The 144,179-nt window shown below is 44.0% G+C and overlaps 1 long non-coding RNA gene across 1 annotated transcript; it reads right to left on the bottom strand.

The window, feature by feature from the left end:
* Positions 1 to 30,324: 30,324 nt before the first annotated feature.
* LOC141070510 (uncharacterized) lies at positions 30,325 to 93,761 on the bottom strand. The gene is made up of 2 exons (XR_012226662.1): positions 93,329 to 93,761; positions 30,325 to 30,735 (listed from the first exon to the last, which is right to left on the bottom strand). It is a non-coding gene; the product is annotated as an uncharacterized lncRNA (long non-coding RNA).
* Between the last annotated feature and the right edge of the window lie 50,418 nt (positions 93,762 to 144,179).

Here is a 144,179-nt window from a genome sequence, read left to right as displayed (position 1 = left end):
TCCTAATGTTACGCTGAATTAGTCTAATTCAGTGTGCACCTTTTCTACTGTCTGTCTATCAGTAACAGATGGTGTTAGTTGTCTTAGGATAGGACGAGACGATGTTTGTTCAGTAGAGCTTTCAGCAACATTAGCACCTAACCCACGTACACATTGAACACCAAGCCTATTCCCATTCCACCACTACCTCACTTTTCCCCACTCATGTTGTATGTACCCTTCCCCTCTTTTTTACAAGCTATTTCACAACCTTAGGCCCAGATCTGACAGTCACCTGTCACTAAATGAACAATCAGTATTTATTTTCTGAGATAGGACTAGTAATGTTGTGCAGGCACACTAACGATTTTAAGTAGAAAAGGTGGACTCTGGCCTGCACAACACTATTAGCCCTAACGATTTGAATTAGCAAGTGTGGCCTCCTGGCTGAACCTCAACATTAGGCCTAATGATTTTAATTAGCAAAATGGGCTTCATGAGTTCTGACTGCAACACAATATTATCCCAAAAGATTTTGAGTAGGAAATGTGGACTCTGACCTGCAGCACAACACTATTAGCCTTAACGATTTGGATTAGCAAATGGGGGCTCCTGAGTCCTGACTGCAACACAGTATTAACCCAAAGTATTTTTATTAAATGTGGACTACAGACTGCACAACATTATTAGCACATTGAGTTAGATGCGAGAAGATCGATTTCACACAGTGATAGGATCCTATCTATGTGACAAGCTAACTTGCAACAATAGTAGCCTTTCTGCATTGCTACAGTGAGAAAATGGCACCAGAAAAATAACATGTCCGCTTTTTATATCGAGAGGGACATTTGACTTCAGCAGCTAATGACAGAAACCCTTGTGTCATGACATTGTGGATGTTTCTGTGGCCTGATTGGCTGCCAGAATGTAAACACATTAAGTTATTAAAAAAAAAAATAAATTACACTCTGCCACTCCTCTGACCTATACACTCCCCCTCCCCTCATAAAGCACTTCCTCCCCAGCTCATCATATAGAACCACTATCCAAGCCAAAGCATAACAAAAGCATTAGTAGAAATGTGATCATTTGCCTATCTGTGACTGAATTTTGACAACTTTGAGGAAAAATGCTTGGGAAACCGAACACGAATCCGAATGTGCTACGTTCACGCCGACTTTGAAATTGGCGAACATTTTCCCTAACAAGTTCTCTCATCTCTACTCCTGAATGCTTTATCATGTGATGTGATACCTGCAAGACATTATGAAGAAGGCTGCCTGATCATGTCTAAAGGTACTGTCACACTTAGCGATGTACCAGCGATCCTGACCAGCGATATGACGCGGTCAGGATCGCTGGTACATCACTAAGTGGTCGCTAGTGAGCTGCCACACAGGCAGATTTCACCAGCGACATTGCTGGGGACGGGGGTCGCTACTTACCTGTCACACTAGGCGATCCTGACGTCCTCCCACCCGGCTCCACGCTCGTCGCTCGTCTCTCCACAGGAAGCGCCGCAGGAAGCTGACGACGAGAAACAGTCCAGGACGTTCTCGCGCGATCAGCAATAACCAGCGGGGGAGCAGGTCGTAGGTAAGCATCAGAGACAGCCATATCGCTAGCAATATCGCTATAACGTCACAAGTTATAGCGATATTGCTAGCGATATCGCTTAGTGTGACAGGCCCTTAAGGCCAAGTGAGTCTTCTCCGGCTGATCCAACTTCTGCAATGTGCAATTTGCATGAATCAAATCGCAAATTGTTCAAACTGGCAAAAGTCATCAATTTCGCAAACACTTTGACACAAATTTGATTTGCATTGAATTGATTTGCTCATCTCTGCTTCAAGGTCTTTTGTCACCTCATTTTATCTGTTATAGTCATAAGGACTGCTGTACTGTTCCTATTTTCTGCTACTTTTTATTTCTTCCTTGCTTAGCTCCGATTGTTAAGCTTCTAATCAGGTTATCGTAATTGACCGAGACAGGAAGGTTTGTGCCATTTCAGACTTGGCTCAATTTCTTGACACATATAAGAGGGAAATAAATGGCAAGAGGAAAAAAACCCCACAATAATACATCACATTTTAAGTACATAAAGTAACTGCATTGTAACATCCTATTTACATTAACCATGGCAGCCACTGTGCACATTGTGACAAATTTGCTCTGTAATTTATTATCTCTATATCTACTGGAGCAATAAACCTTGATACATGAGTGTTTACACACACTTATTAGTTGTGCTGCTAAAGTTTCACTGCAGAAATTCTTCTTCCAGAGTGGTTAGGGCTGATGGAGTGATGCATAACATCCAGCAAATAGCAGCTTGCTAACAGATCTGCCAAATACTGTACTTTACTACTCACAATGGAAAATGCTACATTGATTTTGCTGTTGTTCTTATTGTTTAAATAGACAACTACATTGTTTAAACTGGAAAGTTAGTAATTGGTGTGGAAGCATTTCTCTGTAACATAAAAAAAAAATCTGTAAATTAAGTTAGTGACAATTTTCCTTTTTTAGTAGGGCTGCCACTAAAGCTTCTGGAATGGTTGTCACCAAAAGACAGAAGAAAAATGGTAACACTTTCCTTGTTAAGGCTCATGCTGATGTCCATGGATCTTAGTTCAATCACTGTATACAATGCAAAGACTGCCCGCGGGTTTCCCGATCCAAGTATGACCAAGCTTTATATATTTCTATGAGGCTATTACGCTCGGATTGGAAGATCTGTGGCAAGTCCATGCAATATGGTCCACCTTTGGATAGAGATCCACATACATCTTAATCAGCCCTAACTGTGTAAAAGAACACTTTAAGCTTAATGAGGTATGAGGTTTTTTTTGTGTTTTGACATCTTAACTGTATTATGCTCTGGGGTGTAGAGAAATCCCAGAGGGTAATAGGTAACATTTAATCCATGGAGCATAAGTTCACTGCAGGGCCGTATTTAAAGTTTATGCTGCCCTAGGCACTTTTAGTGCTGCCTCCCCCCATTGGTGAGTATGACTAATGCAGACACTGTTGGCAGTGACTTAGGCTACTTTCACATCAGCGATTTTTGCTATTCGCAGCCCATCCGGTAGTTTTTCCGCATCTGCCACGTAACGGATCACTTACGTCAAAACTGAGTTCAGCCTCATTCATTCCCTATGGAACTTGCAGACATGTGCGGCACTTGCGGTTTTGCTGCGAGCCTTGTATTGGTCTTATATGAGCTTGATCCTGTCTGTTCTCTGTGTTCTTGTCCTTGTAATTGTCCCATGCTTAGCTGATCCTGTTTGTTCCATGTGAACAGTGCCCTGTCTCACCTGTCCGCATCTGCGGTTCCCTGCCCATCCACATCTGCGGTTTCCTATTTAACCATGTCTGCAGTTTCATGCTAGACCGCATCTGCAGTTTCCTGCTTCACCACATCTATGGTTCCTTGTCTGTCCAGTTTGAACTGGGTCTTACTTGTTCCTATATTCCTGTTGTACCTGCTAGTGACCCTGTCCTTCCTTAAACTCTTTCTGTCCGTCCAGTCTGAGCTAGGTCCTACCCATTTCTATATTCCAGTAGTGCCTTCTTGTTACCCAACCCTTCCTGAAACTATCCTTGTCTGTCCAGTCTGAACTGGGTCCTACCCATTTCTGTATTACAGTCGTATCTGTCATTGACCCAGTCCATCCCGAAACTGCTCCTGTTCCTCAAGTCTGAACTGGCTCCTACTACTGCCTGTATATCAGCCGTGCCCATCTGCACTTGCCTGTATATCAGCCTTTATCAGATATAGAATAAATTGTATATAAAATTGTTTTGTCAAGCACTATATCAAATAAGATCCTATAAAAAAAATTGTGCATTAAAGACAATAGAAGAAATAGTATTCAAATATTTTTATTTTTATTAATAATGACATGTATAAAAAATATACATATTAATAAAAAGTAGCTGAATAAGGCGAAGTACGTTAATTAAAAATAATATTACATCCAATAAATTAACTTAAATATCCAGGTATATAGCCCAAATATACCTGGATATTTTTCCGACCATAAGACACACTTTTTTTCCCCAAAATTTTTGGGGAAAGTGGTGGGGTGCGTCTTATGGCCGCAATATGCTAACCTCCGGGGCTCTGCGGTGCGGTGGTGGCAGTGGGTGGGGCTCTGCAGTGTGGTGGTGGCAGCGGGTGGGACTCTGCGGTGCGGTGGTGGCGGCGGGCTGTGCTCCGGTGCAAGGGCGGCGGCTCCGCCGGCATTTCCTCGCAGCCCGGAGGCTCCCGCACATCCCTTGCTGGCCGCCGCCATGTTGTGGTGGCCTCCGGGAACATGGATGCTGGGAAGATGGCCGCCGGTCCGGGGACGGCGCATGCGCAGGTTCAGATCTCGTCCCGAGATCTCGGGGGACGAGATCTTGTTGCTGAGATTTGAGATCTCGGGGGCCAGCAAGGGATGTGCGGGGGCCTCCGGGCTGCGAGGAAATTCCGGTGGAGCCGCCGCCCCTGCACTGGAGCACAGCCCGCCGCTACCCTCACCCCGCAGAGCCCACCTGCCCCAGCACAGCTGCCCCAGCCTAGCTGCCCCAGCACAGCTGCCCCTGCCCCAGCACAGCTGCCCCAGCCCCAGCACAGCTGCCCCAGCACATCCCACCTGCCCCAGCCCCAGTGCAGCTGCCCCAGCACAACCAACCTGCCCCAGCACAGAGCCGCCACCGCACGAGCCTGGACCACTGAATGACCCCTGTGAGTACTTCTCCACCTGTGCCGGATCCCTTCCCAGGTAAGCTGAATTCGGACTGTAAGATGGACCCCCATTTGACACATTATTATCTTTTTCCCTATTTTCCTTCTGAAAATTGGGGTGCGTCTTATAGTCCAAAAATACGGGAAATAAATAATTATAGCACTGTAATACAAAAATTAGCACCAAAATAAATAAATAATTAATTAACCACACTAAAAAAAATTTTTTTGTGTGTATAAAACCAAAATTTTCCTGCACAATTAAATGTGAACATAAATGTGAACAATAGTGAAGTAAAAAAACACACACCACAATTCAGGGGTTAATTTTATGTAAACATAATATAACATTATTTCATTATGTTTCCTATTGGTCAAGTGCCCATATTCACATTCACCGCTACTTCTTTTATATTTATATAAGCGAATACACTTTATTTACTTCTCTCTTTTTGTCATATTTTTTGATCTATATTCTAATTTTATGGTAAATAACATCTTTTGTTTAATTATATGTGCCAATTTCTTATATATCCTTGCGCTGTTGAGAGCGCATGCGTGGATTTCCGTCCCATCATGCTTCCCCTGTGGCGTCTTTCACTATGGAGCCGAGCTCTCGCTCTGGTCCGCTCACGTGACATACGTGGGCGGTTATTTGGGTGTTTGCACGTTGCCGTGGTGACGCCTCGGGTGATGTGAGGGTGGAGGTGTCTTCTGCGTGTGCGCCGCCGACACAGCAATGCACATGATATCCTGCCTGTCATTGGGCTCTTGCCCCTATAAATAGTTAACCATCCCTGTCTCTGATTATCTACGCCCCCGGAAGAAGGCTAAAGCGCCGAAACGCGCATCGGGACCAGGCAGCACAGTTTTATATCCAGGTAAACATGCCCATATATCAGTGATTTTATTGCCTCACTCTATTTATTTGTATTGAGCACTACTGTGCCTTTGAACATTGCAGTAAGAACCACTGTGCTTTTGAATATTGCACCACAGCACTTTCTTTTCACGTCCGCACTTTCCATATTAACATATTTCCCTGTGCTCTGACCATTGCACTGCAGCACTTTCAACAGTGCTGTGAATTTTATTAGTTATTTTTTGTGCTCCATAATTGATTGCCCTGCTGCACTTTTTTAGTTTTTAGCATTATATTTTTCTAATATATAGTATATTTATTTTGTTTCACTTTATATATAAAAAATTTTTTGTATATATCTTATTGTATTTTTGCACACATATATATTTTCTTTGGGTTGAATAATTACACTTTTAGCACTTTATATTATGTTTACATAAAATTAACCCCTGAATTGTGGTGTGTGTTTTTTGACTTCACTATTGTTCACATTTATGTACTATTAATTGTGCAGGAAAATGTTGGTTTTATGTACACAAAAAAATTTTTTTTTTAGTGAGGGTAATTAATTATTTATTTATTTTGGTGCTAATTTTTGTAGTGTAGTGCAATAATTATTTATTTGTATTGTTTTAGGTTATATACTTGGATATTTTAATTAATTTATTTGATGTAATATTATTATTAATTAACGTGCTTTGCCTTAACCAGCTACTTTTTATTAATATATATATTTTTTATACATGTCATCATTAATAAAAATAAAAATATTTGTATACTATTTCTTCTATTGTCTTTAATGCACAATTTTTTATAGGATCTTATTTGTATATCAGTCTTGCCCACCTTACTGCCAATATATTGTCACGGGGGCTTAGTTCAACTAAGGCTGAAATACCCGGGGCCCCTGTGGTGTCCCTTTACTAGGGGAAACCCTGTCTGAACCTCAACCCAGGGTTTTTGCTGAAGGTGCAAATGCCTGAGCCTCCGACCTTTCCTTATCTCCTGCTCAGCCCTGCACTTAACCCTCCACCCTCCACCCAGTGAGAAGTCACCACCAAAGCTCCCACACAAATAATGACAGACAGGGAGAACTTAAACTGCACTGCGCCGCACACACACAGGAATAAACAGTAATGTGAACAGGGCACAACTAAACACAAATATGGGAAGGAGAAAGGATAACGACGGATCATACGACACCAGATATGAATCTCTCTCTCTAGAACACCTCCACTCCAGACCGGAACCACTTGGTATGAAACACAAGCTATAATCGGCGACGCCCATAGGCCAGCATGACTATTTAAAGACCGTGGGCGTGACTAACCATCCAACCTGGTCTCCAGCAGGATTAACCCCCGAGAGCCTGAAGATCAGGCCGGCGCCACTGAGGCTATAGTGGCTGGAGGTGGAACTACCTCTGCCTGCCGGATGCTGTGGTGTGAACAGCGTCCGACATGACAGTACCCCGTCTTCTACGAGGGACCCCAGGGCCCTCAAGACTCATAGGACCCGGCTTGTCCGGATGACGACGGTGAAAAGAACTGACCAGCCGATCCGCATGTATGTCTGAGGCTGGAACCCAAGACCTCTCCTCTGGACCATACCCCCGCCAGTGCACCAAATACTGAAGAGTACGGCGTACTACTCGAGAGTCCACTACCTTGGCGACCTCGAACTCTAACTCGCCATCCACCATGACTGGAGGTGGCATCGGCGTCGTGTCCACCAAGCCTACCACCTTTTTCAATAAAGCCCTGTGAAACACGTTGTGTATCTTGTACACCGCGGGAAGTTCCAACCGATAAGCTACTGGGTTAATGATGGCAGAAATCCTAAAAGGCCCAATAAACCTTGGACCCAGTTTTAAAGAAGGGATTTTGAGTTTTATGTTCTTCGTAGCTAACCACACCCATTCACCCACACACAGGTCCGGACCTGGCACGCGTCTACTGTCAGCCACCCGTTTGTACCTGGCACTCATGCTCAACAAACGCTGTTTCACCCGCCTCCAGACTGATGACAATTGGGCTCCTAGCTGATCCTCCTCCGGGACACCCCCGGAGTCACCCTGACGTAAGGTACAAAACTGAGGATGTTGACCATACACACAAAAGAATGGAGACTCTCCTGATGACTCTTGGCGGTGATTATTTAATGCGAATTCGGCCAGAGGAAGGAAAGTAGACCACTCCTCCTGGTTGTCGGACACAAAGCATCGTAAATACTGTTCTAGATTTTGGTTCATGCGCTCAGTTTGTCCATTAGACTGTGGATGAAACGCCGATGAATGTGACAACTTGATCCCCAACCTTGAGCAAAAAGCTTTCCAAAACCTCGCCACAAATTGTGTACCCCTATCAGATACTATGTCAGACGGTACTCCGTGGAGTCTGACCACCTCCTTCACAAATACCTGAGCCAACGTCTTAGCATTGGGCAAAGAGGACAACGCCACAAAATGCGCCATCTTTGAAAAACGGTCAACCACCACCAGGATGACCGTGTTCCCTGCCGAGGCTGGCAAGTCAGTGATAAAATCCATGGAGATTTCTGTCCATGGCCTATTGGGTACCCCCAGAGGCTGTAGCGTGCCAGCAGGACGGGTTCGGGGTGACTTAGCCCTAGCGCACGTGATGCAAGCTGCCACGTACGAGACCACGTCCTGCCGGATTTTGGGCCACCAGAAACGACGCGATACCAGCTCTAAGGTGCCCTTCACCCCTGGGTGACCAGCCAATACCGAATCGTGGTGTTCCTTCAACACCTTAGGCCGAAGATGCAGGGGTACAAATGATTTGTTGGCGGGAAGTCCTGGTGGTACCTCCTCTTGGGCCTCGGCAATCTCCGCCTCTACCTCAGTCGTGAGAGCCGAGACCACTACCCCTTTCTGGAGGATGGGTACCGGCTCTTCCCGAGGTTCTCCCCCCGGAAAACACCTAGACAAAGCATCCACCTTGGTGTTTTTAGCCCCGGGACGGTACGTCACAAGAAAATTGAAACGAGTAAAAAACAATGCCCAGCGAGCCTGCCTAGGAGACAGACGCTTGGCCGACTCCAGGTAGAGCAGATTCTTATGGTCGGTGATAACTGTGACCTGGTGAGCCGCCCCCTCCAAGAAGTGTCGCCATTCCTCAAAAGCCAGTTTGATGGCCAACAACTCCCTGTTGCCGATATCATAATTCCGTTCGGCCGGCGACAACTTCTTGGAGAAGTAGGCGCATGGATGCATCTCGCTCAAGGACGAGCCTTGAGACAGTACTGCCCCCACTCCCACCTCCGACGCATCAACCTCTACCACAAAAGGTTTAGACACGTCTGGTTGCACCAGAATGGGGGCTGAAGCAAAACTATTCTTCAGACGCTCAAATGCACGTATAGCCACCTCAGGCCAGTTCGCCAGATCGGCACCCTTTTTTGTCATGTCCGTGAGCGGTTTGGCGACAGTCGAAAAGTGTTTTATAAATTTACTATAATAATTCGCAAACCCAAGGAACCGCTGGAGTGCTTTCAGACTCTCCGGCCTCTCCCATTGCAACACCGCTTGCACCTTAGCGGTGTCCATTTTAAAACCAGCTGCGGACACAATATATCCCAAAAAGGGCAACTCCTGGACAAAAAATAAACATTTTTCCAGCTTAGCATAGAGCTGGTTCTCCCGGAGCAACTGTAACACCTGCCTAACATGCTGCAAATGAGTGTCCCGATCGCTAGAATAAATGAGGATATCATCCAGGTATACAATCACAAATCTCCCCAAGACATGAGCAAAGACATCATTAATAAAATGTTGGAAAACGGCAGGCGCGGTGGTCAACCCAAACGGCATAACCAGACTCTCACAATGACCCTCAGGAGTGTTAAACGCCGTCTTCCACTCATCCCCCTGACGGACCCTTATGAGGTTATACGCCCCCCTGAGGTCCAGCTTGGAAAACCATTTTGCCCCCGCTACCTGGTTGAACAAATCCGGGATCAACGGCATTGGGTAGGGATCACGGATAGTAATCTGGTTTAACTCTCGGAAATCCAGACACGGGCGTAACCCCCCATCTTTCTTCTTAATGAAGAAAAACCCCGCGGCTACAGGCGAGGACGAAGGCCGGATGTGACCTTTGCTCAGACTCTCCGCGATGTAGTCTTTCAGAGCTTGTCTCTCCGGACCAGAAATATTAAACATCCTGGCCTTAGGTAATTTGGCCCCGGGTTTTAACCTAATAGCACAGTCATAGGCTCTATGTGGAGGCGGTTCTGAGCAACCCTTCTCAGAGAAAACATCCGCGAAATCCTGCAAAGCCTCCGGCAGGCTGGGCGTCACGGCGGACACAAATGTGGCCAAGCAATTGTCTTGGCAGAAACCACTCCATTGTACTATGTCCTGAGTTTTCCAATCAATTACCGGGTTGTGCCTGGACAGCCATGGAAAACCCAGGACCATTTGAGCTGGGAGATTACGGAGGACCCTACATGTAACCGACTCAGAATGTAGGACCCCAATGTGGAGTTTCACCTCTGCCACAAACTCAGTAATCTCCCCTTGAGGGAGGGGAACAGCATTAATGGTCACTACCTGTATGGGGTGAGGAAGTTTTTCAATCTTAAACCCGGCGGTGTGTGCAAACTCCTCATCTATGAGATTGGTGGCGGAACCGCTATCCACAAACACTGATATAGGTAGCTCTCTGCCGGCGACAATAACCTTGGCAGGGAGCATACATTGAGATACCATCATGGAGGATATGCATACGCTCAGTTGGGTCTCCTCCATACCCTCTGAGCTTAACAGTTTTCCGCCGGTGTGACCCTCTTAGGTAGTACCGGGCAAACGTTAACATAATGACCTCCTTTACCACAGTAGAAACATGCTTCGGACTTCCGGACTCCCGGAGCGCGAGGCTGAACCTGTGCCACGCCAGCAATCTGCATAGGTTCAGGGGACTCATCTACTTCAACCACACCTGCACCTCTGTTTTCCCCCAGAGGTAGCGTCTCCTGTGCCCCCTGACGAAAACGGCGATCAATACGTATCACCAAACTCATGGCAGACTCCAATGATGCCGGAGTCTCATACATCAGGAGGGCTTGTTTCACCCTCCCTGATACCCCATGAATAAACTGGCTCCGCAGTGCTGGGTCATTCCACTGTGTGTCTACAGCCCAGCGGCGAAATTCCGAACAATAGTCTTCTGCCAAGCGCTCCCCCTGGCGGAGGGCGCGGATTTTAGATTCCGCTAGAGCCAGTCGGTCAGGGTCATCGTAAATGAGCCCGAGGGCAGAAAAAACATTATCGACCGAATGAAATGTAGCAGAGTCAGGTGGTAAGGAAAATGCCCATGCTTGGGGGTCACCACTCAGTAATGACAACACCAGCCCTACTCGCTGGGCCTCATTACCTGAGGATATTGGCCGCATGCGGAAGTATAATTTGCAGGCCTCCCGAAATACGACAAATTTGCTGCGATCGCCTGAAAATCGTTCTGGCAGCGGAAACTTCGGCTCTGCACCGATACCTGCAGATGCCGTTTGCACCTTTGCTACTACCAGGCCCTGCTGCTGAACTGCCCCATTCAACTCGGAGACCTGTATGGACAGCGCCGCCAACTGGCGGGTTATGGAATCTAATGGATCCATGGACTCCTGAAAAAATGTGGGCCGATTATAATGTCACGGGGGCTTAGTTCAACTAAGGCTGAAATACCCGGGGCCCCTGTGGTGTCCCTTTACTAGGGGAAACCCTGTCTGAACCTCAACCCAGGGTTTTTGCTGAAGGTGCAAATGCCTGAGCCTCCGACCTTTCCTTATCTCCTGCTCAGCCCTGCACTTAACCCTCCACCCTCCACCCAGTGAGAAGTCACCACCAAAGCTCCCACACAAATAATGACAGACAGGGAGAACTTAAACTGCACTGCGCCGCACACACACAGGAATAAACAGTAATGTGAACAGGGCACAACTAAACACAAATATGGGAAGGAGAAAGGATAACGACGGATCATACGACACCAGATATGAATCTCTCTCTCTAGAACACCTCCACTCCAGACCGGAACCACTTGGTATGAAACACAAGCTATAATCGGCGACGCCCATAGGCCAGCATGACTATTTAAAGACCGTGGGCGTGACTAACCATCCAACCTGGTCTCCAGCAGGATTAACCCCCGAGAGCCTGAAGATCAGGCCGGCGCCACTGAGGCTATAGTGGCTGGAGGTGGAACTACCTCTGCCTGCCGGATGCTGTGGTGTGAACAGCGTCCGACATGACATATATCAGCTGTGCCTGTCTGCCTCCAAGTATATCAGCCATGCCCGCCTGCCTGCTAGGGTATCAGTCCTGAACAGCTGGCCAACAAGTACCGCCTGCACATCACCTGTAGTATCCGCCAGCGCCTGTCTACATACCAGCCGTGGCTGCTAGTACCTTCCTATCTATGAAGCAGCTGAGCCAGACAGTATACCTATAGTACCTGCCTGCACCTGTTGTTACAGTGTCCTGTCACCTTGGGGATAAGCTGCTACTGCCGGACGCTTCCCTGGAGTTTCCTGCTGCACAAGTCTGACCTCACCAAGAGAGGCTCCATCGAACACTAACATAGTTGCTTAGTCAGGTCCCTCGTGGGTAAGTCTGGCCCTTGGCACAGTGGGGCCACGATCGATGCTCGGGCTAAACAGTCTGGGTGTGAGCATAACACAGCGTCACAAAAGTTACTATCAAAATTGTGGGCACAAAGTTTAGTGGTTCTCCAACAATTAGAGTCTATTAACTACAGGAATAGCAGGAGAAGTCTCTGGAAGATACACAACTTCTCTAAAAAGTACATTAGTACAGTTCTTTGCAAGTAATCATTTCAACTAGAGGTAATTTAATTTACTTGGAATTTTAACTTTTTAGCCAAGTACATTGACTTTGAGATTGAGACTTTATAGGTTGCACATGGTAAATACCTTTTTTATTTCTGGAGGAGAGCTAGTTCCTTACTCACAGTTGATGAAAATTATTTTGGATTTGAAGTTCTAGCTCCTGTGGTACAGTAGGTAGACTCACTTAGAGGTAGACACAGAAACCATTTCTATTTCAAGTCCAACTGATTTACTGCAGTCCTCATAAACCACATCACCATAAAGCATAAATACAGCCTTTGTCCACCACAAAGTAAAACAAAAATTAACAAGTCCGTATAGGCCATATAATAGTGCTGGTTAGGACACCTGGCTTAGAGTACAGCTTCGAAGTCCTTAAAGCCAAGGTATTCAGTCCAGGTGATCTCCAACCTCCATACACAGTATGATGTGAGAGAAAACAGCTCTCAATTTGCAAATTTAACCACACCCAGGGGTGGAGATATGTTGTGTAGCAGTCTTTCCCAACTCACCAGCTGCTCACAATCAATCTGTCATGGCCGATTAACCCCTCTCAGCAATCAGTGTGCTGGAGCACTTTCATATATGTAATAAAACATTGCTTCAGGATTAATTCCCAACAGATAGGTGTCCAACAGCCACCTTACACTGCATAAATAACTAAATATTAAAAGTTATAAAACCTCCCAAATATCTTGGATATTATTTTCGCTTTTCTTCAGACATCCACAGTAACATTCATAACAATGCACATCTGACGTAAATACTAGAGATGAGCGACATTGCCTTTTTTAGGGTCGAGTCGGGTTTCATGAAACCCGACTTTCTCAAGAGTCGAGTCGAACGAAATCGGCCGACTATCAGGAAAAGTCGGGGTCCGACTGAAACACGAAACCCAATGCAAGTCAATGGGAAAGCAAAGTCGGCAGGGAGTGGAGGACAGGAAACACACCTACAGTGCCCATTTCAATGCCAAAAACATCAATTCTTATTACTGAAGCTTGTCAACCATAATTTACTTTATAATAATAGTTACGTATTGAAAACTGAGGGTTATTTGGCTAAAGTTGTGGGGGGGGTAGGGCTGGCTCCAGGTTTTTGTGTGCCCGGGCAGAAGAGTGTCAGTGGGCCCCTTTAACAAATACCACAATTCATGATGCTCCGATACGGCAGAGAAATAGCGGTATAGTGCTATGACAAATACTTCACTTCTTACATTACATGACTGATATCTATTTTAAATTCTACAATAGCTCAAAAACCAGACAGTATATTCCTCCATACAGTATTATGGCTACCACATAGTGTACCATACAGAATAATGAGCCCCATATATTGCTCCATACAGAATAATTGGTCCCATATAATGTTCCATACAGTATATGATGAGCTCCACATAATGCTACAGTATATGATGGTCCCCATATAATGTGCCATACAGTATAGGATGGTCTCCATAGAGTAGAATGAGCCCCACATACTGCTCCATACAGTATAATGAGTCACATATAAAGCTCCACACAGTATATGATGGGTCCCATATATTGCTCCATACAGAATGGGCTCCATATAATTCTCCATACAGAATAGGCCCCATATGTGCTCCATTTAATGCTCCTTACCATACATGATGCCGCATAAATAATGAACCCCATATGATGCTCCAGTATATGATGGGCTCCATGGATGATGCTCCAGTATATGATGGGCCCCATGGATGATGCTCCATTGTATGATGGGCCTATATAATGCTACATATATAATGGGTGCCATATGATGCATTAGTATATGATGGGCCCCATATGATGCTACAGTATATGATGGACCCCATGGATGATGCTCCATTGTATGATGGGCCTATATAATGATCCATATATAATGTACCCCATATGATGCTGTAGTATATGATGGGCCCCATGGATGATGCTCCAGTGTATGATGGGCCTATACACTGTGTGCAGAATTATAAGGCAAATGAGTATTTTGATCACATCATCCTTTTTATACATGTTGTCCTACTCCAAGCTGTATAGGCTTGAAAGCCAACTGCCAATTATGTAAATCAGGTGATTTGCATCTCTGTAATGAGGAGGGGTGTTGTCTAATGACATCAACACCCTATATAAGGTGTGCTTAACTGTTAGCTAACTTCCTTTTCTTTGGCAAAATGGGTCAGAAGAGAGATTTGACGGACTCTGAAAAGTCAAAAATTTTGAGCTGTCTAGCAGAGGGATGCAGCAGTCTTGAAATTGCCAAACTTTTGAAGCGTGATCACTGAACAATCAAGCGTTTCATGGCAAATAGCCAACAGGGTCATAAGAAGCATGTTGATAAAAAAAGGCTCAAAATAACTGCCCATGAATTGAGGAAAATCAAGCGTGAAGCTGCCAAGATGCCATTTGCCACCTGTTTGCCATATTTCAGAGCTGCAACATTACTGGAGTATCAAAAAGCACAAGGTGTGCCATACTCAGGGACATGATAAAACTGAGGAGAGAAAGAGCGCAATAGGGTCTTATCTGGGTAACAGATGAAATAAATTCAGGGAATCTACTCACCTTTTCCAAGATAGTTTAAAGCATGTAGATCAATGTCAGCCTGCTGCACGCCCGAGGTTCACGTCCGTGACCACAGATAAAGATCCTTTTGGATAAATTATTAGGCTTATTGTGCGCTGCTGAGACCAAGATAAAGTCACCACATGAGAAACTTTTTAACTCTTTATTTCCAACGCGTTTCAAAGTGGAATATCACTTCTTCTTCAGGGGATGACATAGAGTGAATAGATACAGCCTTCTCTGGTTAAATACATTCAAAATTTGAATTTGGGCGCCAAAAAGTCCCATGTGATGAGGGAACAGATGTCAGAGTTCAAGGGTTAATGAAATGCAAAGGCAATTTACAAAGGTTCTCATTATTTAACAATTGTACTATCTTAATTTATATATTACAGATCACATAAAGATATGCGGACAAAAAACGAAAATAATTGCAAATCCTGAAAAAAAGAAAGAAAGAAAATAATGCGAACCTATTGAAAAATGTATATATGTATCAAAGTCCAGAGCCTATACCACTTGAATGGAGAAGAATTTGTTTGAGAAAGAAGTATGACGTTAGATGCAAGAAAAAAGCTAAAATTTATTACTGAAAAAATGTTTAAAAGTATATGAATACTATTAATAAAAGGTAAAGGAGGATAGTAAAATATCTTTAATAAAAATGGGGGAAAAAAATGTATATATCTAAAAACTTATAATAAAAAATTGTTGATAAAAATTTATTATTAAAAATATGAATTTGTTAAAAATTTAATAGAGAAACTGTATATGTATATATTAATAAAATTGAGTTGGATTAATAATTGTTTGGAGAAGGTTTTTTTCTTTATAGGACTAAATAATATGATTCAAGTCAGGGAGTCAAATTGATTGATGGGTACATGACAAAAGAAGTGGACCTACAGAAATGAAGATCCAGAGGTAGGTTCGCTACCCGGGGGGGAAGCATACCTGAATGGATAAAAATTCTTGAAAGAAAAAAAGGAAATAATTAAAATTAGATTAATAAATCAGTAAGAACGCTCTAATAGAAGGAAAAATAAATATACAATAAATCCACTTTAAGAACATTCCAAAAAATTGTTAAAAGAAAAAGATATTTTTAAAAAATGTGATTATAAGAAAACTTCTGTGATTTCGTTGAGACCATTGGGCTTAAGCGTATTAAGTCTATAAATCCAAAATATTTCATTGCGGTTCAATTGTCCCAATCTGTCCGGGTGATCACTGGGTATATGTTCGATGGGACTTATTTTTAACCCATTGGAGTTTTTCCCATGCTTGAGAGCAAAATGCCTTGAAAGACCATGTTGCATAAAACCTATTTTGATATTAAGTCGATGGGAATTAACCCTTCGATGGAGGGGCTGGGTTGTTCTTCCAACATATTGTTTTCTGCAGTTGCATTCTATTACATATATCACAAATCCTACAGTACAATTTAGGAAACTTTTAATGGGAAAACATTCTTTGGTAAAAGTGGACTTAAAGATTTTTTCTTTATGGGAAATGATACCGCAACATAAGCAATTTCTTTTACCACATTTATATATCCCTATTATTGGATTCAAGGGGGAGGAAGATGGTTTTGTTCTGAGGCGGCTGGGAGCAATTAGATTTTTAATAGTAGGTGCTCTACGAAACGTGATACCAGGATTCTTCGGGATAATTTTACATAAAATGGGATCATTTAAAAGAACATGCCAGTTACGTGTCAGAATTTCTCTGATTTTAATATTCTCAGCACAAAATTGCGTGATAAAATTGCCAGCAAATCTCTCACTATCAGTTGTAGTCCTCTTGGTTCCATAAATTAAAGAATTCTGAGAGAGACTCTTACTAGTGTTATACGTATCTTTAACCAGTCCTTCGGGGTATTTCTTAGCTATAAACCTGTTTCTCAATATTTCAGCTTGATTTTCAAAATCACTTGTGTCAGTACAATTTTTTCTAATTCTTTTATATTGGTTGGCAGGTATATTTTTTAGCCATTTACTAAAATGACCGCTACTAAAAGGAATATAACTATTTTTATCAACGTGTTTAAAAAAAGTTTTCGTTAAAATTTTATTACTCTGAATGAATATGGTGATATCTAAAAAATTAATGGTAAAAGAATTATATAATGAGGAAAAAGACAGACCCCAGGAGTTACTATTTATGTCTGTGATGAATTCATCAATATCATTATTGGAGTTATCCCACACAAAAAACAAATCATCTATAAATCTCTTATAAGTAATAATATTATTATGAAATTTGGATTTAAAAATATAAAATTCCTCAAACACCCCCATGAAGATATTTGCATATGTAGGTGCGACCTGGGACCCCATTGCAGTCCCAAGTCGCTGATGATACAAGCTTTCATCGAAAGTAAAATAATTATTTTTCAAAATGAATTCCATCCCTTTCAATAAAAACTTTTTTTGCAGGGATGACAGTCTTATATCTTTCACTAAAACCTTATTGAAACAAGCCAGTCCTAGATCATGGGGAATATTGGAATATAAGGAGGACACATCCATGGTTAAAAACACATATTGCGGTTTTCAACGGATAGTTTGAAGTATTTGAATAAGGTGTGTGGAATCTCTGATATAGCTCTTTAGTAAGGGTATATGAGTCACCATGATTCTATCTATATATTGTGACAAGTTACTGGTAATGGAACCAATACTGGATATAATAGGACGACCAGGAGGGTTATCCATATTTTTGTGGATTTTAGGAAGGTGATAAAAAAATGGTATACGAGGGTTAGATATAGTTAAAAACTTGCATTCATTTTTATCAAATATATGGTGATCCCTTCCTTCCGAAATAAGTTTATCATAGTTAGTCTGGATTTTTGTTAGTGCTTCAAATGTAGTTTTCATGTAATATTTTTTATCGGATAAAATTCTCAAAGCTTCACCACAGTAATCCTTATAGTCCTGGATGACTATACCTCCTCCCTTGTCTGCTGAACGAATGACGATGTCAGTACGGGATTTTAACATTTTAAGGCTGGTTTCACATTTGCGTTTTTTAGCGCTGGAAAAAAACGCACACCTGCGCATGCGTTTTTTCCCCTATATTTAACATGGGTGCGCATACCTGTGCGCTGGTAAGCGCATGTATGCGATTTTCATGCGCTGCGTTTTTTTGGGGTGTGCGTTGGGATTTTCCAGACGCAGCATGTTGCATTTTTTGGCCCTGCAAAAAAGCGCATGCGCACATATGCGCACGTTTTGCGCTAAAAATGGCCATTATAGCCTATGGATGCGCATATGTGCGCACTGGCATGCTCATGTATGTGTTTTTTTGCATATGCGTTTTTTTTTAAACCATGGAATTTAGGGGTTTGGGTTAGAGTTAGGGTTAGTTAAGGGGGTTTAGGGTTAGGGTTATGGTCAGGGTCAGGGTTAGGGTTGGGGTTTGGGTCAGGGTTAGGGTTAAGTATGGTTTTGTTAAGGATTAGGGTCATGGTTAGGGTCAGGATTAGGGTTAAGTATGGTTTTGTTAAGGGTTAGGGTCAGGGTTAGGGTTAGGGTCAGGGTTAGGGTTAGGGTCAGGATTAGGGTTAAGTATGGTTTTGTTAAGGATTAGGGTCAGGGTTAGGGTCAGGATTAGGGTTAAGTATGGTTTTGTTAAGGGTTAGGGTCAGGGTTAGGGTTAGGGTTAGGGTCAGGGTTAGGGTTAGGGTCAGGGTTAGGGTTAGGGTCAGGGTTAGGGTTAGTAAAGTCATGGTTTGGGTAGTGTGAGGGGCCACCTAAAAATGTTGGAAAAAAACGCAAACGCGGTAAAAACGCGCTAAAAACGCATACAAACGCATAAAAACGCTGCGTTTTTTCATGCATGCTCATAAAAATGCTTGAAAAAAACGCAGCAGTTGTATGCTTATGTATGCGTTTTTTCAATGCGTTTTTTTGCGGGAAAAACGCGCTGCAAAAAAAAGCAAGTGTGAAACTAGCCTAAGTGCTATTTTCTCATTTTTTGTCATATTATTTTTATAGTTGTTTTTCTTGTTACGGAACAAATCCTTAAATTCCTCCTGTACCATATCGTTAAATACGTTCAGATGGTGTCCTTTGCTCTCAATAGGATAGAAACTTACAAAGGATCCAATTGATACAGATACCCTGGGATTTCATTTGGAAGTACCAAAGAAGCCCAAATTCTATCAAATATATGGTGATCCCTTCCTTCCGAAATAAGTTTATCATAGTTAGTCTGGTCATCTTCCTCCCCCTTGAATCCAATAATAGGGATATATAAATGTTGTAAAAGAAATTGCTTATGTTGCGGTATCATTTCCCATAAAGAAAAAATCTTTAAGTCCACTTTTACCAAAGAATGTTTTCCCATTAAAAGTTTCCTAAATTGTACTGTAGGATTTGTGATATATGTAATAGAATGCAACTGCAGAAAACAATATGTTGGAAGAACAACCCAGCCCCTCCATCGAAGGGTTAATTCCCATCAACATAATATCAAAATAGGTTTTATGCAACATGGTCTTTCAAGGCATTTTGCTCTCAAGCATGGGAAAAACTCCAATGGGTTAAAAATAAGTCCCATCGAACATATACCCAGTGATCACCCGGACAGATTGGGACAATTGAACCGCAAGGAAATATTTTGGATTTATAGACTTAATACGCTTAAGCCCAATGGTCTCAACGAAATCACAGAAGTTTTCTTATAATCACATTTTTTAAAAATATCTTTTTCTTTTAACAATCTTTCGGAATGTTCTTAAAGTGGATTTATTGTATATTTATTTTTCCTTCTATTAGAGCGTTCTTACTGATTTATTAATCTAATTTTAATTATTTCCTTTCTTTCTTTCAAGAATTTTTATCCATTCAGGTATGCTTCCCCCCCGGGTAGCGAACCTACCTCTGGATCTTCATTTCTGTAGGTCCACTTCTTTTGTCATGTACCCATCAATCAATTTGACTCCCTGACTTGAATCATATTATTTAGTCCTATAAAGAAAAAAACCTTCTCCAAACAATTATTAATCCAACTCAATTTTATTAATATATACATATAGTTTCTCTATTAAATTTTTAACAAATTCATATTTTTAATAATAAATTTTTATCAACAATTTTTTATTATAAGTTTTTAGATATATACATTTTTTTCCCCCATTTTTATTAAAGATATTTTACTATCCTCCTTTACCTTTTATTAATAGTATTCATATACTTTTAAACATTTTTTCAGTAATAAATTTTAGCTTTTTTCTTGCATCTAACGTCATACTTCTTTCTCAAACGAATTCTTCTCCATTCAAGTGGTATAGGCTCTGGACTTTGATACATATATAAATTTTTCAATAGGTTCGCATTATTTTCTTTCTTTCTTTTTTTCAGGATTTGCAATTATTTTCGTTTTTTGTCCGCATATCTTTATGTGATCTGTAAAATATAAATTAAGATAGTACAATTGTTAAATAATGAGAACCTTTGTAAATTGCCTTTGCATTTCATTAACCCTTGAACTCTGACATCTGTTCCCTCATCACATGGGACTTTTTGGCGCCCAAATTCAAATTTTGAATGTATTTAACCAGAGAAGGCTGTATCTATTCACTCTATGTCATCCCCTGAAGAAGAAGTGATATTCCACTTTGAAACGCGTTGGGAATAAAGAGTTAAAAAGTTTCTCATGTGGTGACTTTATCTTGGTCTCAGCAGCGCACAATAAGCCTAATAATTTATCCAAAAGGATCTTTATCTGTGGTCACGGACGTGAACCTCGGGCGTGCAGCAGGCTGACATTGATCTACATGCTTTAAACTATCTTGGAAAAGGTGAGTAGATTCCCTGAATTTATTTCATCTGTTACCCAGATAAGACCCTATTGCGCTCTTTCTCTCCTCAGTTTTATCTTGTCTCCTCCTCGGCTGTGCCTGGATAGTACAGCCGTTGTACAAAGGAAAACCTGAGCAGCAGAGGGTCCGGCACGTTGTGTCAGTATGGAATACTTCCAAAACAGAATATCTTCAAGAGAACGTCTTATTTTACAAACCATTGGAATCACCAAGGTTGAAATATCCAGTAATGACATCTCAGATAATTTCAGCGAAGAAGAAACCAAGACTTTCTGGAGGATTTTTACGAATTTTAAAGAAGCACTTAAAGAGGAATTGCACTACAGTTTGGACACCCGGTTTTTATCTATTTATCTGGAGGAGAACATCTGTCCTCGGGGACTAAGGTTGGTCTTTGACTCACCTTTTGATAAAGACTCAGACTTTACTAAGGAATGGGACAAGAACCTTAATAATTGCATGCATAAGATGATTTTACTTTTATATAATAAGAGATCCAAATTAGCTGAGGCAGCAGTCTCTAAAATCTTGGAACTGTCTAAAGAACTGATCCCTTTCCATAAACATCCAGAATACAAAAAAATTAATTCTAATATAATCACACATGTGATGCAAATTGAACATGAGACTGTTCTCAAAAAATCAAAAAAACTACAAAGGGATAGGGAGGATTATAGGAGAATGAATATGGACAATAAAATAGATCAAATTAATAAATGTGGACCGAAAATGACTGATAAAATACCGATAGAAAAAACTACAAAAGCACAACCATCTCAAGAAATAGTAAAAGATGGCAGTAAAAATAAAGATATTTTTCAAAAAATTGACCAAACTAATAAACCCTTGCCAAAAACAGCTGATATAATACCAATTGAAAAAATAGAAAAAATCAAATCAGTACCGCTACCTCAGGTAAAAGAAAATATTTTTTCCAAACCCCCCATAATCAGAACCACTAAAATGACTGCACCACTAATCGAAGCCATGAAACATCTAGAGAATATTAAAGAACAAATGACACGTCTCAATAACGATAAAATTATTAATTTTGATAAAGAAAAAAATCTTATGGACATGATTAACCCTACCCTTGACACTGATCAAATAATCACACCTATTCACATCGAAATTTCATCTCCAGCACTTATGGAATTTCCAGAAGGAACACAAGAATCACTGTTAGATCTTCCAATATCTGATACATCCAAAATTAACACAATTCTAATTGATAATTCTAAAACAGATAACACTACTGTCCCTTTTTTACCACGAGCACTAAAACCCTCACACATAAACAGGTTTTTCTCACCAAAAAATGGAAAAAGAAAAGGATCTTTAGAGGAACCAGAGGGGGGAGGAGAAAAAAAGAAAGGGAAAATCATATAAAAAGTAACTCTGGCATGGAAGATGATAATAATATTTTCAACCTATCCTCATATAGCCTCACACCTGATGAAATTCAAGTCCTGTCCAAAGGACTAACTTTTTGCCCCACATTTAAAACCAATGATTTTAATTTATTTTTAGATTTACAAATTTTTATAAGGAAATTGACTCTTAAACGACATTTTGCACTACAGGAAACTGGTCAAATAAAAACTAACGATAAACCTACAAAGGATCCAATTGATACAGATACCCTGGGATTTCATTTGGAAGTACCAAAGAAGTCCAAATTCTATCCTATTGAGAGCAAAGGACACCATCTGAACGTATTTAACGATATGGTACAGGAGGAATTTAAGGATTTGTTCCGTAACAAGAAAAACAACTATAAAAATAATATGACAAAAAATGAGAAAATAGCACTTAAAATGTTAAAATCCCGTACTGACATCGTCATTCGTTCAGCAGACAAGGGAGGAGGTATAGTCATCCAGGACTATAAGGATTACTGTGGTGAAGCTTTGAGAATTTTATCCGATAAAAAATATTACATGAAAACTACATTTGAAGCACTAACAAAAATCCAGACTAACTATGATAAACTTATTTCGGAAGGAAGGGATCACCATATATTTGATAAAAATGAATGCAAGTTTTTAACTATATCTAACCCTCGTATACCATTTTTTATCACCTTCCTAAAATCCACAAAAATATGGATAACCCTCTTGGTCGTCCTATTATATCCAGTATTGGTTCCATTACCAGTAACTTGTCACAATATATAGATAGAATCATGGTGACTCATATACCCTTACTAAAGAACTATATCAGAGATTCCACACACCTTATTCAAATACTTCAAACTATCCGTTGGAAACCGCAATATGTGTTTTTAACCATGGATGTGTCCTCCTTATATTCCAATATTCCCCATGATCTAGGACTGGCTTGTTTCAATAAGGTTTTAGTGAAAGATATAAGACAGTCATCCCTGCAAAAAAAAGTTTTTATTGAAAGGGATGGAATTCATTTTGAAAAATAATTATTTTACTTTCGATGAAAGCTTGTATCATCAGCGACTTGGGACTGCAATGGGGTCCCAGGTCGCACCTACATATGCAAATATCTTCATGGGGGTGTTTGAGGAATTTTATATTTTTAAATCCAAATTTCATAATAATATTATTACTTATAAGAGATTTATAGATGATTTGTTTTTTGTGTGGGATAACTCCAATAATGATATTGATGAATTCATCACAGACATAAATAGTAACTCCTGGGGTCTGTCTTTTTCCTCATTATATAATTCTTTTACCATTAATTTTTTAGATATCACCATATTCATTCAGAGTAATAAAATTTTAACGAAAACTTTTTTTAAACACGTTGATAAAGATAGTTATATTCCTTTTAGTAGCGGTCATTTTAGTAAATGGCTAAAAAATATACCTGCCAACCAATATAAAAGAATTAGAAAAAATTGTACTGACACAAGTGATTTTGAAAATCAAGCTGAAATATTGAGAAACAGGTTTATAGCTAAGAAATACCCCGAAGGACTGGTTAAAGATGCGTATAACACTAGTAAGAGTCTCTCTCAGAATTCTTTAATTTATGGAACCAAGAGGACTACAACTGATAGTGGGAGATTTGCTGGCAATTTTATCACGCAATTTTGTGCTGAGAATATTAAAATCAGAGAAATTCTGACACGTAACTGGCATGTTCTTTTAAATGATCCCATTTTATGTAAAATTATCCCGAAGAATCCTGGTATCACGTTTCGTAGAGCACCTACTATTAAAAATCTAATTGCTCCCAGCCGCCTCAGAACAAAACCATCTTCCTCCCCCTTGAATCCAATAATAGGGATATATAAATGTGGTAAAAGAAATTGCTTATGTTGCGGTATCATTTCCCATAAAGAAAAAATCTTTAAGTCCACTTTTACCAAAGAATGTTTTCCCATTAAAAGTTTCCTAAATTGTACTGTAGGATTTGTGATATATGTAATAGAATGCGACTGCAGAAAACAATATGTTGGAAGAACCCAGCCCCTGCATCGAAGGGTTAATTCCCATCGACATAATATCAAAATAGGTTTTATGCAACATGGTCTTTCAAGGCATTTTGCTCTCAAGCATGGGAAAAACTCCAATGGGTTAAAAATAAGTCCCATCGAACATATACCCAGTGATCACCCGGACAGATTGGGACAATTGAACCGCAAGGAAATATTTTGGATTTATAGACTTAATACGCTTAAGCCCAATTGTCTCAACGAAATCACAGAAGTTTTCTTATAATCACATTTTTTAAAAATATCTTTTTCTTTTAACAATTTTTTGGAATGTTCTTAAAGTGGATTTATTGTATATTTATTTTTCCTTCTATTAGAGCGTTCTTACTGATTTATTAATCTAATTTTAATTATTTCCTTTTTTTCTTTCAAGAATTTTTATCCATTCAGGTATGCTTCCCCCCCGGGTAGCAAACCTACCTCTGGATCTTCATTTCTGTAGGTCCACTTCTTTTGTCATGTACCCATCAATCAATTTGACTCCCTGACTTGAATCATATTATTTAGTCCTATAAAGAAAAAAACCTTCTCCAAACAATTATTAATCCAACTCAATTTTATTAATATATACATATACAGTTTCTCTATTAAATTTTTAACAAATTCATATTTTTAATAATACATTTTTATCAACAATTTTTTATTATAAGTTTTTAGATATATACATTTTTTTCCCCCATTTTTATTAAAGATATTTTACTATCCTCCTTTACCTTTTATTAATAGTATTCATATACTTTTAAACATTTTTTCAGTAATAAATTTTAGCTTTTTTCTTGCATCTAACGTCATACTTCTTTCTCAAACGAATTCTTCTCCATTCAAGTGGTATAGGCTCTGGACTTTGATACATATATACATTTTTCAATAGGTTCGCATTATTTTCTTTCTTTCTTTTTTTCAGGATTTGCAATTATTTTTGTTTTTTGTCCGCATATCTTTATGTGATCTGTAAAATATAAATTAAGATAGTACAATTGTTAAATAATGAGAACCTTTGTAAATTGCCTTTGCATTTCATTAACCCTTGAACTCTGACATCTGTTCCCTCATCACATGGGACCTTTTGGCGCCCAAATTCAAATTTTGAATGTATTTAACCAGAGAAGGCTGTATCTATTCACTCTATGTCATCCCCTGAAGAAGTGATATTCCACTTTGAAACGCGTTGGGAATAAAGAGTTAAAAAGTTTCTCATGTGGTGACTTTATCTTGGTCTCAGCAGCGCACAATAAGCCTAATAATTTATCCAAAAGGATCTTTATCTGTGGTCACGGACGTGAACCTCGGGCGTGCAGCAGGCTGACATTGATCTACATGCTTTAAACTATCTTGGAAAAGGTGAGTAGATTCCCTGAATTTATTTCATCTGTTACCCAGATAAGACCCTATTGCGCTCTTTCTCTCCTCAGTTTTATCTTGTCTCCTCCTCGGCTGTGCCTGGATAGTACAGCCGTTGTACAAAGGAAAACCTGAGCAGCAGAGGGTCCGGCACGTTGTGTCAGTATGGAATACTTCCAAAACAGAATATCTTCAAGAGAACGTCTTATTTTACAAACCATTGGAATCACCAAGGTTGAAATATCCAGTAATGACATCTCAGATAATTTCAGCGAAGAAGAAACCAAGACTTTCTGGAGGATTTTTACGAATTTTAAAGAAGCACTTAAAGAGGAATTGCACTACAGTTTGGACACCCGGTTTTTATCTATTTATCTGGAGGAGAACATCTGTCCTCGGGGACTAAGGTTGGTCTTTGACTCACCTTTTGATAAAGACTCAGACTTTACTAAGGAATGGGACAAGAACCTTAATAATTGCATGCATAAGATGATTTTACTTTTATATAATAAGAGATCCAAATTAGCTGAGGCAGCAGTCTCTAAAATCTTGGAACTGTCTAAAGAACTGATCCCTTTCCATAAACATCCAGAATACAAAAAAATTAATTCTAATATAATCACACATGTGATGCAAATTGAACATGAGACTGTTCTCAAAAAATCAAAAAAACTACAAAGGGATAGGGAGGATTATAGGAGAATGAATATGGACAATAAAATAGATCAAATTAATAAATGTGGACCGAAAATGACTGATAAAATACCGATAGAAAAAACTACAAAAGCACAACCATCTCAAGAAATAGTAAAAGATGGCAGTAAAAATAAAGATATTTTTCAAAAAATTGACCAAACTAATAAACCCTTGCCGAAAACAGCTGATATAATACCAATTGAAAAAATAGAAAAAATCAAATCAGTACCGCTACCTCAGGTAAAAGAAAATATTTTTTCCAAACCCCCCATAATCAGAACCACTAAAATGACTGCACCACTAATCGAAGCCATGAAACATCTAGAGAATATTAAAGAACAAATGACACGTCTCAATAACGATAAAATTATTAATTTTGATAAAGAAAAAAATCTTATGGACACGATTAACCCTACCCTTGACACTGATCAAATAATCACACCTATTCACATCGAAATTTCATCTCCAGCACTTATGGAATTTCCAGAAGGAACACAAGAATCACTGTTAGATCTTCCAATATCTGATACATCCAAAATTAACACAATTCTAATTGATAATTCTAAAACAGATAACACTACTGTCCCTTTTTTACCACGAGCACTAAAACCCTCACACATAAACAGGTTTTTCTCACCAAAAAATGGAAAAAGAAAAGGATCTTTAGAGGAACCAGAGGGGGGAGGAGAAAAAAAGAAAGGGAAAATCATATAAAAAGTAACTCTGGCATGGAAGATGATAATAATATTTTCAACCTATCCTCATATAGCCTCACACCTGATGAAATTCAAGTCCTGTCCAAAGGACTAACTTTTTGCCCCACATTTAAAACCAATGATTTTAATTTATTTTTAGATTTACAAATTTTTATAAGGAAATTGACTCTTAAACGACATTTTGCACTACAGGAAACTGGTCAAATAAAAACTAACGATAAACCTACAAAGGATCCAATTGATACAGATACCCTGGGATTTCATTTGGAAGTACCAAAGAAGTCCAAATTCTATCCTATTGAGAGCAAAGGACACCATTTGAACGTATTTAACGATATGGTACAGGAGGAATTTAAGGATTTGTTCCGTAACAAGAAAAACAACTATAAAAATAATATGACAAAAAATGAGAAAATAGCACTTAAAATGTTAAAATCCCGTACTGACATCGTCATTCGTTCAGCAGACAAGGGAGGAGGTATAGTCATCCAGGACTATAAGGATTACTGTGGTGAAGCTTTGAGAATTTTATCCGATAAAAAATATTACATGAAAACTACATTTGAAGCACTAACAAAAATCCAGACTAACTATGATAAACTTATTTCGGAAGGAAGGGATCACCATATATTTGATAAAAATTAATGCAAGTTTTTAACTATATCTAATCCTCGTATACCATTTTTTATCACCTTCCTAAAATCCACAAAAATATGGATAACCCTCTTAGTCGTCCTATTATATCCAGTATTGGTTCCATTACCAGTAACTTGTCACAATATATAGATAGAATCATGGTGACTCATATACCCTTACTAAAGAACTATATCAGAGATTCCACACACCTTATTCAAATACTTCAAACTATCCGTTGGAAACCGCAATATGTGTTTTTAACCATGGATGTGTCCTCCTTATATTCCAATATTCCCCATGATCTAGGACTGGCTTGTTTCAATAAGGTTTTATTGAAAGATATAAGACAGTCATCCCTGCAAAAAAAAGTTTTTATTGAAAGGGATGGAATTCATTTTGAAAAATAATTATTTTACTTTCGATGAAAGCTTGTATCATCAGCGACTTGGGACTGCAATGGGGTCCCAGGTCGCACCTACATATGCAAATATCTTCATGGGGGTGTTTGAGGAATTTTATATTTTTAAATCCAAATTTCATAATAATATTATTACTTATAAGAGATTTATAGATGATTTGTTTTTTGTGTGGGATAACTCCAATAATGATATTGATGAATTCATCACAGACATAAATAGTAACTCCTGGGGTCTGTCTTTTTCCTCATTATATAATTCTTTTACCATTAATTTTTTAGATATCACCATATTCATTCAGAGTAATAAAATTTTAACGAAAACTTTTTTTAAACACGTTGATAAAAATAGTTATATTCCTTTTAGTAGCGGTCATTTTAGTAAATGGCTAAAAAATATACCTGCCAACCAATATAAAAGAATTAGAAAAAATTGTACTGACACAAGTGATTTTGAAAATCAAGCTGAAATATTGAGAAACAGGTTTATAGCTAAGAAATACCCCGAAGGACTGGTTAAAGATGCGTATAACACTAGTAAGAGTCTCTCTCAGAATTCTTTAATTTATGGAACCAAGAGGACTACAACTGATAGTGAGAGATTTGCTGGCAATTTTATCACGCAATTTTGTGCTGAGAATATTAAAATCAGAGAAATTCTGACACGTAACTGGCATGTTCTTTTAAATGATCCCATTTTATGTAAAATTATCCCGAAGAATCCTGGTATCACGTTTCGTAGAGCACCTACTATTAAAAATCTAATTGCTCCCAGCCGCCTCAGAACAAAACCATCTTCCTCCCCCTTGAATCCAATAATAGGGATATATAAATGTGGTAAAAGAAATTGCTTATGTTGCGGTATCATTTCCCATAAAGAAAAAATCTTTAAGTCCACTTTTACCAAAGAATGTTTTCCCATTAAAAGTTTCCTAAATTGTACTGTAGGATTTGTGATATATGTAATAGAATGCGACTGCAGAAAACAATATGTTGGAAGAACAACCCAGCCCCTCCATCGAAGGGTTAATTCCCATCGACATATCAAAATAGGTTTTATGCAACATGGTCTTTCAAGGCATTTTGCTCTCAAGCATGGGAAAAACTCCAATGGGTTAAAAATAAGTCCCATCGAACATATACCCAGTGATCACCCGGACAGATTGGGACAATTGAACCGCAAGGAAATATTTTCATAGACTCATAGAATCGTAGAGTTGGAAGGGACCTCCTGGGCCATCTGGTCCAACCCCCTGCTCAAAGCAGGATTCGCTAAATCATCCCAGTCAGATGTCTGTCCAGCCTCTGTTTGAAGACTTCCATTGAAGGAGAACTCACCACTTCTCGTGGCAGCCTGTTCCACTCATTGATCACTCTAACTGTCAAAAAGTTTTTTCTAATATCTAATCTGTGTCTCCTCCCATTCAGTTTCATCCCATTGCTTCTAGTCTTTCCTTGTGCAAATGAGAATAAAGTTGATCCTTCTACAATGTGACAGCCCTTTAGATATTTGTAGACAGCTATTAAGTCTCCTCTCAGTCTTCTCTTTTGCAAACTAAACATTCCCAAATCCTGCAACCTTTCCTCATAAGACAGGGTTTGCAGACCGGTCACCATTCTGGTTGCTCTTTTCTGAACTTGCTCCAGTTTGTTGATGTCTTTTTTAAAATGTGGTGCCCAAAACTGGACACAATATTCCAGATGAGGTCTGACCAAAGAGGAGTAGAGGGAAATAATGACTTCACGTGATCTAGACTGTATGCTTCTGTTAATACATCCTAGAATTGCATTTGCCTTTTTTGCTGCTGCATCACACTGTTGACTCATATTCAGTCTGTATTTTGGATTTATAGACTTAATACGCTTAAGCCCAATGGTCTCAACGAAATCACAGAAGTTTTCTTATAATCACATTTTTTAAAAATATCTTTTTCTTTTAACAATTTTTTGGAATGTTCTTAAAGTGGATTTATTGTATATTTATTTTTCCTTCTATTAGAGCGTTCTTACTGATTTATTAATCTAATTTTAATTATTTCCTTTTTTTCTTTCAAGAATTTTTATCCATTCAGGTATGCTTCCCCCCCGGGTAGCGAACCTACCTCTGGATCTTCATTTCTGTAGGTCCACTTCTTTTGTCATGTACCCATCAATCAATTTGACTCCCTGACTTGAATCATATTATTTAGTCCTATAAAGAAAAAAACCTTCTCCAAACAATTATTAATCCAACTCAATTTTATTAATATATACATATACAGTTTCTCTATTAAATTTTTAACAAATTCATATTTTTAATAATACATTTTTATCAACAATTTTTTATTATAAGTTTTTAGATATATACATTTTTTTCCCCCATTTTTATTAAAGATATTTTACTATCCTCCTTTACCTTTTATTAATAGTATTCATATACTTTTAAACATTTTTTCAGTAATAAATTTTAGCTTTTTTCTTGCATCTAACGTCATACTTCTTTCTCAAACGAATTCTTCTCCATTCAAGTGGTATAGGCTCTGGACTTTGATACATATATACATTTTTCAATAGGTTCGCATTATTTTCTTTCTTTCTTTTTTTCAGGATTTGCAATTATTTTCGTTTTTTGTCCGCATATCTTTATGTGATCTGTAAAATATAAATTAAGATAGTACAATTGTTAAATAATGAGAACCTTTGTAAATTGCCTTTGCATTTCATTAACCCTTGAACTCTGACATCTGTTCCCTCATCACATGGGACTTTTTGGCGCCCAAATTCAAATTTTGAATGTATTTAACCAGAGAAGGCTGTATCTATTCACTCTATGTCATCCCCTGAAGAAGAAGTGATATTCCACTTTGAAACGCGTTGGGAATAAAGAGTTAAAAAGTTTCTCATGTGGTGACTTTATCTTGGTCTCAGCAGCGCACAATAAGCCTAATAATTTATCCAAAAGGATCTATACTCAGGGACATGGCCAAGGTAAGGAAGGCTGGAAAACGACCACCTTTGAACAAGAAACATAAGGTAAAACGTCAAGACTGGGCCAAGAAATATGTTAAGACAGATTTTTGTAAGGTTTTATGGACTGATGAAATGAGAGTGACTCTTGATGGGCCAGATGGATGGGCCTGAGGCTGGATCAGTAAAGGCCAGAGAGCTCCACTCTGACTCAGGTGCCAGCAAGGTGGAGGTGGGGTACTGGTATGGGCTAGTATCAAAGATGAACTTGTGGGACCTTTTCGGGTTGAGGATGGAGTGAAGTTCAACTCCCAGACCTAGTGCCAGTTTCTGGAAGACACCTTCTTCAAGCAGTGGTACAGGAAGAAGTCGGTATCGTTCAAGAAAAACATGATTTTCATGCAGGACAATGCTCCATCACATGCATCCAAATACTCCACAACGTGGCTGCCCAGTAAAGGTCTAAAAGAAGAAAAAATAATGACATGGCCCCCTTGTTCACCTGATCTGAACCCCATAGAGAACCTGTGGTCCCTCATAAAATGTGAGATCTACAGGGAGTGAAAACAGTACACCTCTCGGAACAGTGTCAGGGAGGCTGTGGTGGCTGCTGCACGCAATGTTGATCGTAAGCAGATCAAGCAACTGACAGAATGTATGGATGGAAGGCTTTTGAATGTCATCGTAAAGAAAGGTGGCTATGTTGGTCCCTTTTTTGGGGGGTTTTGAATGTCAGAAATGTTTATTTCTACATTTTGTGTTGTTATATTGGTTTACCTGGTGTAAATAAACAAATGAGAAGGGTATATATTTGGTTTTTATTAAGTTGCCTAATAATTTTGCACAGTAATAGTTATCTGCACAAACAGATATCCTCCTAAGATAGCCAAATCGAAAAAAAACCACTTCAACTTCCAAAATTAGTAAGCGTTGATATTTATGAGTCTTTTCGGTTGATTGAAAACATATTTGTTATTCAATAATAATAAGAATCCTCTCAAATACAACTTGCCTAATAATAATTATGCAAACATTGTGTAATGCTCCATATGTAATGGGCCCCATTTATAATGCTCCAGTGTATAATGGGCCCCGTATATGATGCTCCAGTGTTTAATGGGCCCCATTTGTATGCTCCAGTGTATGATGGGCCCCATTTATAATGCGCAGGTGTATGATGGGCCCATATAATGCTCCATATATAATGGGCCCCATATGATGCTCCAGTGTATAATGGGCCCTATCTATGATGCTCAAGTGTATGATGGGCCCCATATATAATTCTCCAGTGTATAATGCTCCCCATATATTGCTCCAAACATTAAAAAAATGAAATACCTCTCCTCGCTGGGCACTGCTCCACTCTAGACTCCTCAGCGTTGCCATATTCAAGCTCTCTGCACTTGGACTGTTCAGGCAGAGGGTGTACAGATGTGAAGTCATCGCGCTCTCTTACCTGAATTTCACTGTCAGGAAATGCAGAAGAGGTCACAGCGGTGGAGCAGGGAGAGGTAAGTATTGCAAGTGCTGGTGCCCTGAGCAAGCAGGGGGACCCACTCGTGGGCGACAGCAGTGGCACAGGGCCGCTCATAGTACAATGGTGTCTGTGACGGTGAGTGGGCCCCCCCACCGTCAGAGACACAGGCGTACTGTGAGGGGCCCTGTGAAAGTGCCGTCGCCCACGAGTGGGCCCCCCACCTGCTCAGGGCCCCAGCACTTGCCTGGGTGTGCCAGGTGCTGACGCCAGCCCAGGGGGTACAGCCCAGTTAGGGAGGTGGAAAAACTGACATATGTTGAGGTGTAGGCTGGACGTTCAGCAGCTATAAATAGAGGAATTGCATTTTGCTGGCAACCTATGTGTCATCAGGGGAAGGTGGTACAAAATCCTTTGAAACCCAGGCATGGTTCATTTTAATGAAGGTGAGATCACCAACATTTTGGGTCGACAGCCGGGTCCTTCTTTCTGTGAGGATTGATCCAGCAGCACTGAAGATTCTTTCTGATAGCACACTACCAGCAGGGCAAGCGAGCTCCTGTAAGGCATATTGTGCCAATTCAGGCCAGTTGTCCAGTTTAGAGGCCCAGTAGTCAAAGGGGAATGAACTGTGAGGGAGAACATCGATAGGGGAGGAGAGGTAATTTTGAACCATAGTTGACAACTGCTGTCTCCTGTCTGTTGCAAACGATTCAGTATTAACAGTCGTGTGAGCGGTCCTCAAGAATCACTCAACAACATGGCCATGAAACCCGTCTCCAACGCCAGTTCGGCTGTGTGCACAACGAACACCTCTTCCATTTAGCCCAGTATGGCTTGTGGTAGAACCTGCACTGCTGCTGTGTGCTGGGAATACCTATAACAAATGGTTTACCAGAGTTGCTTGTTTGTTCGCCAATATTAGCTCTAGGTTCTCCCGTGCCATGGTGTTCTGTAATTTGTCTTTATAGCGTGGATTGAGGATGCTGGCCAACCAGTAGTCGTCATCCTTCATAATTTTGACAATGCGGGGATCCCTTTTTAGGATTCGCAAGAGATAATCACACATGTGGGCCAATGCTCCAGATGTCAATGATGCACTGCCAGTGGTGGGTGGAGGAGCACTTTCTGCCAAATCCACATCCCTCCAGTCATGCACAAACCCTGTACCTGACCTTGGCAAGTCAACATTTTGTCTTGCCCCCCCGAGAAGCATCCTCCTCCACAAAATAATCATCCCCCTCCTCTTCCTCTTCTTTCTCCACCTCGTCTAGTACAGTTCCCTGGACAGACAATGGCTGACTGTCATCAAGGCTTCCCTCCTCTTCCTCCTTCTCTGCTGCAGATGCCTGATCCTTAACGTGCGTCAATGTTTGTATGAGCAGACACATAAGTGGTATGCTCATGCTTATGATGGTGTGATCTGCGCTTAACAGCCGTGTGCATTCCTCAAAACACTGAAGGACTTTACAGAGGTCTTTCAGCTTTGACCACTGCACACCCAACAACTCCATGTCTGCCCTCAAACTGCCTGCCCGTGTATCCTCCCACAAATGCATTACAGCTTGCCTCTGTTCGCACAGCCTCTCAACCATGTGAATGGTGGAGTTCCACCTTGTTGCAATGTCTATGATTAGGCGGTGCTTGGGGAGGCGGAGCGATCGCTGCAGCCTCAGCATACGACTGGAGTCTACGGGTGAGTGACGGATATGTGAGCACAGTCTTCGCACCTTATGGAGTAGGAATGTTAACTCAGGATAATTATTTAGGAAGCACTGCACCACCAGGTTCAAGGTGTGAGCCAGGCAAGGTATGTGTCTGAGTTTTGCAAGGGCTATGGCCGCCACAAAATTCCCGCCGTTATCACTGACTACCCTGCCTGGCTCAAGATGTAGACTGCCCAGCCATGACTCAGTTTCTCGCTGCAAGTAGTCGGCGGGTACCTCCGCAGAGTGTCTGTTGTCACCCAAAGACATCATCTTTAAAACAGATTCCTATATGAAAAACAAATACCAAAATAGCTTAAAAATAAATTACCAAAAACTCTGAATATCCAATCAAACTATTTACCAAGAAAGAGATATTCAACTACTCTTGAGATATCACAAAAAAGGATAAAAATATAGAATATATTCCATATAATAATAACACAATTATTGTGTAAATAAGAATTTTTATTTCAGTTTTCAGCAAATTTTCCACAAAATGCAATAAAATTTAGCATTTAAAACAAACGTAACTGACACAAATGTATGCAGGGGTACACAAGGAAACCAAACAATCGGCAAGAGAGCGCTATTGGAAATTATTTGGTGAAAAAAAATATAAAATATATAAATTAGAAAATAGTGCACCAAAAATTCAGACAAAAATGTGAATAAAATTCATGAATATAAAAATTAGTGCATTATAACAAAACAATAGGTGTCATATAATCAATAAGAATATCACCATATAAATTAGTGCAATACATATAATAAAAAAAGTGCTTTGTGCAAAAATAAATCTCCTAGAGCCCTATAATTTATACATGGGCACCCATAACAAATTAATTATTCATTGTAAGTCTATGCATATGCTAAAGTGCTAAGTGCAAAATAGAGTTTATAATCCATATAATTTATGCATAGACAATTCAAATAGTCATTGTGAGACTATGCAAATAAACACATAAAGTGCTGAGTGCTATGAAAGTCTTATAGTGCCTCACCGCTATGTTATTTAGTGACCCTTATAGATAAGTGGTAATAGCAGTAAATATAGAGATCATACCAACCCCGGTTTCCTATGGTTCCCCTGCACACATCACTCCAACGTACATTTCGCTATTGCTTCATCAGGGAGTTGATGAATAAGGTGTAGGGGAAAATTTAAATCTCCGTATATATTTCCTTAGTTACACACAGACGCTCTCCCAGTATGGATTTAACCGTTATACAAACAGCAGATATACTGTACTGTATCAGAAACGTACATCTGTATACGGTGTAGGGGAGAACTTAAATCTCCGTATATATTTCCTTAGTCACACACAGACGCTCTCCCACTATGGATTTGACCGTAATCCAAAGAGCAGATATATGGTACTGTATCAGAAACGAACAGCTGTATACGGTGCAGGGGAAAATTTAAATCTCCATATTTATTTCCGGAGTCACACACAGATAGTCAGCATGTATTTGTCCGTGATACCAGCCGGTACACGATAGTGTGTGAGGAGCATACAGCTCTATACGGTATGGGGAAAAATGAATGGTCGGTAACTGTGCATAAAAAAAGTATAAAAGTATTAGTGCTGTGTAAAAAGCAGTCTGCACAGCAGTGTACACACAGCAATGCAGCTATCAGGCAGCCTAATATCCAGCGCTGCTGTACACAAGAAAATCCTCCCCTGTCACTGCACACGAACTGTACAGCACAATTTCTATCAGCACAAGCACAGAATCACTTTTCTTTCCGGCCTAACTCTCACTACTGAGAAACAGTGGCAGCAACCTCTCCCTACGCTAAGATCAGCAGAAGTAAAATGGTGGTCGGCGGTCAGGGCTTTTATAGCCACTGTGACGCCACATAAAGCAAGCCAATCACTGCAATGCCCTTCTCTAAGATGGTGGTGGCTGCTGCCCATGTCATCTCGTTGCCCACAGTGTGCGTCCTCCATCATTGGCTAAGAAAAGGAGCCTGCAAGCATTATGGGAAACGCGACTTTGGCGCTCGGGTCGACGACTGCATGCCCGAAAGTCGCCGATTTTTTAATCTGACCGACCTGTTTCGCTCAATTCTTGTAAATACAATCAAAGTCATTTTATTCTTCAAACTCTAGAGATGAGCTTAGGATTCAGTTTGAGTTGTATTTACTGAAATTCGAGGTGTCGTGCAAATTTAAACACTTTGAGATTTGATTTGCACTTCTCAAAGAAAAAAAAAACCTTGGCAGGGATCAATTTCCACATTGCTGAATCATGAGAGCAGGATAATGCTATTTTGTGCCATTGCGCAAGCCTACCCACAATGCCTTTCAGCTATGACCTCTCACTAATTATCATACAGTGGGGAAAAAAAGTATTTAGTCAGTCAGCAATAGTGCAAGTTCCACCACTTAAAAAGATGAGAGGCGTCTGTAATTTACATCATAGGTAGACCTCAACTATGGGAGACAAACTGAGAAAAAAAAATCCAGAAAATCACATTGTCTGTTTTTTTTTTCATTTTATTTGCATATTATGGTGGAAAATAAGTATTTGGTCAGAAACAAAATTTCATCTCAATACTTTGTGATATATCCTTTGTTGGCAATGACAGAGGTCAAATGTTTTCTGTAAGTCTTCACAAGGTTGCTACACACTGTTGTTGGTATGTTGGCCCATTCCTCCATGCAGATCTCCTCTAGAGCAGTGATGTTTTTGGCTTTTCGCTTGGCAACACGGACTTTCAACTCCCTCCAAAGGTTTTCTATAGGGTTGAGATCTGGAGACTGGCTAGGCCACTCCAGGACCTTGAAATGCTTCTTACGAAGCCACTCCTTCGTTGCCCTGGCGGTGTGCTTTGGATCATTGTCATGTTGAAAGACCCAGCCACGTTTCATCTTCAATGCCCTTGCTGATGGAAGGTTTGCACTCAAAATCTCACGATACATGGCCCCATTCATTCTTTCATGTACCCGGATCAGTCGTCCTGGCCCCTTTGCAGAGAAACAGCCCCAAAGCATGATGTTTCCACCACCATGCTTTACAGTAGGTATGGTGTTTGATGGATGCAACTCAGTATTCTTTTTCCTCCAAACACGACAAGTTGTGTTTCTACCAAACAGTTCCAGTTTGGTTTCATCAGACCATAGGACATTCTCCCAAAACTCCTCTGGATCATCCAAATGCTCTCTAGCAAACTTCAGACGGGCCCGGACATGTACAGGCTTAAGCAGTGGGACACGTCTGGCACTGCAGGATCTGAGTCCATGGTGGCGTAGTGTGTTACTTATGGTAGGCCTTGTTACATTGGTCCCAGCTCTCTGCAGTTCATTCACTAGGTCCCCCCGCATGGTTCTGGGATTTTTGCTCACCGTTCTTGTGATCATTCTGACCCCACGGGGTGGGATTTTGCGTGGAGCACCAGATCGAGGGAGATTATCAGTGGTCTTGTATGTCTTCCATTTTCTAATTATTGCTCCCACAGTTGATTTCTTCACTCCAAGCTGGTTGGCTATTGCAGATTCAGTCTTCCCAGCCTGGTGCAGGGCTACAATTTTGTTTCTGGTGTCCTTTGACAGCTCTTTGGTCTTCACCATAGTGGAGTTTGGAGTCAGACTGTTTGAGGGTGTGCACAGGTGTCTTTTTATACTGATAACAAGTTTAAACAGGTGCCATTACTACAGGTAATGAGTGGAGGAAAGAGGAGACTCTTAAAGAAGAAGTTACAGGTCTGTGAGAGCCAGAAATCTTGATTGCTTGTTTCTGACCAAATACTTATTTTCCACCATAATATGCAAATAAAATGAAAAAAAAACAGACAATGTGATTTTCTGGATTTTTTTTTCTCAGTTTGTCTCCCATAGTTGAGGTCTACCTATGATGTAAATTACAGACGCCTCTCATCTTTTTAAGTGGTGGAACTTGCACTATTGCTGACTGACTAAATACTTTTTTTCCTCACTGTATCTTGTACACTGCTAGTCAGTACCTGGGTCTTCACAGATCAGCGGATCCCAGTGGAGCACAAATTGTACTGCACAATCAATTTCCATTCTCCAGAGTCACTGGTTAAGTCTCTCTCATCTGTAGAGTGTAAGCTCTTATGGTCAGAGGTATATTTTCTCTCTTTCCTTTGGAGTGTAAGCTCTTATGGTCAGCAAGGCCCTCTCTTTCCTGTAGAGAGCAAGCTCTTTTGTTCAATGAGGTCCTCTCTCTGCTATAGAGTATAAGGTCCTATGATCAGTGGGGTCCTCTTTCTCCTGTAGAGTATAAGCTCTTATGATCAGTGGGGTCCTCTCTCGCCTATAGAGTGTAAGCCATTTTGATGAGCTGAGTTCTCAATCTCTCTCTCCTATAAAATCTAAACTCTTTTGGTCAGCAGGGTTCTGAACAATTGCAAGCTTTTCAGTATTGAAATTTGAGCAAATTTATTCACCACAAGCTAAATTTTGGGCAAAAATTCAGCAAATCTAGCAAATTTAAAAAGATCCGCTCAGCTTTCAACCCAAGGTGACAATGACTTTTCCTAGTAATTAACTAAATTTCCATGTTGGTCAAACAGTTCAATTCTCTCCAAAATGTAATGTTTTTCAGCAAGGAGCCCAATTTTTTCTGACTTAGGGAGTTTTAGCTCCAAAAGTTTATGACGCTTCCCTTGTGAGCAAAGTATTCAGCTGCACAAATTGCTTCTTCCCATGCCTGCTTATTGTCTTTGTTCCTCTCGAATGCCAAACACACAATACACTTGTCTCCATGAACACAGCAATAATTGCACAGCTATGACAGAAAGCACTCAGAAGAACAAGTGATGAGCATCCATGATAATTACCAGAGACAGAATAACCTGCAAAATTAGTAATTAAAGGAGAATGGGAAAGGTGTTTCTATGTCATTTGTGAGATTTCTAGAAAAGTTTTCCACAAACATTAACTTTCAACTGTTTTTCTTCTCAATTTGCCTGTTACACTGCATAATGAATGACATGCTCTTCTATGTGTAGAAACATGCAGAGATATCGATTTCAGTCATTTCATGACAGAACACACAAAGACGAGTTCCTTCTGTGGCATTCTAGAACTCTTCTATATCATGCATCGAACAAAGGTGTTTCAATGAACTAGGCGGTTGACATTTTGGATAATGTACATCTTTTCTGCTAATTTTGCAAATATTTTCAATGACAAAAACCATAAAGAATGCATACTTAGTAGCAAATAGACATGAATGAGTAAAAATGGAGGGCTGGATTATTATTAGTCAAGATTCAGAATACACCTGTGATTTTATGGCAGAGGCTTGAAGACATATTATTCAGGTCACAGGCTACATGCAAATATGGTACCATGGTTCTTATGGGCACATAGCCAAAAAAGATACCCACAACATTTGGATCAGTTAGACCATTCTTTAAAGTATGAAATGAAAAATAAAGAGCCTGGGAAATTAACTGTATTACTGGTAATGAGCGAATGTACTCGGTGATATTAGGATATCACTCGAGTATCTGGGTGCTTGGATATGCTCGCCACTAGAGTTGAGCGACTTTGGTCAGATCGGGTTTCATGAAACAAAATTTGAGTCGGTTGAAACTGGTCCGACTTGTTAGGGCTGGCGGAACGCACCAAATAGTAAAGATGGTAATAAGGTGTGTTCGCAGCCCGAGGTCCACCATGCAGGGGTGGTAACCTGCTGCTCAGTAATGGTGGATGCTATATGGTGGTATACTATAAAGACACACGTGGGTTATTGTCACCCGGTGTGTACGGGGGCGGACTCTGTTGCTTCACAGAGCCGCACTACCGCTGAACATAAACGCCGGAGCCTGTTTGTGATTACAGAGCACGACTAAAAGAGCGCACAGTGTACGGCCACAGAACGCTACCCCAATGACATGGGGTTAGAGTCCTTCTAGGCCCACAGAGCGTGCGGCGTTGCTGCCACGAGCGCCGCTAAAGATGCTGGCAGTGGAGTGTGGAGCACGTGCACTGAGGCGTGCTGGATCACTGGTGAGGACCAATGTCTGACTCAAACCTTGACCTACCTACACCTAAGCCTGGGCGCTAGCAGGCTAGGCTGCACAACACATGCGTACAAAGGGTCGGGGTTTCATAATGAGTCAGTCACCAGATACATTCATACGTGCATACATCACTCACTCCTTATAGTCTGTAAATACAGTCTATCCTAGCGCATGGGCGAGTGGCCATGCAAACCTTTTATAGCCACGGGCGTTCGGGACCTTCCTGGCTTCTCGGATGGGCCAATCCAAATATGAGCAGGACCTGAGCACGTGATCCTCAATCTCCAATGGGAGATCACTCCACGGGCATGCTCAGTGGCCCGACATGAGGACTTAGTCCCTGGAGAATCTCGCTGCTGAGCAGCATGCATTGTCAGAGCTGTGCCAGAGGTGGCAGCAGAAAGCAAACCCACAGAGTTGGCATGGGCAGAGCGCCGGTACCGACAAATCTGCTGAGCAGGCTCCACTGTGGCCGAAGAAGAATGGGAGACCGCTGGGTGCAAAGCTCTGGATTCCTGCTGTGCAGAGGCAGGAACCCGACACCTAACAGGACTAGGGCAAAAAAAGTCAGAGTTTCGTCCAAAACCCGACCCCAATGCAAGTCAATGGGGAATAAAAGTCGGCATTGAGCGATGACATTCATCCACTCAATGCCGACTTTTATTCCCCATTGACTTGCACTGGGGTCGGGTTTCGGACAAAACTCCGACTTTTTTTGCCCTAGTCGGACCGGTTTCATCCGACTCAAATTTTGTTTCATGAAACCCGATCCGACCAGTCGCTCAACTCTACTCGCCCCTTGTCAAGCAGTGGCTGGTCCTCGAATTGAATGCTCCAATCCCTGCAGTGTGTGTTTGGTAACTGCTACAGCCAATAAATTGAAGAACAGCATCTCATCCGGGTGAAAGATATGTAAACGTTTATTGCGCCATGACAAATTACGACGTTTCGACCATCACATGGTCTTTTTCAAGCATAACATACAACAAGATATGGCTGTCTCAAATAGGCCAATATGGCCAATCAATGACAAGTATCCACCCACTATGAATGAATAGCATAAAAAATACACATAAAACATACAAAATACAGTACATTATACATACATAATAATGCAGTGCAAATACAATCATAAAATATTTTACAGGAATTATACAGCCTTACTGGCACATGGTGATGGTAAACAGAAATAAGGCTGCCAATTGGATATTTGCATCCCTATATCACCTAGCAACTTCCCACCAATAGAGTACAAACATACATAGGGTGTCAACACCCGAGCAACACAACCAATGGTAAAAGTCCCTTTAACAGGCACCAAATACCAATAGTGTGCTATGTGTCCGTTCACAAGCGTTCCATAACGACCCCTTAGAATCATCAAACGGCGTCAGCTTGCTGTCACACAGGAGATGATGTCACACAATCTCGCGATATCGTATCAAGGGATCGCTCATGTGCATTGGTGCTCCATGCAGTCAAACCGTCTACAATCGGAGGCGCCCATAATCCTCTGCACGCGGTCACGTGACACGTCACCTGATCGTACTTTCACCAACCACTACTCAGAGCGGTCACCTGATCGAGTCACATGACCGCAGTCCCCGGATCCGTAATATATGTATCCACATATCAAAAGAAATTTTTATCTAGCGGGTCCATAACGATTCATCAAAAGGGTTGATCAGCATACTCCATGGAAAACTGATAAGGAAACCAATATAGACATAGCTAAAATAATATGCAGAAAGGCGCTCACAAGATCAGTCACATGACTATAATCATAATAGCATCATAGTTGTAAAGACCAAGGACTAATACCCCCACAATTATATATACAATGCTGTAATACTATCAATCGATATTCCACAAAACCAGTGGTCTAAAAACTTTATTCTGATGATAGCAAAATCCCAAAATTGACACATAGCTAATATAGTCACATGAATGCAACCACATGAGCCCACCAGTCAATGTATCCCACATGGGGAGATCTCATAGGGGCCAATATGATGATAACCACGTCAAAAAAACGCTCAGCTACCATAATCAAATAATCAAAACCCTAAGTCTTACGTATACTTCTGCTCATGAAAAATACAAATGACTATCCAGGACCTATAAAAAACATACAGACAAATGACCAAAAAATAATAACTTTATTATAACACCCAAGTATGAAGACAAGAGGGCATGGGGAATGAACAAAAATTTCTATAGATATACAGCCACAATACTTCAGGACAATCCAGTCCCCATGTCCTCTGGTCACACCAATGCACCATTCCTGAAAAAAACAGAAAGAAATATTAAAATCAACTAATGCTATCAAAAAGCCAGAAGAATGAAGCTGTTGAGACTACTATGGACTAACTAGTACAAATTTGTAGGTTATAGTCAAGATTCAATCCCTTTGGCTGAAGTGTATCAAGAGTTGAAATCCACTTCAACTCCTTTCTTTTCAACAATAGCGTCCTATCTCCACCTCGTCTCAAGAAAGGAACCCCATCAATCACCCTAAACCGCAACTGATTCTCAGAATGTCTAAATTCGATAAAATGCTTCGGTATCGGTAAATCAAGAAGTTGTGTTCTAATTGTACTCTTATGCTTGCTGATCCGGGCCTTGACCTCCATAGTGGTCTCACCCACATAAAACAAACCACATGGGCAAGTTATCACGTAGATAACAAAGCTAGAGGTACAAGTATAGTGTTCTTTTATCAAAAATCTCTTGCCAGTATGGGGGTGATTGAAACTATCACCCTTGATCATGCTGCCACAGCACGCACAGCCAAGGCACGGGAAACTACCACACCTCAAGGGGCCTAATGTCAGTTGTCGCAACATCTTACTTGGTCCCACATCTGCTTTTACCAATTTATCTTTCAAATTAACTCCACGCCTATAGGATGAAATGGGTCTATTGGTAAATTCAAGAACCTCAGGTAACCCCTTCTGCAGTAGACCCCAATGTTTATTCAGAATTCCACTGATTTTATTACTGATAGGACAGAACGTTGATACAAAAGGAACCCGTCTATTGGCAGTTTTATCACATTTACGGTAAAGATCCCCAGCGGTCAAATTAATAGCCTTCTCCTTAAATTGTGTAACTTATCCCGCGGGATAACCCCTATTAATAAACTTGTGACACATTTCATCAAGCCTGCCAACCAGTTTGTTCTCATCCTTAACTATCCTCCGCACTCTTAACATCTGACTCCAAGGTAAAGATTCCACGATCCTCCTTGGATGGTTACTATTGTATAGCAAAAGACTATTCTTATCCGTATCCTTCACATAGAGATCTGTACTTAGCATATTCCCTTCTTTATATACCAATGTATCCAAAAATTGGACTTGAGTTAAAGATTCCGTCAGAGTAAATTTTAACTCTGGGTAAACACTGTTCAATTCTATTTGGAATTTATATAGATCTTCCACACTACCATCCCATACACAAAAGACATCATCGATGTAGCGTCACCAGGCGCGGACGAAGCCCCAGTAGATGGATTTGTACACATAACGATCCTCGAATACCGCCATATAGATGTTAGCATAAGTAGGGGCCACATTGGACCCCATGGCGGTACCACTAACCTGTAGGAAGTAATCATCCCCAAAAAGAAAATAATTCTTCCTAAGGATGAAACCCAACAGGGAAAGGATCATCTGTGCACACTCTGGGGCCAGGTCCGAGCCCGACAACACCACATCGACCGCCTCAAGACCCTTCTCATGCTGAATGGAAGTATACAATGAAGCCACATCGAAAGAGGCTAACACTGTGTTGGAATCAACCTGAATATCCTTGATCTTATCAAGGAAATAGTTCGTATCCATAATATAGGACCGTGCTGTTGTTGCAAATCGTCGTAAGATCTTATCCAAAAAATGGTTACTTTGTTGAAAAGCGAGCCCCTCCCGGATACAATAGGACGCCCGGGAGGGTTTAAAAGATCCTTGTGTATCTTCGGCAAAGTATACAGAATTGGTGTTACCGGGCTATCCTCAATTAAAAAATCAGACAACTTCTGGTCTATGAGCCCATTTGAAATGGCCTCATCCACCAGAAGTCGCAACGCTCTAAGAAAACCAGAGGTAGGATCACCAGCCAATTTCATGTAAACATCACTGTCCGATAATTGTCTCACAATCTCGGCCTTGTAACTATTAGTATCCATTATTACCACAGCACCACCCTTGTCCGCACTCTTAATTGTGATGGCTGTGTTCTCGGATAACTTCTGTAAAGCTTGCCTTTCAACAAGGCTAAGATTACCTCCGACCGTTTGACATGAGTTTTTCCACAATTTTATAATGTCCCTCTCCACAAGCTGGATATAGGACTCTACAAAACTATTCTTGACAGGTGGCTGGAATTTACTTTAGACTTTGAACGTGCCTCTCCTGGATCTAGAAGTTCCTGTCGGCCACCCTTTCTTTTATGCCTGCTACAGCCAATAAACATGTGGGGATCACCTGTGACTCACTCTAATGGCATAGTCACCTTTGTAGTAGCTCAGAGACAGTTGTGATTGGAGGGAGAGAGTAGTTGTCCAGGCCTGTGTGGGCACAGTTTCATTAATCAGAGTCTTCTAGTGGTCCTACTTGTGCTGATGCTGCACTTTGTAAAAGTGGTTCTAAGGGCTCATAGTGTTCTCTTTCTATTTCTATGCTATACATTATGCACTTAGCCTAGTGATACCTGCTGGAACAAAGAGAGTGGCTGAATAGAGCCTATAGGCATGGTTTAGGGCTTTGCAGTCCATTATTAAATTTATAGCTCCTGCATGTGACCACATTTGTTTGTTTTTTGGTGAAAAAAATGACTACACTGTCATTCATACAGTTTAAAGGGAACCTGTCTGCAAGATTGTGCACTATAACCTATAGACAGTGACATGTAGGCGATGTTATACTGATTAAAATGATACCTTAGTTGAAGAAATCCATCTTGTGGTTGTTGTTTAATCTTTATTTTCAGTTTTGAGTTAATGATATGCTCGTGGTGGTGCTGCCCTCACCTGCGCAGCAGCAGCAATCGGATCACCTCTATATACACCGATAGCTGCTACTTAGCAGGTGTGGTGGGCCTGGAATTTTTTATACTATAAAGATAATTTCAAGCACATTTATTATTAGCACAGTAAACATGCGATTATGCTATAGCGTAAGTGTCACGGCTGGCACCTGCGCTACAGAAGGTTTTTTTTTCATATATTCATTATGTAAACTAGGGGGCAGGTCACTGAGGGATTAGTGAAATGTCAGCAGTCTGCATTATGAATACCTAATCAGAGCAACGCATGAAGACCCCCCACAGGCCGCCCCGGAGCACATGCATATCATTAACTCAAAACTGAAAATAAAGATTAAACAAAAATCACAAGACGGATTTCATCACCAGGCATTGTAATCAGTATAACGGTGCCAACCTGACACTGTCTGTAGATTACTGTGCACAATCTGGATGACAGGTTCCCTTTAAGAAATATTACATCTTTAGCAACCTAAAAAATGTCCACTGCACATACGCTGGGATTTCCTGTCAAATTCCAAAAAAAATATCCTTTTGTAGAAAAAGAAAATTTGATTTGCAAGATGGTCATGATCATCATAAATTCCAGTGGTTTAAAATGTTTAAAAAACGCTTGCCGTGCTACAGTTCACAAAAATTTGTTTTTAAAACATTGACAATTGTCAAGGGTAAAGTTTAACATGCTTTGGACTGCAGCAGTTCACAAAATTTTCGTTTAAAAAATTGAATATTGTCATTCATATCATTGAGCATGTTTTTTTGTGTAAAATTATGGTGGTTTTAAATAAAAAAAAAAAAATCACTTGGCCTGCTATAGGTGACCAAATTTTTTTTAGCAAAAAAATTTAGCTTCAATTTATCAAAGAAACTTGGTTACTAGAGACCTAGAAATTGCAAAATGCGTAAGGCATAAGTTAAGGGACGGGGAAGTGGAAGTTCTGATGATGATGCTTGCAAGTAGTAAGGACGTGGGGCAGGTGCGACTGTGCTTGAGCACAAGCAACACACCAAGCCATGACACATATTTTCCTTTCCCACTTTGCATGGAGGCAAGGGACAACACTCCTGAAGCCACACCAGTGCAAACAGATGGTCAGTTTGAATGCAGATAATGCTTCGAGCATGATTACCAGCATCACCTAGCCTTTCACATAGTACAATCTCACCTCCCAAGAGTCTGGATCTCTTAATCCTTACCCTGATCCTCCTTCCTCCCATCAGACCCAGGAGACAAGTGATCTTACACTATTCTCCACGGTATTCACGGTGGAAAATGAAATGCTAGGTGAAATGCCGAGAGACAAAGAAAACCCTATATTAAGGGTCACCAATCTAACCCAAGAAGAGGTGCAAAACCAGCTAAATTAGATTAAAATAGATAAATCTCCGGGTCCGGATGGCATACACCCACGAGTACTAAGAGAACTAAGTAATGTAATAGACAAACCATTATTTCTTATATTTAGAGACTCTATAGCGACGGGATCTGCTCCATAGGACTGGCGCATAGCAAATGTGGTACCAATATTCAAAAAGGGCTCTAACAGTGAACCTGGAAATTATAGGCCAGTAAGTCTTACCTCTATTGTTAGCAAAATATTTGAAGGGTTTCTGAGGGATGTTATTCTGGATTATCTCAATGAGAATAACTGTTTAACGCCATATCAGCATGGGTTTATGAGGAATCGCCCCTGTCAAACCAATCTAATCAGTTTTTATGAAGAGGTAAGCTATAGACTGGACCAAGGTGAGTAATTGGATGTGGTATATCTTGATTTTTCCAAAGCGTTTGATACCGTGTCACACAAGAGGTTGGTACACAAAATGAGAATGCTGGGTCTGGGGGAAAATGTGTCTAAATGGGTAAGTAACTGGCTTAGTGATAGAAAACAGAGGGTGGTTATAAATGGTATATTCTCTAACTGGTTCGCTGTGACCACTGGGGTACCGCAGGGGTCGGTGTTGGGACCTATTCTCTTCAACATATTTATTAACGATCTAGTAGAAGGTTTGCACAGTAAAATATCGATATTTGCAGATGATACAAAACTATGTAAAGCAGTCAATACAAGAGAAGATAGTATTCTGCTACAGATGGGTCTGGATAAGTTGGGAACTTGTGCCGAAAGGTGGCAGATGCAGTTTAACAATGATAAATGTAAGGTTATACACATGGGGAGAAGGAATCAATATCACCATTGCACACTGAACGGTAAACCACTGGGTAAATCTGACATGGAGAAGGACTTGGGGATCCTAGTTAATGATAAACTTACCTGGAGCAGCCAGTGCCAGGCAGCGGCTGCCAAGGCAAACAGGCTCATGGGGTGCATTAAAAGAGGTCTGGATGCACATGATGAGAGCATTATACTGCCTCTGTACAAATCTCTGGTTAGACCGCACATGGAGTACTGTGTTCAATTTTGGGCACCAGTGCTCAGGAAGGATATAATGAAACTATAGCGGGTACAAAGGAGGGCAACAAAATTAATAAAGGGGATGGGGGAACTACAATACTCAGAGAGATTAGCAAAATTAGGATTATTTAGTCTAGAAAAAAGATGAATGAGGGGCGATCTAATAACCATGTATAAGTATATAAGGGGACAATACAAATATCTCTCCAAGGATCTGTTTATACCAAGGAAGGTGACAGTCACAAGGGGGCATTCTCTGCGTCTGGAGGAGAAAAGGTTTTTCCACCAACATAGAAGAGGATTCTTTACTGTTAGGGCAGTGAGAATCTGGAATTCCCTGACTGAGGAGGTGGTGATGGCGAACTCAGTCGAAGGGTTCAAGAGAGGCCTGGATGTCTTCCTGGAGCGTAACAATATTGTATCTTACAGTTATTGTTAGGTTCTTTAGAAGGACGCAGATCTGGGGATTTATTCTGACAGAATTTTATAGGCTGAACTGGATGGACTAATGTCTTTTTTCGGCCTTACTAACTACGTTACTATGCTACTACGAGTAGCTCTTTATATCACCATTTCTTGATTGTGGCCTCTCACTCCACATGTTTCAAGAGGGACAGGAGGACATGCTGCTTAGTGATGTACAAAACTTAGAGCAGACACAGTCACAATAAACTGAAGATGGGGAACAGCAAATGTTTTCTGAGGAGGAGGATGATGATGAGACACAGTTACCAATAACTCAGGTTGTTGTAACCAAGTAACCAAGTCAGGAGGATTAGTAGGCAGCAGTGAAAGATGAGGTGGTAGATGACAAAGTCTGTAAAATAGTTAGGTTTTCCCAAGCCTGTGACTTTTTAAAGAGAGTTCTGTGACAGGAAAAATGGACATTTGCAACCTGTGCCATGCCAAGATCAGCAAAAGCCTGAAAACTAAGAGCCTAACGACCACCTGCTTGATCAGGCACATGTCATCTAAGCACACAACACGGTGGGATGAATGCCTGTTTTCACAATTGGTGCCAGCAAGTGGCAACACTGCATCTTCACCTGTACTAGATATTTGCCCATCCACTGTCCATGACACTGGTGGAGATGCCTCCCGCTGTGTACTTGTCTTTCCAAATTCTGAGGCACCATCATCAGGCACTTCCAAGTCTTTGTCCCAGTTCAGAGTTCAGGTATTCCTACCAAAAGCCTTGGAACGAAAAATAAAGTTTCCAGCCCGCACCCACAGGCCCAAATGCTAAACGGGCACATTTCCAGGCTGCTTGCTGTGGAAATGTTGCCATTTAGACTTGTAGACACAGAGAATTTCATACAATTCATGGCGGCAACCATCACTAGGTAGTCAATCCCCAGCCGCTATTATTTCTCTTGGTGTGACATCCATGTCATGTACCAGCACGTGTCCAGGAACATCACCCGTACCCTTACCAATACACTAACTGGCATTGTCCACTTAGTGATCTTCACGTGGACCAGCACTTGTGGCCAAGCATGCTACATTTCCCTGACAGTACACTGGGTGAATATTGTGGAGGCTGAGGCCAAGTCTCACCCTGGCATGGCAAAGGTGCTAACGATGCAGAGGATTGATGGCCCTACTTCTATCAGGTTTTCCTACACCAGTTCCTGCATCCCTCCTGCTCCTCCTCATCCTCCATCTCCGTTGGTCTACCCTGGAGTAGCACCTGGCGTTCATCAGGTCAGGTGATCTCTTAGTCACGCCCCTCCAGGCTCTCCACAGTTCGTGGCACAGTGGTTCCACAAACCACGACCATAACACAATGCCTCAGTGAAGCGGCATCAGGCGTTGCTGAAACTAATCTGTCTAGGAAACAATCCACACACCACTGCACAGTTATTGAAAGGAATAACAAACCCGACAGATCTGTGGTTCTTGCTGCTAAACCTACAACCAGATATAGTCGTGTGTGATAATAGCCGTAACCTGGGTGTGGCTGTGAAGCTTGGCAAACTCACACATGTACAATCCTTGGCCCATGTGCTCAACTTGGCAGTTCAGTGGTTTCTGAAAAACTGCCCAGATTTGCCAGAGCTTCTGGTCAAAATATGCTGCATCAGCTCCCATTTCCACAAGTCAACTACAACTGCTGCCACTCCGGGGGTGCTGCAGCAGCGCATGCAAGTACCAAATCATGGACTGGTGCGCAACATGAGTATGCTCTGGAACTCCACACTGGACATTCTGGCAAGGCTTTGTGAGCAGCAGAGGCCAGCTGTGGAATCGTAGCTCCAACACGCCCATCAAAATAATGGTCAGTCTCCACACATGACAGCTGAAGAGTGAGCATGAAAGTCTGACATTTGAGTGGTTCTCCAAGATTTTGAAAACTTAATAAAGTTGGTGAGTGGCGATGATGCCATAATCAGCGTGATTTTCCTGCTACTGTGTCTACTTACACCATCGCTGCTCACAATTAAATATGAAGCTTTGCATGAGGACAAGGTAGGAATGGAGTATACTACCCAGTAGAGTTGAGCGACTTGTTTTTTTAGGGTCGCGTTTCGTTTTGTGAAACCCGACTTTTCCAAAAGTCGGGTCGAGCAAGATCGTCCGATTATAGGGAAAAGTCGGGGTCGTCCCGAAACACGAAACCCAATGTAAGTCAATGAGGAATAAAAGTCGGCAGTGAGAGGAGGACAGGAAACACACCTACAGTGCCCATTTGAATGCCAAAAGCATCAATTCTTCTTACTTAAGCTTGTCAACCTTAATTAACTTCATAATACAAGTTACGCACTGAAAAATGGGGGTTATTTGGCTAAAGTTGTGGGGGGGGGGGCTGGCTCCAGGTTTTCATGTGCCCTGGGCGAAAGAGCGCCCCTTTAACACATACCACAACTCATCATGCTCCGATATGGCAGAGAAATAGCGGTATAGTACAATGAAAAATACTTCACTTTTTACATCTCATGACAAGGCCCATCTATTTCTCCATACAGAATCATTGGTCCCATATAATGTTTGAAACAGTATATGATGAGCTCCACATAATGCTACAGTATATGTTGGTCCCCATGGATGAAGCTCCACTGTCTTATGGGCCCAAATAATGCTCCAAACATAATGGGCCCCATTTCTAATGCTCTAGTGTATAATGGGCCCTGTAAATGCTGCTCCAGTGTCTGATGTCCACCTTTGGAATGTTCCAGTGTATGGTGGGCCCCATCTATCATTCTCCAGAGTATAGTGCTCCCCAAAAAATGCTGTCCCAACACTGAAAACAATCAAATAAGTCTCCTCGCTAGGGAATCCCTGTACTAGTCTGGACTCCTCGTCGTCCCCATCTTCCATCTCACTGCACAGTATTTCAACCTTGCAAGTGCTGTGATCCTGAGCAAGCAGGGGGGGCACACTCGTTGGCGACGGCACTGGCACAGGGCCTCTGATAGTACGGTGGTGTGTCTGATGGCGGGTGGGCCGAACCTGCACTTTCATCTGCAGCTTCCTCTTTGTCACCGTGTAAGATGGAACTGTATATGGGAAGGGTAACCTGAGTTTCATCAGGGTCAGATTCAGGCCGTGTAGCGTGCGAGGGGAATGTAGTGGTCTGGGTCAATGTACCAGCAGATTCATCGAGCAGTGGCTGGGCATCATTGCACTTGTGTCGCCCCCAGGAGTACGGTCGCCACAGTGGCATTACCTTCTTCCTAGGGAGTGTGATGTCATGCTTGGGAGCAACGAACGATCTCTCTAGCAGGTTAACTGATTGGGCGGCGTTATTCCCACGAGTCATGACCCTCCAAACAGCGTTCATGAAGGCAAAGTGTTTGTTTTACGTGGGCAGTATGGTTGCAAAGCTGAACCTTAAAGGAATGTCCAGAAGGGCACCCCCAGGAGTGGAGCCTACGGTTAAATTCGACTCCACCTGGGAAACCTCAACCATGCCAGCTACAGAACAGATGCACACATTGCAAGCTTAATTTCGTTAACGAACGAGACTCCGTCATGCCCCGCGGTCCGAGTCCGGCTTACTAGAGGGACACGTGAGGCTCTGGCACATGAGATTGGCCAATAACTGGTGTGTCATGCCCTTACATGTCCGTGGCTGCATGTGCGCTACACTGAAAAGGCCAGCGTTTGTAGATTACAGGTGCAGATAACCCGCTGAACAACGTTAGTGATGGGGATCACTGATTACAATTATTACCCGCGAACAATGATTTCCCAGTAAGTGCAGGTCAACTGCAGTTCCGGAATTAGGCCTAACCGTCATTCCTGAAAAAATGAAAAACTTACGTGTGTAAACCACAGGTGCTGTAGCTTGCTTAACAGCTCGCCAGCCGTTCTCACGCCCAGTATGGATTACACGTGATTGCACAAAGGTTAGAAAGGGTACCGTTTCCCCGGATAACATGTATGGATAGCGTACACATTCAAAATATATGTCTCAGGAGGCAGGCTCAGACGGTGTTAGGCCCAGTATGGATTGCACGTGATTGCACAAAGGTTAGAAAGGGTACCGTTTCCCCGGATAACATGTATGGATAGCGTACACATTCAAAATATGTCTCAGGAGGCAGGCTCAGACGGTGTTAGGCCCAGTATGGATTGCACGTGATTGCACAAAGGTTAGAAAGGGTACCGTATCCCCGGATAACATGTATGGATAGCGTACACATTCAAAATATATGTCTCAGGAGGCAGGCTCAGACGGTGTTAGGCCCAGTATGGATTACACGTGATTGCACAAAGGTTAGAAAGGGTACCGTATCCCCGGATAACATGTATGCATAGCGTACACATTCAAAATATATGTCTCAGGAGGCAGGCTCAGACGGTGTTAGGCACAGTATGGATTGCACGTGATTGCACAAAGGTTAGAAAGGGTACCGTATCCCCGGATAACATGTATGGATAGCGTACACATTCAAAATATATGTCTTAGGAGGCAGGCGCAGACGGTGTTAGGCCCAGTATGGACTGCACGTGATTGCACAAAGGTTAGAAAGGGTACCGTATCCCCGGATAACATGTATGGATAGCGTACACATTCAAAATATATGTCTCAGGAGGCAGGCTCAGACGGTGTTTGGCCCAGTATGGATTGCACGTGATTGCACAAAGGTTGGAAAGGGTACCGTATCCCCGGATAACATGTATGGATAGCGTACACATTCAAAATATATGTCTCAGGAGGCAGGCTCAAGACGGTGTTAGGCCCAGTATGGATTGCACGTGATTGCACAAAGGTTAGAAAGGGTACCGTATCCCCGGATAACATGTATGGATAGCGTACACATTCAAAATATATGTCTCAGGAGGCAGGCTCAGACGGTGTTAGGCCCAGTATGGATTGCACGTGATTGCACAAAGGTTAGAAAGGGTACCGTATCCCCGGATAACAAGTATGGATAGCGTACACATTCAAAATATATGTCTCAGGAGGTAGCCTCAGACGGTGTTAGGAACAGTATGGATTGCACGTGATTGCACAAAGGTTAGAAAGGGTACCGTATCCCCGGATAACATGTATGGATAGCGTACACATTCAAAATATGTCTCAGGAGGCAGGCTCAGACGGTGTTAGGCCCAGTATGGATTGCACAAAGGTTAGAAAGGGTACCGTATCCCCGGATAACATGTATGGATAGCGTACACATTCAAAATATATGTCTCAGGAGGCAGGCTCAGACGGTGTTAGGCCCAGTATGGATTGCACGTGATTGCACAAAGGTTAGAAAGGGTACCGTATCCCCGGATAACATGTATGGATAGCGTACACATTCAAAATATATGTCTTAGGAGGCAGGCTCAGACAGTGTTAGGCCCAGTATGGATTGCACGTGATTGCACAAAGGTTAGAAAGGGTACCGTATCCCCGGATAACATGTATGGATACCGTACACATTCAAAATATATGTCTCAGGAGGCAGGCTCAGACGGTGTCAGGCACAGTATGGATTTGACGGCCCAGATTACACAGCGGAGGAGCAGGGAGAGGTAAAGATTGCAAATGCTGGGGCCCTGCCCAAGCAAGGGGGGCCCACTCGTGGGCGTCAGTACTGGCACTGGGCCCCTCATAGTACAGCGGTGTGTCGGACGGCGGGTGTGCACCACCACCATCAGAGACACTTGATTGCACTATGAGGGACCCTGTGCCAGTGCCCGCGTCCAAGAGTCGGCCTACCCACCTGTCCAGGGCAACGGCACTCGCACAGTGTCGTGCGCTAGGTGGTGACCCCGGCCATGGGGGGGAGGCAGCACAGTTAGGGAGTTTTAGAAAGTGGCATATGCTGATGTTGGACATTCAGCTGATGCAAAAGGCGAAATAGGTCAAGTCCCAGGAAGAGGTGGACCAAAGCAAGCCATTTTTCTGTCACCCTATGTGTCATCAGGGGAAGGTGGGACAAAATCCTTGGAAACCCATGCATGGTTCATTTTAATGAAGGTTAGATCATCCACATTTTGGGTTGACAGACGGGTCCTTTTTTCTGTCAGGATTGATCCAGCTGCACTGAAGACTCTTTCCGATAGCACACTTGCAGCTGGGCAAGCAAGCTCCTGTAAGGCATATTGTGCCAATTCAGGCCAGGTGTCCAGTTTAGCAGCCCAATAGTCAAAGGGGAATGACCTGTGTGGGAGAACATCGATATGGGAGGAAAAGTAGTTTGTAACCATGGTTGACAACTGCTGTCTCCTGTCACTTTCCATCGATGCAGTATTACCAGTTGTGTGAGCGGTATTTGAAAAATCAGTCCACAACATTGTCATGAAACACCTGTCTCCAACGCCACTTCTGCTGTGTGCACCACGAACACCTCTGCCAAGCTGCCCCCGGCCCGTACGGCTCGTGTGAGAACCATCACCGCTGCTGTGTGCTGGGAATGCCTCAAGCAACCGATTTACCAGAGTTGCTTGTTTATTAGCCAATATTAGGTCAAGGTTCTCCTGTGGCATGATGTTTTGTAATTTGCCTTTATAGCGTGGATCCAGGATGCTGGCCAACCAGTAGTCCTCATCGTTCATCATTTTGGCAATGCGGGGGTCCCTTTTTAGGATCCGCAAGGCATAATCTGACATGTGGGCCAATGTTCCCGGTGTCAATGATGCACTGCGAGTGCTGGTTGGAGGAGCACTTTCTGGCAAATCCACATCCCTCCAGTCACGCACAAACCCTGTACCAGACCTTGCCACGCCAACATGTTCACTTGCCCCACGAGATGCATCCTCCTCGCCTAAGTAATCACCCCCATCATCATCCTCCTCCTCTTCTTCCTCCACCTCGTCCAGGAGAGGTCCCTGAGCAGACAATGGCTGAATGTCATCAAGGATTCCCTCCTCCTCTTCCTCCTCATCAACATTGGCTGCAGACGCCTGCTCCTTAAGGTGCGTCAAAGTTTGCATGAGCAGACGCATAAGTGGGATGCTCATGCTTAGGATGGCGTCGTCTGCGCTTACCAGCCGTGTGCATTCCTCAAAACACTGAAGGACTTTACAGAGGTCTTTCAGCTTCGACCACTGCACACCTGTCAACTCCATTTCTGCTCTCAAAGTGCCTGGCTGTGTATCCTCCCACAAATGCATTATGGCCTGCCTCTGCTCGCACAGCCGCTCCACCATGTGCAGGGTGGAGTTCCACCTTGTTGCAATGTCGATAATGAGGCGGTGGTTGGGAAGGTGGAGCAATCGCTGCAGCTTCTGCATACGAACGGCGTGTACAGGCGACCGGCGGATGTGCGCGCACAGTCTTCGCACCTTCTGGAGCAAGGCTGTTAACTCCGGATAATTTTTGAGGAAGCACTGCACCACCAGGTTCAAGGTGTGAGCCAAGCAAGGTATGTGGCTGAGTTTTGAAAGGGCTATGGCTGCCACAAAATTACGGCCGTTAACACTAACTACCTTGCCTGCCTCAAGATGTACACTGCCCAGCCATGACTCAGTTTGTCGCTTCAAGTACTCGGCCAGCACCTCGGCGGTGTGTCTGTTGCCCAAACACATCTGCAACACAGCCTGCTGACGCTTTCCACTAGCTGCTCGATAGGGGGACACATCGTGTGCAACAGTGGCAGCTGCAGATGGAGTGCTCGTACGACTGCGCTCTGTGGACGAGCTTTCGCTTCTGGAGGAGGAGGAGGGTCGAACGCCTACAGCCAACTGTTTCCTATACCGTGGGCTAGGCAGCACTGTCCCACCACCGCTGTCCCCTGTGGACCCTGCATCCACCACATTAACCCAGTGCACAGTGATGGACACGTAACGGCCCTGGCCATGCCGACTGGACCATGCATCAGTTGTGAGGTGCACCTTTCCGCTCACTGACTGCTTGAGTGCATGGACAATGCGGTCTTTCACATGATGGTGGAGGGCTGGGATGGCTTTGCGAGAGAAGTGGTGACTGGGTAGGTCATAGCGTGGTACTGCATAGGCCATGAGTTCGCGGAAAGCTGTGCTTTCCACCAACCGAAAGGGCATCATCTCAAGCGAGATTAGTTTGGCAATGTGGGCGTTCAAACCCAGTGTACGCGGATGAGAGACTGAGTACTTTCTTGACCTACTCATAGTGTCTGGGAGGGTGAGCTGGACTTGAGAGCTGCATATGGTGGAAGTAGCGGTGGACTGCTGTGGCCTTGCAACGACACCTCAACATTTGCTGCTGTGCTAACCGGTGGGCTTACAGTGGGGGAAACAATGTAGCGTTGCTGACTACCTTCGTTGTGATCAGTTGCACATGTGGCACTTGAGGTTTGGTGTTGTGTCCACGCTTGCAAGTGCATGCTGGTTAAATGTCTAAGCATGCAACTGGTATTCAAATTTTTCAGATTTTTCCCTCGGCTAAAGGTCTTTGCGCACTTCTTACAGATAACCTTGGCCTGATCATGAGGATTTTGTTCAAAAAAGTGCCACACTGCACTCTTCCTACTTTGGCAGACATTTTGCGGCCTAGCACGCTGTGATCTTTTGACCCTCTGGACAAGCTGTCCAGCAACTCTTTTGATGTTTGGAACCTGTCTTTGGAGTGATCCGGGCCTGCCAGATAACAGCTGTTGCGATGTCGATGTCTGCTGTGGATGCTCCTCATCTGAGCTATTGGAAGCAGCACCCTCTTCCCTCAATGGATGCCAATCTGGGTCAACAACTGAGTCATCCATCACCTCCTCTTCTATGTCATGTGCACCTTCCTCTGCGTCACCGTGTATGGTGGTATAGTGTGCGGGAAGGGGCACCTGAGTCTCATCAGGGTCAGAATCTGGCTCTGTACACTGCGAGGACAATGTAGTGCTCTGAGTGAATGTACCAGCAGAATCATCCATCAGCGGCTGTGCATCAGTGCACTCCATGTCAGATTCATCTTGGCCTGGGTAATTCACCATTTCACTTGATAATCCAGGCATGGTATGTGAAAACAGCTCCATGGAGTAATCAGTAGTATGGCCTGCTTCATCCTTCAATCTTGGTTGGGGTGAAGGACACAAGGAAAGGTGTGGTTCATGAACATGAGCCTCCAATGACGACTCAGTGCTTTTACTTTTTACAACTGAAGAAGAGGAGGCGATAGAGCTGGAGGCTGAGTCAGCAATGTAAGACAAAACTTTTTCCTGATGCTCTGGCTTTAAAAGCGGTTTGCCAACTCCTAGAAAACTAAGCGTTCGAGGCCTTATGTAGCCAGACGATGACGCAGGCTCAACACCTCCTGCATTCGGTCCTATTTTGCTCTTGCCACTACCATCAGATCCACCACCAACACCATCATTACCAGCTGCCAACCCCCGCCCAATTCCACCAGCCTTCCTCATTTTTGGTAGAAATGTAGACAAAATCCAACAAACTATATAGTATGTAAAACAAGGTACAAGGTGTCTATAGGACAGGGGAGATTTTGAATTTCTGCACACACTTTTGGACACTGGACACTTTTGGATTGTGTGAGGCCCAATGAATATCTGAGCGCTATGTGACAGGCTCGATGGCACAGCTGTGACCTAAGTGACTAGAGGATAAGTGAGATTTTGAATCTCTGCACACACTTTTGGACACTGGACACTTTTGGATTGTGTGAGGCCCACTGATATCTGAGCGCTATGTGACAGGCTTGATGGCACAGCTGTGACCTAAGTGAGTAGAGGATAAGTGAGATTTTGAATCTCTGCACACACTTTTGGACACTGGACACTTTTGGATTGTGTGAGGCCCACTGATATCTGAGCGCTATGAGACAGGCTCGATGGCACAGCTGTGACCTAAGTGACTAGAGGATAAGTGAGATTTTGAATCTCTGCACACACTTTTGGACACTGGACACTTTTGGATTGTGTGAGGCCCACTGATATCTGAGCGCAATGTGACAGGCTTGATGGCACAGCTGTGACCTAAGTGACTAGAGGATAAGTGAGATCTTGAATCTCTGCACACACTTTTGGACACTGGACACTTTTGGATTGTGTGAGGCCCACTGATATCTGAGCGCTATGTGACAGGCTTGATGGCACAGCTGTGACCTAAGTGACTAGAGGATAAGTGAGATTTTGAATCTCTGCACACACTTTTGGACACTGGACACTTTTGGATTGTGTGAGGCCCACTGATATCTGAGCGCTATGTGACAGGCTCGATGGCACAGCTGTGACCTAAGTGACTAGAGGATAAGGGAGATTGGATTGCTTTTAAAAAAGCAGTTTGCGGAGCAGTGGGTAAACAGCAATGCCAGCCTGTCAGGAAGCCTTAAAAGGCAGCCCAACAACCAACACCACTGATACACCACAATATAGCCTCCCCTTGCACTGCACACACAGTGACTGGTGTGTTGTGCAGGCCAAATTGCTATCAGCAGCAGAAGCAGTTTTTTTTTTCTTCTCAGCAGGACAAAAAAAAAAAAAATTGGGATTGCTTTTAAAAAAGCAGTTTGAGGCCCAATGAATATCTGAGCGCTATGTGACAGGCTCGATGGCACAGCTGTGACCAAAGTGACTAGAGGATAAGGGAGATTGGATTGCTTTTAAAAAAGCAGTTTGCGGAGCAGTGGGTAAACAGCAATGCCAGCCTGTCAGGAAGCCTTAGAAGGCAGCCCAACAACCAACACCACTGATACACCACTATATAGCCTCCCCTTGCACTGCACACACAGTGACTGGTGTGTTGTGCAGGCCAAATCGCTAGCAGCAGAAGCAGTTTTTTGGTCTTCTTCCCTGCCTAACGCTCTCCCTACAGAATCAGCAGCAACCTCTCCCTATGCTAAGATCGGCAGAAGTAAGATGGCGGTCGGCGTGCACGCCCTTTTATACCCCCTGTGACGCCCACCAAAGCAAGCCAATCACTTGCATGCCCTTCTGAAAGATGGTGGTGACCCCTGCCTATGTCATCACGTTGCCCACAGTGTCCGTGGATCCTGATTGGCTGAAAAAGAGCGCAAAACAAACTTTTGAAACGCGACTTTGGCGCGTAAGTCGCCGACCTCATCCTAGGGTCGGGTTTCGTTTCATGAAACCCGACTTTGCCAAAAGTCGGCGACTTTTGAATTTTTTCGACCCGTTTCACTCAACTCTACTACCCAGCCATCTTCTTAGTGTGGATTGGGTAAAAATTAGGAGGTGAAGGCTCAGGAGGAGGAACAGGAGTTAGTTGCTAGTACAACAGAGGCTAGCAGCCATACAAGTTTTGTCTCACCTCTCCTACGTGGATGGGCTGGAAGGGGAATGATGAGGATGAGAGGGAGCAGGAGATGGAGAGTCTTCATCGTGGTGGAGACAGGAAAGTGTTGGCTGTAGGGATCTTGGCACTTATGGCCAACTTTATATACCGCTGCTTTTCGCGTGACCCTCTTGTAATCATCTTTGCCAAAAATAGGGTACTGGTTTCTCACCCTGCGAGACTCACACTACAAGAAGAACCTTGCATATTTCCTTTCTGAGGAAGAAAGGTCTACTAAAATGATGCTATACCAGAAAGCCATTGTGGAAAATATGTTGAAAAAATTCCCATCAGACAACGCTAGTGGCAGAGAGCAAGCTTTCTTGCCCAACCAAGGAGGAGAGGTGAGGGATACACAAACCAGGTACAGCAGACGTATGGGTACACTGTCTAAGGCCTGGACCAATTTCATGGCACCCTCTGAGTATAAAGTCCCTGCTAAATGGGTATTTTTAACAAGGAGTTTTTCAAGGGAACCTGTCACCTCGTTTATCAGTTATATGCTGCAGCCACTGCCTTTCGGGCTTATCTACAGCATTCTATAATGCTGTAGATAAGCCCCCGATAAAACCTGAAAGAGAGGAAAAACAAGTTTTATTATACTCACCCGGGAGAGTGGTCCGGTCCTATGGACGTCGCAGGTCTGGGTCTGGCGCCTCCCATTTTCTAGTGATGACGTTCTCTTCCTAGCTTCGTGTTGCGGCTTCTACACAGGCATACTGATCAGCCCTGTTGAGGGCAGAGCAAAGTACAGCAGTGTGCTTGCGCCGGGAAAGGTCAGAGAGGTCCAGCGCCTTAGCACCTGTCCGAAAAAAACTAGTGTACCGTATTCCTCTGCAATCTTCAACTATTGCGTTTCAAAGCTTGACACCTGGCATGAGCTGGATGTGTTTTGCTGCCCTTCCAATAGCATCTTGTCTGAGCTGGTATTTACTGCCACTGGGGGGTTATAACAGACAGGTGCTATCGCCTGTCAACAGAAAATGCAGACAGGCTCACTCTTACAAAAAAGAACAAAACCAGGATTAGTCCCAACATTTCCATGCCACCAGATGACAGCAGCACATAAACTGTTTTTAATCTTCAATATTTGAATGAGGCCCTCCAGTTGTTGTCTTTAAGGGTTGTAAGGTAGCGCTCACTGAGTGTATTGGGGGACACTCACTTGGCTGCAGATAAACCAGGTCCGGCACAGGCTTTTCACATAACATAGTCAGTACGGTTTAGTATACACGGCAAAAACCAAGGCAGCATGAAAACGGTAACAGTCTTACAGCAGACCAAAACGAATGTTCATAATGGAGCTCCGCTCCCTTAGCCCTGTGTTCACACAGGCTGTGCTTTGTCCAGCAATCAGGCTCTACAGTCTCTCAAGTTAATTCCCCCTGTCCGGGATTACCTCTTAATTGCTTCTCACTGCGGACGTCCATTCCCTGCTGGGGATTGTCCGATACACACAGGCCATTACACACAGGCCTCACCCGGTCAGCAGCCTCCACATGTGCGCTTCAGGAAGGCAGCACACCTTCTAGCACGTCGACCTTCCGGGACCTTCCACACGGACCAATCAGATCCAGGCACTCACTCATGCGACCTACCCTGGTCACCTTTTATGGTCCGTAGCCACACCCACAGCATCACATGGCTGTGACCTCATTGCAGGTCTTTCAGATTCACAACCACACACATAGACTTTACTTCAGACACACGCCCCTGGGTGGGTTTGTAGGTGACTGGTCCCACCCGTCTCACATGCCACCTGGAAGCCTTCCCTGATATATTGTAACAAAAACCTCAGCAGTACCTCTGCTGATTAACACACATGTTCAAGCTTCCATCCAAGGCCACCCACCCTGGGATACATAACGGTCATTTACCATCCTGCCGTTCATCCTATTTCCATTACCACAATGGACATGCCTGTATGCCTGTCCTGGGGCACCCACACAGCACCCCCTAGCAGACACAGTGATCACTGCACCACAGGGTCTATGGTGACCCTCTTATAATTTTTTTTCTAGCTTTGCACTGTGTGCAGAGCATTTATGAGTGTAGAAGTACCATAACCACACTTTATTATTTCATGAGGTAATCTAGTTACTGCCTTCAATGGTGAATGGATGACCCTCTTGTAATTTATTATTTCTGGCTTTGCACTGTGTGAGGAGCCTTTTTGAATGTGGAAATACCAGAACTACACTTTCTTAATTTTTTTTTTATGAGGCATTCCTGATGGTGTGTACAAGTACCACAACTACACTTTTGAAATATTTTAATGATTCCCTCCAGTTGTTGCCTTGAAAGGCATATACATGACCCTGCTTGTAATTTTTGGCAGGCTTTGCCCTGCATGTAGACCTTTTATAAGTGTGGGAGTACAACAACTACACTTTGTTCACAATATTTTAATGGGGTACTACAGTTGATACCTTCAAGAGTGTTTGGATGACCCTGCTTATAATTTTTGTCAGGTTTTGCACTGTCTGCAGAGCTTTTATGAGTGTGGGAGTACCATGACTACCTTTTCTTCACAATATTTGAATGAGGTACTACAGTTGGTTCCCTCAAGATTGTATTAATGACCCTGCTTTTAGTTTTTGATATTTGCACTTAGTGCCTAGCCTTTATGAATCTAGGAGTACCACTACAAGACAATTTGAACAGAAAGCATATGAGGCCCTCCTTTATATTTAATACAGGGTGTATCTTATTCCCTCTTCCATAAGATTTTTGAAATTTCTTGCTTCCTTCCTGAATTAATGAAATTTCCATTTTTTAATAAAGATTTCAATTTTGATTTACTTTGATTATTATTTTTTTTACATCCTTTTAAAATTTTGCCTTATATACAAGTTATTATACAAGAAAGAAATTTTCTTAACACTTTTTTTCTGCAAACTCCAATTTCTCTTTGATTTTGAATGTTTTATTGTCAGTCCTTAAAATGAAGTAAAAGTGTGAAACTATTATGGCCTTTATTGTGTCCCATCTGGATGGGGAGGCCCTGTCCTGGGTGAATCCTCTTTGGGAACGGGATGATCCCATAGTCTGTATTCTACCGGTCTTTTTAAATACTTTCCAGAGGGTCTTTGATGAACCGGGTCGGGTAGCCTCCATACCGAGTCCCTCTTTAATCCCCATCAGGGTGCCCTCATGGTCGGACAATACGGTATCCACTTTCAAACTCTATCTTCCGAGTGGGGTGGAATGTTGTGGCACTGGTGGGGGCTTTCTGGAGAGGTTTCTCGGGCAAGATTAAGGATTAGCTTGCAGGTCAGGATACCCTGACCTCTCTGGAAGATCATATTTCATTAGCCACCTGCATTGATCTACGGTTCCAGGAGCGCTCCCGGTAGTTGGCTCGGGAAAGGAGATCTTTTAGACCGTCTCCTCCAGTCAACAGGTCGCCTAATCCATGACCAACCATGACTCCCTCTGTGTCCACAGCGGAACCCATGCAGGTAGATTGAATCAAGGTGGCTGCACTGCGTTGGATGGAGAGACGGGCGTAGGGTTTATGCTTCTACTGTGGAGGGACTTCACACTTTCTCCACTCCTGTCCTGAGAGACGGAGAAACTCATTCACCTAGGCCAGGTAAGAGCCAGGTAAGAGAGGCCTCTCCAGGTGCAAGTAATTTCTCTCAACCCCTTACCATGTCCGTTCTTCTGGTCCTTGGTCAGACACGTGGGTCCGAGGTGGCCTATGTGGATTCGAGGGCAGCAGGCAACTTCATCCGGCTTAAAGAGGTGAACAAGTACCAGATTCCGGTGGTAACCATGAAGAACCCATGGCTGATTGCTTCGGTGGATGGCAAAATCCTTCAAGAGACCATCACTATGATTACCGAGGAGGTGGTGTTGCAAGTTGGAGCCTCACATCAAGAAAAGTTAGCCTTCTACGTGTTGCCTAACCTATCCCATGTGCTGCTTCTCGGACTCCCTTGGCTTAGGACACATGAGCCAGTCCTCGACTGGTGTTCGGGCAAAGTCCTTCGATGGGGCCACTTGTGTCATGTACAATGCTTGATCCCTATCCGTCCACCTGGCTCTATACGATCATCCCTCGATCTTCTGGGGCTTCCCTCCCCGTACCGGTCTTCCATGGATGTCTTTGATAAAAAGGAGGCAGAGAGTCTCCCTCTGCATCAGCCATATGACTGCCCCATCGAGCTAATCCCCGGGACCACTCCCCCTAGGGGTAGGATCTATCTGCTGTCCCCTGCAGAGACCTCAGCCATGTCCAAGTATGTCCTGGAGAAACTTACAAAGGGATTTATACGGAAGTCTTCCTCTCTGGCAGGAGCTGGCTTTTTCTTTGTCAGGAAGAAGGACGGATCCCTGTGACCGTGCATAGATTACAGAGGCCTAAATGATATCACAATCAAGAACAGGTATCCTCTGCCACTCATTCTGGAGCTGTTTGACTGTCTCAGAGGGGTTCGGATCTTTTCCTAATTGGACCTTCGAGGTGCCTATTATTTGATCTATATTCGCCCTGGAGATGAGTGGAAAACAGCCTTTAAAAATCGAAATGGACATTACGAATATCTGGTCATGCCCTTGGGTCTCTGCAACGCTCCTGCGGTGTTTCAAGAATTTGTTAATGAATTCTTCCGGGACCTCCTATATTCTTGCGTCGTGGTGTATTTGGATGATATCCTCGTGTTCTCTCCAGACCATTCCTCCCATAGAAGAAGTGTTCGCTTGGTGCTGCAGCGCCTATGGGAGAATCGCCTTTATGCCAAGATCGAGAATTGTCTTTTTGAACAGACTTCTTTACCATTCTTGGTTTACGTAATCTCCGACGCTGGATTGAAGATGAATCCTGAGAAACTGTCCGCTATTCTCAAATGGCTTCATGCCATTGGAATAAGGTCCATCCAACGGTTCCTTGGTTTCGCAAATTGCTACAGGTAGTTTATTCCTCATTTTTCTTTGGTAACTAAGCCTATCTCCACTCTTACTCGCAAGTGATCTAATCCCAATACCTGGACTCCTGAGGCCGAATAAGCCTTTCAAACTCTGAAATGTGCTTTTGCAACAGCCCCGGTGTTACACCATCCAGAGGCCAGCAGGCTCTTCATTCTCGAAGTGGAAGCTTCCTCCACAGGAATCGGGGCGGTACTTTCCCAGAAGTAGGCGTCCAGTCGCCTAGTCACCTGTGGGTTCTTCTCTAAAGCCTTTTCGCTATCGGAGTGTAACTACTCGATTGGAGACCGAGAGCTACTGGCCATAAAGTTGGCCCTGGAGGAGTGGCGTTATCTTCTGGAAGGGGCTGTTCACCCCTTTATAATTTTCACCGACCACAAGAACTTGACCTATATCCAGTCGGCCAAGAGACTTAATCCTCGGCAGGCCAGATGGTCCCTGTTTTTTGCCCGCTTTGATTTCGAGCTCCACTTTCGACCCGGTAATAAGAACACCAAGGTCGATGCATTGTCCAGGTTCCTTCAGCCAACTGAGGCAGAGGAGGAGCCTTCGCACATTATCAAACCTGCCAAGATTATCACAGGGGCTCCTGTGAGCCTTGTCACCCACCACCGGGCAAGACACTCATGTCTGAGGATGTTAGAAGAAAGGTTTAGAGGAATGCACTGGGGGCATTCCTCTAAACTTGCTGGTGATGCTGGGACTAAAAAAATGCTCACCCTCATCTCCTACTACTACTATTGGTGGCCAACTCTTCGCCAAGACATGGTTGACTTCGCTGCTTCCTGCACCTCCTGTGCCAAAAACAAAGTCCCACGACGTCCGCCGTCAGGCTTTTTACTCCCTTTGCCAGTATCCGTGGTTCCTTGGGAACACATAGCCATGGATTTTATCACTGATCTGCCTCGCTCCTCAGGTTGTACAGTTATCCTGGTGGTTGTGGACCACTACTCCAAAATGGCACATTTTGTCCCTTTGCCTGGGCTACCATCAGCTCCTGAGTTAGGCAAAATCTTTATCCATCAAATCTTCAGGCTCCATGGATTACCTCGATGCATCGTGTCTGACTGAGGGGTTCAGTTCACTTCCCGATTCTGGAGAGCACTTTGCAAACTCATGGACGTGTCGCTTGATTTCTCTTCTGCTTACCATCCGCAGACCAATGGTCAGGTGGAGTGAACTAACCAGGCTTTGACAGGTTTTCTGTGTTATTTTTCCAATGTCCACCAAGACGACTGGGTCGGCCTTTTTCCCTGGGGATGAGCGAGTATACCCGTTAGGATTCGGTACTCGGCGAGTAATGCGGTACTCGCGGTACTCGAATCCTAGCGAGTTTTTCACTACTCGCCTCGCAATATTCGGCACAGCCCGCACAGTCATCGCACAGCCCACCAAAGTGCCCATACAGTCCCCGCACAGCCCAGCACAGTCCCACACAGCCCAGCACAGTCCCGCACAGCCTGCACAGTCCCAGACAGCCTGCACAGTCCCGCACAGCCAGCACAGTCCCAGACAGCCTGCACAGTCCCGCACAGTCCAGCACAGTCCCACACAGTCCCACACAGTCACGCACAGTCCTGCACAGCCAGCACAGTCCCGCACAGCCTGCACAGTCCCAGACAGCCTGCAATGTCCCTCACAGTCCTGCAAAGTCCCGCACAGCCTGATACAGTCCCACACAGTTCAGCACAGTCCCACACAGCCCAGCACAGTCCCACACAGTCCAGCAAGTCCCGCACAGTCGAGCACAGTCCTGCACAGTCCCACATAATCCCACACAGCTAGCACAGTCCAGCACAGTCCCACACCGTTGAGCACAGTCCCGCACAGTCCTGCACAGTCCAGCACAGTCCCGCACAGCACAGTCCCGCGCAGCCCAGCACAGTCCCGAACAGCCAGCACAATCCCGCAGTCGAGCACAGTCCCGTACAGCCAGCACAGTCCCGCACAGTCCAGCGCAGTCCAGCACAGTCCAGCGCAGTCCAGCACAGTCCTGCACAGCCAGCAGTCCCACGCAGTCCAGCACAGTCCCGCACAGTCTTGCACAGCCCAGCACAGCCTGCACAGTCAAGCACAGTCCCGCACAACCCAGCACAATCCCGCACTGCCCATTATTCGCATTTCCCATAGACGTACATTGGACTCGCTACTCATTACGAGTACCCGAGGAGGTACTCGTAAAGAGTACAGCGAGTCCGAGTATTTCACTACTCGCTCTTCCCTAATACCAGCGAGTTCTCAACCAAGTCTTTGTTTTTTAATGTGCTTGGATGATCCTGGTGTACCCCTTCCAGTAATCTCAGTCTCGGGGGTACGCGCAGTCGATTCCTTATCCGCGGAGATTTCTAAAATTTGGAGTGAGACCAAGGTGGCACTCAAAAAAGCTGTTGGTCGGATGAAGAGGCAAACTGATAAAAGGCTGCTGGATCCTCCACTGTATCACACTGGTGAAAAGGTCTGGCTTTCGTCCAAGTATATCCGACTGAAGATTCCTTTGTACAAGTTGGACCCGCCAGTACATTGGTCCCTTCGAGATCCTTGGACATGTCAATGATGTTGCCTATAATTTGAGGTTGCCTGCTTCACTCCGAATCCCAAACAACTTCCATGTCTCGCTACTTAAACCAGTAGTACTAAATCGGTTCCATCACGCACCCGACTCTGCCTCTCAGCCTGTTGGTACCGACAATATCTTCGAGGTAAGAGATATTCTAGCCATGAATAGAGTTAGAGGGAGAACATTTTTCCTTATTGATTGGAAGGGTTTTGGGCCAGAGGAGAGATCTTGGGAGCCATGAGAGAACATTGACGCACTCCATATTTTAAGGAAATTTTTGACCAATCTCAGGAAGGGGCAGCGTAAGGAGGGGGGTACTGTTATGGCCGTTGTCCTGCTCCCAGATTCTTACCACCCTGCTCCAGCATCTCGGCGTCTTGCTGGTCGGGGCTCATGGCGCGTTTCTCCTGCACAGTCGGGTCCCCAGCAGGCGGTGTCACTGCACACTTTGCGCATGCGCCGTAGGCTGCGGCCACGTGCCTCATCATCTCTTTGACCCTTGGCGGTTCTCTGACCCGGAAGCACCATCAGACCAATGGGCTGCCATGACCGGGTATATCAGGCTGCACTCCTTTAGTTGAGGCGCCTGATTTTCATGTGTGCTTTGGTACCCATTGTTAGGCCCCTGTTTCTCTTGCTGTGTGGCTATTAACCCTTCCCTTGCTATTCCCTCAGCCCAGGTCTCATCTCTGGCTTCCTGTGTCTGCTCCACCCTGGTGGCTCCATGGTCCCTGTGCCTGGCTCCGCAGCTCCTGTTCCTCACCTGTCCTGGTTCCACCTCTCGGCCCTGCAGCTTCCTCGCTGTTCCTTTCTGAGTCTCCCTTGACCACTGTCCTAGCATCATATCCTCTCCATCTGCTCGGCCTTCCCTGTCCTCTGGCATTCCCTCCCGAGGCTGTCTTGGTCCAGTTGGCATCCCACTGCTTCTCTATGAGCCGCCCCTCTTGGTAGCGGCTGTTGTGGTATTTGAATCCCCTGGGCCTGCTCCTAACGATCCCACCTGGCTCACTCACCCGAGTGGAGGCTCGATATCACGACCCAGAGGGTCCACTCCTGGAAGCTCACCCCGTCGAGTCATAACAGAAACCATTGTTCAACATTTTCACTGCCCCCAAGACCTCCTTGTAGGGTCTGACTGGAAAATAGATTTCCCATTGATTCCCACTATACTCGTTACTCAAAATGAGCAACCGATCATTAGGAATTGATCGGTTCGAGTAACGACCATCTGAGCATTTTAGTGCTCACTCATCCCTATTAGTCACAGTGACATTTTATGCCCAGGGGACCAAATTGCTGCTTGACTTTAAGAACTATGGTACTTTATGCCATTTATTACATAAATATCAGGGGTGTAGTTATATGAATTGATTAATCATAAAGATTGTAGTTGTGAATGAACAAGTTTTTAGGCCATAGTATAAGTTGCCCTTAATACATAACAATCCTGAATTGAATAATTTGCCTGATTATAGAGAGAACTTGGATTTACAGATGCCTAGCTTCTCAAAGCTGAACTTTTGCATCAAAAATCTCATGGTACATGATTCGTCTAATATTATTTTATGCTACTAATATATTATTATGTGTTGCTTATATAGCGTTCTCATATTCCACAACACTTTACAGACCATCGTTGTCCCCATTGGACTCACAATCTAAATTCCCTATCAGTATGTCTTTGGATTCTGAAAGAGTCTGGAGCAATCAGAGGAAACCCACGCATACATTGGGAGAACATGCAAACTACTTGCAAATATTGTCCATGGTGGGATTTGAACCCAGGACCCTAGTTCTGCAATGCTACAGCGCTAACCACTGAGCCACCATGCTGCCTAATGTGCAGTTCATTAACAATATGAGCAAATACATTTGAGTGCAATTCAATTTTACTTGAATTTTACAAAAATCTTCATTTGCCAAATTGCGGATTGTTTTGCTATTTGCTTCTGTGCAAATCCTGAAAATTGGCGTCCGCTGGCCACCATTTTTGTAAACTGTGAGAGACACCATTCTTTAGCACCTCTGCATCTTTAATCTGCCTCAGCTCATGATGAAATCCCCAGGCCACTGATGCCAGGCTGGGAACTTCTGGGTTTGAGAGGTTGGGGAGGGTTCTGTGCATGCCCTTGCAAAGATCACAGCCTTTGCCGTCACAGCATAACTAGATGAAACGAGGACTGGATGGCTCAAAATGAGGAGTGCAGGGGTTGCATTGCTGAGCGGCGAGATGAGCAGAACGATTTTTTTTATTTTATACAAATAATGTTTGCTATGCTTTGGGATCGGGAGCTAATTGAAATTTTACAGCAAAAACTTCACAAACAGGCAAATTTTAATTTTGTCTGATCCGCCCATCTCTAGCCACAGTATCACACATATTTCTTGTGATAATTAGCAATTGACTTTATTGTGTGTTAATAAAGGATTTCATTCTCAAGGATTGTAAATATTCAAGTCTTTTTGTTGCTAAGACATTACTTATCACAGTGAGAATGGCTTTGAAATCCATTAAACATGTTTGGAATTTCACCTCAACGGAACTGACCCTCTTTATCCAAATGATAAGTATTGGTATTGGGTCATCATGTTCTTATGGCCTAATGTCATTACTAGAGTTGAGCGAAACGGGTCAAAAAAATTCAAAAGTCCCCGACTTTTGGCAAAGTCGGGTTTCATGAAACGAAACCCGACCCTAGGATGAGGTCGGCCACGAGGTCGGCGACTTACGCGCCAAAGTCGCGTTTCAAAAGTTTGTTTTGTGCTCTTTTTCAGCCAATCAGGATCCACGGACACTGTGGGCAACGTGATGACATAGGCAGGGGTCACCACCATCTTTCAGAAGGGCATGCAATTGATTGGCTTGCTTTGGTGGGCGTCACAGGGGGTATAAAAGGGCGTGCACGCCGTCCTCCATCTTACTTCTGCCGATCTCAGTATAGGGAGAGGTTGCTGATTCTGTAGGGAGAGCGTTAGGCAGGGAAGAAGACAAAAAAACTGCTTCTGCTGCTAGCGATTTGGCCTGCACAACACACCAGTCACTGTGTGTGCAGTGCAAGGGGAGGCTATATAGTGGTGTATCAGTGGTGTTGGTTGTTGGGCTGCCTTCTAAGGCTTCCTGACATTCCTGCATTGCTTTTTACCCACTGCTCCGCAAACTGCTTTTTTAAAAGCAATCCAATCTCCCTTATCCTCTAGTCACTTTGGTCACAGCTGTGCCATCGAGCCTGTCACATAGCGCTCAGATATCAGTGGGCCTCACACAATCCAAAAGTGTCCAGTGTCCAAAAGTGTGTGCAGAGATTCAAAATCTCCCTTATCCTCTAGTCACTTTGGTCACAGCTGTGCCATCGAGCCTGTCACATAGCGCTCAGATATTCATTGGGCCTCACACAATCCAAAAGTGTCCAGTGTCCAAAAGTGTGTGCAGAGATTCAAAATCTCCCTTATCCTCTAGTCACTTTGGTCACAGCTGTGCCATCGAGCCTGTCACATAGCGCTCAGATATCAGTGGGCCTCACACAATCCAAAAGTGTCCAGTGTCCACAAGTGTCTGCAGAAAATCAAAATCTCCCCTGTCCTATAGACACCTTGTACCTTGTTTTACATTACTATATAGTTTGTTGGATTTTGTCTACATTTCTACCAAAAATGAGGAAGGCTGGTGGAATTGGGCGGGGGTTGGCAGCTGGTAATGATGGTGTTGGTGGTGGATCTGATGGTAGTGGCAAGAGCAAAATAGGACCGAATGCAGGAGGTGTTGAGCCTGCGTCATCGTCTGGCTACATAAGGCCTCGAACGCTTAGTTTTCTAGGAGTTGGCAAACCGCTTTTAAAGCCAGAGCATCAGGAAAAAGTTTTGTCTTACATTGCTGACTCAGCCTCCAGCTCTATCGCCTCCTCTTCTTCAGTTGTAAAAAGTAAAAGCACTGAGTCGTCATTGGAGGCTCATGTTCATGAACCACACCTTTCCTTGTGTCCTTCACCCCAACCAAGATTGAAGGATGACGCAGGCCATACTACTGATTACTCCATGGAGCCGTTTTCACATACCATGCCTGGATTATCATGTCAAATGGTGAATTACCCAGGCCAAGATGAATCTGACATGGAGTGCACTGATGCACAGCCGCTGATGGATGATTCTGCTGGTACATTCACTCAGAGCACATTGTCCTCGCAGTGTACAGAGCCAGATTCTGACCCTGATGAGACTCAGGTGCCCCTTCCCGCACACTATACCACCATACACGGTGACACAGAGGAAGGTGCACATGACATAGAAGAGGAGGTGATGGATGACCCAGTTGTTGACCCAGATTGGCATCCATTGGGGGAAGCAGCACCCTCTTCCAATAGCTCAGATGAGGAGCATCCACAGCAGACATCGACATCGCAACAGCTGTTATCTGGCAGGCCCGTAGCACTCCAAAGACAGGTTCCAAACATCAAAAGAGTTGCTGGACAGCTTGTCCAGAGGGTCAAAAGATCACAGCGTGCTAGGCCGCAAAATGTCCGCCAAAGTAGGAAGAGTGCAGTGTGGCACTTTTTTGAACAAATTCCTCATGATCAGGCCAAGGTTATCTGTAAGAAGTGCGCAAAGACCTTTAACCGAGGGAAAAATCTGAAAAATTTGAATACCAGTTGCATGCTTAGACATTTAACCAGCATGCACTTGCAAGCATGGACACAACACCAAACCTCAAGTGCCACATGTGCAACTGATCACAACGAAGGTAGTCAGCAACGCTACATTGTTTCCCCCACTGTAAGCCCACCGGTTAGCACAGCAGCAAATGTTGAGGTGTCGTTGCAAGGCCACAGCAGTCAGGGAATCCCACTGTTATATCAACGAAAGACTGATTCTAGGCCATCAGAAAGAACACCAACTCCATCACCATCATCAACCCTCTCTCAGTCCGCCCTGTCCACCGCTACTTCCACCATATGCAGCTCTCAAGTCCAGCTCACCCTCCCAGACACTATGAGTAGGTCAAGAAAGTACTCAGTCTCTCATCCGCGTACACTGGGTTTGAACGCCCACATTGCCAAACTAATCTCGTTTGAGATGATGCCCTTTCGGTTGGTGGAAAGCACAGCTTTCCGTGAACTCATGGCCTATGCAGTACCACGCTATGACCTACCCAGTCACCACTTCTTCTCTCGCAAAGCCATCCCAGCCCTCCACCATCATGTGAAAGACCGCATTGTCCATGCACTCAAGCAGTCAGTGAGCGGAAAGGTGCACCTCACAACTGATGCATGGTCCAGTCGGCATGGCCAGGGCCGTTACGTGTCCATCACTGCGCACTGGGTTATTGTGATGGATGCAGGGTCCACAGGGGACAGCGGTGGTGGGACAGTGCTGCCTAGCCCACGGTATAGGAAACAGTTGGCTGTAGACGTTCGACCCTCCTCCTCCTCCTCCTCCAGAAGCGAAAGCTCGTCCACAGAGCGCAGTCGTACGAGCACTCCATCTGCAGCTGCCACTGTTGCACACGATGTGTCCCCCCTATCGAGCAGCTAGTGGAAAGCGTCAGCAGGCTGTGTTGCAGATGATGTGTTTGGGCAACAGACACACCGCCGAGGTGCTGGCCGAGTACTTGAAGCGACAAACTGAGTCATGGCTGGGCAGTGTACATCTTGAGGCAGGCAAGGTAGTTAGTGATAACGGCCGTAATTTTGTGGCAGCCATAGCCCTTTCAAAACTCAGCCACATACCTTGCTTGGCTCACACCTTGAACCTGGTGGTGCAGTGCTTCCTCAAAAATTATCCGGAGTTAACAGCCCTGCTCCAGAAGGTGCGAAGACTGTGCGCGCACATCCGCCGGTCGCCTGTACACTCCGTTCGTATGCAGAAGCTGCAGCGATTGCTCCACCTTCCCAACCACCGCCTCATTATCGACATTGCAACAAGGTGGAACTCCACCCTGCACATGGTGGAGCAACTGTGCGAGCAGAGGCAGGCCATAATGCATTTGTGGGAGGATACACGGCCAGGCACTTTGAGAGCAGACATGGAGTTGACAGGTGTGCAGTGGTCGAAGCTGAAAGACCTCTGTAAAGTCCTTCAGTGTTTTGAGGAATGCACACGGCTGGTAAGCGCAGACGACGCCATCCTAAGCATGAGCATCCCACTTATGCGTCTGCTCATGCAAACTTTGACGCACCTTAAGGAGCAGGCGTCTGCAGCCAATGTTGATGAGGAGGAAGAGGAGGAGGGATTCCTTGATGACATTCAGCCATTGTCTGCTCAGGGACCTCTCCTGGACGAGGTGGAGGAAGAAGAGGAGGAGGATGATGATGGGGATGATTACTTAGGGGAGGAGGATGCATCTCGTGGGGCAAGTGAAAATGTTGGCGTGGCAAGGTCTGGTACAGGGTTTGTGCGTGACTGGAGGGATGTGGATTTGCCAGAAAGTGCTCCTCCACCCAGCACTCGCAGTGCATCATTGACACCGGGAACATTGGTCCACATGTCAGATTATGCCTTGCAGATCCTAAAAAGGGACCCCCGCATTGCCAAAATGATGAACGATGAGGACTACTGGTTGGCCAGCATCCTGGATCCACGCTATAAAGGCAAATTACAAAACATCATGCCACAGGAGAACCTTGACCTAATATTGGCTAATAAACAAGCAACTCTGGTAAATCGGTTGCTTGAGGCATTCCCAGCACACAGCAGCGGTGATGGTTCTCACACGAGCCGTACGGGCCGGGGGCAGCTTGGCAGAGGTGTTCGTGGTGCACACAGCAGAAGTGGCGTTGGAGACAGGTGTTTCATGACAATGTTGTGGACTGATTTTTCAAATACCGCTCACACAACTGGTAATACTGCATCGATGGAAAGTGACAGGAGACAGCAGTTGTCAACCATGGTTACAAACTACTTTTCCTCCCATATCGATGTTCTCCCACACAGGTCATTCCCCTTTGACTATTGGGCCGCTAAACTGGACACCTGGCCTGAATTGGCCCAATATGCCTTACAGGAGCTCGCTTGCCCAGCTGCAAGTGTGCTATCGGACAGAGTCTTCAGTGCAGCTGGATCAATCCTGACAGAAAAAAGGACCCGTCTGTCAACCCAAAATGTGGATGATCTAACCTTCATTAAAATGAACCATGCATGGGTTTCCAAGGATTTTGTCCCACCTTCCCCTGATGACACATAGGGCGACAGAAAAATGGCTTGCTTTGGTCCACCTCTTCCTGGGACTTCACCTATTTCGCCTTTTGCATCAGCTGAATGTCCAACATCAACATATGCCACTTTCTAAAACTCCCTAACTGTGCTGCCTCCCCCCCCCCCCCATGGCCGGGGTCACCACCTAGCGCACGACACCGTGCGAGTGCCGTTGCCCTGGACAGGTGGGTAGGCCGACTCTTGGGCGCGGGCACTGGCACAGGGTCCCTCATAGTGATGTATATACATATATTTTGAATGTGTACGCTATCCATACATGTTATCTGGGGATACGGTACCCTTTCTAACCTTTGTGCAATCACGTGCAATCCATACTGGGCCTAACACCGTCTGAGCCTGTCTCCTGAGACATATATTTTGAATGTGTACGCTATCCATACATGTTATCCAGGGATACGGTACCCTTTCTAACCTTTGTGCAATCACGTGCAATCCATACTGGGCCTAACACCGTCTGAGCCTGCCTCCTGAGACATATTTTGAATGTGTACGCTATCCATACATGTTATCCGGGGAAACGGTACCCTTTCTTACCTTTGTGCAATCACGTGCAATCCATACTGGGCCTAACACCGTCTGAGCCTGCCTCCTGAGACATATATTTTGAATGTGTACGCTATCCATACATGTTATCCGGGGATACGGTACCCTTTCTAACCTTTGTGCAATCACGTGCAATCCATACTGGGCCTAACACCGTCTGAGCCTGCCTCCTGATGTATAGACATATATTTTGAATGTGTACGCTATCCATACATGTTATCTGGGGATACGGTACCCTTTCTAACCTTTGTGCAATCACGTGCTATCCATACTGGGCCTAACACCGTCTGAGCCTGCCTCCTGAGACATATATTTTGAATGTGTACGCTATCCATACATGTTATCCGGGGAAACGGTACCCTTTCTAACCTTTGTGCAATCACGTGCAATCCATACTGGGCCTAACACCGTCTGAGCCTGCCTCCTGCTGTATAGACATATATTTTGAATGTGTACGCTATCCATACATGTTATCCGGGGAAACGGTACCCTTTCTAACCTTTGTGCAATCACGTGCAATCCATACTGGGCCTAACACCGTCTGAGCCTGCCTCCTGATGTATAGACATATATTTTGAATGTGTACGCTATCCATACATGTTATCTGGGGATACGGTACCCTTTCTCACCTTTGTGCAATCACGTGTAATCCATACTGGGCGTGAGAACGGCTGGCGAGCTGTTAAGCAAGCTACAGCACCTGTGGTTTGCACACGTAAGTTTTTCTTTTTTTCAGGAATGACGGTTGACCTGCACTTACTGGGAAATCATTGTTCGCGGGTAATAATTGTAATCAGTGATCCCCATCACTAACGTTGTTCAGCGGGTTATCTGCAACTGTAAGCGACAAAAGCTGGCCTTTTCAGTGTAGCGCACATGCAGCCACGGACATGTAAGGGCATGACACACCAGTTATTGGCCAATCTCATGTGCCAGAGCCTCACGTGTCCCTCTAGTAAGCCGGACTCGGACCGTGGGGCATGACGGAGTCTCGTTCGTTAACGGAATTAAGCTTGCAATGTGTGCATCTGTTCTGTAGCTGGCATGGTTAAGGTTTCCCAGGTGGAGTCGAATTTAACCATAGGCTCCACTCCTGGTGGTGCCCTTCTGGACATTCCTTTAAGGTTCAGCTTCGCAACCATACTGCCCACGTAAAACAAACACTTTGCATTCATGAACGCTGTTTGGAGGGTCATGACTCGTGGGAATAACGCCGCCCAATCAGTTAACCTGCTAGAGAGATCCTTCGTTGCTCCCAAGCATGACATCACACTCCCTAGGAAGAAGGTAATGCCACTGTGGCGACCGTACTCCTGTGGGCGACACAAGTGCACTGATGCCCAGCCACTGCTCGATGAATCTGCTGGTACATTGACCCAGACCACTACATTCCCCTCGCACGCTACCCGGCCTGAATCTGACCCTGATGAAACTCAGGTTACCCTTCCCATATACAGTTCCATCTTACACGGTGACAAAGAGGAAGCTGCAGATGAAAGTGCAGGTTCGGCCCACCCGCCATCAGACACACCACCGTACTATCAAGGGCCCTGTGCCAGTGCCGTCGCCAACGAGTGGGCCCCCCTGCTTGCCCAGGATCACAGCACTTGCAAAGTTGAAATACTGTGCAGTGAGATGGAAGATGGGGACGACGAGGAGTCCAGACTAGTACAGGGATTCCCTAGCGAGGAGACTTATTTGATTGTTTTCAATGTTGGGACAGCAATTTTTGGGGAGCACTATACTCTGGAGAATGATAGATGGGGCCCACCATACACTGGAACATTCCAAAGGTGGACATCAGACACTGGAGCAGCATTTACAGGGCCCATTATACACTAGAGCATTAGAAATGGGGCCCATTATGTTTGGAGCATTATTTGGGCCCATAAGACAGTGGAGCTTCATCCATGGGGACCAACATATACTGTAGCATTATGTGGAGCTCATCATATACTGTTTCAAACATTATATGGGACTAATGATTCTGTATGGAGAAATAGATGGGCCTCATCATGAGATGTAAAAAGTGAGGTATTTTTCATTGTACTATACCGCTATTTCTCTGCCGTATCGGAGCATCATGAGTTGTGGTATGTGTTAAAGGGGCGCTCTTTCGCCCAGGGCACATGAAAACCTGCAGCCAGCCCCCCCCCACAACTTTAGCCAAATAACCCCCATTTTTCAGTGCGTAACTTGTATTATGAAGTTAATTAAGGTTGACAAGCTTAAGTAAGAAGAATTGATGCTTTTGGCATTCAAATGGGCACTGTAGGTGTGTTTCCTGTCCTCCTCTCACTGCCGACTTTTATTCCCCATTGACTTACATTGGGTTTCGTGTTTCGGGACGACCCCGACTTTTCCCTATAATCGGACGATCTTGCTCGACCCGACTTTTGGAAAAGTCGGGTTTCACGAAACGAAACTCGACCCTAAAAAACCAAAAGTCGCTCAACTCTAGTCATTACTCTATTAGTCAAGTGCTCATTTGTATAATACTTTAAAACCATTAATTGGGTCATGTAAATTTAACAGAGGCCACAGCTTCTCTCAATGGACCTCTAAGGAAACCTCCTGACAAAAAAGGCTGTTTTTTTATTGTTTTAAGTATGTGGTGAATATGTGCCTAATAAAACTAGTACAAAGCGCTCACAGAAGCTTCCTCTTATTATGAACCTGCAGTCATTTTAAATGTGCCAAAAATGTTCTTCAAATGCCAGTAGCATGGAAGTCTGGATTATTGAAGAATATTGAATGATTTAGCTTAGTGGGACTTTACAAATAAACTGTTGGCATTGGGATCTCACCATTTAAATTGCTGATTTGCCTTAAATCTATCTTTGTAGTTTTCAGCTTTATCATTACAGGAGGCACATATAACTTTTTAGGAGAGGTCGAATATCAATAGGTCATTTTCTGATTGCGTCTTACTATGTTACTTTTCTAGGAAGGAGTGCAAGAATAGGGTTGGCAATGAGACATTTCGCATGCCTCTGTGCATTCCCTCTGGCCCCCCTCCTGTGAAACGGAAATAAGAAAGCGCTGCTACTGTAACCTCTCGATTCTTCTCCCTTCCCAATTAAAATAACGGGACTGTGTTTTCTTAATAACTGCATGCTGATCACGACAGGGAAGGCTATTAGCTCCCAATGCAGAACACATCTGCCTACCTAGAATAGCCAATTATATCAACCTGAGTGGTGAAACGGGGCTACAGGATGCTGTTTCTAGAATGACAAAGTAATGCTAATTTATTCCAAAAAGATTATCATAAACGCGCTGCTGCTGAATGGGTTAATACAGAGTTTGAACATTTCTACAAGTTGACATACTTAATTCAACATTAACATAGATTTGAGTGTATACTTATCTCCTATGGATGGGATCAGCCAGTGCTGCTTCTATAACTTTTTTTGTGAAACATTCTTTTCTATTCTTTCAGTTGCAATGATATATAGATGTGTCCGCTCTCTGCTCAAATTTGGTTAGGGATTCCAATTTGTGACAAAAACTAATTCAGTGCAGTTTATACCACATACTAACTGAAAAATGTTGGAGATTTCCATCTAAAATAAAGTTATAAAGTTTATAAAGGGGGACTGACTTTTCTCCACCTCTATTGGTGTCTGATGTTAATTATTAATGTCAGCCTTGACTATTAATATACAATTTAGTAAAGCCTTAACATTATCTGTTGTTTATACGACAGTATATACCAACTAAGACAAAACTGTGTATCAATGAAGAATATTTACTGCACACAAGTCCACAGTCTATTACAGTACATACACATATATTTATACCCAAGCTGGTGGCTATATATATATATATATATATATATATATATATATATATTTTGATACTACAACACTAATACAGTATTATCACAACAATACCACACATTCAGCCCCATGATTACCTAATAATTTCCTTCCATGTTGCCAAGTCACATGCATCCAATAAGCAGCCCTCCCGCCTAACATTATCCCTATATACCGTATTTTTCAGATTATAAGACACTTCTTTCCAAGAATTTTTTGGGAAAATGTAGGTGCATCTTATAATCTGAATTGTAGCTGCAGTGGAGCTTATTGGCTGCGATGGGGAGGGGTCCCAGGGTCACTGATTCCGGAAGCTTCTGACAGAGGCAGGAGTCAGGCACTGGCTGCGGGCTCCAGGCTGGTATAACGAGGTGTTTGGTGGCGCAGTGGCTCCACCAACATTTTGTAACAGCCCGGAGTCCCACACTTTCCATACACTTCTATGCCATCGACTCCGGGAAAATTGCCACCAAAGGCAACGCATGCACAAATTTAGATCTCGGCACTGAGATCTCATCTTCCGAGATCTCGGCTCCCGAGATCCCAATTGCGCATACGCCACCTCCGGCGGCCATTTTCCCAGAGTCCCCTGCAGTAAAAAGTATGAAAGGTGCAGGGCTCCAGGCTTTCACAAAATGTCGGCGGAGCCCCCACACCACTGAACACCTTGTCGCATCAGCCTAGGGCCCACAGCCATGGCCTGACTTTTGCTGCCACTCAACACCCTGTCCTACCAGCCTGGAGCTCCACGCATCTTCTGACTCCGCCAGCAGCCACTCTGCCACCTGGGACCCGGACCCAGCTACACCACCTCTGTCCCCCAGGTAAGCTAACTCAAAAGTGGATTATAACAAGAATCATTTTATTCAAAAAATAAATTTCCTATTTACCTCCCCAAAATTTGGGGTGAGTCTTATAAACCGGTGCATCTTATAGTACCCAAAATATGGTATATAAAAAACAAGGTGTTATACAGCTCTGGCAAAAATTAAGAGACCACCACATCAAAACCCTGTCATGGGTAGCCCATTCTCCAGACCTAAACCCCATTGAAAACCTCTGGAATGAAATTAAGAGGATGATGGATAGTCACAAGCCATCAAACAAAGAACTGCTTACATTTTTGCGCCATAAGCAGTATGAAAGACTGGTGGAAAGCATGCCAAGACGCATGAAAGCTGTTTTTAAAAACCATCGTTATTCCACAAAATATTGATTTCTGAACTCTTCCTGAGTTAAAACATTAGTATTGTTGTTTCTAAATGATTACGAATTTGTTTTCTTTGCATTATTTGAGGTCTGAAGGCACTGCTTTTTTTAATTTTGACCATTTCTCCTTTTCAGAAAATTAAATTGCTTGGAAATTCAGAGACATGCTGCCAGAAGTTTGTAGACTAAAAGAACAATTTACTCAAAAATATACCTATAAAGAGAAAAATCAGACAAACTGAACATTTGGAAGTGGTCTCTTAATTTTTGCCAGAGCTGTATATCATTCTATGTACATGTACATTTTTGGGTACTTCTCTTCTAAACTAACAATACACTCAAAAATCTATAACTGAACATATAATATATAATTTACTTCACCACCACTGGATGGCCAAAACTAGACACATATTGCATATATAACTCTTGACAGAGTCCCGCAAAATACTGATTTTATTTTTTCCTGGCAATTTTGTACCACTTATCTTGGGATATGTTGAGCCAAGAACAAAAGTAAAGAAAGAGAATGTACGGAACAATACAACACTAAAGGACAGTGTGCCAACCTGCTCCTTCTTTTGGCACCTGTCCTTAGAGTATAAGCATCATGTGACATCATCATGGCAGACAATTATTGCTCAACCGTGTAAATGTAATGTAACAGAGCCTATGCAACATGTGATGTATCTGGGGGCTAACATCACAACAGGGCAGAGCAGTGCGCCTGTGCAGGAGCCACGACAGGCAGCAAAGAAGAGGACGTCACCATTAGAAGATGGTAGAGGCCGGACAGTAACACCCATCAGACCAAGACCAGACCGCCCCCCAGGTGAGTATGATCAAACTCATTTTTATTATCTTTCAGGTTACATCGGGGCTTATCTACAGCAATACAGAATGCTGTAGATAAGCACCTGATGGCGGTGCCAGATTCCCTTTAACAGTCTTGGATGGATCACTACTCTTTGCGCAGCTGTTAGAGACAGATGATGGCTGAATATTACAGGCATCATATGCCGGGAAACATGTGGGTTCAGTTCCTGAGCTCCCGTCAAAGTCAGGGATCCGGCACATGACTAACTTTATGTTATATGTTGATAAGGAGTTAGATGAGTTTTCAAAATCTGGATAGATGACAGAATTACCATCTTCCTCCTTATAAAGATGTGTCCATGCCTACCTTTTTTTTGACTTGCCATATCCGGAGAAGTGTGGTTTGAGATTGGCTGCTTTTGAAAAAAAGCAACCATGATTTTGTGATACTCTGTCAAGGAATGTTTTTGGTATATGGGCCAACGTGCAGCCGCCCAATTGTTATGATATGATTTTACGTCTGTCAAGGGTTTTACTAGGATGATACAATATTGTTTTGAATGTTATTGAGATTGGATTATTTAACTAAAATGTAGAAAAAGTAATGGTGGCACGTTTATAAACATGATTTCTATGCTTTATAAACAGAAAAAAACTTAAGAGTTTATTTTGTTTTTGACTGTAAGAATTTTTTAAATATCGCATTGTACAGTAAACGGGGTTGAAAGTTTGAAAATGTAATTTAATTAGGACACCACAGTCTTCTTTGGCTCATACTCTTCATATGAGGCCATAGTCTATGTCAGAAAGGTAATCAAATCCCTTAATATGAAACATAATGGAAAAAGTAAAAAAAAAAAACATTATGGTGGGTGTTGTCTGAATGAGAACAAGGATAAAAAAGTATAAATAAATTTTTTTTTGATAAGCATATGATTTAGCCTGAAGAAGAGATCAGATCGAATTTGAACCATATTGCTAATCCAATAAATATTCATATTATACTATTTTTTTAATCCTTGTCCTCATTCAGACAACGCCCATCACATTTTTTTTTCTACTTTTTCATTGTATTCATGAGTTTTTTCTTGCCATCAGTCTACAAGAGGAATACAACTCTCATCAGAGTTGTGCCTGCGCTGCACAACTCTATCAGGTGACCACTAGTGATGAGCAAATAGTGAAATATTCGGATTCGGGAAAATCAGCACAAATAATTTCTCATTTCCGTGTATTCGTATCAAATAATGAATCCAGTGCAAGTAAATGGGAAAGCCGAATATTTTTCTGCTGGACCCAACAGGTCTGGGGGCATGAGAAAAAAAAAAAAAATCGGAAATGGATATGAAAGAGCTAAAACTAAATGAGAACAGCATGGAGAAGACGCCTGCATGCCTCTGACTCATATATGGTATCTGGGAATCATGTTATCAGACTATTGTGCCGACTTTACAGATTTACAAAAAGACCTACCAAATCAAACCTAAATTTTCTTTTAAAGGGAAAATGCTAAGAAATATTTTTTTCCTTCATAATTACATGTATGTATTGCAAAATAAAATAAAAAACACTTATACTGCCGCTTTAGCATATGTTCACACAAAGCGTTTTGGCTTTAGTTTTTCCTTTAACATTTGTGAGCAAGATAGTGGAATACATATTCCCCATCCCTTTACAAAGCCAGTTAAAACATACCCATTTGAATTTTGGGCTTCGCCGGCCACCACCATCACCATGTCCACTGCCATGTCATTATGCGGCCCTCACTTTACATTTCAGTGGGCCAGCAGGTGCCATGAAACCTGAGTTTTGCGAGCTCCACAGTTCATTTTTAGCCATCGGACCCCAATGGAGCCACTGTCATAGCGGGTGAAATCGCTGTAAGATGAATATAATACAGGAGTTGGATGAGCTGTATTATCAATGTCAGTAAATTGGATTCTACCAGACACCAAAAGCATTAGAATTAAATTCTGAATACAGTGTATGCAAGCAAGGGCCTGTATTGTGGTCAGTCTGTCAGGCCTGAAACCCATGAAATAGTCAGAGTGAGACAGATAGATGGAGCGCCAGGCTGACAGGTCTCAGGGCGCTGGTAATAGTAATCCGATGCTGCTCCTGTCGGGTGCCTCTAGAGAGGATATAAACATGGGAAGCAGGGTAACCCAATCACAGGGGAGCGCAAAGGAAAGGGACAAGTTTGAAAGATTTTCTGCTTTATTAAGTTCCACTAGGCGTTTCAACGGATAACCTCCGTCTTTATCAGGTGGCAAGTGACAACCTGATGAAGACGGAGGTTATCCGTTGAAATGCCTAGTGGAACTTAATAAAAAAGAAAACCTTTCAAGCTTCTCCCTTTCCTTTGCGCTCCCCTGCGATCGGGTTACCCTGCTTTCCAGGCCTTAAACCCATGTCAGAAACATGTGCAAGTTTCATTTTACTTGGAAGCAGCCTCCTCAAGGGAAAGAGAAAGGGGTGCTACTGACCAATCTGCACAAGAGTAGGCAGACCTTCTGGAAACTACCTAACCAAGCAGAATGTATCTTTTGCATGGTCTTGAGCAACAATGGAGTAATTACAGGATATGTCTCAGAGAGTGTTGAGGTCTGTGGAGTGTATTACTCAGGAGACAGGCAGTACAACAGAGCTCAGGTAAAGGCCTTAGAGTGGCAATGACTATATTCTAATATGTGTAAGACTGCGGCCTGAATAGGTCTGTGCAGAGTATTAACCCAGTCTCTTAGGCTGGTTTCACACTAGTGTTTGATCACGCAGCGCATCGTGCGCTATCGGGCGCACGCGCAATGTTCCCCTATCTTTAACATGGTGGTCGCAGGGTCTTGCGAATGTATGCGCTCATCAGCATTTGGCGTGCGCTGCGCATTTTACAGGTGTTGCCCAGACGCGCCGTACGCTACATGTTGCATTTTTTGTTCCGCCGACATCGTTAAAAAATACCGCGTGCACGTGTGTGCTTGGTGTGCGCACAAGAATAGCATTACAGTCTATGTGGTCGCTGACGTGCGCTTGGCAGTGCGCACATCAGCGCCTTGTGCGCACACATGCTTTGAGTAAACAATGTCTAGACACTTGTCTAGAACTCCCCCTAAATAAGCAACATTGTTTGGGAGGAGTGTAGATAAAAGAAGGTGTCTTCAGGGACAAGTACTATACAGACAGCCTTGCAGAGAGACCAGACAAGAGCCTTTACAAGTGTGGATTCAAGCTTCAGGAGCCAAAATGTGAATATTCTTCAACATTTTGACCACCTCATCCACTGTTTCCAGTTTCAGATTTAGGCTGTGTGCCCACAATGCGATTTTTAAGCATTTTTGCCACGATTTTCGGTCGCGAAAACGTTTAAAAAACTCATACAGAACGCCCCCCATGCATTCCTATGGCATTCCGCACATGCTGTGCTAATGCTGCACTTTTTTCCGCGGCGGAATCGCATCACGGAAAAAAACGCAGCATGCTCATTCTTTTTGCGGAATCGAAAAGAATTGCCGCGATTCCGCACAAATAGGAATGCGTGAGAACCGCTTACTTCCCGCATGTGGCTATGCCCACCATGCGCAAAGTTAAGCGTCTCATGTGTGGATGGTACCCACGGTGTGGGGGAGAGGAGACTGTCCTCCAGGCCCTGGGTACCATACCCCTGTAAAAAAAAAAAAATGAAAAAAAAAAAAAAATTCGGGGTATATTTACCTTCCAGCGTCACGCGCTGCCATCCCGGGCCTCAGCGTTCCCAGTAATGCCTTGTGGCAAGGACCTGTGATGACGTAGTCTCGCGTTACTCTAGCGGTCTCGTGAGATCACTATAGCAACGCGAGACCAACGTCATCACAGGTCTCGCAAGGCATCGCTGGGAACGGGAGCGTCGCTGAGGCTGCGCGGGACGTCGGAAGGTAAATATACCCAGATTTTTTTTATTTTTTTATCATTTTTAACATTCTATCTTTTACTATTGATGCCGCATAGGCGGCCTCAATAGTAATAAGCTGGTCACACTTGTCAAACACTATGTTTGACGAGTGTGACCAACCTGTTAATCACTTTCCAAGCGATGCTTCAAATCGCTTGGAAAGTGCTTGAATATCGCACGCGAAAATCACGGCAAAAACACGAACATAATCGCGGTAAAATTGCACGGAAAAAAACGCTTGTTTTCTGGGAAGGAGTCCGGTTTTGAGTGTCCGGTTTAAAACGCTACATGGGCACATAGCTTAATAGCTGTGCCAAGAATGCACCATCTATATACAAGTATACCAAATGCACACTTTACTGTTCTCCTGGCCCTGGTGAGCCTGTAATAAAAAATTCTTTTGTTGAGGTCCAAGTCCCGGCTGGAGTAGGGTTTGAGCAGGTTTTGGCACATCTGGAATGCTTCATCACCAACCATTACAAATGGCTGTGGCGGTCCTTCGGTGTTGGGAAGAGGCCGTGGCATGGGGAAATTGAAGTTGTTGCCATACAACTTCCTGCCCATGTCTGAGTTCTTAAAAGCCTGAGAGTCATTCCCACGGCCAAATGCCCCAATGTCCACTGCAATAAACTGAAGTACAGTAGAAAAGTACTTTTTGTAGTTGAAGTACTCGGAGCCTGTTCTTTTGGGCTTGATAATCCGGATGTGTTTCCCATCCACCGCTCCCAAACAGTTAGGGAAATTGCAGACAGTCCAGAATGTTTTGGCAATTTCCAACCACTTTTCTGCGGTTGGCAGGGGCATGAATTTGGGACAAAGAACGTTCCACAAAGCCCGGCAGGTGTCCGCTACAATTCCAGATAACGTGGAGATTCCACTGGAAGTGCAGTGATGAGAGGGTCTCTCCAGTAGCCAGGAATCTGTGACACAAAGAAAACCAAAAAATTAATATTTGTGTATACATAATTTTTTTACACACGTTAAATTTAAAAAAAAAAAAAAAAAAAAAATCTGCAGGCTTTGGTTCAATACATGGCATCAAAAAATTATGGTAGCCTTTAGTTAACAACATGGCAGAACTGTAATAATGCCAGATTTGGAAGAGTACATGTCACAACCAAGAAAAATCAGCAGGCATTGGTTTAGCAAAACTACGTACTTTAATGTGACCAGGAGCCGTTCCTCAGGAGTAATCGCATGCCGGAGCTGCATGTCCTGTCTCCGGATGACTTCTTTTACCCGACCAAGCAAAAAGTGAAAGGTTTCTTTGGTCATCCGGGTATAATCCGTAAATTTCTCCGGGTTTGCCTGGAGCTCGCTGTAGAGGTTGTGGTACGCTCCACGGCTCTCCCGGAGTTCAATAATGGGATGTATCCACAAACGCCGCTGCTGCCGTCTTCGCTGCCTCTCTCTCCCTCTGTTCATGGCAAGCAACGGCATAAGCCTGAGCCATCCTCATGTCCAGATCCAAGTCAAAGCTCTTCCAGCACAGATCCATGTTCTCAAGTCAAATGCAAGCAAATGTGAAGAATTCAGCTGTAAACAGGGGCTATATAAAGATTTTCCATAAGACATGCCCACTGGTGTCCCATTGGTGGAGTGTGTTGCAAGAATTTTTCAAGGATTTTTTCTCCAGTTTATTGCACATAAAAAATGCAAACGCATGAAAACGCTGCGATTGTTTGTAGGTATGCGCACAATAATGCTACAAAAAAACGCAGCGTTTGCATGCGCTTTTAACATGCGTTTCATGTGCGTTCCAAACGCAGCGCAAAAAAATGCTTGTGTGAAACTAGCCTTAGACATGCCTAAAATGTACAGAAACTGGCAAATACACCACCACCATTTTTTGTAAGGACCCAAATTTAGAAAATGTAAGGGAAGCAACAGTTTAACCCCTTTCTGCCATCTGACGTACTATCCCGTCCATGCAACCTCTTCAATCTGAAGTTTTATTAGAGTTTGTTCCAGGGCCGGACTGGGACTGAAAATCAGCCCTGGAACACAAGCCAAAGCAGCCCACATTCAAATCAATGAAATAGGAGTGAATTTTCTATGCAGCCTTTTCTATACAGTTTGTGGGTGAGAACAGTAAGGGAGTTAAAAAGGTGAAAAATTACAGTATACATCCCTCCTTGTCTTTAAAAGGTGGGAGATATCGCATTCTATGACTGCGCATATGCCCTGTGACCCTGCTGACATTTTCGGTTTTTAAAAGAAAAAAAAATTGCAGCATGCTACGAGTGGCTCCCAAATCGGATCACGCGCACCTATACAGGTGCGCGTGACACATCAGACTACAGTCTGATTTAAGTTGACACAGAGAATGGAGAAGATGGAATAATGTAGATTCTCCATCTCCTCCGCACCTGTGATACCCTTATCTCATGTGAGAGAATCAGATCACCGTAAACTGACACTGATCAAAACTCAGATCAGAGTGTGATCAATGTCATTACCATAATCGATCCGATTCTCTGGTATCATCAATCGTGTGAACGAGCCCTTAATGATACATCACATGAAGAAAAAATTAAAGGGATTGTCCATCTACTAAAAATGGCCAATCATGCACCAGGAGCATATTTGGCCCAAAAGATCTGATTTCTATAGAGACTAATAGTCAGGTACTGATAGAAATTGGATATTCTTGGCTAAATAAGCTCCTGGTGCAAAACTGGCTGGAGGACTGGGAAAAATATAATTCTCATCAGACCCAAAAGTCAGCCACCAGCCAGTTCTGGACCATAGAATGTAAACATGAATATTAAGGGTGTGTGCACATGCTGCGGATTCTGCAGCGGATTTGTCCCTGCGGATCCGCAGCGGTTTTAGCTGCAGTGTACAGTACCATTCTATCCTATGAAAATAAAAAAACCGCAGTGCACATGGTGCGGAATTTTCTGTGCGGTTTTGCTGCGGTTTCAAAACCGCAGCATGTCACTTTTTACGGATTTCGTGTCATGATCCCAGTGCAGTGGGGTTAATGATTGTGGCCTCTCTTTGGTTCTGGGAAAGCCTCTTAAACCCCTGGGAAGCTCCAATCCCTGCCAGTTATACTTTTGCCTTTTGCCGAGTGTGCTGACCCCGTGTGCCTGTTCGTTGTTATAGCTTGTTTATATGGTTCTGACCCGGTTCTGTTCCCCGTTGTGAGTTTGCCTGTCGATTCTGTACTGTGCTACCCTCTCTGTGTATGACTCATTGCCTGTGATCTGACTACTCTCTGCTCGCCCCTCTTGTACCTTGCAGCTATCTGTGTGTATGACTCATTGACTACCTCCTGACTATCCTCCCTGTCTATGCCCCTTGAAAACTTTGTCTCGCAGTTACCCTGCTAGGAGTTCTCTTGCAGCTCTTAGCTCTCTGGAGTTTAGGCCACGCCCCCAGCAGTCACGTGCTTCAGGTCCTGCTGTTCTGAAGTACACACCTACTCGGCTGCTGCCCGCTCCACAGGTATCTTTGAGCACAGTTCGCTTTACTCAGGACACGCGCACTGGCTCAGTGAGCAAGTTTAGTGCGGTGTTCCGGACATTTCGCAGCGGTTTGGCATCTGCTCCATGACAGGTGTCAAACCGCAGGGGAAAACCGCAGACCAAACTGGTGAAAATCTTTTGCCCTGCGGATTTAGTGAAATCCGCGCAGAAAATTCCGTAGGACAATCTGCAGTGTGTGCACACACCCTTAAAGGGGTTGTCCACTACTACTGCTGGCGGGAACTGCACAGAAAGGGTGAACGCACACGTTGCAGATTTGGCTGCGGATTATTCCGCGCAGATTTTGCTAAATCCGCAGGTAAAATGACGTGCGCTTTACCTGCGGATTTAGTGCAGATTTCCTGCAGATTTTGTGTGGATTTCACCTGCGTTTTTACACCTGTGGATTCCTATAATGGAAGAGGTGTAAAAACGCTGCAGAATTCGCACAAAGAATTGACATGCTGCGGGAAATAAACTGCTGCATCTCTGTGTAGGTCCGCAAGACCAAATCTGCAATCTGTGCACATACCCTTACAGAACTGCACAGCACAGCTCAATCTACTGTAAAGTGGCCACAATCGGGTTCTGCATGTCCGCCCATTTATTTGAATAGGTACCAAATGTGCAGTATCTCAGCAGTTCCCGCCAGCACCGAGTACAGCTGATCTATGGTGGTAGCAGCAGGCGTCGCACCCACACAGATCAGACCTTGATCACCTATCCTGAGAAAAAGTCATCAATATTAAAGCAATGGACACCTCCTTAACCCCTACCTTACCGATGACGGAATAGTATGTCATCGGTAAGGATCTCCTGCTTTGAGGTGTGCTCCGGCAGTTATAAACAGCTGACATGTGCCCGCAATAGGCGCGAGCGGAACTAGTTAAATCCCACTGTCAAAGCTGACAGCGGGCATTTAAATAGCACTTCCAGCCGCCGGGCTGGAAGGGAGCTCATCGCCGACCCCTATCACGTAATCGGGGGTCGGCGACGGGTTGCCCTGACAACCAGGGGTCTCATAAAGACCTCTATGGTTGTTGCAGGCAGATCGCTTTGAGTGCCGCCCGGTGGCCGGCGCTCAAAGCACAGCAGTAAATCTGCCACATATGGGCGATCTGCTCATCGCCTATATGTAGTAGAGCCGATCGAGTTGTGCATGCTTCAAGCCTCTATGGAGGCTATTGAAGCATGCCAAAAGTAAAAGAACAAAAAAAAAAGTTTATAAAAATAAAAAAAAACCTAAAAAGTTCAAATCACCCCCCTTACACCCCAATCAAAATAAAATAAAAAAAAATCCCACATACACATATTAGGTATCGCCGAGTTCAGAATCGCCCGATCACTGAAAAAAAAAAGCATTAATCTGATCGCTAAACGGTGTAGCGAGAAAAAAAATCAAAACGCCAGAATTACGTTTTTTGGTCGCCTCGACATGGCATTGAAATGCAATAATGGGCGATCAAAAGAACATATTTGCACAAAAGTGGCATCATTGAAACATCAGCCTGGCACACAAAAAAAGCCCTCACCCGACCCCAGATGACGAAAAATGGAGAAGCTACGGGTCTCAGAAAATTGCGCTTTTTTTTTTTTTTTTTAAAGCAAACTTTGGAATTTTTTTTTCACCACTTAGATAAAAGAGAACCTATACATGTTTGGTGTCTATGAACTTGTAATGACCTGGAGAATTATAATAGCAGCTCAGTTATAGCATTTAGTGAACCTAGCAAAAAAGACAAACAAAAAACAAGTGTGGGATTGCACTTTTTTGCAATTTCACCACACGTGGAATTTTTTTCCCGTTTTCGAGTACACAACATGGTAAAACTAATGGTGTTGTTCAAAAGTACAACTCGTCCCACAAAAAATAAGCCTCCACATGGCCATATTGACAGAAAAATAAAAAAGTTATGGCTCTGGAAAGAAGGGAGTGAAAAACGGGGCAAAAAAAAAAAAAGCTCCTGTAGTTAAATTTATTACATTTGTCCCTGGGTTGAGATAGACACTAAGGCTGGCGTCACACACAAAAAAAACGGTCCCATTTTAACGGTCCGAAATCACACAAAGGTATCTTAACCATTTATCCATTTTTGATGCGATTTTTCTTAATTGATGCGATTTTAATCGCATGTAAGGATCCGTTTGACATCCGTCTGGCGAGATTTTCTCGCAGGATAGCAAAATGGACATATAATGGAGCCCAATGACAGGTTTCCCCACACAAAGAATGAATAGATCTAGACATATAAAATATATATATATATATATATATATATATATATATATATATATTATACATGTCATAGAGACACATTAATATATATATTACAAATTCATACAGTTCATCATAGCAGAGTAGCCACAGAAACATTTGTCGGCTTTTGTATAATTATTCTCCTGCCCAACATGAAATGACACATGGTTTACATATAGTTAACCATTTCATTTCATGTTTTTTTTTGTTATGTCTATCACTATTAATTAGATGAGGGCTTGTGGGTAAAATTTTGGACTTGTAGGGGTTAATTTAAGGGGTTAATTCGTTGTACGAAATTACTGGGACTCCCTGCAGCCTCAGTGACGTCAGCAGGAGTCCCTGCAATTTCATACAACGAATTAACCCCTTAAAATAACCCCTACAAGTCCAAAATTTTACCCACAAGCCCTCATCTAATTAATAGTGATAGAGATTACAAAAAAAACATGAAATGAAATGGTTAACTATATGTAAACCATGTGTCATTTCATGTCGGGCAGGAGCATAATTATACAAAAGCCGGCAAATGTTTCTGCGGCTATTCTGCTATGATGAACTGTATGAATTTGTAATATATATATTAATGTGTCTCTATGGCATGTATAACATTATATATATATTATATATATATATGTGTGTGTGTGTGTGTGTGTGTGTGTGTGTGTGTGTGTGTGTGTGTGTGTGTGTGTGTGTGTGTGTGTGTGTGTGTGTGTGTGTGTGTGTGTGTGTGTGTGTGTGTGTGTGTGTGTGTGTGTGTGTGTGTCTAGATCTATTCATTCTTTATTTAACCGGTCTCTGTGATTTTACTGTATTTGGAGAATTGCCGGCTTTTGCTAAAGGACACCCGGTGCGATTTTATCGCAAGTCACACATCTGGTCCGTTTTTAGTCCCATTTTTTCTCGCCCCCATAGACTTGTATTGTCGAATCCAATCCGAAAATCGGTGACAATCGCAGCATGCTGCGATTGTCTCGGTCCGAGGATCGGATCCGATCAAAAATCGGATGATGGAAGCTGCACCATAGAATAACATTGGGACGAATGCAATGCGATTTTTTATCCCATTGCATTCGTCCGATTTAATCGCCAGTGTGACCCCGGCCTAACTCACCCAGTGACCCAGATTGGGGCAGGAAGGACAACACACCGCGGCCAACTGCTAGACTGGAGCTAATTAGGGGAGGCCAGGGGTGTACATAGAAATCATGGGGGCCCAGAGCAAAAGTCCTAATAGCACTGCACATAATATGATGGCCCTATATACAGTCCTGTAGGTATTATAATGGCCCCACATATAAAATCCCATATACAGTATCATAGATATATATATCTCTCATCACCACCTGCCCCGCCGCCCCACTGAGCCCAGGTCCTGCACTCGCCAGCCAGCCCCACTGAGCCAAGGGCATGCACACGCCAGCCAGCCCCACTGAGCCAAGCTCCTGCACAAGCCAGCCGCCCCACTGAGCCCAGCTCCTGCACACGCCAGCCGCCCCACTGAGCCCAGGGTCTGCACACGCCAGCCAGCCCCACTGAGCCAAGCTCCTGCACAAGCCAGCCGCCCCACTGAGCCCAGGGTCTGCACACGCCAGCCTCCCCCCTGAGCCCAGCTCCTGCACACGCCAGCTGCCCCACTGAGCCCAGGGCCTGCACACGCCAGCCAGCCCCACTGAGCCCGGCTCCTGCACACGCCAGCAAGCCCCACTGAGCCAAGGGCATGCACACGCCAGCCAGCCCCACTGAGCCAAGGGCATGCACACGCCAGCCGCCCCACTGAGCCCAGGGTCTGCACACGCCAGCCAGCCCCACTGAGCCAAGCTCCTGCACAAGCCAGCCGCCCCACTGAGCCCAGGGTCTGCACACGCCAGCCAGCCCCACTGAACCCAGGTCCTGCACACGCCATCCAGCCCCACTGAACCCAGGTCCTGCACACGCCATCCAGCCCCACTGAACCCAGGTCCTGCACACGCCATCCAGCCCCACTGAACCCAGGTCCTGCACACGCCATCCAGCCCCACTGTGCCCAGCTCCTGCACACGCCAGCCAGCCCTACTGAGCCCAGGGCCTGCACACGCCAGCCAGCCCCACTGTGCCCAGCTCCTGCACACGCCAGCCAGCCCCACTGTGCCCAGCTCCTGCACACGCCAGCCAGCCCTACTGAGCCCAGGGCCTGCACACGCCATCCAGCCCACTGAGCCCAGATCCTGCACACGCCAGCCAGTCCCACTGAGCCCAGCTCCTGCACACGCCAGCCAGCCCCACTGAGCCCAGTTCCTGCACACGCCAGCCAGCCCCACTGTGCCCAGGTCCTGCACACGCCAGCCAGCCCCACTGTGCCCAGGTCCTGCACACGCCAGCCAGCCCCACTGTGCCCAGGTCCTGCACACGCCAGCCAGCCCCACTGTGCCCAGGTCCTGCACACGCCAGCCAGCCCCACTGTGCCCAGGTCCTGCACACGCCAGCCAGCCCCACTGTGCCCAGGTCCTGCACACGCCAGCCAGCCCCACTGTGCCCAGGTCCTGCACACGCCAGCCAGCCCCACTGTGCCCAGGTCCTGCACACGCCAGCCAGCCCCACTGAGCCCAGGTCCTGCACACGCCAGCCAGCCCCACTGAACCCAGGTCCTGCACACGCCAGCCAGCCCCACTGTGCCCAGCTCCTGCACACGCCATCCAGCCCTACTGAGCCCAGGGCCTGCACACGCCAGCCAGCCCACTGAGCCCAGGTCCTGCACACGCCAGCCAGTCCCACTGAGCCCAGGTCCTGCACACGCCTGCTGCCCCACTGGGCCCTGCTCCTGCACACGCCAGCCAGCCCCACTGTGCCCAGCTCCTGCACACGCCAGCCGCCCCACTGAGCCCAGGGCCTGCACACGCCAGCCAACCTTACTGAGCCAAGCTCCTGCACTTGCCAGCCGCCTCACTGAGGCCAGTGCCTGCACACACCAGCCCCACTTTGCCCAGCTCCTGCACACGCCAGCCCGCCCCACTGAGCCCTGCTCCTGCACACGCCAGCCTCACTGAGCCCTGCTCCTGCACACGCCAGCCGCCCCACTGAGTCCAGGGCATGCACACGCCAGCCGCCCCACTGAGCCCAGGGCATGCACACGCCAGCCTCACTGAGCCCTGCTCCTGCACACGCCAGCCTCACTGAGCCCTGCTCCTGCACACGCCAGCCTCACTGAGCCCTGCTCCTGCACACACCAGCCAGCCCCACTGAGCCCAGCCCCTGTATTCACTCACTCACCAGGTCCCAGACATGACTGTCACTCCAATCCTGGCAGGCTTTCAGTGCTTACAGGTGGGGGTGGGTAAGCCGGTCCTAAGCCTCTCATCTTCTCTCAGTGCTGCAGCCTGGAACAGCAGAGCGCGCTCTCTCCACCCACAAGAACGTCCTGACGTGCAATGTCAGACGTTCTTATTCTTAACACCCTCCTGTGCCACTGGTGAGTATGTGATGATGCAGCTGCATACTGTGTAAAACCGCCATGCCCGCAGATTTAAAGGGCCGGTGGCAGGAATCTAAAAGGGGCCAGTGACTTCATCGGCGGTGGCCGGATAAGCGGGCGCCGCCACTCCAGTGGCCCACAGAGGCACATATCTGGCGGCCCAGCGGGAAAATGCCTGGTTTGCCAGATTACCAATCCGGGCCTGGTTTGTTCCCTACTGGACACACTTTGTTGACCTATCTTCAAAGTATTTATATTAGAGATGAGAGAGCACTAAAATGCACAGAGGCACGTTACTCGAACTAAGCTATTTTTAATGCTCGGATGCTTGTTTCCAGTGACGAGTATAATGGGAGTCAATGGGTAATCAGATAATTTTTCCTGAAGACCCTACAAGGAGGTCTGGGGGCAGTGACGATGTTGAAATTGATGGAAAAAGTGCTGGATGGAAGGATAATAGCATAGGGAAGACCCCTGAATGCATATATGACTCCCAGATCTTGGCTGAGAACAATGGTCTCACACTTTTAGGCTAAGTGCACACGTACCGGAATTCTCGCGGAAATTACCGCGAGAATTCCGGAATTCCATTCCGCGGGAAAATCGCATTTTAAATTCCCGCGATTTTCCCGTGGAAAAACTAGCATTTTGCAAGCGTATTTAGCTTGCAAAATGCTAGCGTTTTCCAAGCGATCTGTAGCATCGCTTGGAGAACTGATTGACAGGTAGGTCACACTCGTCAAACAGTGTTTGACGAGTGTGACCAACTTTTTACTACTGAGGCTGCCTATGCAGCATCAGTAGTAAAAGATAGAATACAAAAAAAATAGTGTTATTCTCACCTTCCGGCGTCCCACGCATCCGTTCCCAGTAATCCTTTGCGAAAATGCCCACGATGACGTCCGTTCTCGCGGGATCGCGATGTCTCGCGGTAATTCGTGATGACGTCGCGCGAATGACCGCGAGACTTCGCGATCCCGCGAGACTGGACGTCATCGCTGGCATTTTCGCAAAGGATTACTGGGACCGGGAGTGTGGAGAGAGGCGGGAAGGCTGCGCGGGACGCCGGAAGGTAAGAATAACAATATTTTTTATTTTAAATTCTATTTTTTACAGGGATATGGTACCCAGAGCCCGGAGGACAGTCTCCTCTCCTCCGGACCATGGGTACCATCCGCAATTGTTCTGCTTACTTTCCGCAAGGTGTGCACAGCCACATGCGGGAAATAAGCGGAACAATGCATTCCTATGGGTGCGGGATCGCCGCAATTCCGCAAATTAATGAGCATGCTGCGTTTTTTACCGCGAAGCGATTCCGCTGCGGTAAAAACCGCAACATTAGCACAGCATTGCGGAATCCCATAGGAATGCATGGGATGCTTATTTTTCGCATTTTCGCGGCAAAATCACGCGGTTAAAACCGCCGCAGAAACGCGAAAAAAACGCCACGTGTGAACTCAGCCTTACTCCACTTTAACCCCTTTCTGCCATAAGACGTACTATCCTGTCCATGTGCCCTGGGACTTAATTCTCAAGGACGGGATAGTACGTCATAGCGATCAGCGGCACCCCCCCGGGGGAGCGCCGCTGATCGTGGCCGGGTGTCAGCTGATTATCACAGCTGACACCAGGCACTATGTGTCAGTAGCGTCACAGACGCCCCCGGCACTTTATGCCCTGGCACACTGCGATCAAACACGATTGCAGTGTACCGGGGGTTTACGGAAGCATTGGCAGGGAGGGGGCTCCCTCCGTGCTTCACTGAGCCCCCCGGAGTAGCGCGATGTGCAGCGCTGCTTCGGGGGCCTCCTTCCCTGCAGGTCCCCTGCAGGTCCCCTGCAAAGTGCCGGCATGAGGAAGCCTCCAGCACTGCCTGTGACAGGTTTCCACATCAGGGCTCTCCAAAGGAAACATGACACCCACAGACCATTCCATCAAAGTCTGCTTTCCAAAATGTCACTACTTCCCTTCCGAGCCCTGACGTGTACCCATACAGTAGTTTTCTCCCACGACAAATTGGACAACAACTATTGGGGTCCAATTTCTCCTGTTACCCTTGGGAAAATAAAAAAATTGAGGACTAAAAGATAATGTTTGTGGAAAAAATATGATTATTTTATTTTCACGTCCGGGAGTTATAAACTTCTGTGAAGCCCTTGGTGGTTCAAAGTTCTCACCACACTTCTAGATAAGTTACTTGGGGGGTCTAGTTTCCAAAATGATGTAATTTGTGGGGGGGTTTTCACTGTTTTGGCACATCAGGGGCTTTCCAAACGCGACAAGACACCCGCAGACCATTCCATCAATCCGATCTCAATTCCCGCCAAAAAAGTCAAATGGCGCTGCTTCCCTTCCGAGCTCTGCATGCACCCAAATAGTCATTTACACCCACATATGGGGTATAATCGCACTCAGAACAAATTTCACAATAAGTTTTAGGGTCCAGCTACTCTTGGGAAAATAAATATTGGAGTGAAAAGATCATTTTTGCGGAAAAAATATGATATTTTAATTGTACGGCTGTACATTATAAACTTCTGTGAAGCCCTTGTGGGTTCAAAGTTCTCACCACATATCTAGATAAGTTCCTTGGGGGGGTCTAGTTTCCAAAATGGGGTCACTTGTGGGGAGTTTCCACTGTTTAGGCACATCAGGGGCTCTCCAAACTTGACATGGCGTCCGATCTGAATTCCAATTTTGCATTGAAAAAGTCAAACGACGCTCCTTCCCTTCTGAGCTCTGCCATGTGCCGAAACAGTGGTTTCTCCCTCCACATATCAGGTATCAGCGTACTCAGGACAAACTGCACAATTACTTTTGCAGTTCAATTTCTCCTGTTACCCTTGGTAAAATAAAAAAAATTGGACCTGAAGTAATTTTTTTTGAGAAAAAACGTTAAATGTTAATTTTTTGTAAACATTCAAAAAATTCCTGTGAAGCACCTGAAGGGTTAATAAACTTCTTGTATGTGGTTTTGAGCACCTTGAGGGGTTCAGTTTTAGAATGGTGTCACTTTGGGTATTTTCTATCATATAGACCCCTCAAAGTGATTTCAAATGTGATGTGGTCCTAAAAATAAAATGGTGTAAAAATGAGAAATTGTTGGTCAACTTTTAACCCTTATAACTTCCTAACAAAAAAAATTTTGGTTCCAAAAGTGTGCTGATGTAAAGTAAACATGTGGGAAATGCTACTTATTAAGTTTTTTGTGTGCCGTATCTCTGTGATTTAAGGGCATAAAAATTCAAAGTTGGAAAATTGTGAAATTTTCAAAATTTTCGCCAAATTTCTGTTTTTTTCACAAATAAACGCAAGATATATGAATGAAATTTTACCACATGAAGTACAATATGTCACGAGAAAACATTGTCAGAATCAGTGGGATCCATGGAAGCGTTTCAGAGTTATTACCTCATAAAGCAACAGTGGTCAGAATTGTAAAAATTGGCCCGGTCATGAACGTGCAAACCACCCTTGGGGGTAAAGGGGCTAATAAAGAGGCATACATTTCATTTAGGAGCCTGGCAAAGTCAGCAATGACAAGGGACAACTGAACGCTGTGCTGGGACAACAAACTGGATGCGGTTGCTGACTGTTATGTGTTGTGAGTTCATTTTTCCCTTCACCATTGAGGTCTGATGAACTCCCTCCTCTAGTGAAGGAAGGTAGTGAGACTGATTACCAAACACCTGGGCAGCTAGATGATGACTGGGTGGCTGGAATTGAGGACTGGATATAAGGCTGCCGATGCCCTTCTTCCTGGCTGGTGATTTTCCTGCTGGATTCTTGGAGACCAGTCTGATTCCTGCATCTCAAAGCTAAGTTTTTCTACTCTGCTTTGTACTCTTCAGTTTTGTTTTTGTTTTGCCTTGTTTTTGGGGAGTTCTGCCATCCCCGGCCGGGGGTGAGCTGAATTCCATTTTTGTCTCTGATCTGTTGATATTTTGCTCTGTCTTCAGAATATACCTGAGTGCTGATATAGTCTTTTGAAGCCTAGCGACTTCAGGGCCTGTTTTTCCTATCAGTCGGTTGGCTCATTTTGATAGGGTTTTTGCGGATGGCAGACAGCAGCTTTCCTATCCTGTCCTATGTAGTTAGCTTGGGCCCCATCATTTGCTCAACCTATCTTTCTATCTGTGTTAGTGTTTTCATCTTGCTTCACCGTCATTATATGTTGGGGGCTGCCTATTGCTTTGGGGTCTGCTCTGGGGCAGTTTAGTTTTTCCCCTTTCTGTCTTTAGGCTATATAGTTCTCCGGCTGTGATCGAGGGGTCTAGGGAACCGTAGGAACCCCCCACGGCTACTGCTAGTTGTTGTGGATAGGTTCAGGGGTCTGCAATCCGATAGCTGCCAACCTCTCTGGTTTTTCTGGGCTTAGCTGGTATTTTGTTTTTTCCTCCTTCGGTGACTCATCATAACAGTTGTGTCTGTGCAACTGCAGATTTTAGACAGAAGGCCTCAGCGCCTGATTCCTGGACAGCAGATTGGGAAAGCCGTAACACAGGGGAAGGGCCAGTGGTTTCACCTTAAGACACAGATTTTGCACACAGGCGTTCCGCCCACCTACTGGTGTGTTTCGTGTATGAACAGTATATGGCATATGTTAACTGAGGTATTATGTCGAATTTCCCTTTATAAAGGGATGTGTGGGTAAGATTTTAGAAATAGCAGCATAAATATAGAGCATGCTTCATTTCTCATATTATTATTCTGTGTAAGGCTGAAATTAGTGATGAGCGAGTATACTCGTTGCTTGGGTTTTCCCGAGCATGCTCAGGTGTCTTCCGAGTATTTTGGCGTGCTCAGAGATTTAGTTTCTGTCATCTTATCTGCATGATTTGCGACTTGTAGACAGTCTGAATACATGTGGGAATTCCCTAACAAACAGGCAATCCTCACATGTATTCAAGCTGTCTAGCAGTCGCAAATCATACAGATAAGACAACGAAAACTAAATCACCGAGCACACAAAATACTGGGAGGACACCCAAGCATGCTTGGAAAAACCCGAGCAACGAGTATACACGCTCATCATTAGCTGAAACCTAAAGAATTGTGTGGAGCATTTTAATGCATTGATGTTCCAAAATGTTCAAGTGCAGACCCAAAAATCAACATCAGGCTAACAGATACACGCTTAAAGAGACAGTGGGAAGGGCAACACAATTTAAAAAAAATTATAATAAAAGAATATATAAAGATTAAGAGTAGAAATTTGACTACTGCACATGTACAAAGGTTTCCAAAAATTACTCAAAGGGGTCTGTATCATACAAGCTGAAAGAGGCCATGATGGGGTCTTCACAGTATATTTAGCAGTTATTACAGAGGTAGAGATAGGGAGTACAAGTTTCATCATTGCAAAATGTGCACATTTTTCAAAAAATTACTCAAGGAGTCTGCATCAGACCAGCTGAAAGATGCTATGATGGGGACATCACTAAATATTTTGCAGTTATTACAAGAGATAGAGCTAGGGCGTAGAAGTTTCACCATTGCACAGTGTGCAAAATTTTCAAAAAATTACCCAAGGTGTCTGTATCAGACAAGCTGAAAGAGGCCATGATGTGGACATCACAATACATTTTGCAGTACTTACAAGAGGTAGAGATAGGGAGTATAAGTTTCACCATTGGACAATGTGCAAAGTTTTCAAAAAGTAGAAAACATTACCCCCGTGGGCAAACATATATGACCACTAAGTATTTGTTGCAGAAGTAGGAGGAGTATGAGGTGATTTCCTGAACAAAATGGGTTTGGATGGTAATGGATGGACGTTAAGACAATATCCAAAAAAATTTGGGCTGCATTTACTTTATGTTGCTGTCATCTGTAGGGCTTCCAAACTCAGAAGAAATCCAGCTCTTGCTCAATTTTAGAAGAGTCAGCCTGTCTGCATTTTCCATTGACTGCCATGTGCTCCTATTCATTATGATTGCACCGGCCAAAATAAAAACCCACTCATACAACACACTTGCCACAGGGCACGGAAGCACCTCCAAGGCGTACAAGGGGTGGTCAGGCCAAGTGTGTAACTTGGACAACCAACAGCTAAAGAGCACTGAAGTTTCAGGAAGGATGCTGATATAGTCACTTAAGTAGTCCTTCACCAGCTTGTAATTCACCGTGTAGAATTCTGTACTTTTTATAAAACCTTTACTAAAGTCTTGACTTATCATGAAGTTAATAATTAAAAAGGAGACCATTATTAAAATTAAAAAGAAGATAGGACTCAGGAAGTGCATGAACCTAACCAATTTTGGGACTGTTCCTGCCTTACAGTGGAGGTTGGCACCTTAGAACCTGTGCACTGGCGCCCCCGCTCACCGACGGCTGATCCTTCTACTCCTAAATCACCCTGTTTTGGAAGGGGTGAGGAAAGAAAAGGGGTTATGTAATCAGCCTAATAGGATGGAAATGTGGCCAAAAGTTTGCCTTGTTTGTATTGCAAGTCTATTTTTCCTGAACCTTATATAGATATGGAGTGTTTCTGCAATCAATAAAGTGCATGAATACTGATTCATAGGCAATAGATTAAATACCAGTGGTGGGGGAGGGAGGACAAATTTCTCTTATCTGTACCCTGCCTATCAGTGGGGGTTGGCACCCTAAATTGGAAACGAGATTGGTGCCCCTGCTCCCGATAGCTGACCCTCCTTTCGCTGAGAAGATGCCAACAGGGACTACATGGGTCATCAGGAATGGACACACTGGGCGGTGAGGGAGGGAGGTAAGGATTAAATGGTAAGGGATGTCCAGCAATCATATATTACAAATAGAATAAAAATCATATTATTGCACCAACTCAAATGCAAAGCAATAGACAAATATAAGTTAGAAGGCTCTGAAATATCGCTCATGGAAAATTCAATACATGGTAGTAGAGACTGCATAGGATAAGTCATAAGTCATTACATCAGAAAATATAGAACTAAGAGCTCTGAGGAACACTCGACGCGTTTTCCCTTTCAAAGATTCATCATGAGTGAATAAAATGTTAAAGAGACTTCTTAGCTGGTAGATGTTCAGATTCACCCAGTGTGATGTCAGGGTTTGGGGGTCAAGCACATGAGGATCAGTCCCTCCTGATGGTGTGCTGCATGAGGCAGCGCATGCCATTCAACATCTTGGTCAACTTCTCCCTCCTCGACATAGTTACACCAACATAAAGCCCTTGCTGATGTGACGATTTCATGAAAATGGTCCAGTTGGTGGACATTTCCCCCCCCCCCGAGTTGCACCTGGTATGCGTGGCACTCCCCTGTAATCCTTGTGGGTGAAAAGAGCCAGTATCTCTGCCAGCAGCGTTGCCTGATGGTAATCTTTTTAGCAAGTCTTCCGCAATGGCCCTCTGGCATGCATGCACTGAAAATGGCACGTCTGCCTCCGACATGAGAGAAGCAAATTTCTCCTTGTAGTGTGGGTGAGGAAAGGTGCACAGCAAGTATTTTATGATGGACAAAATTTGTTTCATGTGAGGGTCTGGGGAAAGGCATCTGGACATGAACACTGCAATGTTTAGCAGACTGCAAAGAGCCAAATGTTCAGTATCCTCACCAGGAAGAACACTAACCATCCTCTCCTCCTCAAGAGGCATAGCTTCCACCTCCTCCTCTTCAGAACATCCATATTGGAAAGGCATAAAGCTGGGATTGAGAGTCCCCACTGTAGCACAGATCATAGCTCCTCTTCCTGCTCCTCGTCATCACCCTGAGAATATGGCCTGAGAATATTGTTTGAGGCTGGGCTGTGTGGTATCAGCCACTGTAAAATCTTGCTCCATAGCCACCTGCTAATCATTCAAAGCTTCCTCTTTTAGATTCTGCAGAAAACATTTTAATAGAAAGAGCAGCAGGATCGCTACGCTATTAATAGCTTCATCAGCACTCACCATCTTGGTGCAGTACTCAAAGTTTTGAAGAACCTCATGTATGTCAGCGATCCACACCCACTCGGCAGTTGTTATGTGTGGGGGCTGAGTGTTACACTGATGGGCACTTTGGCTGGTTTCACACTAGCGTTTTTTAGCGCTGCGCTTCGTGCGCGTTCATGCACATGCGTCCTGCGCCCCTATGTTTAACATGGGGATGCATGGTCTAGCGCATGCACTGTAGTATAGTAACCCCTGTGTCCGCTAGGGGGCGTTGTGTGGCAGTCCCAGGAGAAGGGATGAATGGCAGAGTGTTGAGTGGCCGCTATGTATCTCAAAGGGGGTGGCTTTGAGATGGAGACTTATGTATGTGTGATCAGCAAGGACATTGCTGAGGTGCTGTGTTAATATGTGAGGGAGAAGTCTCCAGGTAACTAGAGAGTTGGGGGGGCCTGGTTACCTACAAACCCACCCAGGGGGTGTGTTTAAAGTACGGTTGTAAAGACTGTGAAAATGCCTGAAGGACCTGTGATGAGGTCAGAGTCACGTGACCCAGTGGGCGTGGCTATGAACGATATAATGTGGCCGGGGTGAGTCGCAAGCGGTGAATGCATGGACCTGGTTGGTTCAGAGCGGAAGGTCCCGTGAGGAGAGTTGTCTCCTGGCTAACAGCCTGTGGAGTGGCTGTGTGTAATGGCTGCCAGCGACTGAGAGTCCCAGAGGAGAGAGTGAATGTCTGCAGCGTGGAGCAAGAGCCATGAGGAAACCCTGCCGTGGGTGAGATAATGATGAGGTTGAAGAGCCTGTGTATGCTGGACATTGCTAACAGAGGGAAACTCTGTAATGGACGCTATGCTGGTGAAAGGAACTGTATGTTATTGGTCACGGTTTATGCTGCATAATCATAGAATCGTAGAGTTGGAAGGGACCTCCTGGGCCATCTGGTCCAACCCCCTGCTCAAAGCAGGATTCGTTAAATCATCCCAGTCAGATGTCTGTCCAGCCTCTGTTTGAAGACTTCCATTGAAGGAGAACTCACCACTTCTCGTGGCAGCCTGTTCCACTCATTGATCACTCTATCTGTCAAAAAGTTTTTTCTAATATCTAATCTGTGTCTCCTCCCATTCAGTTTCATCCTATTGCTTTTAGTCTTTCAAATGAGAATAAAGTTGATCCTTCTACAATGTGACAGCCCTTTAGATATTTGTAGACAGCCATTAAGTCTCCTCTCAGTCTTCTCTTTTGCAAACTAAACATTCCCAAATCCTGCAACCTTTCCTCATAAGACAGGGTTTGTAGACCGGTCACCATTCTGGTCTCTCTTTTCTGAACTTTCTCCAGTTTGTTGATGTCTTTTTAAAAATGTGGTGCCCAAAATTGGACACAATATTCCAGATGAGGTCTGACCAAAGAGGAGTAGAGGGAAATAATGACTTCACGTTATCTAGACTGTATGCTTCTGTTAATACATCCTAGAATTGCATTTGCCTTTTTTGCTGCTGCATCACACTGTTGACTCATATTCAGTCTGTGATCTATTAGTATACCCAAGTCTTTTTCACATGTGCTGTCACTTAGCCCTATTCCTCCCATTCTTTATATGCTTTTTTCATTTTTATTGCCCAGATGTAGTACTTTGCATTTCTCCCTGTTAAAAACCATTCTGTTAGTTGCTGCCCACTTCTCCAGTTTATTTATATCTTTTTGAATCTTCTCTCTCTCTTCTCTAGTATTAGCTATCCCTCCTAGCTTTGTGTCATCAGCAAATTTAATCAGTTTACCCTCAATTCCTTCATCTAAATCGTTGATAAAGATGTTGAACAATACAGGGCCCAGGACAGAGCCCTGTGGTACCCCACTTGAGACATTCTTCCAACTGGATGTGCAGCCATTTACGACCACTCTTTGGGTCCGATCACTAAGCCAGTTATGAATCCACCTAACAGTTGCCTTGTCCATTCCATACTTAGTCATTTTTTCAATAAGGATTGTATGAGAGACTTTGTCAAATGCTTTGCTGAAGTCAAGATATACTATATCTACAGCATTTCCTTGATCCACCCAATCAGTGATTCCATCATAGAAGGAAATTAAGTTAGTCTGACATGACTTATTAGTTACAAACCCATGCTGACTCTGTTTAATCACTTCATTCTTATCCAGGTACTGACATACATGTTGTTTAATAATTTGTTCAAAGATCTTTCCTGGTATAGAAGTCAGACTCACCAGCCTATAGTTGCCTGGGTCCACCTTCTTCCCCATTTTGAAGATAGGAACAACATTTGCTCTTCTACAGTCTTCTGGCACTTCTCCTGTTCTCCAAGAATTTTCAAAGATTATGGAGAGGAGTTCAAAAATTTCTTCTGCTATCTCCTTCAGTACTCTGGGGTGTAATTCATCTGTACCTGGAGACTTGAATTCATTTAGGTTAGCTAAGTGTTTTCTCACTATCTTTCTGTTTATAGATATCCTGGATTCTTCTATTCCCTTAATAGGACAGTGAAGAACAGTTAATGTTACATTTCCTTTCTGAGAGAAAACAGATGCAAAATAGGAATTTAAAAGCTCAGCCTTCTCAACATCCTGTCTTACCATTTCATCATTTTCATCCTGTAAAAATCCTATAGCATCTTTGACTTTTCTTTTACTTTTGACATATCCCCAAAATCCTTTATTATTGCTTTTGACATCTCTTGCAAGCCTCAATTCATTTTCAGCTTTAGTTAATCTGATTTGTGCCGTGCAGGTTCTGCAGACAGCATTATATTCTTCTTTACATATGCCTCCCTCTTTCCATTTTATAAACATTTTTTTCTTCCTTTTTAGCATGTGCTAAAGTTCTGTGTTCATCCATCCTGGTTTCCTTAAATGCTTCCTATTCTTCCCTCTTTTCGGAATTGTTAACAACTGTGCTTTGAGAATTTCATTTTTCAAGATTTCCCATCCTTCCTGGACATTTTTGTCTTTAAGGATATCCAGCCATTGGATCCCTCCAATTCTCTTTCTGAATCCCTTAAAATCTGCCTTTCTGAACTCTAACCTTGACGTCTGAGTCTTCACAGGTCTTCCGCCTCTAGTTATCCAAAAGTTTAAAATAGCATGGTCGCTACCTCCTTGGGTCCCAGCCACTTTTACCTCCTCAACCATTTCCTCCCTGTTTATAAGGATTAGATCCAAGGTAGCAGTTCCCCTTGTTTTCTCCCTTACCTTTTGGAAGATAAAGTTGTCAGCAAGAGAGGATAAGAATTTCCTTGACCTGTTAGTTTTGCCTGAGAGAGATTCCCAACAAATGTCTGGATAGTTGAAATCTCCCATGACAACTATGTCATATTTTTTGGAGAACTTGGCCATTTGATGCATAAAGAGTTCATCCATGTCTTCAGCTTGCACAGGCGGCCTGTAGTAAATGCCTACAATGGTGTCCTTTCCATTGTTCTGTCCTTGTATTCTTACCCAAACAGTTTCCACAGAACTCCCAGTCTCTGAAGCTTCAATCTCTGTGCAGATATACGCGTTTCTAACATACAATGCAACACCTCCTCCTCGTTTATCAAGTCTGTTTCTTGCAAATAAGTTGTATCCTTCTAGTCTTGTATTCCAATCATGTGTATTGTCCCACCAAGTTTCAGTGATTCCAATGACATCATATTTCTTTTCCTGTGTTAGTAGTTCCAATTCTCCTTGTTTGTTGCCCATGCTTTGTGCATTAGTATAGAAACATTTTAGTTTGTGATAGGTTTCTCTTTCTCCAATATTTTTATTAATTAGATTCTTTTGTCTTTGTTCTTCCTTTCCACTTCTAATAGCAGAGTTCTCAATAGCATTTGTCAGGTGTATGGCTTTTTCTGGTCTTTTGCTTCCCTTCCCATGTTGTTCTAGTTTAAAGCACTCCTTACAAGTGTAGCAAGGCGACTTCCAAATACATGCTTTCCAGTCTTCGTAAGGTGCACCCCATCTCTAGCAAGTAGTCCATCGTATAAGTAATTGTCACGGGGGCTTAGTTCAACTAAGGCTGAAATACCCGGGGCCCCTGTGGTGTCCCTTTACTAGGGGAAACCCTGTCTGACCCTCAACCCAGGGTTTTTGCTGAAGGTGCAAATGCCTGAGCCTCCGACCTTTCCTTATCTCCTGCTCAGCCCTGCACTTAACCCTCCACCCTCCACCCAGTGAGAAGTCACCACCAAAGCTCCCACACAAATAATGACAGACAGGGAGAACTTAAACTGCACTGCGCCGCACACACACAGGAATAAACAGTAATGTGAACAGGGCACAACTAAACACAAATATGGGAAGGAGAAAGGATAACGACGGATCATACGACACCAGATATGAATCTCTCTCTTGAACACCTCCACTCCAGACCGGAACCACTTGGTATGAAACACAAGCTATAATCGGCGACGCCCATAGGCCAGCATGACTATTTAAAGACCGTGGGCGTGACTAACCATCCAACCTGGTCTCCAGCAGGATTAACCCCCGAGAGCCTGAAGATCAGGCCGGCGCCACCGAGGCTATAGTGGCTGGAGGTGGAACTACCTCTGCCTGCCGGACGCTGTGGTGTGAACAGCGTCCGACATGACAGTAATTCACTCCGTGATCCAGAAATCCAAATCTTTGCTGACGGCACCATCGACGTAGCCAGTTGTTCACCTGCAGAATCTTATTCCACCTCCTTGTTCCATGGCCATCCACTGGGAGGATGGAAGAGAAGACCACCTGCGCTCCCAGTTCTTTCACTTTCTTGCCTAAGTCTTCAAAGTCTCTGCAGATGGTTTCCAGGTCATTTCTTGCGGTGTCATTTGTCCCCACATGTAGTAGCAGGAATGGGTAGTCATCTGTAGGTCTGAAGAGTCCTGATATCCTGTCAGACACACCTTTAATTTTTGCACCGGGAAAACAGCACATTTCTCTTGAAGTTATATCCGGTCTGCAGATAGCGGCCTCTGTTCCTCTCAACAGGGAATCCCCCATGACCACCACTCTCCGTTTCTTCTTCACAACATTTTTCTTTCTCCATCCAGGAGGACTCTGAAGCCGTACAAGGTTGCTGTTTGTTGGCAAAGTCTTATCCTGATGTATTTCTTCATCGTTTTCCTGCGTGAGAGCCTGGTACTGGTTCCTGAGCAGTATGGGTGCTGACTGCCTCCTGATCCTCCTGCTTCTCTGGGTCACATGTCTCCAATCCTCTGTTTCTTCAGGTGCACTTCGAATTTCTTCTCTTTCTGTAACATGAAGAGATAATTCTGCTCTGTCCAAGAAATCTTCACCTTCCTTAATGATCTTCAACGTAGCTAACCTCTCTTCGAGATTTTGCAAGAAATAATAAAAAACGCATGCAATAAATAATAAACCGCATGGACTGCTATGTTTTGATGGAAACCTGTTCCGGATGTGATTTGTTCGCTGCCTAGCGAGAATCCCCTTACTAAGTGACAGCGCTACCAAACAGCACGCTTTCTTATGCGTTTTCGTGCGCATGTGTTTTTTTGTAGTGTGCGCCTAGGCACGCCGGATGCAGCCTGTTGCATTTTTGGTCCATCCGACCTGTCTCAAAAATACGTATGCGCATGCTTGCGTGCAGAATGCGCAAAAAAAAATCACATTACAATCTATGGGAACGCAGGCGTGCGCATGGACATGCGCACGCCTGCATTTAAAATTGCATGCGTTTTAAGAGTTAACATGGATAGAAACTGGTTAAAACGCATGCGCATAAAAAAGCAAACGCATGCAAAACGCATGTTGCGTTTTTTGTATGCGATTCTATTGCGCACGAAGCGCAGCGCTAAAAAACACTAGTGTGAAACTAGCCTAAGAAGCTGGAATTCAGACACTGGCCTCTGCTGCTCACTAAGCCTTTCAAACATATGAAAGGTCGAATTCCAGCATGTGGGCAGGTCACAAATCAGTCGGTGATGAGGTAAATTAATGCGCTGTTGCAGCAAAGCTAGACTGGCAAAAGCCTAAGATGACTTTCGGAAATGTTCGCTGACACGGCTTACCTTGGCAAGTAGGTCCGGCAAGTCAGAGTATGTTTTAAAAAAACGCTGTCAAACCAAGCTCAGCACATGGACCATGCATGGAATGTGTACCAGCTTGCTGAGTTTTAAAGCCGCCACCAAGTTATGTTATTATTGTACACAACCAGACCTGGTTGGAGGTTCAATGAGGAAAGTCTCTGATCAGCCTTTTCTTTTATCCCTTTCAACAGCTTGGCTGTGTTGTGAGCTTTATCGCCTTAACAGATGAGCTTCAGCAGAGTGTGCTGCCACTTCACCAAGACTGTGCTTCAGACTTCCCAGCTGGGGAGTGATGGTGAGGCTAGTTCCACTGAGGATGAGGAGGAGGAGAGACAGGAATTGGAATAGGAGGAGACCCTGATGGAAGTTGGGACCGCTACTCTTGGTGTGGGTAAGATGTATGTATGATGTCACAACCTCAGACTCTGTCCCAGATTCCAACAGGTTAACCCAATGTGCCATCAGGGAATTGTAGTGTCCCTGTGACTGCATTGGCCAGAGCACGGCTGATATTGTGTAACATGCGTTTATGTAACATGGGGATAGCACACCGGGAAAAATAGTGGCATCTGGAAATTAAGTACCGTGGGGCTGCCACCGCCAAGAGTTCATGGAAAAATTCAGTTCCCACAAGTCGAAACAGCAACATTCAGGGACAACTGACTGTTGTGTCGGCCCAACTGCAGGTTGTGGGCAGGAGGCATCAGCTCCTGCTTCATGGACAGCAGATTGGGAAGGTCGCAACACAGGGGAAGGGGCAGTGGTTAGACCCTCCGACACAGATTTTGTATGCAGGCGTTCGCCTCACCTACTTGGGTGCTTGGCTGCCATGTGCTTTTGCATGTTGGTGGTGCCCAGTTTGACAGTGTTATTGCTTCTTCTTAGCTTGTTTTGGCAGATGCTGCAAATTACAATTGTTTTATCTGAATGAATTTAAAAAAAATGACATACAGGGGAACAATGCACCCTTGGCCTGTTATCTAGCCGAGTGGGGGGATTCTGTGGAACACTTGACCGACTTCTCCCTCTGGTCAAACTACTACCTCTTTCTGCCTGTTTTCATGCTACGGATCCATTCCTCTCTGCTAGGTGTGCCACCGTGCCAGGTTGGATCAGTAGCCTCATCAATGACCACGTTATCTTCCAGTTCATTAATCTGATCCTCATTCTGAGTTGAGATTTTAGACTGACTTGATGGCAACTGTGCGCCATGATTATCCTCCACCTCTTCAGACATGAATTGACCTTCCCCAAAGTGGCTTTCTCTTGGCCGTGGGTGCACAAATGTTTAGGCATCACTGCACTCCACCTTGTCATGACCCTGTTTAATGGTTGAGAGGCCTGAAAAATTACAAGGGAACATATATAGTTCCTCAGAGTGGCCAGCCTTGGAGTCATATGTCTCCTGGGACTCTTGATGCTCTCCCTATTAAAGGGAATCTGTCACCCCTTTTTTGAGATATCATATAATGATATCATTCAATTGTGTGTCACATAAGGATTCTCTTAGTACTTTTGCTTCCCCCTGACCCCGCACCTTTCATGCATAAATACCTTTTTTATATCGGTTCCGATGTATGTAAACTGCCACTGTCCGGTCTGGGCGGGGCTTATTCACCTGCTCCACCCTCCCTGTCTTGCTCTATGCATTTCTTCTTGTGTAGAGCAAGACAGGGAGGGGGGGGATCAGTTGAATAAGCCCCGCCCAGCGGACTGGACAGCAGCAGTTTACATACATCTGAACCGATATAAAAAAGGTATTTATGCATGAAAGGTGCGGGGTCAGGGGGAAGCTAAAGTACTAAGAGAATCCTTATGTGACACACAATTGAATGATATCATTATATGATATCTCAAAAAAGGGGTGACAGATTCCCTTTAAATCTCTCCCTGTGCTATCTCTACAGAACGAATCTTCAGCTCTTAAAAGAGCTTTATGTAATTAATAACTCTCCCTATACATTCCTATCACTCTCCCTACGCTCACACTATGATCTCCCTACGCTGTTTCCGGCTGTGATGTGTACAAGATGGTGCCAGCAGCAATTAATTATCCCCTATGACACTGTAAGGCCAGCCAATCACAGTAATGCCACACCAAAGAGGGTGCCGTATTATTGTGATTGGCAAGCCAGACCAGCATGTTCATAGGCTGCAAATAAAGCATCAAACATGCTGGTTGGGTCACTCGAATATACCGAGGCGAATATCAAATTACTCGCCGAGTAACGAATAGCCCGAATAGTGTACTATTCGTGCGAGTAGTGAAGAGCGCCCAATGTATTCGCTCATCACTAGTAGCCACGTTTCACTCACTTCTTTGCTTTCCATTACATCAGGACTTAACTATGGACTTGTTTAGTTTCTTAGTTAATATGGAATATAATTCTGCAACATAGACGTTTCCCTTCCCATCGCTACAATTTTGTACTACACATTTGATATAATTTTTATTAACTGAAATAAGACTCATTTTACATTAACCGTGCGCTGTCCACATGGTTATAATAAAGCTGACAATTAATTTGCCTCTTTAATTGCAGCATCCACAACCGGCTAATCAGTAGCTAATGACTTATCTACACATATAATAAAGTACGCATCGAAACCAAGCAGTTTGTTTGGAAACTGGGTATAAGTGACCTGTAATTGCTGACAATACCTGTGTTTCCATGACAAAAATAATAAGAGACTTTTCTTGAAAAAGCTTTGTTCCACTCCCATTCCATCCTTGGAGTCATTTGTTACCCAGCAATCAACCATGTCCTTCATTACCCAGTACATTATTATGCTGATTGCATTTCTCTGAAGTGTTTGTTTGCTACAGAGGAAAGATGATAAATGGAACCGTGATGGCAATGATTGTGAATAAATGGACTAGCAGGACATGGAATTATGAAGGAAATGTTAATTGGTGTATTTATGCAGACATTTCAGATTACAATTTTAAGACATAGTCCTGGAGTGGCCTTTGATCACATGAATTTTGCCATAGAATTAAGCTATTTGTTGGCTGCTATGTTAAGGTTTTGTGTTTAAAATTAAATGAATTAAAATAAAGTTTTCTTTACTTATTTACAAAGTTGTAGTTTGTGAGGTTTGTTAAAACTTGCCTATATGTTGCTATTTGACTTAAGGGGAAATATGTTAATGAATAAATAAAAGGGTAATTGTTATTGCAGCAAACTTTGCACAAATCAATAGTAAAAGCAAATGTGAAAATCATTGTCTTATAAAATATGCTTTTTTTCTCCACTTATGAGCCACTTCTCTTTCACTCCTTTGCCTGCTCAATGCATCATTCACTTTGAAAAAAAAACTAAATTTCATCCTAAACAAGACAAGATTTTCTGCTCACTGAGGGAGCAGATTACACTTACAAAGAAGAAAGAAGGAGCAGCAAAAGGGAGAGAGACCCACATATAGAGACCATGATGCTTATGATTTTAGTGAATATTATACCTTACTTACATGGCTCAGTACTGCTGTATATTGTTGTCCATGCAGTGCCTGAATCTGACCTTAATCTACATAGAAGCATGAGAGCGGGAATCCCTCATTTCTCTCTGTGTATTGGAGACATTTATGCAGGGCAGGGATGTGACCTGTCTTACCCTGTTTCTGCCCCTGAAGACAACAATCTCGCTGTGTGTATAGTGTCATTGGTTATACATGTAATAGTGATATGCATCTTATATGATGTGTTATGGTAATGTACAGCATTTAGGTCATGTAAAGTGTTAATGTACAATGTGAGTAGTGTAAAGTTCAAGTAAGCATGGAACTAGATTTAGGATATCATAAGCACATTTTATATAGTAAGTGATTTAGCAGCAGCATAGGACATAGGATCAGAACAATAGGTTTAATCAATAGGACTAAAGTAGTGCAGTAGGTGCAGTACCACCTCTTTGCCGATGACACGCAGATCTACCTATCTGGACCCAACCTCTCCTCCTTACTGACTGAAATCCCACAATGTTTGTCTGCTATCTCAGCCTTCTTCTCTGCTCGCTTTCTCAAACTGAATATGGACAAAACAGAATTCATCATCTTTCCCCCATCTCACTCTACCCCTCCACCAGACATATCCATCAATGTCAATGGCTGCTTTCTTTCCCCAGTCCCGCACGCTCGGTGCCTTGGGGTGATCCTCGACTCTGCGCTCTCTTTCAAACCACATATCCAAGCCCTCGCCTCCTCCTGCCGCCTCAAACTCAAAAATATTTCCCGGATCCGCTCATTCCTCAACCACGAAACCACAAAAACACTAGTGCATGGTCTTATCATCTCCTGCCTCGACTACTGCAATCTCCTACTCTCTGGCCTCTCCTCCAGCACTCTGGCTCCGCTCCAGTACATCCTACACTCTGCTGCCCGACTAATCCACCTGTCTCCCCGCTATTCCCCAGCCTCCCCTCTATGCCAGGCCCTTCACTGGCTTCCTATTGCTCAGAGGCTCCAATTCAAAACCCTAACCATGACATACAAAGCCATCCACAACCTGTGTCCTCCATACATCTGTGACATGGTCTCTAGGTACCTACCTGCACACAACCTTCGATCATCTCAAGATCTCCTTCTCTACTCCCCCCTTATCTCTTCTTCCCACAACCGCATCCAAGACTTTTCCCGTGCTTCCCCCATACTCTGGAACTTTCTGACACAACGCATCAGACTCTCACCAACAACGGAAACCTTCAAGAAGAACCTGAAGACCCACCTGTTCTGACAAGCCTACAGCCTGCAATGATCCTCGGTCTACTGAACCACAGCCTGACCTGCTCTACCCTCTCCTACTGTATCCTCACCCATCCCTATAGACGGTGAGCCTTCGCGGGCAGGGTCCCCTCTCCTTATGTACTTGTGTGTCCCTTGTCTTACACATGTTTATTATACTTGTCTATATCTCCCCTCTTCACATGTAAAGTGCCATGGAATAAATGGTGCTATATAAATTCATAATTATAATAATAGTAATGATAATAATAATATGATAGGACATAGTTAATGATATAACTAGCCCACTGGGTGGGAACTAGTGTTTATAAAAGGAGGGAACTTCCTGCTAGTGAGTGGTTAAAGAAGTGCAGTGTTAAGGTCAGGATCAGGTGCAGTGGGCTGCTAGGGGCAGCATGGGCCAATCATTCGAGGCTGTGGGAGATAGTACCAATATCCGTGATGGACATTCCTGTAACATCTAAACATCATACAAGAACAAGCACCAAAAATAATCAAGTAATAAAATATAAAACTTTATTGAAAATAGAATATATAAAACCATACAACTGAAAGTAAATAGGGATATGACAGGGGTAAGCCAATGAGATGGATCCACAATAGGAGTCAGGTAAGCCAACAGGCATATGAATAACTAGCTGAAGAGCCCGGCGCTGCCCGGGCATAGTAACTAACTGTGGTTAGTTGTAACAAATTATAATTATTCTCCATCCCATAGTCCCGTGCCCATATACCCATCATACATATCCACCATCCCATAGGCCAGTGCCCATATACCCATCATACAAATTCTCCATCCCATAGTCCCTTGCCCATATACCCATCACACATATTCGCCATCCCATAGTTGAGTGCCCATATACCCATAACACATCCTTCATCTCATAGTCCCTTGCCCATATACCCATCATACATATCCTCCATCCCATAGTCCTGTGCCCATATACCCATCATACATATCTGCCATCCCATAGTCCTGTGCCCATATACCCGTCATACAGATCCTCCATCCCATAGGCCCGTGCCCATATACCCATCATACATATTCGCCATCCCATAGTCGAGTGCTCATATACCCATCACACATCCTTCATCTCATAGTCCCATGCCCATATACCCATCATACATATCCTCCAACCCATAGTCCCGTGCCCATATACCTGTCATACATATTCTCCATCCCATAGACCCGTGCCCATATACCCATCGCACATCCTCCATCCCATAGTCCCGTGCCCATATACCCATCACACCTCCTCCATCCCATAGTCCCGTGCCCATATACCCATCATATATATCCACCATCCCATAGGCCCGTGCCCTTATAGCCATCATACATATCCTCCATCCCACAGTCCAGTGCCCATATACCTACCCATCATACATATCCGCCATCCCATAGTCAACCATTATGACATCATAATGAGCGAAGGGGCTTGATGACATCAGCGTCGCCATGGCAACCATTGTGACATCATAATGAGGGGCGGGCTTGATGCACACACACTTTTTCACCATTATGTAGACAGGGGCAAAATTGTTTGGTGAATTGGAACACGCAGGGTTAAAATTTCGCCTCACAACATAGCTTAGGACGCTCTCAGGGTCCAGACGTGTGACTGTGCCAAATTTTGTGGCTGTAGCTGCGACGGTGCGGATGCCTATCCCGGACATACACACACATGCACACATACACACATACATACACACTTTGAGCTTTATATATTAGACTAGCTGAAGAGCCCAGCGCTGCCCGGGCATAGTAACTAACCGTGGTTAGTTATAACAAATTATAATTATCCTCCATCCCATAGTCCCATGCCCATATACCCATCATACATATCCACCATCCCATAGGCCCATGCCCATATACCCATCATACATATCCACCATCCCATAGGCCCGTGCCCATATACCCATCACACATCCTCCATCCCATAGTCCCATGCCCATATACCCATCATACATATCCTCCATCCCATAGTCCTGTGCCCATATACCGATCACACATCCTCCATCCCATAGTCCCATGCCCATATACCCATCATACATATTCGCCATCCCATAGTCGAGTGCCCATATACCCATCACACATCCTTCATCTCATAGTCCCATGCCCATATACCCATCATACATATCCTCCATCCCATAGTCCTGTGCCCATATACCCATCATACATATCTGCCATCCCATAGTCCTGTGCCCATTTACCCATCATACATATCCTCCATCCCATAGTCCAGTGCCCATATACCCATCACACATCCTCCATCCCATAGTCCCGTGCCCATATACCCATCATACATATCCTCCATCCCATAGGCCCGTGCCCATATACCGATCACACATCCTCCATCCCATAGGCCCGTGCCCATATACCCATCATACATATCCTCCATCCCATAGTCGAGTGCCCATATACCCATCATACATCCTCCATCCCATAGTCCCATGCTCATATACCCATCATTCATATTCTCCATCCCATAGTCCCATGCCCATATACCCATGCTGCCCGGGCATAGTAACTAACTGTGGTTAGTTATAGCAAATTATAATTATCCTCCATCCCATAGTCCCGTGCCCATATACCCATCATACATATCCTCCATCCCATAATCCAGTGCCCATATACCCAACACACATCCTCCATCCCATAGTCCTGTGCCCATATACCCATCATACATATTCTCCATCCCATAGTCCCGTGCCCATATACCCGTCATACATATCCTCCATCCCATAGACCCGTGCCCATATACCCGTCATACATATCCTCCATCCCATAGTCCTGTGCCCATATATCCATCACACACCCTCCATCCCATAGTCCCGTGCCCATATACCCGTCATACATATCCACCATCCCATAGGCTCGTGCCTATATACCAGTCATACATATCCTCCATCCCACAGTCCAGTGGCCATATACCCATCACACATCCTCCATCCCATAGTCAACCATTGTGACATCATAATGAGGGGCAGGGCTTGATACGCACACACTGTTTCCCCATTATATAGATAGGGGCAAAATTGTTTGGTGAATTGGAACGTGCGGGGTTAAAATTTCGCCTCACAACATAGCTTAGGACGCTCTCGGAGTCCAGACGTGTGACTGTGCCAAATTTTGTGGCTGTAGCTGCGACGGTGTGGATGCCTATCCAGGACATACACACACACACACATACACACTTTGAGCTTCATATATTAGATAGACAATCTTGCTCAAAGTGCATCAGTGCCATATAATATACCCAATGATATAGCCTGGAGAATAGATAAATCCAGACAAAGGGATAAAACAAACATCCAAGAACTTTGTGTACCAGGTCAAGGACATAACATACAGAGAAAGATTAAGGTGTAAACAGGTAGTACAATAATTGCCTAGGAAGTTACCTGAGACTCTGTGGTGCCACCCGCCCAGGCGCGCATTTTGGCGCTGTGACTTCTTCCTGTAATGTATGTAGCCTTGACCTTGGGCCCGGTACCAAGGAACAGGCTTGGTCTTCTTAATTCTCGAGGTCAGTAGACGTGGAATTACATGGGGACAGGTGGCCGATGTTGTGTACACTGCTGAAGTGGACAGGAAATACCTGAGGCTGATTGAGTCAGCGGTCTTAAGGGTAGATCAGAATGAACGAGTGGCAGGGCTGAAGAGGTGTTGCATTAAAGAGAAAGGAAACGTGAAATGCTGTGCCCTGTCTTATGTGTCACCACCTGATGAGCTTGAATTTACCAGTAAATGTTTGTCTGCTGTAAAGAATTTGATATCCCCTGAATCGTGTGCAGTGGCTCCTAAGTACTGAAGCCTGGAGACAACGGAGGCCTATGGCATACAAGTGACAACACACTAGGACTGGAACAGCGTTTGTCTGTAAAGTGCCAGGAGCTTTGTCTTGACTATCGCTCTTGCGCACTTTACAGCAGCTAACCTCCACCCATTAGCTCAGAAACAAGAAATTAAACATAGTGTCTGCAGAAAGGAAACTGATAAGAAATGCAGTAAGAAATATAATACCTGGAAATAGTGTTTTTCATGTACACATATGACAGATTATTCTTAAAGACACTTGGAACTACTAGTAAGTAGGGAACCTGTCACAATGGCAATGCAGTCCAATTTGTAGACATCATGTTATAAAGATGAGGGAGTTGAGTGGATTGATATACAGTTTTGTCTGACAAGTTTCAGCATAGTTTGTGATTTAGTAATTTAAATATCTGCTCTTATAGACTTAGCGGTCCACTGGGCTTACCGATCATTGATTGACTGCTATCTCAGTATGCACAATTATATAAAGAAAGCTGTCAATCATTGATAGGACCACCCACTGGACCAAAAAACCCAGAAAAAGCAAATGTTCAAATGATCAAAACACGAGTTGTGGAGTGGACTACATTCTCTGGGTGTCAGATTTCCTCTAATGAACAAATCTCCCTTGTTAATAAGTCACTAGAGGTGTGCCCGATGCTAGCGCATCGGGAGGGAAGTGTGTGTGGGGTGTGTGTGCGTGTAAGTATGTGTGTGTGTGTACATGTGTGTGTGTGTGTACGTACATGTGTGTGTGTGTGTGTGTACAGTTGTGGCCAAAAGTATTGACACCCCTGCAATTCTGTCAGATACCTGCAATTCTGTCAGATAATACTCAGTTTCTTCCTGAAAATGATTGCAAACACAAATTCTTTGGTATTATTATCTTCATTTAATTTGTCTTAAATGAAAAAACACAAAAGAGAATGAAGCAAAAAGCAAAACATTGATCATTTCACACAAAACTCAAAAAATGGGCCAGACAAAAGTATTGGCACCCTCAGCCTAATACTTGGTTGCACAACCTTTAGCCAAAATAACTGCGACCAACCGCTTCCGGGAACCATCAATGAGTTTCTTACAATGCTCTGCTGGAATTTTAGACTATTCTTCTTTGGCAAACTGCTCCAGGTCCCTGATATTAGAAGGGTGCCTTCTCCAAACTGCCATTTTTAGATCTCTCCATAGGTATTCTATGGGATTCAGGTCTGGACTCATTGCTGGCCACCTTAGAAGTCTCCAGTGCTTTCTCTCAAACCATTTTCTAGTGCTTTTTGAAGTGTGTTTTGGGTCATTGTCCTGCTGGAAGACCCATGACCTCTGAGGGAGAACCAGCTTTCTCACACTGGGCCCTACATTATGCTTCAAAATTTGTTGGTAGTCTTCTGACTTCATAATGCCATGCACACGGTCAAGCAGTCCAGTGCCAGAGGCAGCAAAGCAACCCCAAAACATCAGGGAACCTCCGCCATGTTTGACTGTAGGGACCGTGTTCTTTTCTTTGAATGCCTCTTTTTTTCTCCTGTAAACTCTATGTTGATGCCTTTGCCCAAAAAGCTCTACTTTTGTCTCATCTGACCAGAGAACATTCTTCCAAAACGTTTTAGGCTTTTTCAGGTAAGTTTTGGCAAACTCCAGCCTGGCTTTTTTATGTCTCAGAGTAAGAAGTGGGGTCTTCCTGGGTCTTCTACCATACAGTCCCTTTTCATTCAGACGCCGATGGATAGTACGGGTTGACACTGTTGTACCCTCGGACTGCAGCTTGAACTTGCTTGGATGTTAGTCGAGGTTCTTTATCCAACATCTGCGCAATCTTGCATTGAAATCTCTTGTCAATTTTTATTTTCCGTCCACATCTAGGGAGCTTAGCCACAGTGCCATGGGCTTTAAACTTCTTGATGACACTGCGTACAGTAGACACAGGAACATTCTGGTCTTTGGAGATGGACTTGTAGCCTTGAGATTGCGCATGCTTCCTCACAATTTGGTTTCTCAATTCCTCAGACAGTTCTTGGTCTTCTTTCTTTTCTCCATGCTCAATGTGGTACACATAAGGACACAGGACAGAGGTTGAGTCAACTTTAATCCATGTCAACTGGCTGCAAGTGTGATTTAGTTATTGCCAACACCCGTTAGGTGCCACAGGTAAGTTACAGGTGCTGTTAATTACACAAATTAGAGAAGCATCACATGATTTTTCAAACAGTGCCAATACTTTTGTCCACCCTCTTTTTATGTTTGGTGTGGAATTATATCCAATTTGACTTTAGGACAATTCTTTTTGTGTTTTTTTCATTTAAGACAAATTAAATGAAGATAATAATACCAAAGAATTTGTATTTGCAATCATTTTCAGGAAGAAACTGAGTATTATCTGACAGAATTGCAGGGGTGTCAATACTTTTGGCCACAACTGTATGTGTGTATGTGTGTCACAGCTGCCTGCCCATACACCTCTGTGCAGTCACAGCCGGTAGGAAAGAGGGTGGTTTGCGGCATGTGCTGGAGATGTGAGTACGTGTGTGTGTGTGTGTATGTGAGTACGTGTGTGTTTATGTGAGTACGTGTGTATGTGAGTACGTGTGTGTGTGTGTGAGTATGTGTGTTTGTATGTGAGTACGTGTATGTATGTGTGTGTGCATGTGAGTGCATGTGTGTGCATGTGAGTATGTGTGTGTATGTGAGTACGTGTGTATGTGAGTACGTGTGTGTGTGTGTGCACGTGAGTACCTGTGTGTATGTGAGTACGTGTGTGTGTGTATGTGAGTACGTGTGTGTGTATGTGAGCATGTGTGTGTGTATGTGAGTACATGTGTGTATGTGAGAATATGTGTGTGTGCATGTGAGTACGTGTGTGTATGTGAGTACGTGTTTCTGCATGTGAGTATGTGGGTGTGTATGTGAGTACGTGTGTGTGTATGTGAGTACGTGTGTGTGTATGTGAGTATGTATGTGAGTACGTGTTTGTGCATGTGAGTAAGTGTGTGTGTATGTGAGTAAGTGTGTGTATGTGAGTATGTGTGTATGTGAGTACGTATGTGTGTGTATGTGAGTACATGTGTGTTTATGTGAGTACGTGTGTGTGTATATGAGTACGTGTGTATGTGAGTACATGTGTGTGTATGTGAGTACATGTGTGTGTATGTGAGTATGTGTGTGTATGTGAGTACGTATGTGTGTGTATGTGAGTACATGTATGTTTGTGTATGTGAGTACGTCTGTGTATGTGAGTACGTGTGTGTGTATGTGAGTACGTGTGTGTGTATGTGAGTAAGTGTGTGTGTGCATGTGAGTGCGTGTGTGTGCATGTGAGTATGTGCGTGTGTATGTGAGTAGGTGTGTGTATGTGAGTACGTGTGTGCATGTGAGTACATGTGTGTATGTGAGTACGTGTGTGTGTATGTGAGTACGTGTGTGTATGTGAGCACGTGTGTGTGTATGTGAATACATATGTTTATGTGAGAACATGTGTGTGTGCATGTGAGTACGTGTGTGTGTGAGTACGTGTTTGTGCATGTGAGAATGTTTGTGTGTATGTGAGTACGTGTGTGTGTCCATGTGAGTACGTGTGTGTATGTGAGTACGTGTGTGTGTATGCGAGTACGTGTGTGTGTATGTGAGTACGTGTGTGTGTGTATGTGAGTACGCGTCTGTGTGTATGTGAGTACGTATGTGTGTGTATGTGAGTACGTGTTTGTGCATGTAAGTGTGTGTGTATGTGAGTACGTGTGTGTATGTGAGTACGTGTGTGTGTATGTGAGTATGTGTGTATGTGAGCATATGTGTGCATGTGAGTACGTGTGTGTGTATATGTGAGTACGTGTCTGTATATGTGAGTACGTGTGTGAGTATGTGAGCAGGAATGTGTGTGTATGTGAGTACGTGTGTGTGTGTATGTGAGTATGTGTGTGTGTGTGAGTTTGTGTGTGTATATGTGAGTACGTGTGTGTATGTCAGTGCGTGTGTGTATGTGTGTGTATGTGAGTACGTGTGTGTACGTGAGTACATGTTTGTGTATGTGAGTACATGTGTGTATATGTGAGTACGTTTGTGTATATGTGAGTATGTGTGTGTGCATGTGAGTATGTGTGTGTGTATGTGAGTACATGTGTGTATGTGAGTACGTGTGTGTGCATGTGAGTACGTGTGTGTATGTGAGTACATGTGTGTGTATGTAAGTGCATGTGTTTATGTGAGAACATGTGTGTGTGCATGTGAGTACGTGTGTGTATGTGAGTATGTGTTTGTGCATGTGAGTATGTGTGTGTATGTGAGTACGTGTGTGTGTGTGTGCATGTGAGTACGTGTGTGTATGTGAGTACATGTTTGTGTATGTGAGTACATGTGTGTATATGTGAGTACGTTTGTGTATATGTGAGTGTGTGTGTGCATGTGAGTGTGTGTGCATGTGAGTATGTATGTGTGTATGTGAGTACGTGTGTGTATGTGAGTACGTGTGTGTATGTGAGTACGTGTGTGTATGTGAGCACGTGTGTGTATGTGAGTACACGTCTGTGTGTATGTGAGTACGTATGTGTGTGTATGTGAGTACGTGTGTGTGTATGTGAGTACACGTCTGTGTGTATGTGAGTACGTATGTGTGTGTATGTGAGTACGTGTTTGTGCATGTGAGTAAGTGTGTGTGTGTATGTGAGTAAGTGTGTGTATGTGATAACGTGTGTGTATGTGAGTACATGTGTGTGTATGTGAGTATGTGTGTGTGTATGTGAGTATGTGAGTATGTGTGTATGTGAGTACGTGTGTGTATATGTGAGTACGTGTCTGTATATGTGAGTACGTGTGTATGTGAGAAGGAATGTGTGTGTATGTGAGTACATGTACGTGTGTATGTGAGTACGTGTTTGTGTATGTGAGTACGTGTGTATGTGTCTGTGTGTATGTGAGTACGTGTGTATGTGTCTGTGTGTATGTGAGTACGTGTGTGTGAGTTCGTGTGTGTATATGTGAGTACGTGTGTGTGTATGTCAGTGCATGTGTGTATGTGAGTGTGTGTATGTGAGTACGTGTGTGTATGTGAGTACATGTTTGTGTATGTGAGTACATGTGTGTATATGTGAGTATGTTTGTGTATATGTGAGTATGTGTGTGTGCATGTGAGTGTGTGTGCATGTGAGTATGTGTGTGTGTATGTGAGTACGTGTGTGTGCATGTGAGTACGTGTGTGTATGTGAGTACGTGTGTGTATGTGAGCACGTGTGTGTGTATGTGAGTGCATGTGTTTATGTGAGAACATGTGTGTGTGCATGTGAGTACGTGTGTGTGTATGTGAGTACGTGTTTGTGCATGTGAGTGTGTATGTGAGTACGTGTGTGTGTGTGTGCATGTGAGTACGTGTGTGTATGTGAGTACATGTTTGTGTATGTGAGTACATGTGTGTATATGTGAGTACGTTTGTGTATATGTGAGTATGTGTGTGGTGTGTGCATGTGAGTGTGTGTGTATGTGAGTATGTGTGTGTGTGCATGTGAGTACGTGTGTGTATGTGAGTACGTGTGTGTGCATGTGAGTACGTGTGTGTATGTGAGTACGTGTGTGTATGTGAGCACGTGTGTGTGTATGTGAATATATGTGTTTATGTGAGAACATGTGTGTGTGCATGTGAGTACGTGTGTGTGTATCTGAGTACGTGTTTGTGCATGTGAGTATGTGTGTGTATGTGAGTACCTGTGTGTGTGTGCATGTGAGTACGTGTGTGTATGTGAGTACATGTTTGTGTATGTGAGTACATGTGTGTATTTGTGAGTACGTTTGTGTATATGTGAGTATGTGTGTGTGCATGTGAGTGTGTTGCATGTGAGTGTGTGTGTGTATGTGAGTACGTGTGTGTATGTGAGTACGTGTGTGTATGTGAGTACGTTTGTGTGCATGTGAGTACGTGTGTGTATGTGAGTACGTGTGTATGTGAGCACGTGTGTGTGTATGTGAATACGTGTGTGTGTGTATGCGAGTACATGTGTGTGTATGTGAGTACGTTTGTGTGTGTATGTGAGTACGCGTCTGTGTGTATGTGAGTACGTATGTGTGTGTATGTGAGTACGTGTGTGTATGTGAGTACGCGTCTGTGTGTATGTGAGTACGTATGTGTGTGTATGTGAGTACGTGTGTATGTGAGTAAGTGTGTGTATGTGATAACGTGTGTGTATGTGAGTACATGTGTGTGTATGTGAGTATGTGTGTGTGTATGTGAGTATATGTGTGTATGTGAGTATGTGTGTGTATATGTGAGTACGTGTCTGTATATGTGAGTACGTGTGTGAGTTCGTGAGAAGGAATTTGTGTGTATGTGAGTACATGTACGTGTGTATGTGAGTACGTCTTTGTGTATGTGAGTACGTGTGTGTGTATGCGAGTACACGTGTGTGTATGTGAGTATGTGTGTGTGTATGTGAGTATGTGTCTGTGTGTATGTGAGTACGTGTGTGTGTGAGTTCGTGTGTGTATATGTGAGTACGTGTGTGTGTATGTCAGTGCGTGTGTGTATGTGAGTGTGTGTATGTGAGTACGTGTGTGTATGTGAGTACATGTTTGTGTATGTGAGTACATGTGTGTATATGTGAGTATGTTTGTGTATATGTGAGTATGTGTGTGTGCATGTGAGTGTGTGTGCATGTGAGTATGTGTGTGTATGTGAGTACGTGTGTGTATATGTGAGTACGTGTGTGTGCATGTGAGTACGTGTGTGTATGTGAGCACGTGTGTGTGTATGTGAGTACATGTGTTTATATGAGAACATGTGTGTGTGCATGTGAGTACGTGTGTGTGTATGTGAGTATGTGTTTGTGCATGTGAGTACGTGTGTGTGTATGTGAGTACGTGTTTGTGCATGTGAGTATGTGTGTGTGTATGTGAGTACGTGTGTGTGTGTGCATGTGAGTACGTGTGTGTATGTGAGTACATGTTTGTGTATGTGAGTACATGTGTGTATATGTGAGTACGTTTGTGTTTATGTGAGTATGTGTGTGTGCATGTGAGTGTGTGTGCATGTGAGTATGTGTGTGTGTATGTGAGTACGTGTGTGTGCATGTGAGTACGTGTGTGTATGTGAGTACGTGTGTGTATGTGAGTACATGTGTTTATGTGAGAACATGTGTGTGTGTGCATGTGAGTACGTGTGTGTGTATGTGAGTATGTGTTTGTGCATGTGAGTATGTGTGTGTGTATGTGAGTACGTGTGTGTGCATGTGAGTACGTGTGTGTATGTCAGTACGTGTGTGTATGCGAGTACGTTTGTGTGTATGTGAGTACGTGTGTGTGTATGTGAGTACGTGTCTGTGTGTTTGTACGTGTTTGTGCATGTGAGTAAGTGTGTGTATGTGAGTACATGTGTGTATGTGAGTATGTGTGTGTATGTGAGTATGTGTGTGTATGTGAGTACGTGTGTGTGTATGTATGTATGTGAGTACGTGTGTGCATATGTGAGTACGTGTCGGTATATGTGAGTACGTGTGTGAGTATGTGAGCACGAATGTGTGTATGTGAGTACATGTACGTGTGTATGTGAGTACGTGTTTGTGTATGTGAGTGCGTGTGTGTGTATGTGAGTACACGTGTGTGTATGTGAGTACGTGTGTGTATGTGAGTATGTGTCTGTGTGTATGTGAGTACGTGTGTGTGTGAGTTTGTGTGTGTATATGTGAGTGCGTGTGTGTATGTGAGTGTGTGTGTATGTGAGTACGTGTGTGTATGTGAGTACATGTCTGTGTATGTGAGTACATGTTTGTATATGTGAGTACATTTGTGTATATGTGAGTACGTGTGTATGTGTATGTGAGTACGTGTGTGTGTATATGAGTACGTGTGTTTGTGTATGTGAGTACGTGTGTGTATGAGTACGTGTGTGTGAGTACGTGTGTGTGCATGTGAGTACGTGTGTGTGCATGTGAGTACGTGTGTGTGCATGTGAGTACGTGTGTGTGTGCATGTCAGTACATGTGTGTGTATGTGAGTACATGTGTGTGTATGTGAGTACGTGTGTGTGTATGTGAGCACGTGTGTGTGTATGTGAGCACATGTCTGTATGTGAGAACATGTGTGCATGTGAGTACGTGTGTGTATGAGTACGTGTGTGTATATGTGAGTAAGTGTGTGAGTACATGAACGTGTGTGTATACGTGAGTACGTGTGTGTATATGTGAGTGCGTATGTGAGTTTGTGTGTATGTGATTGTGTGTATGTGAGAGTGTGTGTGTGAGTGTGTGAGTGTGTGTGTGTGTATGTGAGTGTGTGTGTGTGTATGTGAGGCAGCGGTGGGTCTGGAGGGGGTGTCCGGCGGCGTAGCCTGCAGCGGCTGGTCTAGTGACGGGGGGGTCCTGGCGGCGGCTAGCCGGCAGGAAAGACCGCGGCTTGCGGCCTGTGCTGGAGATGGGGTGCGGCGCCACCAGAGTGCGCCCGCACCCCATCTCCAGCACAGGCCGCAAGCCGCGGTCTTTCCTGCCGGCTGTGATGGAGGTGGGTGGGCAAGCAGCGGCGGGTCCAGCAGTGGCGGCGGCGGGGGGGTCCGGCGGCAGGGGGGGTCCCGGCGGTGCCCCGCTGGTGGTACTGTGGAAGGGCCTGGTACCACCAGCGGGAGTCATATTGGGATACCCATTACTCAGGTATTCCAATATTGCGGTCGGCGTACTTCTGGTGCGGCGTGGTGGATTGTGGGATTTGGGGACATCCAGACGGAAGTGGATGACGGACAATTTAAGGCAATTATATATATAGATACTCTCCCCAAGATGGTCAGAAACTCCTTTATCTCAATACATCACCACCAACAACAACAACACCTTTTACATAAAGTCCCAGTTAGCGAGACAGGAGTAGAAGAAGTAAAGTGGGCATCATTTTAATAGTAACTGGATAATCCCAGATCACTTCTTTACGGTGCTTTCAGACAGCAATCAGCTTTTCTTTTGCAATTTTTCAAATTTTTTGAAACATTGCAGTCAAATGATTGCTAGAAAAAAATGTGACTTTTATAACTTGGAACTTCAGTATTATTTTAGGGTTAGCAATACATTTTTAAAGACATATCAAGCTGAAAGTATTGTTCCTTTTGGCACATTGTACTCCATCGGCTTTTCAATAAAATATTAAATACACCTTAACTAAAAAACACTACTAAAATCATAAGTGTAAAATTCTACAAAAATCTAGATTTCATGTTTTCATGTAATTTAAAGAATGCTAAAAATATTCAACACAGAAAACTAAACGAAATGCCTAGTATATACATAATATTCCTTGGTTAAAGATAATTACTGCGGCAATAGATTAAAAAAGAAGACTTTTCATCACCAACATTTCACGTCTGTATTCTCTTTGTTTGCTATGATAATTAGGGCATTGACTAATTAGGGAATATTTTGTGATATCATTAAAATTTTTCTGCCTAAAAAACTGAATGGGAGATTTATGTTTTGTCCCTTAATTTTCGGTTTGTTACAACATGAATGGTAACAACTGCAAGCTAATGGGCATGGATGATTAACTTGGGCTTTTTTTAATGTTCAAGGTAATGTTTAAGTTTAAAAATGCTAAGGATGTATATTTCTAAGATGCAATTCCATTGTAAGCAACTGTACAGCCTGTTGTAATGGTATTGAAGTTCACAAAATATGGACAGGTGGGCACCTTTACTGTACAAACCTAATTAACGCCCATTGGGCATCCAGTGACTGACCTATGGCTTCAACTTAATTTACGAATGTTGTTGTTTTTTGTAATCTATTTTTTTATAACAAAGCTGTGGTTGCCCTTTACCCTGCAAACACTGGAGTATTGGTTCTGAATCAAGGAAAACCTTTAGCCAAAAGGCATGATGACCTAAATGGGTCAATAATAGAAGGTTCTCACCATGTTCCTAGGAAACTTAATATTAATTTCTATTATCAAACTAAGGAAGGGGTATAAAGTTACATTTTACGGTTTGTCCCTACTTTCTTTATTTTAACACATGTATGTAGGATATGCAGTATTTTTTGTGGCAATTACTTGTATTAAAGTATTACAGGTTCAGTGTAGATCTCAACTTTTTTGAAGTGATACCCTCAAGGTGCAACATTCATCACATCCTGTTTAGAAAATGTCTATTATTAGATTAGCATGTGACTTGAGCTGGGCAGACCCTTGGATTTTTTTTTCCAGTAGCTTCGGCTGAACAGTTAAAAAAAAGTTTGAGTTTGGGTACCATGTACAATACAAAATAATATTGTGGTACCGTGTTAGCCAGAAAAATAGATGTAAATACTTATGCTCCCCCCAAAAATTGAGAAAAGTATTCATGGAGTGATACCTTTATTATTCTCTGGTTAGCCAATAAAGGTATCACTCCTTGAATACTTTTCTCAATTTTTGGGGGGAGCATAAGTATTTACATCGAGCTTGGGTACCAGAAGAGTACCCGAACCCCATTCAATTGAATGACGGGCCCATAGATTATTATTATTATTTTTATTATTATTATTATTATTATTATTATTATACATTTATATAGCGCCATTTATTCCATGGTGCTTTACATGGAAAAGGGGAAATATAGACAAAAACAATAAACATGTGCAAGACAAGGGACACACAAGTACAGAAGGAGAGAGGACCCTGCCCGCGAGGGCTCACAGTCTACAGGGATGGGTGAGGATACACTAGTAGAGGGTAGGGTTGGTTGTGCAGTGGTTCAGTAGACAGAGGATCATTGCAGGCTGTAGGGTTGTCGGAACAGGTGGGTATTCAGGTTCTTCTTGAAGGTTTCCATTGTTGGTGAGAGTCTGATGTGTTGTGGCAGAAAGTTCCAGAGTATGGGGGAAGCACGGGAGAAGTCTTGTATGCGGTTGTGGGAAGAAGAGATGAGAGGGGAGTAGAGAAGGAGATCTTGAGAGGATCGAAGGTTGCGTCCAGGTAGGTATAGGGAGTCTATGTTACAGATGTATGGAGGAGGCAGGTTGTGGATGGCTTTGTAAGTCATGGTTAGGGTTTTGAACTGGAGCCTCTGGAAAATAGGAAGCCAGTGAAGGGCCTCGCATAGGGGGGAGGCTGGGGAATAGCAGGGAGACAGGTGGATTAGTCAGGCAGCAGAGTGTAGGATAGACTGGAGTGGTGCCAGAGTGCTGGAGGGGAGGCCAGAGAGTAGGAGATTGCAGTAGTCGAGGCGGGAGATGATAAGAACGTGCACTAGTGCGTTTGTGGCTTCATGGTTGAGGAATGCGCGTATCTGGGTAATATTTTAGAGTTTGAGGCGGCAGGAGAAGGGAAGGGCTTGGATATGTGGTTTAAAAGAGAGAGCAGAGTCGAGGATCACCCCAAGACACCGAACATGCGGGACTGGGGAAAGAGAGCAGCCATTGACATTGATGGATAGGACTGGTGGAGGGGTAGAGTGAGATGGGGGAAATATGATGAATTCTGTTTGTCCATGTTCAGTTTGTGAAAGCGAGCAGAAAAGAAGGCTGAAATAGCAGACAGACATTGTGTGATTTTGGTCAGTAAGGAGGTGAGGTCAGGTCCAGATAGGTAGATCTGCGTGTCATCGGAGTAGAGGTGGTACTGCAAGCCGTGGGATTCTATGAGCTGTCCCAGGCCAAAGGTGTAGATGGAGAAGAGTAGGGGGCCGAGGACTGAGCCTTGAGGAACACCGACAGACAGGGGGCGAGGTGAGGAGGTGGTGTGTGAGAGGGAGACACTAAATGTTTGGTCTGTTAGGTATGATGAGATCCAGGATAGGACCAAGTCTGTGATGCCAAGAGATGAGAGAATTTGCAGCAGGAGGGAATGGTCCACGGTGTCGAAGGCAGAAGACAGGTCCAGGAGAAGTAGGACAGAGTAGTGTCTCTTGCTCTTGGTGGATAGTAGGTTGTTAGTGACTTTAGTTAGGGCAGTTTCAGTTGAGTAATGCGGTCGGAAGCCAGATTGTAACTGGTCAAAGAGGGAACAGGAGGAGAGGTGGGAGGACAGTTCAAGATATACATGTTGTTCCAGTAGTTTTGAGGCGTAAGGGAGAAGAGATATCGGGCTATAGTTAGACACAGATTATGGGTCGAGCGAGGGCTTTTTGAGGATGGGTGTGATTGAGGCATGTTTGAAGGATGAGGGAAAGACACCATTTGTAAGTGAAATGTTGAAGAGGTGTGTTAGAGTTGGGATGAAGACTGTGGCAAAGTTAGGGATGAGGTGGGATGGGAGCGGGTCAAGCGCACAAGTGGTGAGGTTTGATCTTGACAGGAGGGTGGAGAGCTGATCTTCTGTCATAGTGGAGAAGCTGGTTTTGGAAGAACAGGGCTGAGCGGCTAAGGCATTGGGGGCTGTGGGCCAAAGCTTTCTCTGATCATATCGATCTTCTGCTTAAAGAAGGAGGCAAAGTCTTCAGCAGAAATGAGAGGAGATGGAGGAGGTGCTGTGGGATGGAGTAGGGAATTGAAAGTGTTGAAAAGCTGTTTAGGGTTGTGAGACAGTGAGGATATGAGGGATGCAAAGTAAGTTTGTTTTGCGTCAGAGAGTGTGTACTTAAAGCTGGCAAGGGACTGCTTGTATGCGTTGAAGTGCTCGGTAGAACGGGTTCTCTTCCATCTCCGCTCAGCGGCCCTGGAAACCAGTCCCAGTTCTTTGGTCAGGCTGGTCAGCCAGGGCTGCCTGTTGATTGTACGAGCTTTGCTCTGCATGAGGGGGGTGGCCGAATCAATTGTTGCTGTTATTGTGGTGTAATAAAAGGTGGCAGCAGAATTTGTGTCATGAAGGGAAGCTATGTCTGTGAGAGGGAGAAGGGACTCAGAGAGTGATTGTAAATTGAGGTGTTTGAGATTTCTGCAAGGGTGAGCAAGTTTGTGGAGTGGGAGGTTGCGCAGTCGGAGAGGAGAGGGAAGAGCATGTCAGTAGGTTGTTGTCGGACAGGGGGAGGGGTGAGTTAGTGAGATTATTGAGGGAACATAGACGGGTGAAGATAAGGTCCAGCATGTGACCATCTTTGTGAGTGGCCGCAGAGGACCATTGAGTGAGGCCAAAGGAGGCAGTCAGTGATAAAAGTTTAGAGGCAGCTGAGGTGGAAGTGTCAATGGAGATGTTGAAATCGCCCATGATGATGGTGGGGATGTCAGCAGAGAGGAAATGGAGTAGCCAGGTGGTGAAGTGATCGAGAAAGGTGGAGATGGCTAGTTCTGGGGGGCGGTAGATGACAGCCAGTTGGAGAGGGAATAAATGTGGATGGAGTGCACCTCGAACGAGTGAAGAGTACCAAAGGGTGGAAGTTGAATTGGGGTAAAGGAGCAGGTATCAGACAGGAGCAAGCCAACTCCTCCACCACGTTTGTTGCTAGGGCGAGGGGTGTGAGAGAGATGGAATCTGCCATAGGAAAGTGCATCTGGAGAGGCTGTGTCAGAAGGAGTGAGCCAGGTTTCAGTGATGGCAAGGAAGGAGAGTTTGTTGGTGATAAAGAGGTCATGGATAAATGACAGCTGATTGCAGACAGAGCGTGCGTTCCATAAGGCGCCAGGTAAGAGGACCGGGGGAGTGGGATCTGGATGAATAGGTATGAGGTTATCATGGTTGCAAAAACGTGTAGAGGATCGTGGCAGGATGTTAGAAATGAGTGTGGGGATGTGTTGAGGAGGGTCAGGATTTGGGGATACATCGCCAGTAATGAGTAGTAGCAGACAGAGCGTTAGAAGGTGGGAGCAGGATAGGAAATGATGTGGCCGTGTGTGTCTGGAGAAAAAGAATTGTATGTGGAGGAACAGTTCTGAGAAGGTTAGGTGGCTGGTGAGGATGTTTGCATGTGGCAGTGTTTGCCACACTGTCACATGCAAACACTGCTTCTGATCGGTGGTAAAATCATTATTGTCATGACTGTTGGTCAGAGAGCCGTGATTCCCATGCTGACAAATGACAGCGTGAGCAGCAGCTGTGATTGTAGGTAAAAAGTTTACCTCCGGTCACTAGTGTCAGTTGATGGGACTACTACTCCCATCAGCTGATGCCTGCTGCCACCAATAACAGCAAGAGCAGCTGGTGGCTGTTGGGAGTATTCATCAGCAGTTACCTGAGCAATAAATAAATAATTTAAAAAAATGGAGTAGATTTCCCTGTATTTTTGATAACCAGTTAGGCACAACTGACAACTGAGGGCTGCCACCCTCAGATGTCAGCGTTAGCGAGGTTGGTTATCAAGAATAAAGGAATTTTCAGGATGTTGTTTTTAATTATTTAAATAAATAATTAAAAAAACGTTATGGGGTCACCCCAATTTTTGACAACCAGCTTTGCAACAGCAGACACCTGGGGGCTGGTATTCTCAGGCTGGTAAGGGGCCATGGATTTTGCCCCTAGACTAAAAATAGTAGCTCTCAGCCACCCAGAAAAGGTACATCTATTAGATGTGCCAATCCTGGTGCTTTGCCCGACTCTACCCACTTGCCCTGTAGCGGTGGCAAGTGGGGTAATATTTGAGGTGTTGATGTAACTTTTGTATTGTCTGGTGAAATCAAGCCCACAGATCAGTAATGGATAGACATCTATAAGACACCTATCCATTAATAATCCTTTTGTTAAATTGTAAATAAGCGCACAGCAAAAGTAAAGTATTTTATTTGAAATAAAAACACAACACAGTTTTCCTTTTTTTATATAAGAATACCAAACACAGTTATACTCACCTAATGCCTATTCAATTTAATCCCTTTCCTGTAACAAAACAAAAATAAAAAACAACAATATCCCTTACCTGTCCGACCTTCTATCCCACACTAGAGTTGAGCGAAACGAGTCGAAAAAATTCAAAAGTCTCCGACTTATGGCAAAGTCGGGTTTCAAAAGTTTGTTTTGCGCTCTTTTTCAGCCAATCAGGATCCACGGACACTGTGGGCAACGTGATGACATAGGCACGGGTCACCACCATCTTTCAGAAGGGCATGCAAGTGATTGGCTTGCTTTGGTGGGCGTCACAGGGGGTATAAAAGGGCGTGCACGCCGACCGCCATCTTACTTCTGCCGATCTTAGTATAGGGAGAGGTTGCTGCTGATTCTGTAGGGAGAGCGTTAGGCAGGGAAGAAGACAAAAAAACTGCTTCTGCTGCTAGCGATTTGGCCTGCACAACACACCAGTCACTGTGTGTGCAGTGCAAGGGGAGGCTATATAGTGGTGTATCAGTGGTGTTGGTTGTTGGGCTGCCTTCTAAGGCTTCCTGACATTCCTGCATTGCTGTTTACCCACTGCTCCGCAAACTGCTTTTTTAAAAGCAATCCAATCTCCCTTATCCTCTAGTCACTTTTGTCACAGCTGTGCCATCGAGCCTGTCACATAGCGCTCAGATATTCATTGGGCCTCACACAATCCAAAAGTGTCCAGTGTCCAAAAGTGTGTGCAGAGATTCAAAATCTCCCTTATCCTCTAGTCACTTTGGTCACAGCTGTGCCATCGAGCCTGTCACATAGCGCTCAGATATCAGTGGGCCTCACACAATCCAAAAGTGTCCATCCAGTGTCCAAAAGTGTGTGCAGAGATTCAAAATCTCCCTTATCCTCTAGTCACTTTTGTCACAGCTGTGCCATCGAGCCTGTCACATAGCGCTCAGATATTCATTGGGCCTCACACAATCCAAAAGTGTCCAGTGCCCAAAAGTGTGTGCAGAGATTCAAAATCTCCCTTATCCTCTAGTCACTTTTGTCACAGCTGTGCCATCGAGCCTGTCACATAGCACTCAGATATTCATTGGGCCTCACACAATCCAAAAGTGTCCAGTGTCCAAAAGTGTGTGCAGAGATTCAAAATCTCCCTTATCCTCTAGTCACTTTGGTCACAGCTGTGCCATCGAGCCTGTCACATAGCGCTCAGATATCAGTGGGCCTCACACAATCCAAAAGTGTCCATCCAGTGTCCAAAAGTGTGTGCAGAGATTCAAAATCTCCCTTATCCTCTAGTCACTTTGGTCACAGCTGTGCCATCGAGCCTGTCACATAGCTCTCAGATATCAGTGGGCCTCACACAATCCAAAAGTGTCCATCCAGTGTCCAAAAGTGTGTGCAGAGATTCAAAATCTCCCTTATCCTCTAGTCACTTTTGTCACAGCTGTGCCATCGAGCCTGTCACATAGCGCTCAGATATCAGTGGGCCTCACACAATCCAAAAGTGTCCAGTGTCCACAAGTGTCTGCAGAAATTCAAAATCTCCCCTGTCCTATAGACACCTTGTACCTTGTTTTACATTACTATATGGTTTGTTGGATTTTGTCTACATTTCTACCAAAAATGAGGAAGGCTGGTGGAAGAGGCCGTGGAATTGGGCGGGGGTTGGCAGCTGGTAATGATGGTGTTGGTGGTGGATCTGATGGTAGTGGCAAGAGCAAAATAGGACCGAATGCAGGAGGTGCTGACCCTGCGTCATCGTCTGGCTACATAAGGCCTCGAACGCTTAGTTTTCTAGGAGTTGGCAAACCGCTTTTAAAGCCAGAGCATCAGGAAAAAGTTTTGTCTTACATTGCTGACTCAGCCTCCAGCTCTATCGCCTCCTCTTCTTCAGTTGTAAAAAGTAAAAGCACTGAGTCGTCATTGGAGGCTCATGTTCATGAACCACACCTTTCCTTGTGTCCTTCACCCCAACCAAGATTGAAGGATGACGCAGGCCATACTACTGATTACTCCATGGAGCTGTTTTCACATACCATGCCTGGATTATCAAGTGAAATGGTGAATTACCCAGGCCAAGATGAATCTGACATGGAGTGCACTGATGCACAGCCGCTGATGGATGATTCTGCTGGTACATTCACTCAGAGCACTACATTGTCCTCGCAGTGTACAGAGCCAGATTCTGACCCTGATGAGACTCAGGTGCCCCTTCCCGCACACTATACCACCATACACGGTGACACAGAGGAAGGTGCACATGACATAGAAGAGGAGGTGATGGATGACCCAGTTGTTGACCCAGATTGGCATCCATTGGGGAAGAGGGTGCTGCTTCCAATAGCTCAGATGAGGAGCATCCACAGCAGACATCGACATCGCAACAGCTGTTATCTGGCAGGCCCGGAGCACTCCAAAGACAGGTTACAAACATCAAAAGAGTTGCTGGACAGCTTGTCCAGAGGGTCAAAAGATCACAGCGTGCTAGGCCGCAAAATGTCTGCCAAAGTAGGAAGAGTGCAGTGTGGCACTTTTTTGAACAAAATCCTCATGATCAGGCCAAGGTTATCTGTAAGAAGTGCGCAAAGACCTTTAGCCGATGGAAAAATCTGAAAAATTTGAATACCAGTTGCATGCTTAGACATTTAACCAGCATGCACTTGCAAGCGTGGACACAACACCAAACCTCAAGTGCCACATGTGCAACTGATCACAATGAAGGTAGTCAGCAACGCTACATTGTTTCCCCCACTGTAAGCCCACCGGTTAGCACAGCAGCAAATGTTGAGGTGTCGTTGCAAGACCACAGCAGTCAGGGAATCCCACTGTTATATCAACGAAAGACTGATTCTAGGCCATCAGAAAGAACACCAACTCCATCACCATCATCAACCCTCTCTCAGTCCGCCCTGTCCACCGCTACTTCCACCATATGCAGCTCTCAAGTCCAGACACTATGAGTAGGTCAAGAAAGTACTCAGTCTCTCATCCGCGTACACTGGGTTTGAACGCCCACATTGCCAAACTAATCTCGTTTGAGATGATGCCCTTTCGGTTGGTGGAAAGCACAGCTTTCCGCGAACTCATGGCCTATGCAGTACCACGCTATGACCTACCCAGTCGCCACTTCTTCTCTCGCAAAGCCATCCCAGCCCTCCACCATCATGTGAAAGACCGCATTGTCCATGCACTCAAGCAGTCAGTGAGCGGAAAGGTGCACCTCACAACTGATGCATGGTCCAGTCGGCATGGCCAGGGCCGTTACGTGTCCATCACTGCGCACTGGGTTAATGTGGTGGATGTAGGGTCCACAGGGGACAGCGGTGGTGGGACAGTGCTGCCTAGCCCACGGTATAGGAAACAGTTGGCTGTAGGCGTTCGACCCTCCTCCTCCTCCTCCTCCAGAAGCGAAAGCTCGTCCACAGAGCGCAGTCGTACGAGCACTCCATCTGCAGCTGCCACTGTTGCACACGATGTGTCCCCCTATCGAGCAGCTAGTGGAAAGCGTCAGCAGGCTGTGTTGCAGATGATGTGTTTGGGCGACAGACACACCGCCGAGGTGCTGGCCGAGTACTTGAAGCGACAAACTGAGTCATGGCTGGGCAGTGTACATCTTGAGGCAGGCAAGGTAGTTAGTGATAACGGCCGTAATTTTGTGGCAGTCATAGCCCTTTCAAAACTCAGCCACATACCTTGCTTGGCTCACACCTTGAACCTGGTGGTGCAGTGCTTCCTCAAAAATTATCCGGAGTTAATAGCCCTGCTCCAGAAGGTGCGAAGACTGTGCGCGCACATCCGCCGGTCGCCTGTACACTCCGTTCGTATGCAGAAGCTGCAGCGATTGCTCCACCTTCCCAACCACCGCCTCATTATCGACATTGCAACAAGGTGGAACTCCACCCTGCACATGGTGGAGCGGCTGTGCGAGCAGTGGCAGGCCATAATGCATTTGTGGGAGGATACACGGCCAGGCACTTTGAGAGCAGACATGGAGTTGACAGGTGTGCAGTGGTCGAAGCTGAAAGACCTTTGTAAAGTCCTTCAGTGTTTTGAGGAATGCACACGGCTGGTAAGCACAGACGACGCCATCCTAAGCATGAGCATCCCACTTATGCGTCTGCTCATGCAAACTTTGACGCACGTTAAGGAGCAGGCGTCTGCAGCCAATGTTGATGAGGAGGAAGAGGAGGAGGGAATCCTTGATGACATTCAGCCATTGTCTGCTCAGGGACCTCTCCTGGACGAGGTGGAGGAAGAAGAGGAGGAGGAGGATCATGATGGGGATGATTACTTAGGGGAGGAGGATGCATCTCGTGGGGCAAGTGAAAATGTTGGCGTGGCAAGGTCTGGTACAGGGTTTGTGCGTGACTGGAGGGATGTGGAATTGCCAGAAAGTGCTCCTCCACCCAGCACTCGCAGTGCATCATTGACACCGGGAACATTGGCCCACATGTCAGATTATGCCTTGCGGATCCTAAAAAGGGACCCCCGCATTGCCAAAATGATGAACGATGACGACTACTGGTTGGCCAGCATCCTGGATCCACGCTATAAAGGCAAATTACAAAACATCATGCCACAGGAGAACCTTGACCTAATATTGGCTAATAAACAAGCAACTCTGGTAAATCGGTTGCTTGAGGCATTCCCAGCACACAGCAGCGGTGATGGTTCTCACACGAGCCGTACGGGCCGGGGGCAGCTTGGCAGAGGTGTTCGTGGTGCACACAGCAGAAGTGGCGTTGGAGACAGGGGTTTCATGACAATGTTGTGGACTGATTTTTCAAATACCGCTCACACAACTGGTAATACTGCATCGATGGAAAGTGACAGGAGACAGCAGTTGTCAACTATGGTTAAAAACTACTTTTCCTCCCATATCGATGTTCTCCCACACAGGTCATTCCCCTTTGACTATTGGGCCGCTAAACTGGACACCTGGCCTGAATTGGCACAATATGCCTTACAGGAGCTCGCTTGCCCAGATGCAAGTGTGCTATCGGAAAGAGTCTTCAGTGCAGCTGGATCAATCCTGACAGAAAAAAGGACCCGTCTGTCAACCCAAAATGTGGATGATCTAACCTTCATTAAAATGAACCACGCATGGGTTTCCAAGGATTTTGTCCCACCTTCCCCTGATGACACATAGGGTGACAGAAAAATGGCTTGCTTTGGTCCACCTCTTCCTGGTACTTCACCTATTTCGCCTTTTGCATCAGCTGAATGTCCAACATCAACATATGCCACTTTCTAAAACTCCCTAACTGTGCTGCCTCCCCCCCCATGGCCGGGGTCACCACCTAGCGCACGACACCGTGCGAGTGCCGTTGCCCTGGACAGGTGGGTAGGCCGACTCTTGGGCGCGGGCACTGGCACAGGGTCCCTCATAGAGTAATCAAGTGTCTCTGACGGTGGTGGTGCACACCCGCCGTCAGACACACCGATGTACTATGAGGGGCCCAGTGCCAGTACCGACGCCCACGAGTAGGCCCCCCTTGCTTGGGCAGGGCCCCAGCATTTGCAATCTTTACCTCTCCCTGCTCCTCCGCTGTGTAATCTGGGCCGTCAAATCCATACTGTGCCTGACACCGTCTGAGCCTGCCTCCTGATGTATAGACATATATTTTGAATGTGTACGCTATCCATACAAGTTATCCGTGGATACGGTACCCTTTCTAACCTTTGTGCAATCACGTGCAATCCATACTGGGCCTAACACCGTCTGAGCCTGCCTCCTGAGACATATATTTTGAATGTGTACGCTATCCATACATGTTATCCGGGGAAACGGTACCCTTTCTAACCTTTGTGCAATCACGTGCAATCCATACTGGGCCTAACACCGTCTGAGCCTGCCTCCTGATGTATAGACATATATTTTGAATGTGTACGCTATCCATACATGTTATCTGGGGATACGGTACCCTTTCTAACCTTTGTGCAATCACGTGCAATCCATACTGGGCCTAACACCGTCTGAGCCTGCCTCCTGAGACATATATTTTGAATGTGTACGCTATCCATACATGTTATCCGGGGATACGGTACCCTTTCTAACCTTTGTGCAATCACGTGCAATCCATACTGGGCCTAACACCGTCTGAGCCTGCCTCCTGAGACATATATTTTGAATGTGTACGCTATCCATACATGTTATCCGGGGATACGGTACCCTTTCTAACCTTTGTGCAATCACGTGCAATCCATACTGGGCCTAACACCGTCTGAGCCTGCCTCCTGAGACATATATTTTGAATGTGTACGCTATCCATACATGTTATCCGGGGATACGGTACCCTTTCTAACCTTTGTGCAATCACGTGCAATCCATACTAGGCCTAACACCGTCTGAGCCTGCCTCCTGAGACATATATTTTGAATGCACGCTATCCATACATGTTATCTGGGGATACGGTACCCTTTCTAACCTTTGTGCAATCACGTGCAATCCATACTGGGCCTAACACCGTCTGAGCCTGCCTCCTGAGACATATATTTTGAATGTGTACGCTATCCATACATGTTATCCGGGGATACGGTACCCTTTCTAACCTTTGTGCAATCACGTGCAATCCATACTGGGCCTAACACCGTCTGAGCCTGCCTCCTGAGACATATATTTTGAATGTGTACGCTATCCATACATGTTATCCGGGGATACGGTACCCTTTCTAACCTTTGTGCAATCACGTGCAATCCATACTGGGCCTAACACCGTCTGAGCCTGCCTCCTGAGACATATATTTTGAATGTGTACGCTATCCATACATGTTATCCGGGGATACGGTACCCTTTCTAATCTTTGTGCAATCACGTGCAATCCATACTGGGCCTAACACCGTCTGAGCCTGCCTCCTGAGACATATATTTTGAATGTGTACGCTATCCATACATGTTATCCGGGGATACGGTACCCTTTCTAACCTTTGTGCAATCACGTGCAATCCATACTGGTCCTAACACCGTCTGAGAATGATAGATGGGGCCCACCATACAATGGAACATTCCAAAGGTGGACATCAGACACTGGAGCAGCATTTACAGGGCCCATTATACACTAGAGCATTAGAAATGGGGCCCATTATGTTTGGAGCATTATTTGGGCCCATAAGACAGTAGAGCTTCATCCATGGGGACCAACATATACTGTAGCATTATGTGGAGCTCATCATATACTGTTTCAAACATTATATGGGACCAATGATTCTGTATGGAGAAATAGATGGGCCTCGTCATGAGATGTAAAAAGTGAGGTATTTTTCATTGTACTATACCGCTATTTCTCTGCCGTATCGGAGCATGATGAGTTGTGGTATGTGTTAAAGGGGCGCTCTTTCGCCCAGGGCACATGAAAACCTGGAGCCAGCCCTCCCCCCCACAGTCTGTAGCCAAATAACCCCCATTTTTCAGTGCGTAACTTGTATTATGAAGTTAATTAAGGTTGACAAGCTTAAGTAAGAAGAATTGATGCTTTTGGCATTCAAATGGGCACTGTTGGTGTGTTTCCTGTCCTCCTCTCACTGCCGACTTTTATTCCCCATTGACTTACATTGGGTTTCGTGTTTCGGGACGACCCCGACTTTTCCCTATAATCGGACGATCTTGCGCGACCCGACTTTTGGAAAAGTCGGGTTTCACGAAACGAAACGCGACCCTAAAAAACCAAAAGTCGCTCAACTCTATCCCACACAGTAATCCATGTCTGGGGATTAATAGTTTTTAACTAAGATGGTGCCAAGATGCAACCGTCCACGCTGAAAACCACTGATGAATGAGCTGTACCAATGAGCAGTGGTGACTTCATCGAGGTTACTGTAGGTCACTGAGGCTGTGTTCCCAGCCAGGCCAATGAACTGTGGTGACCTCCTTTGGGTGAGATCACCATTAGCACAGTGAGAAAAAGCCTCACAGTGAGAGGTGAGTTGACCAAAGTTCGAATTCAACGCAGTGAAATTCTCCCTGTAATCTGCTGTGAACTCGCCATAAGAATTTTTCTCATTTTGCTAGTGGTGATCTCACCGGAGGGAGGTCATCGCAGTTCAGCCAACTGGGAATGCAGACTCCTTTACCTGCGGTAGCCTCAATGAGGTCACCACTGCTCACTGATGCTGAGCTCGCAGAAGCTCATTCATCATTGTTTCTCAGCCTAGATGGTCGCATCTTTTCACAGTCCAAGTTGAAAACTATTACTTCCCAGATTTGCATTACAGCATGTTTGCACATGACAGATGATGTTCGGGTGGTCGAACCCGAACAGTAACAAGGACTTCCTGGTGAAGTCTGTGTTCGGTGTCGGGGCCTGAATATTAGGTGTTCAATATGGACAACGAACTTTACTGTTCGGGTTCGCCCATCTCTACATGTGGCCAGCCCTCTCATTTAATTAAAAAACAGTAGATATGGTTGTTATTTTTCAATTGGAGAACAGTTCTAGTCACATGCCACTCGAAAGAAGTGCAGTCTATCGGTAAGTTTTCACAAACAATTGATCATCACTTCACAAAGGTGGAGATCTATGTTGCACCTTTAAAATTTAATGAGTGCCACAAAATTATGTCCTCAATACATACTGTATCTTTAAATAAATATAAAGTGATCAACCCCTTTAATTCTTAATTTTAGGAATACTTTAATCTATTAGTTTTCTCAGACTGAAAAAGAATTTATAGAAGCTAGGGATGAGTGAATGTGCTCAGTGATACTCAGATATAACTCGAGTATCTGGGTGCTCGAATGTGCTCAGTACTCGGCAAGCATTAGCCGGAACTCGATTTCAAATTCAAATCCATGCCCTGAAGGTTTTGCACCTGTTACACAGTGTGAGGCAATGAGGGGGATCATACGAGAGGGTCGATATGAGTTTCAAGGATGTGGACTGAGTCTTATTAAACCCATTAGAGCACCTGTGTTCACCACAAAGCGCCTGTGAATCACAAGGTAAAATAAAAGAAAGAGTGGATTGGGTCCAAGTAGTGACCCAGTCAGATTTTTAGGAAACACATCAAGGGCTTTTATTTTTAGACGGATTTGCAGGTTTGGTAGTGGGGCGAATCCTTCTCTCCACTCCGGGCTTTGGAAGTGGCTCTATAACCACGATTCTATTTAAGCAAGAGTGATGTTGCTTTCAGAGTAAGAAGCTCAGTATGTCTGTGCCTGGGGGGTTACTGTGAGGAGGGTGGGGCTTATATAGAGCAGGAAATCTGTGTCTCTCCATCTTTCTTACACAGGATGAACAGGAGGAAGCATTTCCCGCCCTCCCACCCTGTTTATAATCATTGTCCTAAAACATTTTAATTATTGCTTGTATGATGAATGCTTTATTGTAATTTTGAAATTACTATTGTATATTTTGTTCCAGGTTCAATTTTATCATGGCTATAAAGAGTTAACAGCATTAACCTTCTAAGCCCAAGGGAAGGGCCATCCTTCAGCCATGGTTCCCTATAGTTTTCCTCCACAGGGGTTTTTTCCTCTCCTGAGCGCTGTAGGATGACTCTTTGTGAGTTGGAGGTTTGCCAAGTTAGTCCCTTTAATGCTATTGCGGGGACTTCTTGTTTATAAGTTTACTAAAGTGATTTATTAAAAAAAAAAAGTGTCAAATGTGAATTTATAACCCGTCACAGCTTTGCGGTTTAGGAGTCAGGTGGAAGTTGCAGGCAAGTTAAGGTGGACTCATTTTAACTAATAGAGGATGTAAAACCTCATGGTGGTGAACAGGCTTTGGTGGCCAGCCTCAAGGACGTTGTAATGGTAACGTCAATCAGGGGCGGGCACTGTGAGGATAATGGGGTCATTGGTGCCCTGAAAGTTTACTGGCTCTGCTTGAATGGCAAGCCAGTGCGTGCCGCCCCTTTATGGCTGTCTGTCCTGGTGCTGTATGTCAGACAGCTGGGGATATCACTGTACTTGTGAATCCCAATGTACTAGCACTTCACCTGACTCCTACTGTGATTGTTTTAATCCTGTGATTTAAAAAAAGCTGTGGCCATTTTGACAGCCAAAATAATGTGTTGTGTATTTATTCTAGTGCCTAGGTTTACTGTAGTTATGGTGGTTTTAAGATGGAGTGGGGGTCTGTCCCATATCCATAAATCATGAGGTTTAGGCATTAGACATGCAAAACATTTGAAGGCTAAATATCAGGTTATCCATTAAGAGGAGCTTTGTTGTTAGTGAATGTCTTTCAGGTATGCCATTTCTCAGACTTAAAAAACATATGGAATTTTTCAGACTCAAGCGTAAATACATTTATAGTTATTTTCACAAATGGGAAATAATTTTTTATCCAAATTTTATAAATAAAATAAGGCAAAATTGAAAAATTAAATGATCAATTGAAAAATAATTGACAAGAATAAGCTAAGAAACCTTATCTGAACTCTTAAATACAAATTAAAATTACACAATATGATCACAAATTTGGGTCGTATTATGGTTGTCTTCAAATCTTAAAATTCGTCATTGGATTGTTCATTGAAGCCAATCCAAATTTCTCTACTGACGCTCCAAAATGGTAATCACTGTAACTTGTTGAAAAATGTTGAAATTGGTAAGTTGATTTTAAGAGTACTGAAACTTGGATTTTTCTTCCTGTTTATTTCCTGTTTTAAAAGTACATTATATGAAAGAATTAAATCAATATCCTTTGAACTGATGGCATGGTATAACCAATAATGTAATAGACGGCCAGCAAAAATCGTCAACATCTACGCACCCAACATAGTACTTCCTACATAAAATATGGAATCAATAGTCCACAATTTATTTACAAATCCAGCAGGGAAGGGCAATACGAATAAATTAAAACTAGATGAGAACATATATTTTAGTCAGCATAAACTTCACTTCACAGCCCCCCCGAGGAAGCCCACCCAAAACGTGCGTCGGGGTTGCAGGCACGGCCGATTCTCACAGGGAGACATGGGTAAGAAGGATTTCTCAATTGATTAAGATTATCAGCATACTTTTTCATGGGTTGTATTTACTAATTTACTCCAAGTTCTGTGATCATAAGGATTAATTTTGTAGCTATAAGTGTTGGCAGTGCAGGATGTTTCTTTCATTTGGCTGGATTGATTTCATGCTATGATGTTTTTACACATTCATTCATTAGCAGTTTATCTCTTAGTTTACTTTAGTCCTTGTGATCATACAGACAATCTTCATAAATAGAAGTGGAGCTTAAGCTGAATAATATATATTTTCTCATGTAGCCATAATATACTTATGCACTAGCACTTTACAAAATTTTGTACATAGAGGATCCATTTTGCACTTCCCTGCTACATATATGTGGATCAGCAGCTGGACAAATACCTGAGTCTCTACTCTAGCCCTTATATATTATTTTTATGCATAAATTTGTTTGCCTGGTTTGTGTACAATTTAATAAGCTTTATTGAATTATGTACTAGATTGTGGACTATTCACTCCATCTTTATTATGTGAATGAATATTGTCAATCAAAACTACAACTATTTGGCCAAAAACAAACACTTATGTGGCTATGCTGATTTAAACTTCCCGACATTTGTAGTACATGTACATCATGATCGAGAAGTATTTCCTGACCGATACAGTACATGTACATCATGGAGATCGCCGGGCATAAATGGCTGTGCGCCGGCGATTGCCGCCGAGAGTCAGCTGTTCCTGACAGCTGACACCATGCTCACTTTAATCCCTTAAATGCTGTGATTGAACTCGATTGCAGAATTTAGCGAGCGGGCAGAGAGGCGCAAGGGCAATAAAGCCCCTCTGCACTTGGATCAGAGACTCCGCAACGTCATTGTGGGGTCCTGATCATTGCAATGGTGACTCGATGTCGGCATGATGACTCCCAGGTCACCAGCCGCTGGGAAGTAAGTTAGATGATGTGTAGTGCATGATCTAACTTGTGTCTGCAGTGATGACAGGCTATAAGGTATAACAATTCTTCTTCATTGTTATACCTTAAAACTGAGATGAGACTGCGGAAAGTCTAAGTCCAATAGTGGGAATAAGTAAAAAAGTTACAAAAAAAGTAGTAAAAATATATTTTTTTTAAAAATCACAAAAGAAAATAATAAAATATATTTACATATTGTACCCATAAATAAATATTATTATGAAAAAGAAACAAAAGAAAGCAATAAAATTACACATATTTGGTATCACCAAGTCCGGGAACAACCCGATCTATAAAATTGTCCCACTAGTTAACCCCTTTAGTGGAAAAAAAACCTGTCAAAAACAATGCTTTCTCATTAAACCACTGAACAAAAAGTGAAATAAAATGTGATCAAAAAGACAACTGTAAATAAAAATGGTACTGCTGAAACCATCTTCTTGTCCTTGCATAAACAAAGCCGCCATAAGGCTCCATCAGCTGAAAAATAAAAAGTTATAGCTCTCAGAATAAAGCGATGCAAAAATAATTAGTTTTTCTTTAAAATAATTTTTATTGGGTAAAAGCACGAAAACATAAAAATAATATAAATGGGGCATCGCTGTAATCATACTGACTTAAAGAATAAAGCTGCCTTGTCAAGTTTACCAAACGTGGAACGACATTAAAAAAAAAAAAAAAAACACAAAATGCAAGTCCTTCGGTGTTGGATATTGTTCATTCTGCCTCCCAAAAATCAGAATAAAAAGTGATCAAAAAATGTCATGTGACCGAAAATGCTACCAATAAAAACGTCAAATCGTCCTGCAAAAAACAAGCCCTCACATGACTCTGTCAGACAAAATATGGAAAAATTATAGCTCTCAAAATGTTGTGATGCAAAAACTAGCTTTTACAATAAAGTGTTTTTTAGTGTGTGACAGCAGCCAAACATAAAAACTAGACATAAATCTGGCATCGCAGTAATCACACCGATCCGCAGAATAAAGTTGTCTAACTGCTTATCCTGCACGAGGATCGACATAAAAAATAAATAAAGCCAATTCTTCACCTCCTGTTGATTTTTTCATTCTGCCTCCCAAAAATCTCAGCAAGGCTCAGCGATAGAGATGAGCGACTTTGCCTTTTTTATGGTCTAGTCGGGTTTCATGAAACTCGACTTTCTCGAAAGTCGGGTCGAACAAAATCAGCCAACTGTAGGTAAAAGTTGGAGGCCAACTGAAACACGAAACCCTTTGCAAGTCAATGGGGAAGCAAAGTCGGCAGGGAGTGGAGGACATTAAACACACCTACAGTGCCCATTTCAATGCCAAAAACATAACTTCTTATTACTGAAGCTTGTCAACCTTAATTTACTTCATAATAATAGCTACGTATTGAAAACTGGAGGCTATTTGGCTAAAGTTGTGGGGGGTAGGTCTGGCTCCAGGTTTTTGTGTGCCCTGGGCCAAAGAGTGTCAGTGCACCCCTTTAACACATACCACAACTCATGATGTTCCGATACGGCACAGAAATATAGGTATAGTACAATGACAAATACTTCACTGCTTACATGACATGACTGATCTATTTTAAATTGTACAATAGCTCAAAAAAAGGACAGTATATTACTCCATGCAGTATTATGGCCACCACATTGTGCGCCATACAGAATAATGAGCCCCATATATTTCTCCATACAGAATATTTGGCC

The sequence above is a fragment of the Dendrobates tinctorius genome, unplaced genomic scaffold (genome assembly GCF_039654945.1).
Source record: "Dendrobates tinctorius isolate UK_male_01 unplaced genomic scaffold, ASM3965494v1 ptg000272l, whole genome shotgun sequence".
Classification (NCBI taxonomy): domain Eukaryota; kingdom Metazoa; phylum Chordata; class Amphibia; order Anura; family Dendrobatidae; genus Dendrobates; species Dendrobates tinctorius.
This window is presented reverse-complemented; position numbering and strand designations above follow the sequence as displayed.